Consider the following 144,179-nt stretch of genomic DNA (forward strand, 5'->3'; position numbering starts at 1 on the left):
CAGTGTCATTTCTGTGATATTCTGGCCAAAGATAGATAACTTGAGTTTAATCACAAAGAAACACCAGATTGAGGGACATTATACAAAATAACTGGCCTATAAGCTTCAAAAGTGCTGTGATCATGAAAGTCAAGGAAAGATGCAGGAACCGTTTCATTCAGGAGACAAAAGAGATAACTAAATGTAACATATAATTCTGAACTAGGTCATTTTGCTGCAAAGGCAATTATTGGGACAATTGGTGAAACTTGAATGGGGTCTAAGGACTGGATGTCAGTAAGACATCTACTTACCTTACTGATTCTGATGGCTGTATTATGGTTTTGAAGGAGAGCGTCTTTATCTGTAGGAACTATGCATTAAGTATCTGCACGTGACTGGATATCAGGTTGGCAACTCATGGTTACTCTCAGATGGTTCAGGAAAAATATAATTCTTTGTATGGAACATGCAACTTTTCACTAAGTTTATGATCATTTCAAAATTTTAAAAAATTTAAACAAATAAATTTATTTATATATATGAACTAAACATCCCTAAGTATATAATATATGTTATTACATATTATATATTTATGCATTAATAATGTATAAATATAAAGTACTAGAACCTGGGAGCATATCTTAACTTCCTTGTGCCCAGTGGGAATCTTCAAGCCCCTGAAGTTTCAAAGAGGTTCCAAAGACAGACAGCCAGGCCTCGGGAGGGCTGCATAACTATAACTGAAGGCTGGGTCCCTCTCTATATTTTCCGGCCATCCTATTCTGAGAAGATGGCTTTCAAACATCCTAGAAAACTCAAAATCAGAAATTCTAAATTTCTAATATTCTGTCCCTGGGTTCTCTATTCTGTTCCATTGGTCTATATGTCTGTTGTTATGGAAGGATCATGCTGTTTTGTTTACTATAGTTTTGTATATATTTTGAAGTCAGGTAATGTGATGCCTCCAGCTTTGTTCTTTCTGTTCAAGATTGCTTTGACTATTTGGGGTCTTTTGGAATCCCATATATATTTCATAAGTTTTTTTTATTTATGTAAAGAATATCATTGGTATTTTGACTGGTATTTCATTGAATCTGTAGATTGCTTTGAGTAGTATGGACATTTTAACAATAATAATTATTCCAATCCATGAACATGGGATATCTTTCCACTTATTTGTGTCTTGTTCAATCTCGTTCATCAGTGGTTTCTAGTTTTCAGTGTACAGATCTTTCACCTCCTTAAGTTTATTCCTAAGTATTTTAATTTTTGGTAGCTATTGTAAATGGAATTTTCTTAATTTCTCTTTCAGATAATTTGCTGCTAGTGTATAGAAACACTACTCATTTTTATAGTGTTCTCACAAATCATTGAAATCCCAGAAATTCTGCTAATTCAGGATCCCAAAGACATGTCACAGATTGTTTCATGTTCCTGGAAGTGACCTGATGGTTTGGCATCAGACAGAGGAGGGTTTGATTCCTAATTCCATCATTTCTGTACCATTTCTCCACCCTTTCAGCACCATTGCCTCTGCTCCTTCGTATGTAAAGTGAGATGATGACAGCAGCTTCTTCTTAGGGCTGTGGTGTGGATGAAGTGAGATAATATGTAAGCCCTCTGCCTGGAAAATGACATATTCTATGAAGAGGAACTTGTTCCCTTTATCATTTAAAAGTTCTTTGTAAGCTGTATTTCCCTGTTTTGATTCCAGAAATGTGGTCATAATTTCAATAAAAGCAGAAAGTACCTAAAGCCAGCCTGGGCAGGGCTCTGAGGTGTGTTCTTTTTTTAGCCAGGGTGGACTTCAGACTCCAGCAAATTTTATGAGATTAGCTTTATAGCCCAGAGTTCCTCCTAGTATGGGGTGAGGAGAGAATGGGAAGGGCATGGTGAGGTAAAGGTCAGTATCAGGGAAAGTGAAGTTAAAGAAAGCTGCTCAGAAGTGGCGGCATTCTAGTTAGATATCTTTATCCCTTTGCATTGAGAGGGGGTTTTGGAAGGTTTGAGTAAATTCAACCATAATCAACACTATTATTAAACACCAGCTGTCTAGGTACGGCAGATAAGAAAAAGACACACTCCCAGTCCACCAAGTGCTCACAATCTAGGGGCAAAGGAAAATAGCCCCATTAGATATCTTTTTTTTTTTTTTTTTCTTTTTGAGATAGAGTCTCATAGTGTTGTCCAGGCTGGAGTGCAGTGGCACCATCCTGGCTTACTGCAACCTCTGTCTCCCAGGTTCAAGCGATTCTCCTGCCTCAGCCTCAAGAGCAGGTTGGATTACAGGCTCCCGCCACCACACTGGGTTAATTTTTTTTTTTTTTTCATAGAGATGGGGTTTCACCATGTTGGCCAGGTTGATCTCAAACTCCTGATCTCAAGTGATTCAACCACCTTGGCCTCCCAAAGTGCTGGGATTACAGGTGTGAGCCACCACGCCCGGCCAGATATTTCATTCTCACAGTACCTGGGCTGCTTTGCTCATCGCATTGATTAAACACCACCTACATATGTACCTGACACTTGGCAAGGTCCTGTGGGAGGACGAGATGAGTGAAATAGCAAGGGCATGCTCTGGCCGCCAGGAACTCACTGTTTACTTCAGGAGCAGACATAAAAGAAATACTTCTCAATAACTAGGGGAAAGGTATTTAGAGAGCATTTCTTTACAGAATACAGAGTCAGGAGGAGAAGAACATGAGGGCTTTGCAGAGCTGACATCTGAAAGGGTCTTGAAGGAGAAGGAATGTGATTGCAGGCAGAAGGAGGTGCCTGTGTGTCACCCAAGGGCATGAAATAGCAAGGTGGGCTCAGGGCTTGATGTGTAGAGCATGGAATGGGGGCATGGGAGATGAGGCTGGGGCATTGCATGGGCTTCAGTACACCGGGAACCTAGTGGGCTTCATTCAGAAATTCAGACATGACCATCTGGGCAAGAGAAGCCACTGAAAGGTTTAAGAAGTGGAATAAGGTGATCTGATTTGCATTTTAGATCACACAGGTAGTTTACATGGTGGGCGGACTGGGTATGGGCAAAGCTGAAGAGCGGGGACCACATAGGAGACTGTCACAACTCTCCTGGGGGGAAATAATCGTGCCCTGAACCAAGGTAGGAAAAAGTAAGGTGGGCAAGTTTTGGGTGTCTTTAGAAGGTAGAGTTTGACATGATTAGATGGCACTGGCTAGAAAGAGGGGGAATGGCTTTAAGATTTCTAGCTTGGGTGAGTGAATAAATGGATGGTGCTGGTGCCTTTATGGAATGAGGTAGTGTAGACAGAGCAGATTTGAAGTAAGGGCAAAAAAATGAGATTGGTTTTATATTTTGAGGTGCTCTAAGGATGTCTATGTAGAGATGAAGGGGAAATAGAAATATGGACTGTGGCTCAGAAAAGAGGCAGGTACTCACTACACAGAGGCAGTGGAATTAGTCTTAGAGATGATGGCTGAATCACAGGGAGTCTGTGCAAAGGGGGTGAGATGGAGATAATGCAGTCAAAGAAGACTAGAGGGTGGTCAAGAGGTGGCAGAAGAACCAGAGAGCGGCATCAAGAAAATACCCAACCGGCCAGGCACAGTGGCTCACGTCTGTAATCCCAGCACTTTGGGAGGCTGAGGCGGACAGATCACTTGAGGTCAGGAGTTCAAGACCAGCCTGGCCAACATGGTGAAACCCCGTCTCTCCTAAAAATACAGAAATTAGCTGGGCATGGTGGCGCACCTGTAATCCCAGCCAGTTGGAAGGCTGAGGTAGAAGAATCGCTTGAACTCGGGAGGCAAAGGCTGCGTGAGCCCGCACTGTACTCCAGCCTGGGTGACCATTAGACTCCATCAAAAAAAAAAAAAAAGAAGAAAGGGAAGGGAACAGGAGAAGAGGGGAGGGGAGGGGAGGGGAGGGAAAGGAAGGGACTTCCAAGGGAAGAAAAATGTTTCAGATGGGAGGGAGCACTGCAAAGGGAAATGACTAGAAGTTTAGTAAAAACACAGGCTGTGAAGCATGCACCAGATGTGCAAATGGGTCCTCGGTGACCCCACTGAAAGAAGTTTTAGGGGAGTGTTGGGGGCTGACAGTAGTTTTTAGTGGGTTAAGAAATCCTGGGAGAGAGGAGTGGAGACCATCCTTTTAAGAAACGTGATAGTGACAGGGAAGAGAAGGAGTAGTGAGTTGAGGAAATGCAGGAGGAAAAGTGGGTTTAGGACATCAGCGACTGGACATTTGTGGATGCTGAAATGAATCCACTGGAAAACAGGTGCTGATGAAGGAGATGCCAGCTCTCAGAAGAGGCAGGGGGCCCAGGTGGGAGAGTCTGTCTTGGACAGAGGGCTGGAGTGGTGTGAAGAAGGAGGGGTGAGCCGAGGGGAGAGCTGAGGCCTGAGGAAGTGGGGACCCCAGCCCTCTGCAGAAGGGAAGCTATTCAGCAAGGGGGTGCCAGGGAAGGCAGCGGCTTCCTCAGCACTTGCTGCGGGAAGAAACACTGAAGTCCCAGGCTTCCAGGTAATGCTGTTTTCATCAGCAGAGCCCCACTGGCCGGATCTGGAATTCTGACTGGACAGGTGGCATGGGCATGGCCGGGGGTCAGGCGCAGAGGCTGCTGTGGAAGCATCTCAGGGGTGCAAAAGCCAGCAGGGGCAGCCCTGTGTATGCCTCAGGGCTGGGCGTCCCGGCAGAGGGGGTTACTCACTGCTGACTCAGCCCCAGGTGCTCATTTGCATGTTATTCATTTCAAGCCAAAAACACTGGAGCAGGAGTACCAGGAGCATCTAATCCCCTTTCCAAACAGAACCACCCCAGGTCTTCCCAGTGCTCCTGCTGGTTGTGCTGAGTCTCTCTGACTCAGAAATATTTCTACTTTGGAAGAGTCTACTCAGCTGTGCCGTACAGCTATCTGTGAAATTGAGCTGAAAAATTCAGAGAAACACTCAGAAAGTTCATTTTCTCTGTAAGGATATCACGGTAAGTTTAACACGCCAAGAGCCTAGGCCTTCTCCCTTCCAAATATTATCTTATTTTCATCTGACTTCTCCCCCACCAGAATGTAATCTCCAAGAGGATAAGAACATTGTTTTGTACTCTGCCTAGAACAGTGCATGGCATGTAGCAGGTGCTCAATAAATAGATTAAATTCTGTAATTCCAGCACTTTGGGAGGCCGAGATGGGCAGATCACTTGAGGCCAGGAGTTTGAGACCAGCCTGACCAACATGGTGAAATCTTGTCTTCACTAAAGATACAAAAAATTAGCCGGGCATGGTGGTGCATGCCTGTGGTCCCAGCTACTCAGGAGGCTGAGGCAGGAGAATAGCTTGAACCTGGGAGGCGGAGGTTGCCTGAGCAATATTGTGCTACTGCACTCCAGCCTGAGACTCCGTCTCAAATCAATAAACTAATTAATTAATGCATTAAATTATTGAAGGCCCTTGGGCACCCCAGGCCTTCAATAATTTAATGCATTTATTGAGCATCTACTATCTCATCTAATCCCTATAATCCTAGGCAGTTAACAGTTTAGGAAGGGGCGATTCTAGAAACACCACCCCTCCCATCCCCTCATCCTCATTTAATCAAATTGCCAGTAAGGGGAAAGTCCCCGAGTTTTGAGCTGGGCTTCCCACATGTCATGGAGTTCAGAAATGACTTTATCAGTTTATTAGGTGCCCACTCCTGGGAAACTGATTCATGCTAACAGATTCACTCTGACAAGAATATCCCTGACAAGAGAAAGCAAATGTAGTGATTTACATTCAAGGATATACAGCTGCCAAGGAGCTGAAATGTTCTGCCCTGTTGGACAGCTCAATCTGTCCCCAGTAGAAAGGGTTCACTGGGGCTGCCAAGCAGTCCCCAGCTTGGCTTGGAGCCTGCACAGAGTCGATAGCCTCAGGGAGGCCGCGAACCAGCTCTGTGAACCAGAAACCCAGAAGATTGAGTGCAGCTGGCCAGGCAGGATCTCTGCCTGCTCCAGGGATATAGCCGCCACTCTCCAGCTCACCCGGAGAGCCAGTCACCGGCCTCCTGCATCCCTCCGCCTTCTCCTTTGAGGATGATTGTTTATCGACTGAAAGGGTCTCCTCCATTCCATCTCATTCATGGTTTCCATGGACTTTCCTTTTTCTTTCTTTTTTTGAGACGGAGTGTCACTCTGTTGCCCAGGCTGGAGTGTAGTGGCGCTATTTTGGCTCACTGCAACCTCTGCCTCCAGGTTCAAGCGATTCTCCTGCCTCAGCCTCCTGAGTAGCTGGGATTACAGGCACGCGCCACCACATCCTGCTATTTTTTTTATATATATATTTTTAGTAGAGACAGTCATCATGTTGGCCAGGCTGGTCTTGAACTCCTGACCTCAAGTGATCTGCCCATCTCGGCCTCCCAAAGTGTTGGGATTACAGGTGTGAGCCACCCTCCCTGGCCTCCATGGATTTTCTTAGTCAATTGTTTCTTGTTGACAAGGCATAGCAGGAAGTCACCTTGCAACAATTCTGACCATGTTTGGGGACAGCCACCTTTCTGAATCCAAGCATGTCTTTGGGTCTCTGCTGGCTTAAGCCACTGTGTGTGGGGATGTATAAACTTCTACCTGTGGCCTAAGTTTTGGGGTCTTACAGTTCACTGTTCCCTGGAGTTACAAGACCTGGGCATCAAAACACAGAAGAAATATGATGAAGGAAGAGAATTCAAAACCACTTTGGGAGGAAACCCCTGGTAGAAGGCTAGGCTAGCACTGTTGCTTGTGACGTTGACAGTCTAAGAATCAGAGAAGGATCCAGGCCTCCAAGAGCTTCTTTAGCAAATGGAGTCCCTCACTGCTAGTACAGACCAGAAAGTACATGACTTTATTTTCCTTCTACTACTCAGTGGCTTATTTTAAAGCAGAACAGGAAAAAAAAAAGAAAAAGAAAAAGAAATCCAATTATCAATGCTTAAGCCGGAGTGGAGTAACCACTAACAAAACAGCTGTTAACATGGCTGACGCATGTTCCTGTTAACTGCTTTAGTCAAGTTAAAGGCCTGGCAAGGGAGAGATCCTGACTGGCTTAGCAAGGAGAGGGATTTCTGAGGTAGCCACCACAGATGGTAGCAGATGTCATGCAGCCTCAGAGCAGAAGCCACCAGGGACTTCACCATCTCAGAGCTGAGCAAAAAAGCTGAGAAACACTCAGCCGCGTCAACTGCCAATTATATACCTCAAGAATCTCAGGAAGGCAGGGAGTGTGTAAAAGTTTCTGTAATTAATCGCTTTCCATTCTCTTTGTCCACAAATCTGTCAGCTCATGGTTCTTCAAAAATCAAGGATGCTGGCTTCAGGTATCTCTGCCCTCACCTAGTACGGCCAGCAGCATGAAGATGGAAATGCACAATTTGTAACCATATTATTCATTACAAATTATACTCCTGCTCAGTTGTCCTGCTATAGTCCTAGGATTAAAAGTGATCCCTGACTGACAAGAAACTAGTTGCTCAATTCCTTCTATTACAGAGTAGGGCAGCAGTCACCCATGTAGGCTACAGTCACACAAGCTTGGGGATCCCCCAGTACCTGTTGCCTGATGTTACTCATTACTTTACCTCTCTGAACCTCAGTTTCTTCATCTATGAAGCAGAAATAATAGTGCCTGTCTTGTTGGGTGTTGGAATGATTACCTTTGATAGTGCAAGTAAAGCACCTGGCACAGTACGTTGCACACAGTAAATTTCGAAGAATGCCAGGCATTATCCCAAATCTATGAATGCCCAGAAAGGTGCTGTTTGGTATTGTCATGCTCCTTACATGACCCACAAATTTCTACATCTCATAATCACACCTATTAGAAAGTAACTCTGTATGTGGGGCTGCAGATATTCATAAAGTTAATTGCAAATTTTAAAAGGCTATTATTAATTGTTATTAAGACTTGAAGTTACTTTGTCAAATGGTGACTATGGACCTCCTCAGATGTACAAGATAACTTCTTTTTTTTTTAATTCTTTTTTTTTTTTTTTTTGAGATGCAGGGGGGTGGTCTCACTATGTTGCCCAGGCTGGTCTTGAACTCCTGGGCTCAAGCAATCCTCCCACCTCAGCCTCCCAAAGTGCTGGGATTACAGGCATGAGCCACAGCACCCGGCCCAAAATAAGTTCTTATATTAGAAATCCCGGTGGAGCATGGTGGCTCATGCCTGTAATCCCAAAACTTTGGGAGGCCAAGGTGGGAGAATTACTTGAGCCCAGGAGGTCAACACCAGCCTGAGCAACAAAGTGAGACCCTGTCTATACAAAACATAAAATAATTAGCTGAGCGTGGTAGCACTTGCCTGTAGTCCCAGCTATTTGGGAGACTGAGGCAGGAGGATCACTTGAGCCTGGGAGATGAAGGCTGCAATGAGCTCTAATGGCACCAGTGCACTCCAGCCTGGGTGACAAAATAAGACCCTGTCTCAAAAAAGAAAAAATCCATACATTACTTAAAACTGGTAAATATTGCTTTATTCTATAGCACTATGCTTAATGAAGCTTGAAACCAACTAACATCACTTTTCCCCGTTTCTTTTTTTTTCAGGGAAACACAGAACTGGTAAGGTGTTTTCCCTACTGCAACATTTAGGAATATGCTGGGCTGGACACATATTTCATTCAATCACTTCCATTGTCTGGATTCATCCTCAGACATCAAATGACAATAGTGTGCAAAGTAACAGTTGTTCCCCATAAGATTTCCAAATATTCAGCTATGCTCCATTTTCCAGGGCACAGAATGGGCTACTGTAGTTAAGAATTTTTCTATCATCTGAGAGTTCTAGTTTGTCTGCCTGTACAGGGTGAGTGACCAAAGTAGAAAACTGGTCAGGACATGAAGTGACTGGAAGCAGAGGGCTAAAAAGGCAGGATGAGGAAAACAGAGTCGTGAATTCTTCACCAGCCAAGACCTCAGGAAAGGCTCGTGTGTCTGCGCTTCCATTCTACCCGCTGATACAGCAGTCCCCTCTCAGCCACGGTGCTGCTTCTGTGGTTTCAGTTACCTGTAGCCCACCAAGATCCGAATATAGCAAATGAAAAATTCCAGAAACAGGCCAGGTACAGTGGCTCACGCCTGTAATCCCAGCACTTTGGGAGGCTGAGGTGAGTGGATCACCTGAGGTCAGGAGTTGGAGAGCAGCCTTGACAACATGGTGAAACCCTGTCTCTCCTAAAAATACAAAAACTAGCCAGACGTGGTGGTGCATGCCAGTAATCCCAGCTACTTGGGAGGCTGAGGCAGGGGAATCACTTGAACCCGGGAGGCAGAGGTTGCGGTGAGCCGAAATCGCACCACTGCACTCCAGCCTGGGTGACAGAACTGTTAAAATAAAAAAAGAAAGAAAAATTAGAGAAGTAAACAATTGGTAAGTTTAAAACTGTGGGCCATTCTGATCTGGCGGTGTCCTGTACTGTCCCAACTGGGACCTGAATCCTCCCTTTGTCCAGTGTATTTATACTGTAGACCAAACTTGTCCAACCCACAGCCCATGGGCTGCATGCAGCCCAGGATGGCTTTGAATGCGGCCCAACGCAAATTTGTAAACTTTCTTAACACATTATGAGTTTTTTTGTGATTTTGTCTTAGCTCATCAGCTATCATGTTAGTGTATTTTATGTGTGGCCCAAGACAATTCTTCTTCCAATACGGCCCAGGGAAGCCAAAAAACTGGACACCTCCGTAGATGCTTCCCGACCGTGAGTCACTTAGCAGCTGTCTTGGTTATAAGATCAACTGCTTCTGCTCAAGTAATCTTTATTTTACTTTAGCACAGTACATGGCCGTAATCACTCCATTTTATTATTAGTCATTAATCTCTTACGGTGCCTCATTTATAAATTAAACTTTATCATAAGTATGTATGTATAAGAAAAATGGTATATACAGGGCTCAGTTCTATCTGAGGTTTCAGGCATCTCCTGAGGATAAACGGGGAATATTGTAGGAATAGCATTGGTATCGGTACCACTGGACTGGTTCGTATGAGTTCACACACAGTGAAATCAAGCGCATTGTAGACACCAAAGCCCCAGACAAACTGGAGACAGCCCACTAAACCGACTGCTGGAGTCAGGCGTCTGCTCCCTCCTGTGCTCTGCCCTGTGCCCACCCGACTGGCATTGCTCTTGTCTCATTCCAGCTCATGAAGGCTCTGCTTTGTCCTCGCCATCACTTCCCCTTTTTCAACACAAGGCCATGTTTGCTAGTATCTTAGCATGACTGTGAATACACCACCCTTCCTTCTGCCAGGGCTCAAACAATGGGCCACACATCGCCAACTTCCTACGATATCAAAGACTTGAGATTCATTTAAAAATTGACTACGGGGGAGAGAGGGATGAATAGATGGAGCACAGAGGATTTTTAGGGAAACTATTCTGTATGATACTGTAACGGGGGAAACATGTAGTCATACATTTGTCCAAACCCACAGAATGACACCACCATGAACCCTAAACTATGAACTGTGGATAATGCTGTGTGTCAATGCAGGTTTATTAAGTGTAACAAATGCACCACTCTGGTGGGAAATGTCGCTAATGTGGAGGGGAAGCTATGCCTGTCTGGGGTCAGGGTTCAGAAGAGAAATCTCTGTACCTTCTGCTCAATTTTGCCGTGAACCTGAAAGTGCTCTAAAACATAAAATCTACTAAAAAAAATTGGTAACACACACACATTTGCTACTAAGATGGGCTCCAACAAATGTGAAAATGTAAGAAATCTACCTCTTTATTTAACACCAAAGCTAACATCAAGTGTTTATTTAAAAAAATAATGGCACCTGCTTTGAATTCATTGATGACACCACAATGGGGCGAAAATCTACAGGGAATTCACAATTTTAGGCTGACATGAAACTAAGCAGTAACTCACAAAATGGAAATTCTGCAACAAGCCTCACAATAAACATTTCCAGTTTCTACTTTCAGAGTTGCTAACTACTGCCTAAACATATCTTAAACACAGAGCACGTTTTGTTGAAATATTTCTCTTAGGACAAACACAGTAGACATGCTTTAAATAAATTAAAATTGCAACACATAAATCATTCCTAAAACAATCAAGGTGCATTACTTTCCAGCTTCTTATAAATAGAATTGTACTGATTTCAGGAAACTATAGGTTCTGTTTCATATCTTTTTCTTAACATCTTATCTAGTTTTGATGTGAATAAGCCAATTTCATTCTTTGCAGTGATTTATCTTTTTAAACCAACTCGTTCCTTTGTGCATATGCTAACTTTAAAACACCTCTTCACAGAAGCCCTGAATTTTAAGTGATGCCATTTCTTCCTACCCCCAGCCCACTCCTCAGAATTACAGAAACATGTAAAATAGGTTGTTTAATCACACGTGTTCACATGAATAAATATATTTAAATGTTTTTCCAAACCAATACAACAATATCTGGATTCACTGCAAAAACGTTCCCATTCAATGCAAAATAATTTGGCACAATCCGACCAAAAAAGACAGAAGTAATTAGTTGCCTGAGAGAAGCTAGTTCCTCATTATTACTGAGCCCATAATTAAACCTGATATGCTAGAGAAATGGCAAGGCAATAAACACACAGAGTGGGGCAATATTTAAATGAAAACAAGAGTGACAGAGCTAGAAAGAGCGAAAACCACATGAATGCTAATTGACAAAGAAGGATAACAGCCTCCACGGCTGAAATGAAAGATGGAGTTTCAGATTTCCTTCTGTGAATAGCTGACAAGGATCACGCAGGCAAAGAGGCTACTGTTCCAAGCTAGAAACTTGGGACTAATCCCACATTCATTGTCCAAACCCAGCAACGAAGTGCTTTTTTGCTGTTTCACTATAGGTTTCCATTTCTGGTTTTTTTTTTTTTTTGGCGGTGGGCGAGGGAGGGTGTTCCGGTTTAATCATATTCAAAGTTTGAACTTGAAATAACCAACTCAAGACCCACAGGACAGTATGTCACCAGATAAACGCAGTGCTAGAATCCAATGTCCAGCATCGACACTCAGGAATGTTTGCTGAGCGACCAGGCAGTGTTTACCCACCCAACAAGCACTTTCATCTTGGGCTTGGCCCAAGATGTTTACCATAAATGAAAGGTGTGGAGAAAGGATTATAGTTGACACAAACATAAATTAAATATCCAATTCCAGCATACGTTATAGCTACACATCACTATTTTTAATTGTAATATTTCTAAAATGTCATTTAATCTCCTTACGCATTAAAGAGAACAGTCGGAGTGTTTATTCCTTAAGAGAGAATAAACTGCAGAGATTAAGTTTCTTTCGAGTGTATCATCTTATTAAAAAGTACAAAGTTTCATGAACTTTCAACAAGACTGCGAAATAAATATGCCAGGTAGGTTGAGCCTATCGAAGTGAAAACAAGGTTATTTGACATTTAGTGAAAGTCAATGAAAATATGAACTCTTTAAAAGGAATTCATGATCCAGGTAGGAGGATTTAGACCCTACAGTATGTTAGAATAAAGCTAGTTTCTAGCAGGTTCTGTTAACAGCTCCAGACTAGAGGGGACAGACTGTGCTCCTTTTCATTCTCTTCTCTACTTCTGTCACTGGGGAGAAGATACACGGATCACAGGTCTGAGAAGTGTGCATTAAAGCACATTTGCTAGGCTGAGCACTGGAATGGTGTGGGCTAGTGTGAGAATGAGGCCTACATCTTCTTGGACCATCCCAGAACCCTTCACCTAAGGGTTAGAAATCTCTCATTCTCTAAACTAACAGCAGCATTCAATCCCTGGTGTGTCCAAAGTGGCGCTTGGAAAGATTCACAGATACTAAGAGGGACCCACCCAGGCCCCAGGTTGATTTAGGAGTGTAAGTTAGACTCAGCTCTCAGCCCACGCTCAGTCTGATGCCCACAGGTAAAGGGTAATGCTGGCCATGGAAATACAAAAGCTGAAGGAAGCGCAACATTCTCTCTGCCTCCCTGCCTTGCACCTGGCCTCCTTATCTGTCCCCTGGACTTGAACGATCAGTGTATACACATCAACGTGGGAGACCAGGGGGAGTCTGACAATGAAAGGAGAGACAGTCAGGAGATCGGAGTGGGACTGGTAATTCCCTCTTCTCTGAATCCAAAATAATTTATCACCAAAGATTTCATGAAATGACATTTATTGTTTAAAAAAGCATGAATCTGGAATTAGATAGTGGTGATGGTTGAACAAGTTTGTGAATTTACTAAAACCACTGAATTGCACACTTAAAAAAAAAAAAGCAAGCTTGAGCTGCATAAGTCCAACTCATACACACTGGACTTTGTACTAAGTGCTCAACTATTCCATTCTCTCAGACTATGGCACATTCTGTCACATTTTTTTCCTTCAGGAGATTTCCCTAAGAAGAGCTGTTTGCAAAATATTGCACTTAATTTGAATCCAGGAGACCTGATATCTTCTGGAAGAAAATGTGCACTCACATGCCTTCCTGCCTGCAGCAGCTGGCGGGAGTGGTGGGACAAGGGGCTCAACAGCAGTTTCCATGAACATTGTTTACATCTTCCTCTTTGTGATATACACAGAGACACAGATTTAAAGGAAAGTATCATCTAGGCTGAAGGTGGTGAACGGTATCCCCCAAACAGGGATGTGAACTTTTGAATGCTTTCAGCGCAGAGGCAGTGTGGCCATCCTAGTACCTCAGGACTTACGTTCAGTGAGATGTTAAGAGACAGGGGTCAACCTTGGCTCAAACACTGGACTTATTTATTTTATTCTTGCTAGCCTTTCACATCTTGAAAAGGACACTCAATCTTCATCCAGGTAAATTGCCCCCACTAATCTAGCTGCCACTCAGTCACACCCCATGTCCTCGTTTCCTCATGCTTTCAGTGTTCTGACACCTCAGTCCACTTTAACTTTAGAGGCTATGATTCCGTCGTCCTTCAAGGAAAAAACTGCAACATGACCGTCATTTGTTTTCATTTCCTGAGTAAGCTTTGCAGTCCCTCACAGACCTGTGAATAAAATGAATCACATAAAGTGAATCATATCCTCCAGGGGGGCTTATCACAATCAAGATTTGCCAAAAAACAGCCAGGCATGGTGGCTTGTGCCTGCAGTCCTGGCTGCTCAGGAGGTTGAGGTGGGAGGATTCCTTGAGGCAAGGAGTTTGCGACCAGCCTGGGCAATATTTAGCAGAACACTGTCTCAAAACAACAAAACAAAACAAAAAAAAGATTTGCCAAAACACAAACCTTCAGAGTAGTGCTCACGGGATTCCAAATTAATGTTAAAGTCACAGTCTGATGAGGGATCTGAAAACATTCCTGCACACTCTGAAGGCTGGCCATTTGCTAGCCAGTTCAGATAAAATCAGGTGTCTGTTTCCTGCGTATGAGAAGGGGAAAGCTCCATTCATAAATCCCTATGTCTTACCATTTAAAGTGTAACAAAACCCCTCAGGTAGACTTGTTGGATAACAGGTGTGTGATAAGATTTCCATCTTACAGGGTCACAAACAACTGACCGCTGTGGACACTGAGTACATGATGGGACCTATGGTTGCCTGGAGACAAGCAGGGTGGATCACACGGGGACCAAAGGCCACAGTGTTTAACACTGCCCAAGCCTGTGGTTCTTCATTCCCTGAATCATGCATATCCTTGCTTTTTATAGGACTCACAGAAAACAACCATTAGCAATTGTGAAGCTCCATTCTGACAGAGACTTAGGAGAGAGACCTTTCTTCTGGATCACCAATTACGCCAAGGTCTCGATATACAGAGGTTTACCACGCTGGGCTAGTCAGGTGGGCAGGAAATCGGTCTGATTAAGGCAGTGAGCAAGGTAGGAGAGCTCTGAAATAGATTCGTGTTAACAAAGTACAAGGACTGAGTTGGCAACTGCTACCGAGTTAAGAGAATTGTAGTTATTTACACCACACAGCCCTAGTTTTTCTTGCACACGAGTCTGCACAATCATTCATTGTAAAATTTGGTAGTATGCACAGAGTTTTTTTTAAAATAAAAACTTGAAAGAACTTGAAGGCAGGAACCAGCGGCTTCATCTTGGTATTATTATCCTTTCTATGGCACACAGGATATGGTCCCAGTTTTTACAAAATATAGCAAGAAGAGTCACGGCAAAGAAGGTGCCAAGAATGTGGCAGCGGCTCTTCATCATGGGCGAGACGAACTTCGCGATGGTGGACACACACACTAAGATGACAGTCATGAAGGCCAGGATCACGTTGATGCACTTCCCCAGGAGAACTTTAGCATTCACGGTGTCTGTCTGCAGAGCTTGCTGCTCTTGCTGGTGGAGCTCCAGCTTAGAAATGCGAGTCTGGCAGGATTCCAAGGCTTCCTGTGGGCAAGAGGGACAGCAAGGGTCAAACGGTGTTGGGATCGTGAGCAACATGCGAGTGCTCGCTCAGCTGTACACAAAAGCCCCGGCTCCGAAAGCCCAATGCCCAGGCGGCTGCGAATCCCCAAACTGCTGATGAGGGTGACAGACAAAGATGTGGAACAAGAATCCCAGGCTCACTTTCTCCTGTTGCTCACGAGTAGAAGAGCATGTGGACACAACCACAAAATGCCACAAATGAGGAAGTATGGCTAAGTTTTTTGACTTTACTTTTTTTTTTTTTTTGAGACGTAGTTACCTTGCTCTGTTGCCAGGCTGGAATGCAGTGGCGCGATCTCAGCTCACTGCAACCTCTGCCTCCTGGGTTCAGGTGACTCTCCTGCCTCAGCCTCCCGAGTAGCTGGGACTACAGGCACACACCGCCATGTCTGGCTAATTTTTGTATTTTTAGTAGAGACGGGGTTTCGCCATATTGGCAAGGATGGTCTTGATCTCCTGACCTCGTGATCTGCCCGCCTCGTCCTCCCAGAATGCTAGGATTATAGGTGTGAGCCACCATGCCCAGCCTACTTTATCTTTTTTTTTTTTTTTTTTTTTTTGAGACAGAGTTTCACTCTGTTACCCAGGCTGGAGTGCAGTGGCGTGATCTCAGCTCACTGCAACCTCTGCCTTCTGGGTTTAAGCTATTCTCCTGCCTCAGCCTCCTGAGTAGCTGGGATTACAGGTGCACGTCCCCACACCTAATTTTTGTATTTTCAGTAGAGACAGCGTTTTACCATGTTGGCCAGGCTGGTCTCAAACTCCTGACCTCAAGTGATCTGCCTGCCATGGCCTCCCACAGTGCTGGAATTACAGGCGTGAGCCACCGTGCTCAGCCTGACTTTCCCTATTTTTGAAATAAAGTGATATAAAATATTGGTGCCTGTTGGTGCCATCAGGGACAAAGCAGAGAAGGAGGGAGGTTCCACTCTGTGACTACTCCACCTTCAGCCAAGGAGTGTGTGGGATCTCCAATGGCCAGTCCTTATTTCCACTGCTCAGAGATTTTGTCCATCGGTTAGAGATTGGCAGAGGAAGGCGAGAGAAGGGAGGGGCAGGGACTGGGGCTGACTGCGGGGCAACTGTGCTTTTGCCTGCTCTCTGAACAAGGTGTTACTTAGGACACCATCCGAGGCTATCTCCCTGGATCTCATCCATGCCAACTCTTCAATTACTAAGACACAAGATGACTACAACTGACCTAATCTCTAGGTCAGTTCTCTCTTCTGAGATTGACTCACAGATCTCCGTGCCTCTTTGACATCTCCATCAGAGCTTCTTGAAAGCACCTCAAATGCAACACGTGCAAATGTGACTTCATGTATTGCAGCTACCCAACACCTGCAGTCAACCCTGTTCCCTTCCAGTGTCCTTCTCAGAGCAGAGCACCATGATCCATCCAGTTCCTCATACCAGAAGCCTAATGTGCATATCCTGACACCCTTCTCATCCAACCCGCCACCCAGCCACAGAGGCAACATCTAGTTTCTAGCTCAATTGGTCCGGTTCTCTCCACTTGGTCAGCACCCCAATCTAAGTCACTGGGATTTCTTGCCTGCAATAACCTTACACAAATTTCCCTATATATCCTTTCGTTCCCCACCCTCACGAATCCATTTTCCACAGAGCCGCCCAAGTGGTCTTTTAAGGATACATATTTGATATCACTCCTTTTCATAAAACCTTTCCAATCTTTAATATGGCCTTCTGAGGCCTCGCAAGGCCCAGGTTCAGCTCCCTCTCCTCCCTCAATGACTTCATGCCAGCCCCTTGCCCTGTCATAGTGCTCTGGCCTTTTCCAAGTTCTTTTTTTCTTTGAAGAGACAGGGTCTCACTCTGTTGCCCAGGCTAGGGTGCAATGGCACAGTCAGAGCTCATTTCAACCTCACCCTCTGGTCTCCTGCCTCAGCCTCCTGAATGACTGGAATTACAAGTGCGAGCCACCACACCCAGCTTTATTCTAAGTTCTGAAAAGGAGCATAGACTCACCTCAGGGCTTCTGCACATTCAGTACACTCTGCCTGAGATGTGTGCATCCCCCACTCCATCCCTTCTTCACCCGTGGATCTCCCACTCATTTTTTAGGTCTTGCCTTGATTGCCACACCCTTGGGGAAGCCTTTCCTGATCCATGAGATGAGGTCAAGTCTCCCTTCAGCTCTCCTCCCCAACCATGAGACATATGCTGCCTGAGGACAGGAACTAGCGCATCTCACATTTGCTGTCCTCTCCAGCACAGAGCCAGAGACAGGCATGCAGCACGTGCCACACACTGGCTGAATATGAAAGAGACAGCTAGGTGCCAGTAAGAAAATGTGAGGCTTGACAGGTACAGTGGGGCATGCTTGTAATCCCAGCGCTTTGGGAGGCCGAGGTGGGTGGATCACTTGAGGTCAGGAGTTCAAGACCAGCCTGGCCAATATGGTGAGATCCCATCTTTACTAAGAAAATATAAAAATCAGCTGGGCATGGTGGCACACACCTGTAATCCCAGCCACTCAGGAGGTTGAGGCAGGAGAATCGCTTCAACCCAGGAGGCAGAGGTTGCAGTGAGCCAAGATTGTGCCACTACACTCCAGCCTGGGCGACAGAGAGAGACGGTTTAAAAAAAAAAAAAGAAAAGAAAAAAGTGAGGCTTGAGAGAGAAACCTCCAAGCCTGCTGGGTGAAAAGGATCTAACTAGAGGTAGTACAATATACCCCTCTCTGTTCTAACTCATGTGCCAATCTGTGTTTGCTCAATTAAAATATAGTCATCTTTTCAGCTTTTAAAAAAGCATAATGACTCCAAGATTGATTTGCTTTTCTTCTGCTGAATAACTCTATGGGCCAAAGAACAGGTTCTCTGTTACTATAGTAACTTCTATTATACTAGGCTACCAACGAAAAGGATAAAACTTCTTCAGATCTTCACATTCTAGAAAGTGCTGGCTTTCAACAGTAACAGGCATGTACCAGAAATCACGCGTTCTTTTCAACCACTTGGGTCCAAGGTTTCCTCCATTTTAGGCGTAGCACAGAAAAGGGGATGGAACAAGACAAAGGACCAACCTTTTAGGAAAATCCATGAATCTTTGATTATAAGATGAATTACATGTACAAGTAGACCGATCTCAGGACTATCTTACAACTGCTGTCAAATTTTTTTAACGAAAAGAAAAATCCAAGAAAATTAAGCAGTGAATTGCAAGGAATTTGAGTCACAGCAGCCCGAGTATTCAGCCCCACAATTTTTGGTACTTCCTTGGGTCCAGTCATTAACTTATTGTGGATGATGACCAGAAAAAGGGATTATCTTGAAACGTTTTTAATAGGGAATTCAGGGTTTAAAAAACCACTCAGTTGTTTAAAACGACAAAACCCTTGCATCCCTGCAGGCAACAGCCTCTCTGTCTCTGGTAGCCCATTCCCTTTGTGCAACCCTGTCTGTAAGAACAAAACAAATAAGAAATAAAGATGAAGTCAAAAGGCTCAACTGCTAGAAGCCCTGAGGAATGTGGCTACTCCCAGATGTAAGGAATGGCCAGTATTTATGTTTTGACTGTTTACTATGTGCCAGGCAAAGATTTCAAGACCTTACATGATTAACCCATTTAATCTTCTTGACAACCTTTTGAGGTAGAGCTCATTAATACTTCCATTTTATTGAGGAGGAAACTGAGGCACAGAGCACTAACTCATCCAGGGTCACACAGCATAGGTGAGGAGGACCAGGATTCTAGCCATCATGACAGGGAAGACGCTCCAGTCATTCACACAGATGTCCTCTGTGCACTTTTGAGTGCGAGATGAAACCAGAAAACGTCAAAATGAACCTCTCTGGATTTTTAAGTTCCCTTTATGTGTTCCCTCCCCACTTTATCTGTTGTCCTTCACCACTAAAATATGTTTGTTAAAACACAGAAGAACAATATTAACCCAAACTATCCCCTAAATAAGAAAACCATGCATTCATATACCACCCAGTGACACTCGAAACATGCTCTAAAATAGAATGACTTCGTGAAGCAATTGTACTGTTCACTTGGCAACATTTTTATTTGTTTGTTTTTTGGAGACAAGGCCTTGCTCTGTCGCCCAGACTGGAGAGCAGTGGTGCGATCATAGCTCACTGTAACCACAAACTCCTCCCTCCTCAGCCTCTCAAGTAGCTAAGGTTATAGGCATGCCACCCTGTCCAGCTATAATAATTTAAAAAATTTTTTTTTCTAATTATGTTGGCCAGGGTGGTCTCGAACTCCCAGCTTCAAATGATCCTTCTACCTCAGCCTCCCAAAGTGCTGCGATTACAGGCATGAGCCACTGCACCCCGCCCACTTGGCAACATTTAACATTTAAATGGTTCAAGTTTCTTGAATTAGCCAGTGGTGAAGCGAACTCGCCTAATCTAGAACAGGGCCAGAAACCTCCCAAGTGTCTTTTGAGATGTGGTCTCTCGGGGCAGAATTTCCCATCAGCTCCAATGTGTTGGTTCCCAGAATTGTCCAAGTAGGCATCTGGGATTAGCACAGGCTCAGCCCTCAGCAGAGTGGAATGAAATGTGGCCAGTTGAAACTCCAGCTCACACACTGCGGGAGAAAGTGCTATCTTTATGTTTAATTTTCTCCCTTGTAAAGTGGGGCTTGGACTCACAGCCTTCAGCCTTCCTAGAGCTGGAGAAAATGACTACTGTCCACAGAGAAAATCCATAAAAATGAAGCTGGGCGTTGCTTGAAGAGTACTTTTTTAAGAGACACAGGGCCTTACTCTGTCACCCCCCAGGCTGGAATGCTTTGGCACAATCACTATAAGCTTGAACTCCTGGACTCAAGCCATCCTCCCACCTTGGACTCCTGAGTAGCTGGGACTACAGGTACACGCTGCCACACCCAGCTAAATTTAAAAAGTTGTTTTTAGAGATCGAGGGGTCTCACTATGTTGCCCAGGCTGGTCTCGAACTCCTGGCCTCAAGTGATCCTCCTGCCTCAACCTACCAAAGTGCTAGGATTATAGGTGTGAGCTACCAGCCCTGGGCAATTTTTTTTTAGGCAATCAAGGAACCTGGGGTTGTTTCACTATGTGCCAGGATCACATTAGGAAATACTGGAGCACGACTTTGTTTATATTGATCCCATTATCCTTTCCTTCCATCCACCCAGATCCTACCCACTGCTTCCAGTCCCGCCTTCTCCAGAACATTCAATTACATTCCTTCTTTAAGGATGATTTGCAAGACCTTGTTTAGGCCACTTAATCTCTCTGTGCCTCAGTCTCCATATCTGAGAAGTGGGGATAATAACATAAACCACCTTAAAGGGTTGCTGAGAAGTAAATGGGAAAAAGAGAAACCTGTGAAGTGCTTTGCTAGTATTAAGCACACAGTATGCACTGAAGTACTTTAATTTCTTACAAATACGAATGTTGTTATTATTATTATTTTATTTATTTATTTTTTGAGACAGACTCTCGCTCTGTCGTCCAGGCTGGAGTGCTGTGGTGCAATCTCAGCTCATTGCAACCTCTGCCTCCTGGATTCAAGCGATTCTCCTGCCTCAGCCTCCCGAGTAGCTAGGACTACAGGCGCGTGCCACCATGCCCGGCTAAATTTTTGTATTTTTAGTAGAGATGGGGTTTCACCGTGTTAGCCAGGATGGTCTCGATCTCCTGACCTTGTGACCCACCCGCCTTGGCTTCCCAAAGTGCTGTGATTACAGGTGTGAGCCACCGCGCCCGGCCATGTGAATGCTATTATTTTACAGATGAGTGAATAGGCTCAAGTCTTACTCAGGGCCACAAAACTGATACAGTAGATGTCGGACTGAACGTGGAAATGTTTTGCCACTAAATGACTGATTGCTCCCACAGTCCACAGCTTGCTGGGCACCATATGGCTAAATGTCTGTGGCTCACGGAGTCCGTGTAATGGAACTTGGACCATGTGTGTGCTGTCTTGAGTTCTTTGGCAGCTGCGCTATCCCACACTCTCCACCTAGGCAGTGAGCTTCTTGAAGCCAGACTTTGTCTCCTACTTTTACATTTTACAGTTTTGGTGGTGATGGGCTTGGGGTGGATAATAAATACTTGTTAATTGATTTAGACAGAAAGTGTAAAGAATATGGTCTCTTAGCCAGGCACGGTGGCTCACACCTGTAATCCCAGCACTTTGGGAGGCTGAGGTGGGTGGATCACTTGTGGTCAGGAGTTTGAGACCAGCCTGGTCAACATGGTGAAACCTCGTCTCTACTAAAAATACAAAAAAATTAGCCAGGCGTGGTGGCATGTGCCTATAGTCCCAGCTACTCAGGAGGCTGAGGCAGGAGAATCGCTTGAACCCAGGAGGCAGAGGTTGCAATGAGCCGAGACCGCCCACTGCACTCCAGCCTGGGCAACAGAGCGAGACTCACCTCAAAAAAGAAAAAGAAAAAGAAAAAAAAGAATATTGTGTTTTTACTTACTAATGTCTACAACATGAACTAGTGGGGTTAACGTGGTGCAGACAAAATGTTTGTGCAGAGAAAACATTTTGTCCCAGGTGCCAGAAACCCTCTAGGACTTCGGCATAAACATTTAGATTGGTAAATGAATTAAGGCCAGGGAAGAGCCCAGGTCTGTGTCTAACCACAAAGAGAAGGGTACCTGGATGTCCCGTGAGCGCTCGTAGGCCTGGTAGGCCACCTTCTCCTCAATGCTGGCCAGCTCCTGCTTCAGGTTGGCCGTCTCATGCTGATGCAGGTCCGTCAGGTCATGCAGCTGGTCCTCCAGTCGCTCATACCTTTAAAAGAGAGGAGCCGATTCCGAGTGTGACATTTCACAGCACACTGCAAGACGATGTCCTTTCCATTTTCCTGTGCCAGTACCTTTTGGCTTGCTCTCATCCCCTGATGGGCTGTTTTTCTAAAAGAGTAAGGCTAAGCTGTGGGAAATGAGCTTTTGCATAACACTGAGTCCCAGCTCTGGAAAGATCCAGTCTCTGGGGTCTTGACTCTCCGTCCTCGCCACTGACGGTGCACACGGGTCAGACTAGCACCTTAGCTAGCTGCAGTGACCTCAAGATAGAGCTCATCAGCTGATGCATTTGCCAGGGTCAGGCAGGAGATAGGGCTCTGTGGGATCCTGCTAATGGAGGGCCAGGACCTCTGGTGTCTGTGGTGCCTTCTCCCTCTTCTGCTCTGACACTGTTGTTGTGGTTCATGGCCAGAGAACCCACAGGGAAAGCACCATGCTTTTAGTATCACCTTTTACTCTGGAGTCAACTCTACTATTTCCCAGCACGCAAACACGCACTGATTATGGATTTCAGCTCTTGGAACCTAAGTGACAATACAAAATTAAGCTTATTACAAATTATAGATGGCTTACCACACGGTGTGGTGTTTCAAAATGTCCAAATCTAGGCCGGGCGCGATGGCTCAAGCCTCTAATCCCAGCACTTTGGGAGGCTGAGGCGAGCAGATCACGAGGTCAGGAGATCAAGGCCATCCTGGCTAACATGGTGAAACCCCACCTCTACTAAAAACACAAAAAACTTAGCCGGGCGTGGTGGTGGGCACCTGTAGTCCCAGCTACTCAGGAGGCTGAGGCAGGAGAATGGCATAAACCCGGGAGACGGAGCAGTGAGCCGAGATCGCGCCACTGCACTCCAGCCTGGGCGACAGAGCAAGACTCCGTCTCAAACAAACAAACAAACAAAAAGTACAAATCTAAAGGAACAGAAGTACAAAGATTCTCATTCCTGTGCCCTGCCCCTTTCACTGAAGATGATTTTTCTCATATTTGAAACCTCAGCCGGGTGCAGTGGCTCATGCCTGTAATCCTAACACTTTGTGAGGCCAAGGCAAGTGGATCACCTGAGGTCAGGAGTTGGAGATCAGTCTGGCCAACATGGTGAAACCTCATCTCTACTAAAAATATACAAATTAGCTGGGTATGGTGGCGGGCGCCTGTAATCCCAGCCACTTGGGAGACTGAGGCAGGAGAATTGCTTGAAACCGGAAGGCAGAGGTTGCAGTGAGCCAAGACTGCACCACTGCACTCCAGCCTGGGAAAATGAGTGAAAACTCCATCTCAAACCCCTCTGCCCCTCAACAACAACAACAAAACATTACATAAGGACTTCAAGATTGATGTACTAAATAAAATTAACTTTGTTGGGTAATGCATAAGTGTTTTTTACTTGATAGTTGTTAGAGAGGGAAATCAAATACAGAACTCCGAATTAGTGCAATGACACTATAACGGAAGTCTACTGAATCAGAATCTTAAGATGCATGTGAGTCATTGCCTGTATCTGATAATTTAAGGGACCCACACATAAATCCTTCTCTAAATTGTCAGCTAAAGGCCACAAATTATAAAACTTAGAATCATGAAAGATGGAATTGTTGGGTATCCCTTATCTGAAATGCTTGGGACCAGAAGTGTTTCAGATTTTGATTTTTATCAGATTTTGGAATATTTGCATATACATAAGGAGATACCTCAAAAATGGGACCCAAGTCTAAAGACACTATTCATTTGTTTCCTATGCACCATGAACACACAGCCTGAAGGTAAACTGTACTGTATTTTAAATAATTTTGTGCCTCAAGTTTGTGTTTTTATTTGTGGAATTTTCCAGTTGTGGCGTTGTGCTGACATGCCAAAAGTTTCAGATTTTGGAACATTCTGGATTTCAGATTTTCGGAAGAGGGATGTATCAATACATTAGGGATGTACTGATTGCTAAATGCCTTTTAATCCATATCCATATTTGTTGAAAATACAACCATAAGGCATTCTCATTTCAAGCAGATAATCTCTCTGTAGTAACTCATCCTTCTAAAAAGAATGCTACACCTATCACGTACCCACTAAAATTAAAAGTTAAAAAACATGCCAGTGGAATACTTTGAAATACCTGTATCTTTCCTCTTGCAGGGTCTGGGAAATAAAACCATATTCTCTCTTAAACTGCACCTTCAGCGCCTCGATGTCCTCAGCCAGTTGAGCTTGGGTATCCTTGATCTCCCTCAGTTCCTCCAGGATCACGGCGAGCTTCCCCTGGCTGTCCAGCGTGCTGGCTCCACCAGCCCCGAACGACTGGTTTCCGTTACTGTCGGCCGAGCCTGACGTGCCACTCGAACATTCATCATCACTGCCATACTTGGGTTTGTTCACGATGGTAGCGCTGCCGCCGTAGGCCCTGGCACTCGCCTCTGGCCTAAACTCCTCTAAGGAATTTTTCAAGTGAGCAATGTTGTCGGCACTGCCAAACTTATTCCGGATCAGGTTGGCAAACTCTCTGGATTTATTGAAAACAAACACAGGTGGAGTGAGCGAGACCCCTGGCATGCCCGATTTGCTGCTCTCCATGCAATGGGGAGCAGTTCGAGATTTCACGTGGGCATCTTTCAAAGAGCGATGTATATCCTTCAGGTGGTCTTTGGAAATGTCCTTGGAGCTCCTGGAGGCTCCATTCTGCTCGATCTCTCTGAGCTTTCGATGATACTGCTCTAACTTCTTCTGCAGCTGGGCGATGGAGTGAGCTGATTTCTGATTCTTCTTCTCAAAGACTTGCTTGATACGTCCCGCCTGCTGCTTGTCCGCACTGTTCACTAGTTTCAGATACTCCGCAACGTTCCCATCGCGCGATGTTTGCTCAATTTTTATCTGCTCTGTTACCTTTAGAATTTTTTGCTTCAGGCTGTCTGCAGTGAGTTTGACCTTGTGGAAGTCCAGGACGCCATCTGGTACATCAAAGTTGAGGTTGGTGTCTGACCCCCCTCGGCGTATGTTCAGGGGCAGGCTTAAGGTATTCATGTCATGACGTTCTACCTGAAAGAGACAGGAAAGAAGCACATGAAAATTTGAAGTCAAAGAGATAATTACTGTGATAGAATCTGTGCACATACAAGATACATACATTAAGTCCCAGATTTTCGAACTACAAGTGTCACAGGATAAAGCAACCGTGCTGTTCCCTCCAGTTGAACATAGGGCGGCCTGGCTCCTCCCTGCATCCATCTACACTAAGTAGCTGTGAGATTTGGATCTCCCAGGGTATCCGCTTTTTTGTGTGATGAGACAGTAACCTGGCTCCCAGGGTAGAAAATGCAAAATAGAATGAGGTCACCAGTCAGTCCTGGTTTCCCAAAGTGCCCAGGTAACTGGGATGCCTGCCACGCCCCATTCACTGGGAACTTCACCACTATGGGGAACACATGTAACTCAGAACTCACTCACTTAATAGAAGCAGAATCTTTAAAAAAAAAAAAAAAAGATGGGGAAAAATAGGAAAAAATATACGAGCAGGTACATCCATCAAACAAGAATATTATTTTCTTAACGGAATCATTAAATAGATATGATAGAATAATACGGTATAAGATTAACTTTAATAACTGGGTAATACAACAGTATTTATATATGGAAACAACCCCAAACCACACCACAGTGATATTAAAAAGAAAAAAAAAAGGGGCGGGGTGCTGGCTGAAGTGGCTCACACTTGTAATCCCAGCACTTTGGGAGGCCCAGACAGGTGGATCACCTGAGGTCAGGAGTTTGAGACCAGCCTGGCTCACATAGTGAAACTCCATCTCTACTAAAAATACAAAATTAGTCGGGCTTGGTGGCAGGCACCTGTGAGCCTAGCTACTCAGGAGGCTGAGGCAGGAAAATCACTTGAACCTGGAAGGTGGAGGTTGCAGTGAGCCGATATCACACCAGTGTACTCTATCTAGACTGGGCAAGAGAGTGAGACTCTGTCTCAAAAAAATAATAATAAAATAATGATAAAACTCAGACCACATAAAACAGCTTTCTCGTTCAAGGGCCATTTAGGGAAAAGAACTGCAAGGCAGCGTTGAGTTTCCCAGTGAAGCGGGTGGCAAGTTTGTGCTCTAAAAGGAAAAGGCAGAAGCAGATCATATGCCAGAGTCCATGGATGTCTCTCATGGCTTGTCTCGCTTCATTACCATGCCAGACAAAGAACATGCTAGATTCATAAACATGTAGAAACCGAGGGGTAAGGCCAGGATTTGAATCCAAGTCATCCTAACTGTAATCCTCTTTCCATGTCAGGTCACTCCATTGTTGATATCCCCAGAGGATGAAAAACAGCTCTTTGTAGAGTTCAAACACAACCTACAAACAATTCTTAAGATCCAACCTGAAGCATCTCATTTGTCAATATCCCTTTGATTAGAATAATGACTTGATATACAGTCTTAATAGAAATCAAATGAGAAGCAAGACAATATTCAGTATGTTACCTTATTTTAAGGAATTAGTGGGCTGATAGCAAAAAAATTAGTAAAAAATTAATGAATTTCACACTCAGTGATACGATTTGGATCTGTGTCCCTATCCAAATCTCATGTTCAACTGTTCCAATCCCCAGTGTTGGAGGTGGGGCCTGGTGGGAGGTGATTGAATCATGGGGATGGATTTCTCATGAATGGTTTAGCATCATCCCTCTGCTGCTGTTCTCATGGTAGTGAATCCTCGTGAGATCTGGTTGTTTAAAAGTGTGTAGCACCTCCCCTCTCTTGCCCGCATCCTCCTGCTTTCACCATGGGAAGTGCCTGCTCCTGCTCTGCCTTCCACCATGAGTAAAAGCTCCCTGCAGCGTCCCCAGGACCAGATGAAGCCATGCTTCCTGTACAGCCTGCAGAACCGTGAGCCAATTAAACCTCTTTTCTTATAAAGTATCAGGACTCGGGTATTTCTTTATAGCAATGTGAGAACAGACTAATGCACTGAGTGACCCAGACTCGAATATGGACCATATCCAGCAACGGGTATTAACACTTCACCACATAATAAATCCTGCCCAGTGCTTTATTCCAGAGGAGGGAGCACAGCAGCACAGTGGGACACCATCCCAGATGGGCGGGTCAGGCTTCCTCCACAACTTACAAACATTCGTTAGCATTAGCTCTTAGCCCCTCTTTTCCAATGCACGATGTTGTCATTAATTACAGACACTGGTTACTTTATCTGGCAGAGAAGCACCATATAGGAAAAGCTGGAAGGAAGCAAATGCCCAATCGCTACAAGACTGGAAAACAGGATATATGAAAAAAGGATAAAAAAGTTGTGACTTCACTTGGTCAAGAGGGAAGGATGGGGATAGGGAATAAAGAAGGTATACAATACTCTTTAAATCCTAGAGGGTCGACCACAGGAAGCTCAAGGAATCTATGTACCTGTGGCTCATTAGTGGACCCAAACAGGAACAGGTTCAAATTATAGCAACAGAGAATGCACGAAACTTAGAAAATGTTTATTTTGGGCAGATAGGTAATTAATGGTAACTGTACAATCACTGAGGCTAGAAATTTGATTTTACTGGAGATATTATATCTGATCATGCTACTCTATGTCTTAGAAACTTCCTTTGGCTTTCTAATGGCTACTAAATGAAATAATATAACCTGGCATATGATTCCATTTAGCAGGCATTAGGAAGGGCCTTATGCCCACCTTTCAGGCCTATCTTAAGAATATCTTAAGTGAATCATACAACCTACATTCCCAGAATGTATATGAATTTTCTATGGATTTTCTCATATGCATGATATTCACAATGCCTGCCACCCATTTAGTTATGTTTATCGAAATCCTACATATCCTTTAAAACCCATTTCAAGGGCCAGGCACGGTGGCTCACACCTGTAATTCCAGCACTTTGGGAGGCTGAGGTGGGCGGATCATGAGGTCAGGAGATCGAGACCATTCTGGCTAATATGATGAAACCCTGTCTCTACTAAAAATACAAAAAAATTAGCCAGGCGTGGTGGCACGCGCCTGTAGTCCCAGCTACCCGGGAGGCTGAGGCAGGAGAATCGGTTGAACTCAGGAGGTGGAGGTTGCAGTGAGCCAAGATGGCGCCATTGCACTCCAGCCTGGGTGACAGAGTGAGACAGCATCTCAAACAAACAAACAAACAAACAAACCCATTTCAAATGCCCCTTCTGCCATGAAGCTTTTCCTAGTTCTGGTGGAACGCCCCCTCTCCATTCTGTGACACGCCTGTTGCTCTGTGCTTGTCTTGTGGCACTTCCTGACTCCTCCTTTGATCACCACCCATGCACTTTAACCCTCTGCAGACTGCACGCTCCTTTGGGGAGGCATGATGTCATAGCTGTAGCCAACTTGAAGTTCTAGTACTCTCCTAGGAGGCTGTCAGTAAATGGTTGTCTACTGAACCAAAGTGCCATCATTCTTTATTCCAAGGAGTCTACCCTGGAATCATTTAAGACACATTTCCATTGAGCCAAAAAATAACCTCAGAGGTTGTGCTGGCATAGCCCTGACAATTCCAGGTGAAGACGGTTTCCCAATACCTGGATAATAAATCCGGCACCATTTGAAACCGATTCAACTAAACAGAGATTTTTTTCCGAGTATCAATGTGCAACAAGATACACAAATACAAATAAGGTCTTTTAAACTTTAATTGAAGCACAATTTATACTCAGAAAAGAGCACATTAAATAAGTACAAAGTGAAATAAGTACTCGATGAATTTTTGCAAACTGAACACAATGTGTGACCAGCAGCCCGTTAAAGAAATAGAAGAGGCCGGGCGTGGTGGCTCACGCCTGTAATCCCAGTACTTTGGGAGGCCAAGGAAGGTGGATCAAGAGGTCAGGAGATCGAGACCATTCTGGCTAACACAGTGAAACCCCGTCTCTACTAAAAATACAAAAAATTAGTCAGACGAGGTGGCGGGTGCCTGTAGTCCCAGCTACTCGGGAGGCTGAGGCAGGAGAATGGCGTGAACCCGGGAGGCGGAGCTTGCAGTGAGCCGAGATTACCCCACTGTACTCCAGCCTGGGCAACAGAGCGAGACTCCGTCTCAAAAAAAAAGAAAAGAAATAAAACAGAAGCCTCCCTTGTGTCCTCCTTCAATCACAACGACATCACCTCCACCTCCAGGGGCAACCATGATCCTCACTTCAAACAGCATATATTAGTTTTGCCTGTTGTATACATGTATTCTTATCATTTTTCACTCAGTACTGTTTTGTGAGTTTCATAAGAACTTATCTTCGCCCTCCTGGAGCTCACAGATAAGACGAGACTAAGTTATTTAAAATCTGGTTGGCATTCTCTATTGAGAAGTCCACAACAACATCTAGAGGTGGAAAGATTTTCATCCTTTACCTTACCAAACCGAGCAGTAAGTCAACACCTGTTCTTACTCCTTTAATTCTCAACTGCACCAGGGCTGGTCATCCAACTCTGAGTCTCAAGCAAAGCCTCATGCTCTCACAGACTTCTCGTTACAGGACAGCCTTGTATGCACAGGATATGCACAAATGGCCAAATGACTTTTGACTTACTTTACGATTTAACAATGCTTGGCATGTTCAAAGAATCCAGGTTGGAGAAAGCAACAGCATTTAAAGCCCCAAATCAATCAATCTTACTGCTTGTCAGCAAATCTCAGTTAAAAATGTTTGATGAGGGTATAAAGTTGGAACTATTACGGGCTGCTCCTTTTGCCCTTTTATAACCCTAGCACTGCATGGGATAATTGAGAGACAGCTGTACCCATTGTTGTTAGATGCCTGTAAATTCCCTGAACACAAACTGAAATTACGTGTGAGTGCTAGAAGAAAGCTGTCAGAGTCCTCCACCCTTCGTTTAATCTAGACTTGGCACTGACCCTATATAATACACTACACAGTGCAGCTTGGTTTCAGGGTTAGGACATAGGGAGGACAAAGGTTTCTGATTATCTAGACTCAATGTACACTGTGTGGATCAGGACACTGTGTTCCTGTTTGGGCGCTGATATTTACTAGGTATGTTTTCTTGGGTAAATTGAGTCACCTCTATGGGCTTCCATTTCTGAATCTATAGAACAAGGAGACAGAACCAGACAATTCAGAACTAACACTGCACAACTCCATCAAATGTAATCCAAGCTACCATTACTGTGAGACAGTACTGTATCATAAGAAGACCAAGGGCTCTGGAAACAGACTGCTTTGGTTTCCATCTTGGCACCACTCTTAAGAGCTGTGTGACTTTGGAAAAATGACTTAGCCTCTCTGTGCCTCAGTTTCTCTTCTGAAAATGGAGATAATGACTCTTCAAAGAGTTGTGAGGAATAAATGAGAAAATGTATATAAACTGTTCACCTCTTCAAGTGTGACCTCCTGGCACACTGAATGGTTTCAACAAATGTTTATTACTGTTATCATTTCAATTCCATTCTAAAAAGTACCTAAATTCAATTTCATTTAAAAATGTATGTAAAAACTGAAAGGGAAACAAACTCCAAAGTGTTAACAGTGCTGACCTTTGCACTGTGGGGTTATGTGGTGGCATTCTTTTGTATTTTCAAGTTTTTAAAAAATAAAACGTATTACTGTTTTGGCAGAAAAGACTTTGCTTTCAAGAATGACTACTAGACTCTTTCAATTCTTCCAGAATACTTGGCTGTTATTACTTTAGATGAAAGGCAGAACCGCCTACTGAAACGCCATTCCTAATTGTGTTTTCTTTCCGGCAGCGGAGACATTTCCACTGTCACCCCAATGCTCTGGAACAAAGGCTGAGGAAAAGCCTGAGTCCCGGACAGACGTCAAAATCTAACCCTGCGCCACCTCTGCAATGAACCCGGCCTCCAGTACAACACACCAAGCTAGATCACCTTACTCACTGGACGCAGGCACAGCAACTCGGTCATCACCAGCATGGCTTGGACACGCTGTGCAGGATTCACGGAAGGCTGTCTCCCAACACACTCTATATTAACCCGCTAAAGCTCCAGAGGGAGATGAACCAAAAGGGAAGGGTACCAACACAGAGGCATGCCACTCAACCCTCCATCAAACAGAACTAGAATGGGGGCCTCCTGTGGACCCCGGAATGACAGGGACTGTGGCAGGAGTGAGTCCTCTGAGGTTCTAGAGGCCACAGAGTAGCCAGAATGTGTAGGGATGCAGAGTTATCAGAACAATGTGACAGATGACAACTGCCTGCTTAGTCTCAAGGCTGAATACAATGAACCTTTGCTTAAAGAAAGGCTGTTTGAGCCTCAGGCATTATAAGAAACGGGTCAGATCCTTCAAATGGGCTGGCATTTCCAAGGCAACAGGTATTCCGAAGTACATGTGAATGAAGATTTATGCACAGGTCCACAAGGACCTGCATGTTCAATACTTGAAGGTTTTTAACAAGTCTTCGTGGCCTTGGTATGTAAGTCAGTATCACTGACATTTTTAACTATTAATCATTTTAGCTGAACTCTATTTCAGGTCTAGAGTCTAGGCAAGCCTTGTCCAACCCATGACCCAGCATGGCTTTGAATGTAGCCCAACACAAATTCGTAAACTTTTAAAAATCAGTATGAGACTTTGTTTGTTTGTTTTTTGAGACAGTCTCACCCCGTCACCCAGGTTGGAGTGCAGTGGCGGAATCTCAGTTCACTGCAACCTCCGCCTCCTGGGTTCCAGTGATTCTCCTGCCTCAGCCTCCCGAGTAGCTGGAACTAAGGCACACGCCACCACACCCAGATAATTTTTGTATTTTTAGTAGAGATGGAGTTTCACAATGTTGGCCATGCTGGTCTTGAACTCCTGACCTCAGGTGATCTGCCCGCATCGGCCTCCCAAACTGCTGGGATTGCAGGTGTTAGTGACCACACTTAGCCAGTATGATACTTTTGGTTTTTTAAGCTCATCAGCTATTGTCAGTATTAGTGTATTTTATGTGTTGCCCAAGACAGTTCTTATTTCAGCGTAGCTCAGGGATGCTAAAAGATTGGAAACCCCTGGTCTAGGCTGCTCCTATGATATGCCACCCAGAATGTGCTAGGCTTTGCCATCGTATTAAAGTCAAAATCTCAGTGGCTATAAAAGAAAAGGCTTATTCTGTGCAAATGCTAAAAAGCTGGCTGTGAGTCAGTGGGGAGACCCAGGTTACAGTGGGGCCTCTATCATCTGGACATTCTCTAAAAGAGACACTTTCTCCACTCATTACACGGACCCTACCTAACTTCTAGGGGACAGGGAAGTATAATCCTATTACAAGCCCAGGAGGTAAAATATCATGTTAGTGACACGTGTAGTACCTTTCTTAATTGTTAAAAACTCTCTGAGGTAGGTTCTACTATTATAACTATTTTATAAACTAGTCACAGAGAAGTTAAGTAAATTGCCTGGGGGCACACAGCCAGTAACCGGCAGAGCCAGGCTGGAAATTCAGGCTGTCTGTCTCCAGTGCCTACCTGCCTAACAATGACTGAACACTTTTATTGTGAGTCAGGCACTGCGCTAAAGATTTTTTTATGCATTCATATATTCTTCACACCAAGGCTTTTATGAAAAACCCAAGGTTTGTAAAGGGTATGTTTCTTGAAGTCCATGAATAATAAATAGCTTAGGTGGGGCTCAACTCAGGCTTATGAAATATGCAAGACTTAGCAAGATTTGTACCAGCTCAGCCCCAGATCCTGCGAGAACCTCTGCAATGCCCTTAACATGGTCACCCATTGTATGGATAATCTGGGCTTGGTTTAGACTACTCTGTCAGAAAATTCTCCCTCAGGTTGAACTTGAAATAATCATGGATGTAACTTTGTGTCCACAGCACTGGTGTGGCTTCCTGGAGCCACACCAATCAGGTTTGATATGGTCTATAAAATCCACTCTTTTTTTTTTTTTTTTGAGACAGAGTCTCTCTCTGCCACCCAGGCTGGAGTGCAGTGTCGCGATCTCGGGTCACTGCAACCTCCCATGTTCAAGCGATTCCCCTGTCTCAGCCTCTAGAGAAGCTGGGATTACAGGTGAGTGCCACCATGCCCAGCTAATTTTTTTTTGTTTTGAGAAGAGACGGGCTTTCACCATGTTGGCCAGGCTGGTCCTGAACTCCTGGCTTCAAGGGATCCACTTGGGTCCATATTCTAAAACATAAACAGTGATTTGGTCCAAATAACTTTATGAAGGTAAAAAAAAGCTTGCTGCTTGTATTGGAACAACGCCTACGCACTTACAATCACTAAGAGAGAGAATGAGATAAAAGCAGAAGATAAAAATAAAAGATAAAGGACCTCTGGAGAAAGAACCCCTGTCCCTAAGAGCCTAGGGAGTGAGGGGTTCATACCTGCCCACGTGGGAAAAGGCAAACAGCAGAAAAACCCTGATCTGCCTGGAGGGAAGGGAGGGCGCCCTTCTCTGTACTGGCTGATACAGCTGGGAGACGCAGGTACTGCTCAGCATGGCCCCACAGTGGGGTACCTTTGTGTGTTCTCCCAAAAGAACAGGAGCTTTTCTATCAGAAACTAGAAGGGTTGTGTCCTCACGCTTCCGGAGACTGGAGTTGCTCGCGTGTTCTGGCGAGAGGCGGGAGAGGGCGCAGGGTTTGAAACATGTCAGACGACGCGGACCAGCAACAAACTACCAACGCTGGAGAGGAGCCCCTGGAGGTTATCGGGCTCAGCCTAGATGAGCGAGTTTATGTGCAAATGAGAAATGACTGAGAGCTTCAAGGCAGATCACATGCTTATGATCAATATTTAAATATGATCTTGGAAGAGGAGGAAGAAACTGTGACTACTATAGAAACTGATGAAGAAACATATGAAGAGATACATATATCAAGGAAGCAGAATATTCCAATGCTGTTTGTGCAGGGAGATGGTTGTGCTGGTTGCCCCTCCACTGACAGTTGGCTGAAACCATTTGTCCTGTATGGAAAATAGGAGACTTTGTACAGTATCCTTTCTAAATGTATAAGACATTCAAAAGAGAAACCTGCATACATTCTGATATTAAGAAATAATTCTGGGGATTCTCCCACTCCTGAAATGAATTGATTTGCAGATAATTCACAACTTCTTAAGCTAAATGGCATTGTAATTTTTCTAAAGCTCTTCCAATAAATAATGACCATCAAGACGCAGAGCTGTTTTTCAGGACTTGTCTTGCTCTATTATTCTCACAATTTCTGATTTTTTTTTCTTTAAATTAAAATTGGTGTTTCCTCATAAGAAGAAGAAGAAAAAAGAAATACATAAGATACAGTGGCTGGATGCGGTGGCTCACACCTGTCATCTCAGCATTTTGGGAGGGGAGATTGCTTGAGCCCAGGAGTTCGAAACCAGCCTGGACAACAAGATGAAACCCTGTCTCTACCAAAAGAAACAAACAAACCCAAAATGAGCCAGGCATGGTGGCGTGCACTTGTAATCCTGACTACTTGGGAGGTTGAGGCAGGAGTGTCAGGAGCCTGGGAGACGGAGGTTGCAGTGAGCACGAATTGCGCCACTGCACTCCAGCCTGGCAGCCTGGGCAACACAGGGAGACCCTGTCTCTAAATATATACATATGACACCACTAGTCCATCTCCCTCTTGCTATCCTGGGGTCACATTTGACATGCACTTGCAAAATGTCTAGTCAGAGTCAGTGAACAGGGAACCCAGGGAAGCTAACTGAACCACCGGGTCCCTGCATCCTTGCTAACAGAGCTAACCTATACTGGAAAAATAACTCCAGAGGCTGGATAAGGCTCCTCGTCATCTGTTACCAGAAACATATTAATACCTTCATGGGACACCTACACAGAATATTCAATACCTACATTTGCTAGAAGAAAGCTGCACTTTCCTCATGGTGTGCTGGAGAGAAAAAATCTTAAGGATCTTCATATGGTATCCAGAAGGACATTTTATTAGGAGAGTATCTTAGTACAGTGTTTGTTCTAATTTGTTTAGACAAGGAACATTTCCTTTCATAGTTCAAGTCTGACAATAGCACACTCTGGACTTTAAATAAGTGCACCGTGTACCGCACGGGAACTGAGTCAGTAGTTTTGCCATAAAGGTTTTATTCCTCCCATCCCCCCTTCTTCCTTTCTTGGCATCACTGACAAAAGAAATTCTCTAGCCTCAAGAATTCTATTTCTGGCCAGGCGCAGTGGCTCACACTTGTAATTTAAGTACTTTGGGAGGCTGAGGCGGGTGGATCACTTGAGGTCAGGAGTTCGAGACCAGCCTGGCCAACATGGTGAAACCCTGTCTCTACTAAAAATGCAAAAAAAAAAAAAAAGAGCTGGGCATGGTGGCAGGCGCCTGTAATCCCAGCTACTCGGGAGGCTGAGGCAGGAGAATCACTTGGACCCCGGAGGCAGAGGCTGTAGTGAGCCAAGATTGCGCCACTGCATACAAGCCTGGACAACAGGCTCCAGCTAAAAAAAAAAAAAAAAAAAAAAAATCGATTTCCTGAGAGCAGGTAAAGTAAAATCTCATTACCCTGGAATTAGGGATCATTCGGAACAGGAGCTAGAATACATATATCTTTGATGGCCCAATCCTTTCTCCAGACACTGCAAATTAATAGTGTAAAGGAGATTAGGCAGTGTTTAAGATTCTCAAAAACAAAATCTTCAAGCATCCTCAAGCACTCACAAACACTTGATACCGTAATTAGAAATAATTATCTTCGGCCAGGCGCGGTGGCTCACGCCTGTAATCTCAATACTTTGGGAGGCCCAGGTGGGCGGATCACCTGAGTTCAGGAGTTCGAGACAAGACTGGCCAACATGGCGAAACCCCGTCTCTAATAAAAACACAAAAATTAGTCGGGCATGTTGGCAGGCACCTGTAATTCCAGCTAATCAAAAGGCTGAGGCAGGAGAATTGCTTGAACCTGGGAGGTGGAGGTTGCAGTGAGCAGAGATCGCACCACTACACTCCAGCCTGAGTGACAGAGCAAGGTTCTGTCTCAAAAGAAAAAAGGAAAAAAAAAAAAAAGAGCCAGGCATGGTGGCAGGTGCCTGTAATCCCAGCTACTCGGGAGGCTGAGGCAGGAGAATCACTTGGACCCTGGAGGCAGAGGTTGCAGTGAGCCAAGACTATGCCACTGCATTCAAGCCTGGACAACAGGCTCCATCTCAAAAAAAAAAAAAAGGAAGAAGAAGAAGAATTCTATTTCCTGAGAGCAGGTAAAGTAAAATCTTGTTACTCTGAAATTAGGGATCATTTGGAACAGAGGCTAGAATACACATATCTTTCATGACCCAATCCTTTCTTCAGACACTGCAAATTAAGAGTGTAAAGGAGATTAGGCAGTGTTTAAGATTCTCAAAAACAAATTCTTCAAGCATCCTCAAGCACTCACAAACACTTGATACTGTAATTAGAAATAATTATCTTCTCATTAAGCCTCTACCAGGCAACAGTGGTAATCTACTTTGAGTTACATGCACTTAAAAAATGTATCTTTCTTCAAAATAGTTTATAAATCACACTTCCAATAAATACAAACTAACCCTTTACAAAATTAGTCTGACCCGGTAAAGATTTCTACGTACTAAATCTACGTAAGAATTAAATTAAAGGGGGAGAAAGGCCAGATTCAGCAAGAATGTCCTTTGAGAAGTAGAAGGGAAAGCTATGGTGATAAAAATAGACCAACCTTACATGAGCACCAATTGCAGGGCAAGGACAGCCACAGTCCCTGGGGAGGAAACTGTGGAGGGATATGAGGCAACACCCAAAAAAGGCAACTTCTAAGAGAAGCAGGGAGTCTCTGGGGACCCCGTGTACCTTGAAAATGAGCAAGTTTGGGAAAGGAAAGTATGCATTTAATATCTGCCCCTTACATCTCCAGGCCTGGGAACTAAGAACCATGCCTTTTAAATTAAATACACACACACACACACATATATATATATATATATAGAGAGAGAGAGAGAGAGAGAGAGAGAGAAAAGGTCTGTCACTCTGTCACCCAGGCTGGAGTGCAATGATGCAATCACTAGCTCACTGCAACCTTCAACTCCTGGGCTCAAGCTATCCTCTCGCCTTAGCCTCCTAAAGTGTTGGGATTACAGGCGTGAGCCACCTGGTAGAACCAGGCCTAATTTTAGGACTAAACATACAACAAATGTCCACTAAAGCTTTTAGTTCCTAACTCAGAAGAGAAGGAGAAAAGGCGTGAGCAAGAGCTGCTGGGCACTAAACTTAAGGTCTTTTGGGGGCAGTTCTGGAAAATTTCCCATCCATGCTTGTTCATTCCCATAGGTTTCTGGCAGTGTCTGTCAGTAGAACCTTCCCAGGAAGAGGGGAAGCCAGCAAGGAAAGGGATGTGGGAATAGCATGTTTACTCCAGGAGAACCGCCCCCAGGAAAAACGAGTCTTGGAGGCCCTTAGAGAGCAGAGAAAAGAGGCTACACCTGGGAGCAGAGGGTCTGCCTACTGCCGTGCCCCAGTGGCCCAGGCTTCTCCATTTCCCATCACATTCACTCACCACCTCACTTACCCCTAAAACACGCAGGGCGGGTCTTCTTGGAAGGGACCTGTACTTAGTGTAAGTTTCTAAACAAGAGTTACAAATCCAGCGCCTGTCTTGCAGAGTCCTTTGGCATCTCCAGCCTGAACGAGCTCTCTCAGACTGTGCTGTGTTCACTATAGGCACCCTGCACAACGGGGAAAGTAATTTGTCTCCTAAAGTACAGTTTCCTAGATAAATACGTGAATATAACAAGGGTGTGCAGTATTATCTATCAGATAACAATAATTGTTTCCCTTTTTGCCTTGGATGCTAGGAAATTCAGAATCAAACTTAGAGTCACTCAGTTAGATCTGGTGATCAGCCTATTTGTTTTCCCCTCCTTTTTTGACTTTTGGATATTAGCATTACTCTAACTATATCTTCCATGTGTCTTATCGTAATCATCATCTTAGTGGAAAGAGGTGGGTATACTTTAACCTGCTTATTAAGAGGCTAGGTATGTCATCTTGCCCGGAGATGAACACTACACCAGCAATCCTATGTTTCATAGGGGGAATGTGGTCAAACATACCCAGCTCATGAACCTGCACCACTGCTTCCCCATCCCCATTCCTAGGGCATCCAGAGAAAGCCACATCATGGTCACAAATTGGCTCATGTCCTTTGACAAGCTGCTACGTAAGACTAAGCCAGGAAATAGTGTTTGGTACTGGAGCCCCAAAGTGCATTCCCAAAGCGTATGCAAGCCTCATAATTAAATTATTCTCTGAGGGTGAGGGTTTCATTTATTTTTGGTAGTATAACAAATACTGGGGGGAAAAACATATATACTGGATGATTTGCAGTATAGAATTTTCTTATAAATGGATCAGACTACTACTAGCTATCAGACAAGGCTTAGAAATAAGTAGCTTTTCAAGAGTAGAAGAAAAACTGATCAACAGTCATTTCTTTCCCTTTGCAATGCTGAAGCTAATTTTGCGCAGTTTTATTTTTCTAATATAAGCCAGCAGTATTATCACCAAATGGCAATTAGAACTAAAAAGCTGCCTTTAGTTGTATCAAAATAATATAGCATTCCACTTAAATAAAAAAAAATGTCCATGAAAAGTACATTCAATCAATATTTTGGTACAGCATTTATTTCTGGCATGGAAAAACAGCCTTACTTTGAAGTTGTGCTTGGCCTTCAAATGAGGCCATCAACATAAAAACTCTGATTTCCCTGAGTTGAATAAAATCATCTTTTCAAAAGATAAATCAGATTATACCCTGTTCTTTCCCAAAGATCTTTAATGTTCCCTGAAGTATGAAATACTTAACAAAGAATTTAAGGCTCTCTTGATCAGGGTCCTATCCTAGTCCTTTTCCAGCAGATCCATCCATCATGATGTTTTAAGCACATCTATGTACAGCCCCTAGAGTAAGGCTGGACCTTTATATACACCCTCCTTTAATCCTCATATCTCCATGTCATTAGCTCTGCCTTGCAGATTTGAAAGTGGGAGGCATCAAAAAGTTATGGTGACAGCTAAGAAGACATAGACCCAGGATTTGTACTAAAGTCTAGTTTTTAACCTCCATCTTATTCCATGTGTGTGATGAGCCAGTCACATCTGGACACTGCATGCACTTTGCTATTTCTGTGTTTGTTCCTCACCCTAGCATGGTCTCCTTCCCAATTCACCTTTCAAGGACCAAGTCAAACAATGTCTCTTTCACAAAGGTTCTCCCACCCCCACGCCCAGCTAGTATTGACTGCTTCCTTTGTGCTTCCCCCCATTTGCACTGATTCCTCATACAGTGCTTATTTTTCTAGGTATGACATGTGTTTGAATAACACATTGTTTCTCCAACATTTGGATGCCTCCTTGGAGACAAGGATCATCTATCATCTACTAGGCCACCTGTGTCTGCTCCACACTCTTTCCTCAATAGGACCTTAGTTCTTATTAAGTGAATCAGTTGTTGACTAGCAGCCAACTAGGGCAGCCAGTTGTTTAGGGACAAGTGGCTGCCCTAGTTGTTTACATTTGCTCAGCTGTTTGCAATGAGATCAAGAAGAATCTGCAGCTGAGGTTGTGTTGGGTTGCTTTCAAAACAGACCAGACTGTGAATGGTTCATGGCTTGTGACACATGTGAGAGGTCAAACAGGAAACTGATGTGTTTCATGGCTCTTCACTGCTCCAAGCAGAATATAGGTGATCAATTACCAAATGATAAATATTGCCGGGTATGGTGGGTCATGCTTATAATCCCAGCACTTTGGGAGGCAGAGGCAGGAGAATCACTTGAGCCCAGGAGTTTGAGACCAGCCTGGGCAACATAGTAAGTCCTTGTCCCTATTAAAAAAAAAAAAAAAAAAAAAAAATGAGCCAGGCATGGTGGCATGCCTGTAGTCCCAGCTACTCAGGAGGCTGAGATAGGAGGACTGACTGAGCCCAGGAGTTTCAGGCTGCAGTGAACTATGATTGCTCCCTTGCACTCCAGCCTGGACGACAAAGCCAGACTCTGTCTCTAAGAAAGAAAAAGAAAAAGAAAAAAAAAATTAAGATCTCCCACGTTCAGAATATGCAGGTGTGATCCTTTCCTCCCTAAGGGACCTTTTCCCTGGGGGGACCATTGTAACTGTGGCAGACAGCTCAGGTTCCTCCTCCTTTGGACACACCCATATGTTCTGACTCAATCCACTATTTGTGATGACATAAGGAAGCAGTCTTAAATAATTTCTCAGGCCAGGTGCAGTGGATCACGACCATAATCCCAGCACTCTGGGAGGACGCGGGTGGATCACCTGAGGTCAGGAGTTTGAGACCAGCCTGGTCCAACATGGCAAAACCCCGTCTCTACTAAAAATACAAAAACTAGCCAGATGTGGTGGTGTAAGCCTATAATCTCAGCTACTCAGTGGGGCTGAGGCAGGAGAATCACTTGAACCTGGAAGGCGGAGGTTGCAGTGAGCCAAGATCGTGCCACTGCACTCCAGCCTGGACGACAGAGCGAGACTCTGTCTCAAAAAGTAAATAAATAAATAATGAAAATAAAATAATTTCTCTAATGCAGCAGCAAGGTTCTGAAATGTAGTTTCTTGTCCCTTAGGAAATCACAATTTGATAGAACAGGACCACAGAAATGAAGGAGTCCTTTCACCTTCCAAAGTCCAAGAAGGCAACGACTTGTTTAAAGGACACAAGCAGGCCTCAAGAAGAATGGCTCAAGAGAGGACAGAATCTTGCCAGGATCATTCAAGTTTATCAGAAAAGAGAAGCCACCAGTTACTGAGGACTCATCAGCATCAAATAATTTTCTAAATGGTTTTGGCACCTTATTTTATTTTTCCTTTCAAGAATCTGATATTAGAATTAAAACTCCCATCTTCTCAGAAAAGTGACTCAAAGCTAGTAAGTGGCAGAGCTGTGTGATTCCAGCGCAGGTGCACCTGGCTCCAGGAATATCCTACCTTTTCTTGAGCTCTGTGTATGCCAAACCATTTATCATACATAATCTGTTACCTATAACCCCTAAAACCCCTCAAATTTACTTAGTTTACTCAAACCATTGTGTCACCATTAAATACTGCAAATGTGAAAAATATGTATGATAGAGAAACCAGAAGAGCAAATACAGACTCCTTTAGACTCCTTGGTGCCACAAGGCAATTACTGGAGATGTTCTCAATTTGACATTCATAAATAGGAAAGAAACGAGCTTAAATCCCAAGATATCTTGCATAATAAAAAATGTGGGTTACTTCTGTTTTACCCACTACCAAAGATCCTCAAGGCCGGCTTATACATAAACTCCCTCTTTGGCTAAAGCTCCGGCAGGTTCTACAGTCATTAAATGCTCTGCTATCAATAAGAGGAGGCTTTCTTCTCCCACAGCCACAGACGTTTAAAGGCTCCAAAGATTCGTGTTTCAGGCAGAGAACAGTCCTCCTCTAAGATCATACTGTTTTGTGAACTGGGATAAAAGAAACGACAAAAAAAAAAAAAAAGAATAGTGGGCTGTGATTTTAAAGATAAACACGGTACCATGACCCTTCTTAGAACCTAAGTCTATATTTGGGTTGGCTATATTTCCAAAACACAAGCAACAGACTTCCAGGACCCACCCACAACACTCGCAGCAACCAGGCAGCTCAGACCTCATGGGAAAGCTCTGATTCCACAGCCATGTATCCTAAATAAAGGTGTGCTTCCAGGGTGGTAGCATAAGCCAGTGGTTCAAGGCAGAGATTTCAGAGCCAGACTGCCTAGGTTCAGCACTGCCATGTGAATTACCTCATCTTGGGCAAGTTACTTTCTCTATGCCTTAATTTTCTCATCTGTAAAATGAGGACAGCAGTATCTACTAGTTCACAGTGTGACTGTGAGGATTACAGGAATTCATGATAGGGTCTTGTACAGAGTAAATGCTTTAAGTGTTGGCCATGGTTTATTAAACCTAACATACCCCAGATAGGCGGGTTCTTCAGAAGACTCCAGAGCCAAGAACAGTGATGCTGCTGTCACCATCATTAAGATCTTTCAACAGAAGCCGATCATTGTCCCCATTGCTCTCACATGCATGGAGTGTTTGTGTGCACACAAACTGCTGCTTGTCTATGTATCTTGCAGCAGAAAGGAGGGTGGAGAGTGGAGAACAGGATCTCAAATTCATACCAGGAGGTCCCATAAGAATCAAGTTTCAATGAACCTGAACAGGAAAGATAATTTTTAAAAGATACCAACCCCCCCCCACACACAAAAGCCTAAGACACTGCTTTACAGTCTTACCTAGTATTTAATTTGACTTGTATAAAGGTACCTTACGTAAAATCACTAAACTTTACATTCTCAACAGCCAGCTCTTAATGTTTTTATAATTGTCAAGTATCTTCTATGTTGCTATTTTTAGTAAAACTAGGACTCTGAAGTAAGACCCTCAAGACAGACGTCTAACATTTCCACCTCCAAGTCTTTAAGCAAAACAAGAGAAAATCGTATTAGAAAGGCATATCTAATGATTATAACTTGCTACTTTCTCTAAAAAGCCTCCTTAGCCTACTTTTTGAGAGTACTGGCATGGCTAGGCACAGTGGCATGTGCCTGTGGCCCCAGCTACGCAGGAAGCTGAGCCAGGAGGATCGTTTGAGCCCAAGAGTTGGAGGCCAGCCTGGGTAACACAGCAAGACCCCGTCTCTAAAAAAAGGAGGGGTGGGGGGAGAGAGAGAAAATGAATGAATGAATATGAATTATGCTTGGAAGCTTGTTTTTACAGATATTATATGGGGGGGTTGGGGACTGGGTTATACTTAATTCCATGACCTTAGGTATAAACAGCATAATTATTTTACTGATGTTCTCTCTCCTTCATCTCTTCTTTATAACTGTTACCTGTTTTTGTTTTGTTTTGTTTTGTTTTTTGGCGTGGTAGTTTCTCTCCAGATTGACCCTTCCTTGCTATCCTGAGGGCCATCTATCTTTTTTTTTTTTTTTTGAGATGGAGTCTCGCTCTGTCGCCCAGGCTGGAGTGCAGTGGCCAGATCTCAGCTCACTGCAAGCTCCGCCTCCTGGGTTTACGCCATTCTCCTGCCTCAGCCTCCCGAGTAGCTGGGACTACAGGCGCTCGCCACCTCGCCCGGCTAGTTTTTTGTATTTTTTAGTAGAGACGGGGTTTCACCGTGTTAGCCAAGATGGTCTCGATCTCCTGACCTTGTGATCCGCCCGCCTCGGACTCCCAAAGTGCTGGGATTACAGGCGTGAGCCACCGCGCCCGGCAGGGCCATCTATCTTAATCCATATACTCATTTCCTATCTCACCTATAGCAAAGGCAACAGTTTAACTGGGTTTCCTTGTTTTCAGTGTTCTAGTCCTTCCATCTAGTCTATAGGAAGTAATTACACTGATCTTCTAAACTCCCACTTCCATCACATTAAAACACTGCTTAAGATGTTCAATGATTCTTCCTTCAATAAGGAGATTGGATTCCTCCCCTTGCTGGTACTTAAGCCCTGAGTAAATTTTTCCTATTCAACTTCCAATGTCTTCCTCCTTCCGTCACCATCCACCAATCTCAGCACTATGGTACATGAACACATTTCTGGACTTTGTTTCACCTCAATACTTACACCATTCCCTTCTGGACACAGCATCTCAAGGCCTCTGTCATATCCAAATCCTACCATTCCTTCAAGATCTCTTCCATGAGGACTTTCCAAAGGACTTCTTCTCCTTCCTGATCCATTCTGGCTCTTATGTATACTGTTAGGTGGGTCCCTCCTTGTTTTATCATCTTTGCTGGGTTTTTTACTAGTTACTGAAAGCATTCACTTTCTTAGGTGCCATACGACACTCAGCACAGAATGCACAGTATCACTGAGCAGCAAATACCTATATACGAACCCAATTTCTCTATGCCGTAACAAATTCTGAATGAGATGTCTAAGAAAGAAATACATGTTTACCAATATATACATACATATGTATGTGCATGTATACATGCACACACCTAATTAAAACACAAGTTTCGTAAAAATACTACTTATCTTTACTACACACAATGTAACTGTATTTACAGTTACCCAATTTTCTGGACAACTGGATATTAGAAATTATAATTACTTTTGTTAATTTTGTTATGTAGAAATAGTCCTTGTTTGCAGATACATGTTAGAAACAAAGTGCCCTGGCTGGACTTGGTGGCTCATGCCTGTAATCCCAGCACTTTGGGAGGCTGAGGCGGGCAGATCACTTGAGGCCAGGCGTTTGAGACCAGCCTGGCCAACATGGTGATAGCCCATCTCTACTAAAAATACAAAATTAGCTGGGCTTGATGGTAGATGCCTGTAATCTCAGCTACTCAGGGGGGTGCTGAGGCATGAGAATCACTTGAACCTGGGAGGCGGAGACTGCAGTGAGCCAAGATCGTGCCACTATACTCACTACACTCCAGCCCCGGCAACAGAGCGAGGCTCTGTCTCAAAAAACGAAAAAGAAGGCTGGGCGCAGTAGCTCATGCTGTAATCCCAACACTGTGGGGGGCCAAGGTGGGTGGATCACATGAGGTGAGAAGTTCGAGACCAGCCTGGCTAACCCCACCTCTCCTAAAAAATTGGCTGAGCATGGTGGTATGCGCCTGTAATCCCAGCTAATTGGGGAGGCTGAGGCAGGAGAATCACTTGAACCTGGGAGGCAGAGGTTGCAGTGAACCAAGATTATGCCTCTGGACTCCAGCCTGGGTGATGGAGTGAGACCCGATCTCAAAAAATAAAAAATAAAATAAAGAAAAGAAAAAAGAAACAAAGTACCCTGATGTCTGCATATCACTTACTTTTAACAGGTTACAAACACACACAAAGAAAATAACATTTTAAATTGTTGAATCTGGGTAAGGTAGATGACTATTTGCTGTGATGTTCCTTCTGCTTTTCCATATAAGTATATAAAGTGATAGTTGGTACTCATCAAATTTATTTCATGACCATAATCCTGTTTGAAAAACAGTGCTTTATAATTAGAAAAAAGACAAGCCACTTGTCCCTATGTTTGTTAATCATACTTAAGGAAGTCTCTAACATTCTGAAGAATGTTCTGTGGTTACTTCCTGGCCAATAAAGGATTTAATGTTCCATTGCTGAGTCTACTAATCTCTCCTTCAAAATCCTTTCTATGAAACTTCCTGTGAATCATTATGACCTTAGCAGAAAGGTATAAGATTAGGGATTGGTCTTTCACTTGCAGAGATCACAGATTCAGAACTTACCCTAAGACCTCCTATACTGAGAACAATCCTTGTGGTTTTCACAGGGCTTTAAAAGAACTAAATCTAGGAACATCAAAAGTTCAAGACAGTGCGCTAAAACTGAAAGTGCCATAGCAAACATGTGCACTGGTTACATTTTCCCCTTCCTTTTAAGAATAGGTTTTAATAAAAGATGAAGTTCCATGAACAGTCAGTAACACCTCATTTAATTGACACTAAGGGAAGTATTCTAGATGAGTGAATGAAATTTGTAGATAACTGAAACTCCAAGTCTTGCTAATTAGAGATTTCTACATTTTCTTCTTTCTTTTAATTTCTTTTAGAGACAAGGTCTTGCTGTGTTGCCCAGGCTGGCTTCCAACTCCTGGACTCAAGTGATCTTCCTTCCTCTGCATCCCAAGTAACTGAGGCTACAGGCAGGCACCACCATGCCCAGGTGGATTTCTAAATTTCCAAGATTGCTTTCCTGTTAACTACGGACATCCACCTAATCAAGTTTGAATTGTGACACAGCAACAGCGACCTCAAGAAGACAACTGAACTCGATCACTCGGGGCACCTGGGATCAAATTAACCTTAGGTCCTCGTGAAGAAGCAAAGTGGTTGAACTCTGCAAACTCTAAGGGCCTTGCAGCTCTTATATGCAGCAGTTCTGTTACTACTAGGTCTGTAAGGCTGGCACCCCACACGCAAAATGCCAATAGTCTTCTTAATAAAATTATTAGCACAGACCAACTAACACAAACTGAATATTATTCTTTATAATGAATCTTATTTTTTTTTTTTTGAGACAGAGTCTTGCTGTGTCACCCAGGCTAGAGTGCAGTGGTGCGATCTCAGTTCACCGCAACTTCCGCCTCCAAGGCTCAAGTGATTCTCATGCTTCAGCTTCCCGAGTAGCTGGGATTACAGACGTGCAACACCAAGACTGGCTAATTTTTGTGTTTTTAGTAGAGATAAGGTTTTGCCATCTTGGCCAGGGTGGTCTTGAACTCCTGGCCTCATGTGATCTGCCCATCTTGGTCTCCCAAAATGCTGGAATTATAGGCATGAGCCATCCTAGCTGGCCCTTTATAATGAATCTTATTTACCAAAATAAAATTTAAGCAACAAGTCGTTAAAAACTATATGCAACAAAAGGAATGAACAACTGTTTAACAAACAACCCAGACAAATCTCATGTGTGTAACACTTAATGAAAGAAGCCACACACAAAAATGTGATGCTGTATGATCAGCATGCTACAGAGGTGAGAAGAGTGGTTACCTTTTGCGAGGAAGTAGGGGTAGGGAGAATGATTTACCAGGAGGTGGCACCAGGAAGCAGTGGGGCGCCGATAACGATCCAGGTGGCAGTTACTCAGGGCATATACACAGGTAACAATTATCCAACTGTACATTTAAGATGTATATACTTTACTGTAAGTGAAACTTCAAAAAAGTAAAATATAGGATGCAAAAAAACAAAAACGCAGGAGCTGTCAAAACTATTATCTTTATAGCACCTACAATATTATAAATACACAATGAATAAATGTTAACGTACAGTATTGCTCAATTCTAGCAGGAAAAATAACCCTTAAATTTCATTAGCATGTCAACCTGTAATGCATTTTGTCAGCTCTTTAACATTTTTAAAGTTTCCCAAACTTTCATGACACTGTCTCATAAATATTTGTTTTTAGAATATAAAAGAGCCATTGAAAAAGAGCATAAATCCACATGGTGTACTAGCAAGGCATTAATATCTGTGGTTTAACTGAATACATAAGATTTAGATACAAAAATATGCAATTTAGAATTCTGCAAAATGCAGCAAAATCCTAATACCATGTTGATCCAGATTGCTAATGCCTCGTTTTATTACATAATAGTCATTTAGAAAGCCAATGTTTCTCAATGAGGCTGAATTTAACTAAAAGCACACAAAGTACAATTAAGGCTTACTTACTTAGACCAAATTGTCTTTATGATAGCTAATGGAACTGATTAACTGAGGTTGCAAACCAAGCCCCCTAAAACACAGAATTGCTACTTGAAAATGTTTTTCTGGGCATCTTTTGTGAACTAAGTAGGGTGTTGAAAGAACTGGAGTCAGAGAAATATGATAAGCTCTGCCCTAAGAGGTCACTGTTGGGGCAGGGAGGCATACAGAATTAAAAAATGTAACAAGGCCAGGCACAGTGGCTTACACCTGTAATCCCAGCACTCTGGGAGGCTGAGGCAGGAGGACTGCTTGAGTCCAGCAGTTTGAGACCAGCTAGGGCAAAATAGTGAGACCCCATCTCTACAAAAAAAAAAAAAAAAAGGCTGCGTGTGGTAGTGTCTGTGGTCCTAGCTACTTGAGAGGCTGAGGTGGGAGGATTTCTTGAACCTAAGAGGTTGAGGCTGCAGGGCCATGATTGTGCCACTGCACTTCAGCCTAGGTGACAGAGTGAGACTTCATTTAAAAAAAAAAAAAGTAACGAGTACTATAGGAACCAAGGGGAGGAAATAAGTAAGCAGGGGGCTTCATTGAGAAGCTTCTGAGAAGGTGATAATTGGCTTAGAGGTGGCTCAAAAATCTGCTGAGCGCCTAGCAAGGAGCACACTGTATCTGCAGAAGGAAAAACTAGAATATGTACTTAGGAAACTAAAAGTTGGAGTATCTAAAATTGAGAATGGCTAAATGGGTCATTCTAAATCAAGGCATGATTGAGGACTGGGGCAAAAAAGAGGTGCATGGCAAACATTCCTAAAAGGAGGAGGCACAAGGCTCAGAAGAACACAGACAACCTGCAACAGGCTCTGCAAGCCACGCGAGGCTCGACACCTGACCAGGCAGACAAGGGGAAGCCAGGGATTTTAAAGCAGGTGGCGTTTTTATAATCCTGAAAATAAAATACTGAGAAACAGAGACTTTGGAATATCAAAAAAGAAAAGGAGCCTTATCTTAAATACAGATACTGTTTAGGTTCTTATTAATTTTTAAAAATATAGCACTGTGACGATACTGTATAGAGGGATTTTGGATTTAGTTCATGTCACATAAGAATGGTTCATTTATGAATCTGTGTAATTGGTCATGACATGCATATACACTTGTTGCATACCAACATTAAGTGAGCCTCTGTCTGGGTTGCTGGGTTCATGTAATTTGGACTTTTTTTTTTTTTAAGCATCATTTGAAGCCAAGGATAGCTAAGTTCTTACCTAAAAGAACACTGTTCATTACATATGGAAAATCAGGCACTTTGCCTCATAAATACATGATTCATAATTTATTCCATCTCCACTCATCTCTCCTCTACAGGCTCAATACTAATTGAACTCCAATTATTATCACAGCCTTGGTACTTTCCATCAGGGGGCTAAAGAAGAGCAAAGTTTTCACCTATGATGAACAAAATGGCAGGACTTAAAGATGATTTCCTGAAGAGTGCAATGCCTTCTGTCTGTTATGGACTGAAAAGAGAAATCCCTCAATGTACACAGCAAATCACATTCCCCTCACTCTACGCCATACTTATGAAGATATCCCAGATTCTCCTGAATGCAGGAAAGTACCACGGTTACACCTATCTACTCCATTGAACCAGGTACTAACTATGACTACAATTATATGTGGAAAAAAAAATCCAAATGAGTTTAGTAACAGAAATAACAAACAAACAAACAAGTGTGTGTGTAGGGGGTGGATAGAAGGCAGTCTCGAAAGCGTCAAAGCTAGATGCTCTTTTTCTCTTTACTAGGAATTGCAATCAACCAAACCATGGGTCTGTACCTGACCTAGAGCCTTAACAATGCAACAAGACTGTGAGAACTCTCACTCAGGGACACCTGCTCTTAGCCTATTACGGAACTACTGCCGGTGTGCAGAAGTATCATTTGGAAACATGAATTTTATGTCCAAAGGGTAAAATGCCCAAGAAGCTTTACTCATGCCAAGTTTCCTAAGAATCATGGGGCTTCCTTTTGCCTTGGGGAAGGAGGTGAACTTTTTTCTTATTCTTTTTTTTTTAAGACAATCTTGCTCTGTCACCCAGGCTGGAGTGCAGTGGGGCAATCTCAGCTCACTGCAACCTCTGCCTCCCAGGTTCAAGTGATTCTCCTGTCTCAGTCTCCTGAGTATGTGGGACTATAGACACCTGGCTAATTTTTGAATTTTTAGTAGAGATGGGTATTGGGGGAACCAGCCCCCAATATTTCAACATAGATTCTTTCTGTTTTCCCTAAGTATCGGCCAGTCTGAGAAATAAAAAGTACAAAAAGAGATATTTTACAGCTGGGCCTCCGGGGGTGACATCACATATTGGTAGGACCGTGATGACCCTGAGCTGCAAAACCAGCAGGTTTTTATTAGGGATTTTAAAAGGGGAGGGGGTGTATGAACAGGGAGTAGGTCACAAAGATCACATGCTTCAAAGGGCAATAAAGATCACAAGGCAAAGGCAAAATTAGAATTACTGAGGAGGGTCTATGTCCCGCTGTGAACATATTGTCTTGATAAACATCTTAACAGGAAACAGAGTTTGAGAGCAGAGAACTGGTCTGACCAAAATATACCAGGCTGGAATTTCCCAATCCTAGTAAGCCTGAGGGTACTGCAGACCAGGGTGTATTTCAGTCCTTATCTGAACTGCATAAGACAGACATTCCCGGGACGGCCATTTATAGACCTCCCTCCAGGAATGCATTCCTTCCTCAGGGTATTCCTTGCTCAGAAAAGAATTCAGCAATATCCTCTTACTTGCACGTCTGTTTATAGGCTCTGTACAAGAAGAAAAATATGGCTCTATTCTGCCCGACCATGCAGGCAGTCAGACCTTATGTTTATCTTCCCTTGTTCCCTGAAAATCGCTGTTATTTTGTTCTTTTTCAAGGTGCACTGATTTCACATTGTTCAAACACATGTTTTACAATCTATTTGTACAATAGTGGTCCTGAGGTGACATACATTCTCAGCTTATGAAGATAACGGGATTAAGAGATTAAAGACAGGCATAAGAAATTACAAGAGCATTATTAGAGAAGTGATAAATGTCCATGAAATCATCACAATTCATGTTCAGAGACTGCAGTAAAGACAGGCTAAGAAATTATAAAAGTATTAATTTTGGGAACTGATAAATGTCCATGAAATCATCACAATTCATGTTCAGAGACTGCAGTAAAGACAGGCTAAGAAATTATAAAAGTATTAATTTTGGGAACTGATAAATGTCCATGAAATCTTCACAATTTATGTTCTTCTGCCACAGTTCCAGCCAGTCCCTCCATTTGGGGTCCCTGACTTCCCGCAACAGACAGGGTTTCACCATGTTGGCCAGATTGGTCTTGAACTCCTGACTTCAAGTGATCTGCCCACCTCGGCCTCCCAAAGTGCTGGGATTACAGGCATGAGCCACTGTGCCCAGCCTGAAAGAAGGTGAACTTAATAAGATGCCAAGGATTGCTAACTACATAACAGTATTTACAATGTGGTACACTTGATTAATCTGACTCAGTCCACCTATCTTAATTAGCATTTCGAAATGTTAGGGGACCATCTGTTTACAATTCATGAACTGAGAACATTATGAAGTCTCTCATTCAGCTCAGGATATCACCCTGAACTTGATGAACTAAAATTTATTTGATTTCTATACTTTAATGACTCTGATGTCATTCATTGCTTTCAATGTTATGACTGATGTTTTATTAATAAGGCCATTGTAAATATATCTGTAAGTACCACAATCTCTGTGTCAGAGAAACACTTTGCTTGATTGCTTTTCTTCCTGGATAAACATGTAGTGAACAATCAGTTAATATATACTTCATATTACAGGATTGACTCAAAGGGTTCAATAATATCTAATCGGAGGCAAGGGTATGTTCATTTTATTAAGGGACACATCTTTCAAAGGAATCAAACTTTATATACAAACAGAGGTAAAGCGACAAGCATAATTAGACAATAATTAAAAGACAAACAGATTTGGGTAACATCATTATTTTCCACTTATATAGCATCTTTCATCAAAAATGTCAATAAATCTTTCCAACTGTTCTTGTTCCCACCTAGGATATGATGATCTGAAAGTCTTATACATCTGTTCTGAATTTCACACTCCATAACTGACAGCTATTCAGTCTTTGGGACTCACCATTCAATCTCACCTCTCCCTTGCCTCCCACATACTCTAACATCAGACCCTTCTGCTCCTTCCAACACCTGACACCTGCCTGGTCTAGATCTGTCACACTGCACACCTGGACCATCCAACAATCTAACTCCTCTCTCTCCAGGTTGATCCTCTCAGTAGTCACCACCATAGGCTGGCTACAGGATGAGGTTTAAACTCCTGAAGCCGGAAGTCAAAGTCTTCATTATCTTGACTCAAACCTGTCTCTGTCCAGATCCTGTACTCTCAGCCTCTTAGCGGGCCATCCAGGTGAACTCTGTCCAGCTCAAGCAAAGCATGCCAAGGTCATTTGACCCTTTATTCAGGAGTCACTTCACCCTTTATTCGGGAATGCCACATGCATGGGGCTTTACCACGCCTTCCACCGCCGCCATCTACTGTGTCCCTCTACGTGCACATCAGCATGACAGATGTTTGACACATTTTATTTCTAGTTCTCACCTCAATTATGCTAGTTATTTATGCTCAATGTATCAAATATATCAAGGAATTTGGGCTGGGCACTGTGGCCTATACCTGTAATCCCAGCACTCTGGCTTGAGCCCAGGAGATCGAGACCAGCCTGGGCAACTAAGCCAGACCACCCCTGATGCCCTCCAATCTCTACAAAAAATTTAAAAATTAGCTGGGTGTGGTGGCATGCACCTGTAGTCTCAGCTACACAGGAGGTTGAGGCAGGAAGATCCCTTGAGCCCAGGAGTTCGAGGTTGCAGTGAACTATGATCACACCACTGCACTCCAGCCTGGGTGACAGCGTGAGACTCTTGTCTCAAAAATTAAAAAAAGAAAAAGAAAAAAGAAATCAAGGAATTGACAAGGTCACAAACTAGGGAGTAGCAAGCCAGGGTTTGAACCCAGGTGTGATTCAACAGCCTGTGTTCTTTCTAAAGCCCCAGGCATCCTCATCCCCAGCTTCCTATTTACCAAAACCTAGGAGTTCTTTCAGAGTCTGCTCAATTTCACCTCTCCCACACAGTCACTTCTGACCACCCCAAATCCAGTTATCAGTGGTTACTTAGGACTCCTGCTGCTCTGACCTCATATTCTTAGAAACTTGATTTTTTTGCAGCCCCAGAGCCTCATATTAATAGTCTCTTGAACACAGCAGGCACTCAACTATCTTAACTGAGTCATTTTGCTACTTTCATATTATTTCCTATGGGTAAAATTACATAACAGGTAAGATAACTTCAGTAACTGAATAAAATCAGTTTCAATAATAAGGGCACATCTATGGTCTCCTAAAGTAAGAACAGAGGGCAGGGCTAATTAAACGGCTTCAAGATATCAAAGACCCAATCTCTCTCCATTTTTTCACACTATCCTCAGGCCACTGCTTCTCCTCACATGGAGGCAAGAGAGCTACTGTAGTTCTAGGAATCACATGTAGACAGTTTCTGGCTATAGACGAGGATCCTTATCTTCTTTCATATTTTATTAGGAAGGAAAACATTTTCCAGAAGCTCCTCAGTAGATTTCCCCCGGGGTCCCTTTGACCAGGGCTGAGTCCCATGTCCATGCCCTAGTTGCAAGGGAGACTGGGGAGGCAGCAGATAACATTTTCAGCCTCCACTCCAGGAACAGGTTCTGCCAGCCAGGGAGAAAGGGAAGGAAAGGGGTATTTGGAAAGGCACTCCATAGGGTTTGCAAACACCACCTCGAATGGATATTATGCAGCAAGACACTCTGTATAAGGAAAACTCCCCTGTCTAAACAGATTATTATTAGAAAGTCTTGCTAATCAGGTTAAAAACAAATAATCCTGTTACCATAGAGTGTATTTGCACTGGAGGTAGCAGAGAAGAGAATCGGAAGCTTCTTTAGCCACCAAATGTAAATACATTCCTCTTCCCCAGTGTTTTGGTTACACATCATAATCTCCTTCACCATCATGGTCACCACAAGGAAAGAAGGGCTAGCAAGAAAAACACATCTAGCCTTTTTGGGCTTCCATATAGTTCTGAAAACACCTTAAGGCAGGCAAAAAAATTTTTTTTCCAAGAGATTTAAAGAACAGAAATGGAGATGAAAATATTTACAAGTCTGCTGCCTCCTTCTCTGATTCTTCTATGCTGCTTCTAAAAAAATGATAGTCTGCCACCCCTACCACTACCACCACCACCACCAACCACCCCATCTGCTGCCAATTCTGCAAACAGCATAGATATCCGTCAATAGGGAACCACTTTTTAAAATTCTATTACAATGGAAAATGATGCAGCCACTAAAATGGAAATGGATCTGAATGGGCTACCATGGGAAGCTATTCAATCTAAATTGTTAAGAGAGAAAAGCAAGACGCAGGGCTATGCCTACTGTGCACGCTCATCTGTGCTTATTTAAACGAGAGGTGGAGGGATTTATGATAGACGTGTACAATTGTATACTCTATGTGTATGAACATTTCTAGAAGCTGTCTTAAGAACTGTGGATGGTAGTTACCTCTCGGGAATAGGACTGGGAATCTGGGGACACAGATACCTTTTGTTTTATATTCCCTTTTTGAGAGAATAATTCACCTTATTTTCATATTTTTTAAAAAAAGTCCCCAGTGCCTGTATCTCAAAGTGAGACTAATATGGAAATACCTGCAAAATTTCATTAGCACACTTAAGATGCTTCCTTGTATCCTCCAGGGACCTACGATTTTACTAACGGTAGCAAAATAAATAATCTATAGGATAGTAAGCATTTTTGTAACTCACCCTAACTGAATTTTGTTTATGCAATTACTTTCAGAAAAGTAACTCCTTACTGAAAAGAGAAATTTTAAATCCCATTTCCCAAGGAAATGAAACCATGGCTTAAAAGGCAGTTCTAAAACAAATTTTATGGGACTAAGCTGGAATCGCCAAGTCATAGTTTTCAAGTGAAAATCTCATTACAATATTGTAGACTAATGTTACATCTTTCTTATATAACTACATAAAATACTGTCTTTTTAAGGGACCAATGCCACTGAAATATTTCTACTGAGAACTGGGTTGCCCAAGGCTCATAGCTTTGAATCTGTATTTCATGGACAATGATGTTTCCCATAAAGACTCTTCACTGAGAATACTCATACGAGCAGACCATGGCAGTGTATGATAGGCGTATATACACAGTTGTCCCTTGGAATCCATGGGGGATTGGTTCTAGGACCTCCTGCAAATACCAAAATCTGCTAGTGCTCAAGTTCCTGATATAAAACAGTGTAGTATTTGCATATAATCTACATACATCCTCTTGTATACTTTAAATCATCTCTAGATTACTTATAATACCTAATACAATGTAAATGCTATGTAAATAGTTACATTGCATTGTTTAGGGAATAATGACAAGAAAAAACACTCTACCTATTCAGTACCAATGCAATTTTTCTTCCTAAATATTTTTGACCCCTGGTTGGTTGAATCCATGAATGTGAAATCCATGGATGTGGAGGGCCAACTGTATATCTATTTGTGGCAAATGAAGGGTCACAGAGTTCATCTAGAGACTGTTTACATACAGTTCATGTGATTCCTGAGGCTAGACTGTTTCACCTGTGATTCTCAGGTTTGGTGTTTTTGTTTGTTTTTTGAGACAGTGTCTTGCTCTGTCATCCAGACTGGAGTGCAGTGGTGCAATCACAGCTCACTGTAGCCTTGACCCCCTGGGCTCAATTGATCCACCTACTTCAGCCTCCCGAGCAGCTGGCACTACAGGTGCACACCATCACGTTCGGCTAATTTTTGTATTTTTTTTGTAGAGACAAGGTTTCGCCATGTTGACCAGGCTGGTCTTGAACTCCTGGGTTTCAAGCAATCCGCCTGTCTTGGCCTCCCAAAGCTGGGATTACAAGCATGAGCCAGCGCACCCAAATGGTTCTCAATTTTTTTTTTTTGAGACGGAGTCTCACTCTGTCGCCAGGCTGGCGTGCAGTGGTACAATCTCAGCTCACTGCAAACTCCGCCTCCCGGGTCCAAGTGATTCTCCTGCCTTAGCCTCCCAAGTAGCTGGGACTGCAGGTGCCTGCCACTATGCCTGGCTAATTTTTTGTGTTTTTAGTAGAGATGAGGTGTCACCATGTTGGCCAGGATGGTCTCGATCTCTTGACCTTGTGATCCACCCGCCTTGGCCTCCCAAAGTGCTGGTACTATAGGCGTGAGTGACCATGCCCAGCCTCAAGTTTTAAAGTTTGGTTTTGTCCTTCAAAAATCGTTTCTACAGCAACAACTACAAAAAAGGAATAATGTTATCTCCTTAAGGTTAAAGTCAGTTTCTCATAAGACAAAGCAGGATAGAACTACTTTCACTTTTAAAATTTTTTCAGTGGTTCTAGGATTCATTTTAAAATGAAGCAATGCTAAAAGCAGACTGCAAGGTATACTTGCAGTGTTTGAATTTAACTGATTCTTAAAAACTGTTTGGCATTTGAGCACGCACATCCCCTAGAGACCCAGAAATTCCATTTGTAGGTTAGAGGATCAAGTGCCCCTGTTAGGAGCACATTGAAAATATACACAGCAGCATCACTTGCAAAAGAAAAACAATAAAAGCAATAACAAAAGACAACACACAAATAATCCAAAGCCTATGGGCAATAAAATGGAGATATATATACACACACACACGATAAAATGGATACACACACACATTGTGTTTATTTGTACAGTGTAATGGAATAAACCAGAGCTACAAGAATTAAAATGGGCCAGGCACAATGGCTCCCACCCGTAATCCCAGCTGGTGGATCATATGAGCCCAGAGTTCAAGATCAACATGGGCAACATGGCAAAATGCTGTCTTTACCAAAAAAAAAAAATTAGCCAGGCATGGTGGCACACACACCTGTAGTTTCAGCTATTTGGAAGGCTGAGGCAAGAGGATGAGCCTTGGAGGTCGAGGCTGCAGTGAGCCAAGATCGCGCCACTGCACTCCAGCCTGGGTGACAGAGCAAGACACCGTCTCAAAAAGAATAAAATGATTACATCTTAAAAGAAGCAAGTCAAAGAACACATACTTTATGAATTCTACTTTATAAAGGTCAAATGCAGGCAAGCTCTTGTTTAGGTATGAACACACACGTGGTAAAAAGAGAAAAATCTTAAGAACAGTTAAACCTTATGGCTGCGATGACCTCTTGGGGGTGGGAAAGGCTTGCGATGTAGGGATGCTCAATCAGGGAAGGTCACAAGGTCAAGTTCATCTCCTTACCCTGGGTATAACTACAGGGGTGTTTCATGTTATTATTTCTTAATGGAATATCTTCTTTGTGCAATATTAGTTTACAAACATTTTAAAATAAAAACTATGGAGTAGGCCAGGCATGATGGCTCACACCTGTAATCCCAGCACTTTGGGAGCCTGAGATGGGCAGATCACGAGGTCAGGAGATCGAGACCCTCCTGGCTAACATAGTGAAACCTCATCTCTACTAGAAATACAAAAAAATTAGCCAGGCGTGGTGGCAGGCGCCTGTGATCCCAGCTACTCAGGAGGCTGAGGCAGGAGAATGGTGTGAACCCAGGAGGCGGAGCTTGCAGTGAGCCGAGATCGCACCACTGCACTCCAGCCTGGGTGACAGAGCGAGACTCCGTCTCAAAACAAAAAAAAAAAAACAAAAAAAAAACAAAAACAAAAAACAAACAAAAAAACTATGGAGTAAATTACACAGTAAAATAAACAAAATGTGTGTGTGTGTGTGTGTGTGTTTGCTTAAGCTGTAGAATGAATGACTTCTTTCAATCCTATTACTTTGTCTCTGGCTCTATACTCAACTCTTTGGGTAATAATGTTAAAATCTAAATTTGAGGCCGGGAGCAGTGGCTCAAGCCTGTAATCCCAGCACTTTGGGAGGCCGAGGTGGGTGGATCACGAGGTCAGGAGATCGAGACCATCCTGGCTAACACGGTGAAACCCCGTCTCTACTAAAAATACAAAAAACCAGCTGGGCGTGGTGGCGGGTGCCTGTGGTCCCAGCTACTCGGGAGGCTGAGGCAGGAGAATGGCGTGAACCCGGGAGGCGGAGCTTGCAGTGAGCCGAGATCCAACCACTGCACTCCAGCCTGGGCGACAGAGCGAGACTCCATTAAAAAAAACAAAAACAAAACAACAACAACAAAAAATCTAAATTTGTGACCCTACTTAAATTGTGACTGGTCTCAAAGACCCTCAGGTCACCACTGCAATGATCTTCTTGGATCATTATCTTCACTGGTTACACACAGGAATGTGAAGCATGTAGTCATGAGAAAGCCCTTTAATGTCCCCCAGGCCACAGGTAATCCCCCTCGAAGCAAAAACAACCTACTCTCCATAAACTGACTAGAAAGGAACAGGTGGGAAGGAGAGCAGAGGGGCTGCCAGCATTGTCAGGCTTTCTCCAGAATGGCCTGTCAACCAAGACAAGCCCTGTTCCCACATCTTTTTGAACAGCCTGGCACAGAAAGCAGCTCTGACTGTTTTACAAGCAGTGCTCTTGCAGTTTGGGGAGCCCTTTTCCCTTTTATTCCAATGGAAACTGTGTGCATCAAGCTCTGTAAACGGTTGCACTCACAGTGTTACAAGGCTATCAGATGATTTGCTGTCGGAACAACCGGCCCCTCTGAATTTTTTCTTTTTTTAAACAACAGAATTTTTTGTTTTTTTGAGACAGAGTCTCACTCTGTCGCCCAGGCTGGAGTGCAGTGGCACGATCTCAGCTCACTGCAACCTCCACCTCCTGGGTTCAAGCAATTCTACCTCAGCCTCCTGCGTAGCTGGGATTACAGGCACTGCCACCACTCCCTGCTAATTTTTATATTTTAAACAACAGAAATGTAACCTCCAAGACCCAAATGATCAAATGACAAGCAGCAAACTTCTCCAACTTTCCCTCCTCCCCGACCCCCAGGTGTTTTGGTTTCTGAAGACTGGGGATCACTATCAACAACGGGCAAACCTTTGCTACAGAGTGGATTATGAAAAACCACCTGAATTAATATATGTGTGCAAATATTTTAATGTTGAGGGAAGGAAAGAAAGATTGCATTTTGTGTCAATATACAGAAGTCTTCTATGACAAAGAGCCACAAGTGAATACAGATTTCCTATGAGATCAAAGGCTGCCCCAGGGCAGAGATCACATGAACCTGAGCCTTCACCACCCTACAGGGAATGAACCCCACACTATGGGGTGTCCAAGCATGGTCCAAGGAGCCCCAGTTCAGATGCACTCTCCATTTCCCCCACAGCTGCTTCCTCTCCCACAGCTGGAGGCAGTCACCACACCCTTCTTCCCCAAGGTGGGCTGGGCAGCGTTACACAGTCAGTTTTACAGAGTTTCAAGTTTCCAGGCAAAGGCAGGACGACTCAAAGATGCCCACTTGTCGAAAGACCAGATGTTAAAGTACGAAGTTAGATTCCAACTCAGAGTCTGGTTAGACCCGGGGTTACTTTCGAACTCCCAGGCAGGTGGGAGGAGACCTGGCTCTTCTCCAGCCAGTAGCCGGCACAATCCAACCCAGATATTTGTCCATCTGTTAAATCACTCACACTGGACTGACATTTTTAAAAGGACATAACATTAAGGAGACTGGTGGTTCATTAGGCGTTTAGGCAGTTTAAATGCCTAGAAACCCACTGAGAAATTAGAGGGATTTGGGCCAGCACAAAGACAACTATTAAGAGCACAAAGACAAATTGTATTTCTTTCCGGCATCTCCCAGGATATTAAAGATCACAAAGCTCCACAGTACATGTTTACACACTCTGGCTGAAACGCAAGAGCCGTGAAGAGACTTACCAAGGGCCACACAGCAAACCCAGGAGCACAGCAGGATCGGCAGCCAGTTCACCCTCCTGCCCGAGGCATCTGAATCTGCAAGGCAGGCAGGCTAGATATTCCAAACAGCACCTACCATATGACTCAGCCTGGACTTTGGAGATACTGCTCACATTATCTCGGGGTATTCCTGTGTTTGTCTCAGAGAAACTCCACGCCCTGCACTGGACCCAGTACAAACGTCAGTAATAATGCACCGTATTCAACACTCTGCTGTACAAATGGGCTCTTTGTGCTGCCAGCAGAAGAGATCCACATTCTGTATCTTTGCAGGGAGGTCGACTAGAAGGGCGCCTGCTATCAATCACCCTGACTCTGGGATTGCAAGAGGACAGATACTCGGTCTGGTACTCTCTCTTTACCAATAAGGAAAAGGGCTCGGCTCAACAAACCTTGTTAGGCAGAGCAAATGCCAGCAGTGGACTGGGCACAGGAAACACCAATGTGATGAAGGCAGAGCAAAGGGGCCAGCCAGTGCCAAGGGAAGGGAAGTGGCTTAAAGACAGTGAGCAGTCAGGAGACTCTCTGTTGATTCATTCATGAGACAGACACTTGCTGGGTGCCTCCTAGTGTCAGGCGCGGCAAGGCGTGCTGGGGGAGGCAAAGGGGCACAGCCGCCTCCTGGCCTAGTGGCCGGGGGGAGAGACACAATGCCAGCCACTGATAAGTGTCAGCAGAGTACTTGGTGCTATGTGAGCACTTGGGAGGGGCTGCTAAGGGGGAGATAGGAGGAAAGGGGGAGGGGAAAAAGTCAAAGAAAGCCGAAAGAAAGGCTTGTCAGAAGGTGAATCAGACAGAGAAGTAAGGATTTGGAGGACTTGGTGCAGGTGAAGACTGGGATGGTAGATGGGTCACACCCGGAGGGTCCCACTTAAATCATGCAGAGGTGCTTGGGGTTCATCCTGCAGGTCACTTGGCAGCCGCATAGAGGATTAGGATGATCACATCCTTGTTTTAAACAAGTCCTTCTGAGAAACCAAGATGGAAAATGCATTTCCATGGAGCCAACTGGAGCCTGCTACAGCAATCTATGGCAAGAGCTGGTGAAGGCTGGATGTAGGGTGGTCACGAGAGGTCTATGAAGGAAGCGGAATGAGAGGACTTGACATCACCTGGATGTGGGGGTGAAGGGGCGAGTCAAGGAAAACCCCCTTCTGTTTCATTCCTTCTGGTGGCTAAGATTATTCACAAGACAGGCACGAGGAGTTTTAAGCCTCAGACATGATCAACTTAAGGTTCCTAGGGACCTTCAAACACAGATGTCCTGATGAACATGGAGAGAAAGGGACAGAGGAAACAGCACTGGAGCCCATCGGTGACAGCGCCTTAGGCACCTCTCTGAGGAGACAAGCATAGACAACCAGACCTAATCAAATCCCAGCTCTGCCTCTTAGCAGCTATATGACCTGGGGCAAGTAAATTAACCTTTTTGGGACTCTGGTCTCACCTAAGGAAATTCCTTTTGGGATTTAATGAAATCAGAAAAGGACAAGATGTCATGGCAAACAGAAGAGATTTAATATTTTCCTCTTGCCCTTTTGTGATCATAATCTGCTTTGTATTATAATTGAGTACTTAACCTTTGCAGTAGATTACAAGTTTTCTTGCTGTCACTCATCTTTAAATCCCTTTTGACCATATTTGTAGGCGCAGATTCTCAAATATTTGAATTGCCACAAGTCATATGAAAAACTAAGGCCAGACTGTTCTAGGGGACCAGGGGTTTCCTGCCTTTGACATTAAATAACAAATGCAAAGATCTCAAAATTGCTATGTGGCTTAAGTGGTGTTTATTTAACTCTGTGTTGAGGGGTGGGATGGAGAGAAAAGGGCAGTGGGGTTTGGAAAAGAGGGAGAATTTTGTCAGCCTAATAAAGGCTAGTCAAAGCCTACTCTGTGAAAACTCTACTGTAATATTTAAGAGGAACAGTGTCTACCAAAGTTAATATTGCATAGCCTCTATCCTCTGGCTCAGTTCAAGTAAAGGTCTTAAGTCATGTTAAATAATAAATTCCAGCAAATGGATCTTGCCTTAAACCAAATGTTAAGTCAATAGTACACTCTGTATATGAGACGTATATACTTTCTTTGCTAGGTCATTTTGCTAATTCTATTTATAACTCCTAAAATGAATATTTTAAAACTACAATAAGATTTTTAAAATCAGACTGACCAGTAAGGCATACATAATTCAGTTCCACATGGCTAAGTGTGTTCATTTTTCTTCAGGTTTTGCCTTTAAATTTGGGCTCCAACTTGTCTTTACCTATTTTTATGGCTGCTTTCCTAGTCTGAAAATATCTTGGTCACTAGATATTTTGCTTCATCTCCAGCTTAGCTCCTAAAATACATTCAGGATCACTGCTTCCTTCCTTATTCTTCCCTGGGCTTCATATATTCCCATCCATTCACCCATAGCCCAGTTCAGTACCCCTACCTCACATTCTGTGTCTCAGTCACAAATATCTTTTTAAAAACCTGCCCAAGTTTCTAATACAGAATGATTTGGCAACTGCCTCAAAGCTCACTGTTTGGCTCATTTAATTATTTTGATTAAACATAGACAATGATCCAATTCAGAGCTAATGGTCTTTAGGACTACTCTTATTCCTGGCTGTCTTCAACCTGGGCACATGTGACATGCCTCAAGCATGACCAGTTTGAGAGGACACTTTAGTCCCCAAGGGCCAAGGAAGAACAAGTTCCTCCTCGCTCACATATGTAGTCCGAACCCGAGGTTCTTGCCTCTCTACAATGTTTCTGGACTCTGGGTGGCTCCCATTAAACACACAATACACATCCCCATCCTTCTTAGCCAGCCTGTAAGATTTGGACACCCCACTGACATATAGACCCAAGATATCTTCCAGTTCTTCTCTGCTTTCAATAGACTTGAACTTCCCAGATGTGAATGGACTCAACTTTTTAGTGTGTCTACAAGATGCTCTCCTATCCCATTGCCAATAGAGGGAAAAATGAAAGCAGACAGATGGCCAGATTAGATGGAACCCGCCATTGAGATGGCAACTTCCCCACGGCACCCAACCCCTGGTCTACTTGAGTTATTCCTCAGACACTGACAAGAGGTGCAGTCTCCGGGAGAGACTACTGAGACGTAATCCTTTCCCTTTAAACATGGCTTTCGACGTATGCATTACACACACATACACACATCTGACTCCACCATGACTCACATTGGAGGTGGTGTTTAAAATGAACAGCATCTCAGTGCTATTATGATGCTTCACTCAAAATTACTCTACGACTTCTACTACAGGAGCAGGTCACATCCAGGAAGTGGTTTGCCTGATCTAGAGCAGGATTTTCTCACATTATCTTATGCCCCAGGGTTGTCTTGCTTTCTTCAAAACCAGATCAGGATCTGCGACCTCCTGTGACCCAAAGCACTCTCCTTGTAAACTGAGGATTCCCTACTAAGCTAGTCCCTATCCTTTTCTCTCTCCGAACACCTTAAATACCTTTTACATTCTTCTCTTTCTCACAGTTCATGTCATTCCTCCAGGCAGAGGTCCCTGAGGTTCCTGTGGGTTAGTAGACGTGGATAGCTACCTGTTGCATCAGACTCAGCTGAGTCCGGGAATCCTTCTGAAAATAAAAGATTTATCCTGCAAATTGGTGCAACCTTTGGGAGAACAATGTATTCACCTCTATTCTCATTTAAAAGATACATGCCCTTTGACCTAACAGTTTTGCTTTTGGAAATTTATCTAAATATGGTTATAGAAAAAAAAGTACACAAGTTTTCAATACAGTATTACAAAGCAAAAGAAACATGAAAAAAATCATCCTGGGAGGAACTTAAACTGTGTATCAATAGGTATATGTATATTTTGTGTCAAGACTATTTCTGTAAAGACACATAAGAAACATAACATGCAGCCAGGTGCGGTGGCTCACGCCTGTAGTCCCAGCACTTTGGGAGGCCGAGGCAGGCGGATAACCTGAGGTCGGGAGTTCGAGACCAGCTTGACCAACATGGAGAAACCCCATCTCTACTAAAAATACAAAATTAGCTGGGCATGGTGGCAGATGCCTGTAATCCCAGCTGCTCAGGAGGCTGAGGCAGAACAGCTTGAACCTGGGAGGTGGAGGTTGCAGTGAGCCAAGATCATGCCATTGCACTCCAGCCTGGGCAACGAGAGCGAAACCGTCTCAAGAAAATAAAGAAACATAACATTGTTATCATTGTTATCTCTGGGGAAAAGGACAAGAAGCTGGAAAGAAAGACTTTAATTTTGCTTTAAGCCCTTTAGTACTGTGGATTTTCTTTTCCTTTCTTTTTTTGTTTTTTTTGGAGACAGAGTCTCACTCTGTCGCCCAGGCTGGAGTGTAATGGTACGATCTTGGCTTACAGCAACCTGGGATTACAGGAGCCCGCCACCAGACCCGGCTAATTTTTGTATTTTTAGTAGAGATGGGGTTTCACCATGTTGGCCAGGCTGGTCTTGAACTCCTGACCTCAGGTGATCTGCCTGCCTCAGCCTCCCAAAGTGCTGGGATTATAGGCATGAGCCACCACACCCAGCCTGTGGAATTTTTTTTTTCAAATGAATTCGCACTTAAGCTACTTAATAGAAAAAAATGTGAACCTTTATCATTTAGAGCTACTAAACACTCCGTTAAACAATATCACTTAATCTTTGCTAAACACGAACTAGAAAAACTAGGCACAAATAGAAACTGTACAGACCAGATATATATTACAATGGGTCTGCTTTAGCAGTTAATGGTTTAATTATTAAATATTCTCAGGCCAGGATATTTTTCTCTAAGGCACTTTATGTGTTACTGACTCTTCTACAATCTAAGTGACTCAATGTAAACCATTCCCCTTGTACTAAACATGTGTGTTTATACTCAGTCAATTTCACTGAGGAAATTAGGTTAGGGTCAGTTTACAAGATTTTGACCTAAACCTTAAAAAGAACACAACATCCTTCAGGTCTTCAACAAGATTGATGCCCAGGCCCTATGTAGGACATACTGAATCTTCCATGTGTTTTTTAACAAGCTCCACAGGTAATCTGGATGTGGCTGGCATTGCCTCGTGCACACCTAAAGTAACCATGCTTAGAAAACACTGTCTTATCCACAAGAAACAGCCTAGAGAATTCTATGAACAAACTATTGCAGTACTCCAAGATTTTAAAATAAGTAACTTTCTCAAACACTGATACGGGGTTTAGAGTTAACACTGCGGGTAAGAAAACCCACCAGCCTCTCTCATTGATACACAGCTCTTCTGGCTCCTTTGAGGAAGTGAGGACCAGTATGTGGAAGAGCCTTTGGAGCTGGTGTTTCTCAAGCTGTGGCTTCAGGCAATCTCAGGGACAGAATCTAGAATGTGCATCTGACAGCCTCCTTTCTACCTCCCACCTCCACCCCATTCTTATGTCCAAATAGTTTGAAACTATTGAGCTAGACCAGTATATCCCAAACACCAAATTGTTAAGAGTGGATGGGGCTCCAGAGATCTTTGCCACACCCCAGACCAGTGAATCAGAAATCTCTACTGGAGGTTCTGCAGTACCCCAGGCTCTTTATCTAAACAGGAAAGTTAGGAAACATCAATTTAGGTCAAACTCATTTTAAGATAAGGAAATCAAGGCCCAAGAAGTTTAAGCGATTTCACCAAGGACTTATGGCTGATTAATGATAGCTGGGTGCCATGAAACCTGGTGAGCTAATTCTTCACTCTTAGACCAATACTGCTCGTTACGGTATGCGTCATCATGACAGCCCCAGTATCTGTGCAGTTTCTGATTCACCATGAAGAGGCCCCAAGTGATTAATAAAGCCTGAACCCACAGGGCATGTGAGAACATGCCACTGGTTTAAAGGATGACTGACACGGTAAAGTGTCCAACATCAACCCGCCCTCGGAGTTCTTTCACTTTCAATATCAGTGGGAGGAAAAATATACAATTTTACATTTCATAGAAAAGTAAACCCAGCCCCACACAGTTAACAAGCAGGTGAAGTGGGAACACAGGATGATTCAAAGTTTTCGGATCACGCCATTTCTTGGTCAAATACTAGTAACTTCAGCAAAAGACCTCTAATTACCACACACTTTTGGTTATGGCAACAGCCTGCTCCTTACTGTTGAGAGAGAGTACTCCACACCCATGGCCTGCAACCAGGATCTCCAAACCATCAAAGAGAAACGTGGATGGGAAACCAAACCCCCCAGCCTGGAAAGCATCCAGCAAGCTTTAATTCAGGGAGAGTTCAATCCAGATAACTGCCTCTAATTGGCCCTCCCACACGGTCTCACAACATAGAGCTGTAATCCGTTCCACAAAGAATGTGGTACATTTCTTTTCCCCCTTGAAAAGTCAGAATCCTCTCTTGTTAGGTACTTACCATCACTGTTTTGATTTTTGTAAATATACTGAGACATTAAAAAAGGAAGAATGAATGGGTAAAAGCAAAGAAGTAGATGGATTTTTTCTTTTTTTAAATAAGCACTGATCCCTATGACCTTAACGACAACCCAGTGAGATTCAAGCCTGTAATGGAGACTGATGTCGACTCAGGAAACCTTTCTAGTCCAGAGCACATGTGATCCAAAAAACACATTCATCTCGTCGGACATTTTCCATACTCTGATTTTTATCTTTCTTGGCATGCTCAACTCTCCTTTAATAAAGTCACAACCCTTTGTTGCCATGGAACCCAATCAGACACGGAGCCTGTTACTATGACTTCCCTGAAGATATAAAAAAAGACGCAGTGACCAAAAGACCGGCTCTTTCTTAAAAAAAAAAAAAATTATAAGGCAAAGAGGCTCCAAAAGACCTCAACACTTTTCTATCTACTGAAGTTTAATCTTTTATGCAGGCTCACTTGAACTCTTCAGCCAAAGCTAGCTCATGTTTTATAAAAATTTTTCAGCTGGAACTTTCCAAAGAAAATGATTTTACAAATAAATACCTGGGCAAAGGAGGTAAAAATATCCTTGGGATATCTTATTTTTTTCCTTCTTCTAGGCAAGCTTTCTGAAATTTGAGTAGCTATTTAGCAAACATGTGTCAATCAGCAGCTGCCAAATTGCAATATTCATTTCCATCAAAACTTAATGTTGCCAAGAGCTCATTATTTGTCTGAAAAGAAAAGATATTCTAAATAATACAATCAATCCTGTGTTCTGGACCTGGACTAAATCTGCAGGAAAAAAAAAAAAATCTGAGACTAAGCAGAGTGGACTGAGCAGAGCTACTTAAGGAAAGAGAATTAACATTTGTTGAGTGCCTACCATGAGCTGGGCACTTTTACGTCATCACGTGAGGACCCTGTAACTGAGGCAATGCCACCTCTGTTTTGCAGACGAGGGACTGAGGCTCAGAGAGCTTAAGTACTTAAGCAGCTTGTTCAAGCTACCAGGCTAGAGTGCTGCCTGGTTCCCAAAGCCAGAGCTATTCCTTCATTCAACCAGCACTTATTTCTGGTATCACAAGTGTTGTACATATGTTATGCTTCTTATTCTTCAGGAGTGAATTCACAGCCTGTAAAGCTTGGCTGTAAAGAGAGCACGGTGTCCATCTTTACTGGCATAGGGGCCAGTTCTGGCTACACTCACGTACAACAACTACCACATCTATACAACAGCAGCTACCCCTTGGGGGAATCACGAATAAATGCCCTGGCTACTTGCCTAAGAAAACACATGTGGGCTAGGCACCCATTACACCCTTCCAGATGCTGGGCCACTGACCAGGGTCTTCCAACCCTGAACCTCATGGTAGGGAGGACTAGGAAGCTCTGGGTGGCCTTTTCATGTGCAGTATCATTGGCAAAGTAAAAGTCAAGCCACGCAAGCCACAGCTGTTTCTCCAACCTGGTTTTGGACAACCAGATTCAAGAAATGACTAGTAAGAAGGAATGTGGCAAGGCACGAAAGTTATAATTCATAAGTATATTATTAATTATACCAGCCTCTCAGTTAAAGAAAATTTACCTATTTCATGAACAAAGATTACAACAACTGTTTTCATTAAAAGAAATTTTTAAAATCACCCAAAACTGCAATACTATACCACTTCATACTCACTAGGATGGCTGTAATTAAAAGACAGATAATAACAAGTGCTGGTGAGGATGTGGCGATATCAGAACCCTCATACACTGGTAGTGGGAATATAAACTGGTGCAACCACTTTGAAAAACACTCTGGCAGTTCCTCCAAAGGTTAAATAGAATTGCCATATGACCTGGCAACATTCCTTCTAGGTATGTATGTACCCAAGAAAAATAAAAGCATATACCCCCACAAAAACTTATACAGAAGTGTTCATAGCAACATTATTCTTCATAGCCAAAAAGTGAAAACAACCCAAATGTCCACCAAATATAATATATCCACACAATGAAATATTATTCCGCCATGGCCAGGCATGGTGGCTCATGCCTGTAATCCCAGCACTTTGGGAGGCCGAGGCAGGTGGATCACCTGAGCTCAGGAGTTTGAGACCACCCTGGGTAACATGGTGAAAACCTGTCTCCACCAAAATGCAAAAAAATGAGCCAGGCATGGTGGCACACGCTTGTAGTCCCAGCTACTCAGGAGGCTGAGGCACAAGAGTCTGGGAGGCAGAGGTTGCAGTGAGCCGAGATCACGCCACTGCACTCCAGCTTGGGCTACAGTGAGATTCTGTCTCAAAATTAAAAAATATATATATATTTTTTCAGCCATAAAAAGAAATAAAGTACTGATTCATGCTATAACATGAATGAAACTTTTAAGAGAGGGAGAAATGAAGCATAACCGCTAATGGGTATCTTTCTGAGTTGATGAAAATGTTCGAAAATTGGCCAGGTATGATGGCTCATGCCTGTAATCCCAGCACTTTGGGAGGCTGAAGCGGGTGGATCACTTGAGATCAGGAGTTTGAGACCAGCCTGGTCAACATGGTGAAACCTTGTCTCTACTAAAAATACAAAAAATTAGCCGAGTATGGTGGCACGCCCCTGTAATCCCAGCTACTGGGGAGGCTGAGGCAGGAGAACTGCTTGAACCTGGGAGGCAGAGGTTGCAGTGAGCCGAGATGGTGCCACTGCACTCCAGCCTGGGAGACAGAATGAGACCCTGTCTCAAAAGAAAATGTTCGAAAATTGATTGTGGTGAGGATTGCATAACTTTGTGAATACACTAAAAAATCATCAAATTGTACATGCTAAATGGTGAACTGTATGATATGTAAGTTATCTCAATAAGTCATTTTTTTCTTAATTTTTAAAAAAATTATACTTTAAGTTGTAGGGTATGTGTGCACAACGTGCAGGTTTGATACTTAGGTGTACATGTGCCATGTTGGTTTGTTGCACCCATCAACTCATCATTTACATTAGGTATTTCTCCCAATGCTATCCCTCCCCCAGGCCCCCACCTCCCGACAGGCCCCGGTGTGTGATGTTCCCTGCCCTGTGTCCAAGTGATCTCACTGTTCAATTCCCACCTATGAGTGAGAGAACATGCAGTGTTTGGTTTTCTGTCCTTGTGATAGTTTGCTTAGAATGATGGTTTCCTCAATAAGTCATTTTTTTAAAAAAAACCAACACAACAATGTTTTGGTGTTTTGGTGTCCTAATAAACAACAAACAGTCTAACTGACAAGACCACCTAACCTTTGACAAGTTACTTTGTATCTCAGGGTCTTCATGCCTTGGTAAGAAAACAAGGCTCAAGCATGAACCAAATGCCGTCTTCCCTCTTGAGCAACGGAATCTGTGACTTTATATCTGAGGGAAAAAACGATTTGGGTGAAAACCTCTCAGGTAAAGTACAAACAGGAAGTCTGACCTCCTCTGTCTGCCAGGCCAGGACCCATCCCCCTTCTCCAATCGAATCACTGTTAGCTCCCCAGTCTGGTTCCTCCCTCTCAGCCCAGCCTCTGTGCCCTAACCAACTTCTGAACACCTGCCATGTGTGCATGGAACAAAGCTAGACCGTTTTCATTACCTCTAATTCTCAAAACAATCCACAGGGGAGGCAGGCATCATTCCCCACTCTGCAGGTGCAGAAACAGCCTCGGAAAAGTTATGCAAGGTAACCACGATTGCATAACTGCAAAGTGGCAGAGAGAGGATTAGAACTCAGATCTGAAGTATGTGCTGCTTTCCTATTCCAACATCTGTGTTTTCCAAACTGAGTCCACAGACATATTCCTAAGGCTTCGTAAGTTTGCTACAAATAATTTAAAATGTTGCATTTATTGAGATCATAAAGAATATTAATATAACTGCATTCATGGGACCACAGAGATAATCATCTGGTAACAATACCATCCAGGGGCTTCAGGACCTCTTCTATTTCTATTCTTGCTGGGGCCAGGAATTAGTACTACTTCAGTGTTTTGGGTCAGTAAGGAAACACCTTTGTGGACTGTATTAGTTTCCTAGTGTTGCTGTAACAAAATAACACAAACTGCATGGCGTAAAACAATAGAAATTTATTGTCTCATAATTCTGGCGGCCAGAAGGCTGAGATCAAGGTGTTGGCAAAGCCAAGCTCCCTCTGAAGATGCTGGAGAAGTAACTGTTCCCTGCCTCTCACAGCTTCTGGTAGCCTCAGGCACTCCTTGGCTTGTCAGGCCTGGCACCAATCATCCTGACAACCCTGTCTTCACCTCATCCTCCCTCTGTGCATGTCAGTCTCTGGTGTCTTTATAGAAAGGGGAAATTTGGACACAATCTTTTCGGATTAGGGTCCACCTCACTGACCTCATTTTCACTTGAGGTTAAATTTTACAGAGGTTTAGGCCAGGCATGATGGCTCACGCCTATAATTCCAGCACTTGGGAGGCCAAGGCAGGTGGATCACCTGAGGTCGGGAGTTTGAGAAGCCTGACCAACATAGAGAAACCCTGTCTCTACTAAAAATACAAAATTAGCCAGGCGTTGTGGTGCATGCCTGCAATCCTAGCTACTTGCAAGGTTGAGGCAGGAGAATCACTTGAACCCAGGAGGCAGAGTTTGCGGTGAGCTGAGATCACACCATTGCACTCCAGCCTGGGCAACAAGAGCAAAACTCCATCTCAAAAAAAAAAAAAAAAAAAAATTTTACAGAGGTTTGATTACCTCTGTAAAGACTGTATTTCCAAATAAGGTAACGCTGTGAGGTACTGGGGGTTAGGACTTCAACATATCTTTTGGTGGGGGATACAGGTCAAACGATAACACTGACTTTAATAGTAAATAAATAGCAGTTCATTCCTGTAATCCCAGCACTTTGGGAGGCCGAGGCAGGCAGATCACCTGAACCTGAAGTCAGGAGTTCTAGATCAGCCTGGCCAACACGGTGAAACCCTGTCTCTACTAAAAATACAAAAATTAGCCAGGCGTGGTGGTGCGCGCCTGTAGTCCAAACTACTCAGGAAACTGAGGCAGGAGAATTGCTTGAACCTGGGAGATGGAGGTTGCGGTGAGCAGAAATCGTGCCACTGCACTCCAGCCTGGGTGACAGAGCAAGACTCTGTCTCAAAAAAAAAAAAAAAAAAGTAAATGATATGGCAGCTCCAGGAGAAGGGCAAATAGTCTCACTGTGAATGAAGGTGTCGTCACACACAATTTTTCTAACAGAAAAGTTATGCAAGGGCTCAGCCTTTCCATCACCCAGGAGGCAACAGAAACATTCAAAATTCCACAGAAAACCTGCCCTGCAGCGGTCACTACTGTACTGACACGTGGGGAGCGATCTAGATCACCAGTAACTTCAGTTAACATTCATTTAAATTATTACCTTTGTATTTTGTATGCATTTGTTTCAGATTTTCATAATAAAACGTTGAGGTAAAAATTTCCTCAGAATGTTGATAAAATCTGCTGTATTAGTCTGTTCTCACACTGCTATAAAGATACTACCCGAGATTGGGTAATTAATAAGGAAAGAGGCTTACCTGACTCACAGTTCCACATGGCTGGGGAGGCCTCAGGAAACTTACAATCATGGCGGAAGGGGAAGCAGGTACGCCTTACAGGGAGGCAGGCAAGAGAGAATGCATGTGGAAGCGCAGGAAAAACTACTATTTATAAAACCATCAGATCTTGTGAGAATTCACTCACTATCATGAGAACGGCATGGGGGAAATCGCCCCCATAATCCAATCACTTCCCTCCCTCGACACGTGGGGATTACAATTTGAGGTGAGAGCCAAACCATATCATCTGCTAACAAAATCTTTATTCTTGAAGAACACCTAAATAAAAACACCAATTAGCATCTTCAAACAAACATTTTTCACAAGCCAAAAGTAGAGAGAAGATAAATTTTCAAATATAGAAACAAGAGTACATGTCTTCCCTGATTAGACTTATTTAAATAAATAATGTAGCCAAGGCCTTAACGAATCCTTTGATGTACTTAAACACTGAACTCTGGGGAAAAAAAGTCCTGCTTTCTGTTGAAATAGTAAACTCAAATATTATACCAATATCAATGCATGAAATTCTTAATGCATTATTTCTTTCCTTTCATGCTTCCTTCCACTTCTCTACCCATTTATTCTGCAATCTCTGCCCACCTCTGGGTAGAGAGGGACAAGTGAGTCACAAGTTACAAGGATGCCATGGCTCACAGCAGACTTGGGCACAGGTTGGGTAGAAGAGCACCCAAGCCAGGTATGAACTGAGAAAGGGACTCAGGGACGACCTTGTATTTACGTTACCTTACATAAGCCTTCCACATCCTTATAGGGAAACAATTACACTTAATTTTTTTTTAAACAGGGTCTTCTTGTTCTGTTGCCTAAGCTGGAATGCAGTGGCGTGATCTTGGCTCACTGCAACCTCCACCTCCTGGGTTCAAGCGATTCTCCTGGCTCAGCCTCCTGAGTAGCTGGGACTAAAGGTGTGCACTACCCCACCCAGCTAATTTTTGTATTTTTAGTAGAGATGGGGTTTCACCATGTTGGCTAGGTTGGTCTCGAACTGCTGACCATAAGTGATCTGCCCTCCTCCCAAGGTGCTGGGATTACAGGTGTGAGCCACCACGCCCAGCCACACTTATGGAAACTGAAGCTCAAATGGGTTAAGCAAATTGGCTAACATGATTTCATACAGTTTGTAAGAGCCGGGATTTTAAAACCAGGCCTGTTGCCCCCAAAGCCCTGGCACCATGCAGCTTCCTCACTTCAACATGCACAGCTGTCAGCACACTAGGGGAGGGCTTTACCACAGCCTGCATTTAGAAGATCTGACCACTTCTCATCACCTCCACTGTCAACATTCTAGTCCAAGCCACTCTCATCACTCCCACAGCTCTCCCTGGGCCAGTCCATGCCCACCTACAATTTCTTTTCAATCCAACAGCCCAGAAGATCTGTGCAAAATCTCTACTGGCTCAGGAACTGGCCTCCCCATCACCTCTCAGACCCTATGTCCCAGGACTCAACTCCCTGCTCACACTGCCTCAGCCACACAGCCTCCTTGCTGTGCCTCAAACACAACAGGCACACTGCTGTATCACGGAGTGCATGCATGCTGTTTTCCTGCCCTGGAATGTTCTTCCCTTAGATGGCTGCACAGCTTACTTCCCAGGTCTTTCCTCAGTGTTTCCGCTGACAAGAGCTTTCTTTGAGTGTCCTGTTTAAAACTTCTTTCCTCTACCTCCACCTTGGGACTCCCCAGCCTTCTTGTCTATTTCTCAGCATTGCGCTTATCCACATTTAACATACTATATATTTTATGTGTAAGTGTGGCTTGTCTGCCTTGCCCTACCAGAATACATATTCCACAAGGGTAGGGATTTTTATTTTGTTCCCTGGGATGCCTAGCACATAGTAGGTGCTCAATACACATTTACTGAATGGATGTACTGAATTAGGCTGAAAGCCCAATCATTTTAAGTACAATTCACATCTGTACCACTCATGAATGGACTCTGGCCTGACGTGCTACATAACCTGCTCCTGACTTGGTGGAAGGGTGGGCAATGAAGAGACAATTATCCAACCTAAAGAGCTAAAAGGAGCTCGTCCTTAAATTCAGTGCCATGAAAGGTGCCTGAGTGACTCCTTTTCCATACCACATGTTGTGGAGACATAGGTACCACTAACCTCAATGCTACTCATCCTCAAGGTGTGGTCCTGGGTGAAGGGGACTCCTTGGGCTAGGACATTAGGGAAGGCAAAGAGCAGCCTACCTTTTGTCTTCTCTGCCCAAAGTGCTCATCAACAAAAAAACCTGCCTGGAGGTTTGGGGGCATCTCTGTTTTCCCCGGTGAAGCTCCACCTATCCACAAAAGGGCTCTTTTCTTACATTGACCTTCTTGAACTCCCCATCTACGAAACCTCACCAGAGCTACCAATGAAAGGCACATGGGTTCAATTCTCCAAGAGGTCTCAGGCAGCAAAGTGTGAACTCTGAACCTGCCTACAGAATGACTGGCAGGAGCGAGCTATTCTAAGCATCTCAGTGTCTGCTAGATGGTGAGGAAACAAGCGCAACAAGGCTGCACGAGGTCAAACAGCAAAAACGGTGCAACAGCAAGACGGACCCTTTCCAAAGGGGAGCCTGTGCTGCAGAAGGTACAATGTCTGCCAGCTCTAAACTCATCCTCATGCTCAGTCCCTTGTGGGTTAGACTGGTGGTGGAGAAACGGGGATGACAAATAATGGGAAAGCCATAAGCACGTGACTTTTGTAAAATTCTAGGACACTTAAAGGGTGCCATTCTGTTCTGAAATTCTACGAAGGGACTAAAATCACTGCAAGATTGCTTCCAAAAGGCAAATAAAACCTCACTGAGAGATGGTACTATAATTTCTTGAGTTTGCGTCATTCTGTTTTCTGTAGTTAGAAAAAAGGTGATGGATTTGGGTTACAAAGGCAGTGTTCCACTATAAAAACCTGCTGGTTGCCATGACAATTAACATCCCTGTTCCTCCCTCTTCTGCAGCATCCTTCTTCCATCTGAGTCAAATCAAAGAACCTAGCTATGACGCCCATGATTTAGTATTTCCTCGGCATAGGATATAAATATATACACACATATACAAAATACATATCAAAGGCTCATCAGAGGTGAATCAAAGCCTTGAAAATTGATGCCACCTGTCCTCTCCCAATAATGTCCTACAAACAACAAGAGACATCCCTGCAGGAGGGTCCAAGCAGGAAAGGAGGGTGGGCCAGGAAGGCTAAACAGTCAACACCCAGTACTCCGGTCTAGAGTCTCTCAGGGTGGACTCTGGGGGAGTTCTTCCTGTGGAGGGCGCATGAGAAGCCAGGGCCCCGTGGAGAACAGTCCCTGCCACTCTGCAGTGTCATTATCTGTCTGCAGGTCTGTCCTCCCCAGCCTGAGCTCCTTGAGGGCAGTGCCCACATCTGACTGATCTCAGGGCCTCGCACAGTGCTGGGCACACTGTGAAGCACCAAGGGCGACGGAGGGCACTCTGGGGTAAAGCAGCCCCCCCTTACGTTTTCTATTGAGACCTCAAGATCGGGCCTAGCCTGCTTCTAATTGGCCCTGCTGGAGAAGAAAGCCAGGGGAGAATTCTACATCAGAGCTCTGAGGTATGAGCTTGGGACACCTACAGCACACTGCTGCCATGAGCTCCCATCCCTGGGGTCACAAGTCTTGACCACCAACCCTTCCCCAGACCTGGAGCAAAATTAAGAATAACTTAGAAAATAATAGCATGAATGTGACTGATCTTCTCAGGACAAAGGCTGATCATTCGAATTTTGAATAGGGTTCAAATGGAAAACTTGCTATTTGAATATCACTATCACTCTGCTTAAATTTATTTTAAATAAAAGTTATATATGCCCATTTAACATTTAATTGCAAAACACGGCTTGTTTTACAAAAGATATGAAGATACAGGCCAGGTGTGGTGGCTCATGCCTGTAATCCCAACACTTTGGGAGGCTGTAGCAGGCGGATCACTTGAGGTCAGGAGTCCGAGAGCAGCCTGGCCAACATGGGGAAACCCTGTCTCTACAAAAAATACAAAAATTAGCCGGGCGTGGTGGCAGGCACCTGTAGTCCCAGCTACTCGGGAGGCTGAGACATGAACCCAGGAGATGGAGGTTGCAGTGAGCCAAGATCCTGTCACTGCACTCCAGCCTGGGTGATAGAGCAAGACTCTGTCTCAAAAAAAAAAAAAAAAAAAAAAAAAAGATATGAAGATACAGAAAAGGCAGAGGAAGAAAATAAAATCCCCATCGTCCCATGACCTGGAGGTAGCTCGGGCCTACATTTGGGTTTTTACGTGGTCATCCTTGCAGATGTCTGGGCGCTTCTGTCTACTGGTTAGGGGCACGGGCTCTGGAATGCAGAGCTACCTGGGTTCAGATTCTAGCCTTTTCACTTAGTGGGATGATCCTGGACAAGTCCTTAACCCCTGTTTGAGCCTCAGTTCTTCTTTCCTAACAGGAGGATAGCTGTGTCTCTTTCTTGGTGCTGCGTGAGAGCTGTTTTAACCCAGGTGAAGCCTTTGTCATAGTGCTGGCAATGGCACTCCTACCCATTTATGCTAGCTTCATTAATATTCTATTTGTATGTGGCACTTTTTAAACAAAAGTGGTATTTTCTGTGTATATCTTGTAAACGTTTTGTTGTTGTTCTTTTGTTTTGTTTTGGTTTTGAGGCAGAGTCTCACTCTGTCGTCCAGGCTGAAGTGCAGTGGCACTATACTGGCTCACTGCAATCTTTGCCTCCTGGGTTCAAGCGATTCTTGTGCCTCGGCCTCCTGAGTTGCTGGGATTACAGGCGCCCGCTACCACACCCAGCTAATTTTTGTATTTTTAGTAGAGACAGGGTTTCACCATATTGGCCAGGCTGGTCTCAAACTCCTGACCTCAAGAGATCTGCCCACCTCCCAAAGTGCTGGGATCCCTCCCAAAGTGCTGGGATTACATGTGTGAGCCATGGTGCCTGCCATAAATGTTTTCAATCAACATAAAAGCATCACCACTTGACCTGTCAATAAATATATTTTTATGACATTGATCGTTTTACTTTTGAAACAAGAGCTCACTTTAGACCGTTCTTCCTCATCTTTTTAAAGGGTTGTCTGCCACAACTGAGAATCATTCCAAAGAAAGCTATGGAACCTCTCCCTAGAAATATGCACGTATGCATAAACACACATCAAATCCACAAAGCCGAGGGGATATGGGCTGACTTGCGTACTCCGAAAAATTCATATTGAAATCCTAACCCTCACTACCTCACAATGTAACTATATTTCAAGATAGGGACTTTAAAGAGGTAATTAGGCTCAAATGAGATCATTAGGGTGGGCCCTGACGCCATTTGACTGACGACCTCATAAGAAGAGAAAATCTGGACACAGACACGTAGAGGGAAAATGATGTGAAGACAGAAGAAAGACGGCCACCTACAAGCCCAGGAGGGAGGCCTGGAACAGCTCTTTTCCTCCTGGTTCTCAGAAGAAACCAGCTCTGCCAACACCTTGATCTCAGACTTTCAGCTTCCAGAATTGCATGAAAATAAATGCATTGTTTAAGCCACCCAGTCTGGGATACTTTGTTAAAGCAGCCCGAGCAAATTATCACATTAGGTTAAGACAACACTGGTCCTAATCTCAAGTAGTATATATAGTAGCATTTAATGTATAACCTTTTCTATTCTGAAGTAACAAAACAACATTTAAAAAGTAACAGGATTATAAACTAACCTACTTTCTAACTGTGGAAACTGACACTCCAAACTTTTCATAATGCTGTAGTAGTAACATGAAAAAACAGGTAAATTCAGAAAAACAGATGAGGTGTGGGATTTCAGCCTTCTTCATCTCTGTTCATAGATGCATTACTCTTAAAAGTATATTGACACTACTCACGAATAAAAAGGAATGAACTCCTGTTATATGCAACAACATGGAATGGCAAAAGCATTATGCTAAATGAAAGAAGCCACACTTAAAAAGGCTGCGTATCACATGATTCCATTTATACTGCATTATGAAAAAGCAAAACTGTAAGGACAGAAATGAGATCAGTAACTGTCAGGTGCTAGGCAGAGAGAGGGCTGCCTATAAAGAGGTGAAAGAACTTTCCGGGGTGATAGAAATATTTTACATCTTAATCAAACGTGGGTTATAAGACTGTATGTGTTCTTCATAATTCATAGGACTGTGCACTTAAAGCAGGAAATTTTACTGTATGTAAATTATCTCAAGAAATATTGATATATTTGCTTTATTAGGCATTAACAAGAATAGAGATGTAAAATTATTGACTAGGTACAAAAACTGCCTGATAGCAAATTCAGAATAACTTTACATTTGCTTTCAGGCAAAATTAAAATACATAATCTATATACAAATACTATTCAACACCTACATAGACAATCTATCAGCATCATAAAAATTTTCTATTACAGATATTAAAATGTGGCCTTAAAAAAATCACTACTGTAAGTACAGTAGTGATTACAGTACTGAGAAAGCTCTTTAAGAATGGATGCCAAAGTTGAAGAAATTCTTTTTCCTTTGCCCCAGCAATGTCACTTCCTGGCATCTCCCCTTAAGAAACTCTCCCATGAATACAGAGACTGTCCCAGAATCAACCTACCTGTTCACCATTAGAAGAATGGCTATAAACACACTCTGGTTTTATTCATATAGCAAAATAACATACAGCAGTAAAATATGAAAATGAAGTAGGATAAATTATAAAAATACCACATTAGAAAACTGTAATTATAAGGCCAGGCGTCGTGGCTCACGCATGTAATTCCAACACTTTGGGAAGCCAAGGCAGGCAGATCAGTTGAGGTCAGGAGTTCAAGACCAGCCTGGCCAACATGGTGAAATGCTGTCTCCACTAAAAATACAAAATTCGCTGGGTGTGGTGGTGCACATCTGTAGTCCCAGTTACTTGGGAGCCTGAGGCAGGAGAATCACTTGAACCTGAAAGGTGGAAGATGCAGTGAGCCGAGATTGCACCATTGCACTGCAAGCTGGGCGACAGAGCAAGACTCTGTCTCAGAAAGAAAAGAAAGAAAAGAAAAGAAAAGAAAAAAGAAGAGAAGAGAAAAGAAAAAAAATTGTGGCTGGGCACGGTGGCTCAAGCCTATAATCCCAGCACTTTGGGAGGCTGAGATGGGCGGATCACGAGGTCAGGAGATCGAGACCATCCTAGCTAACATGGTGAAACCCCGTCTCTACTAAAAAATACAAAAAACTAGCCGGGCGAGGTGGCGGGTGCCTGTAGTCCCAGCTACTCGGGAGGCTGAGGCAGGAGAATGGCGTGAACCCGGGAGGCGGAGCTTGCAGTGAGCTGAGATCCGGCCACTGCATTCCGGCCTGGGCGACAGAGCGAGACTCCGTCTCAGGGGGAAAAAAAAAAAATGTAATTACAAGAGATGCCATGTATGCAGAATTGTAACCCAAGAATACATATATTTAATTAAATACATCTAATACAATAAACTGTTTATGGATTCATCCAGTGTGTGAAAACATGCGAAGGAATGATACACAGCTTCAGGTTATGGAGGCCTCTGAGGAGGTAGGAAGAGAGAAAAGCACCTAGATAGCTGTTTATGGGACCATTTATTTCTTAAAAACAAGTGACAGAAATTTGATGCAAACATGGCAAAATGTCAACATTCATTAAATCTAAGAGGTAGATATAATGGTATCATAGTTTCAAATTTTTTTTCCATGTTTGAAGCACTTAATAATTCAATTTGTCTGCTTCCTATTTAATCACAGAGCCACTTGGTTAATGATGATGGTTTTCCCCAGGCACCAAACATTTGCCCCTCTTTGTGAAACAGTTGCTGTTTCTAATGGGCCATTTCATTACCTTATAATTTTGGAATCTGATGTCACTGCATTTACTTCTACATTAACTTCAACCTTAAATTAAATTCACAACCACAGCAATCATAAACTTAGGAAAATTAAAGTCCACTGAGAAGTTAATAAGCTTGCTGCCCTAGAAAAATATCCAGGCTCATTTTAGGCTGTCGTGTAAATAAACTAAGAAGCAACTATTTTAAAGAATTATTTACCAACAATTCACTGAATTAGTTACCTACAAGTAACCGTGATTTCTGAAATATCCAAAGTATCAGGAAACATTAACATAATATTTGTATTCAGATTTGGTATTCTTTGTTTTTCAATAGTATATATGTTATTATTTTTTATTTTTATTTTTTTTGAGACAGAGTCTCAATCTGTTGCCCAGGCTGGAGTGCAAAGGTGTGATCTCAGCTCAATGCAACCTCTGCCTCCCGGGTTCAAATGATTCTCCCTACCTCAGCATCCCAGCACCTGGCTAGGATTACAGGTGCCCACCATCACATCCAGCTAATTTTTTGTATTTTTAAGTAGAGATGGGGTTTCACCATGTTGGCCAGGCTGTTCTCGAACTCCTGACCTCAGGCGATTCGCCCAGCTGGGCCTCCCAAAGTGCTGGGATTACAGGCATGAACCATTGTGCCCAACCCATATATGTATTTTTCTTATTTATCTATCTGTTACCATTCTAATTACCCCAAACATGTAACAAATTATTTAAAAAATGAGGGTTGGGAAGGATCAACATTTAATTTAAAGAAGGCCCCAAGAATGCAAGACTATTTCATCCATTTCCTATTTGACCAAAAAAACAAAAATTTAAAAGCAGAAAAGTCTGTTGGAATGGTAGGCTCACTTTGCAAAACTGTCCTTAAACAGCAACAAGTCTCAAGACCTCTCATTTTAAGTCTTTCTTTAAAAATAAGAACTTCATTTGAGCCCTGAGTGCTTCAAAAACTTTCTTGGTATTAGATCATTTTAAACGGCCAGAGCGCTAGTCAAACTTCTCAATAGTTGAATTTAATATGCTCCCACCTACCCAAACAATAAAGCATTTCTAGGCGGTAGAAACAGATGTTGATTTTGCATAAGTGAGTGTCCCTACTGCTCCCCAGGTAGGGCATAAATGAGCCACCTGAATGAAAGAGACTCACTTTTAGTGCCCACATGCCTAACAGATACCAATTCTGTGAATGCCTCTAAATTACCCGGCACACGAGGTAAGCTTTGGCTGGCTTTATGCAACAAATAGTACTTGATAATTTGCTTAAGTCAGGAGGCTTTTACAAGCATGGTGCCTTTCCCAAATGAAAGCACATGTAATCAGCATATTCATTCCATCCTTAATATGCTCTTGAATCAGGTTATAAAATGTTAAGTGTTTGTTTCTAGGCACAGCCCATTTTTAAACTCCTTCTGTGTCAGATGCAGAGATATGAGGCAGGTGGACTGTTCAATAATTAACACAAGTGCATCTAGTGATATTTAGGAAGGCACAGGGGTAACATACAAATAAGAATTAAGCCAAATAAGGAAACAGATTGTTACCTATAAATCTGAAATCCTGTTACATTCACTATCCTAACATGAGTGACAAACCAACTTAAATTTCCCAGTACAAACCCCAGCACAAGGATGTTAAATGTGTTTATTAAACAGGAGGAATGTGCAGGCTTGAAAGCAGTCTGGGGCTAACAAAGCAGAAGCAGTAGTCCTGTGCCCTGAAGAACACAAAGTTAGGCTGGGTTCCTGCTCTTCCATCTCCCAAACTGGGATGGTGTGTCACAAATTACTTAAGGTGGCAACAGTGGCTTAGGAAGCAACAATACATATTCTTTGTACTATAACAGTTTTTGCAAACTGTAGAAGGGCAGGATTTTACAACATTAAGTCGAACTTGATGAGAGGTAACACTTAGTTCAAAAGAGAATTAAAAGCAAAATTATAAAACACACACAAAACTTTGCTCTCTTTTCCTCTTTTGGTCTTTCCTTACTGTAAATAATACTGGAGCTATGCCTGTTTTTGTGTATGTATGTGGGTTTTTTGTTTGTTTGTTTGTTTGTTTTGAGACGGAGTCTGGCTCTGTTGCCCAGGCTGGAGTGCAGTGGCACGATCTTGGCTCACTGCAACCTCCGCCTCCCAGGTTCGAACGATTCTCCTGTCTTAGCCTTCTGAGTAGCCCAGCTAATTTTTTTGTATTTTTAGTAGAGATGGGGTTTCACCATGTTGGTCAGGCTGGTCTCGAACTCCTGACCTCAAGTGATCCAACTGCCTCGGCCTCCCAAAGTGCTGGGATTACAGGCGTAAGCCACTGAGCCTGGCCTCAAAATGTTCATTTCAAATCCCTGGGGGAGAGGTTGGGAAGGGAAGAGGAAGAGGACTATCAATCCAGAATAAGTGAGGCAGAATTACAACTTTCTGAGTTCAACAGATTTAAAACCCATGGAAAAAGTAGACATTTATAAAAACAAAACTTGACACATACGAACAGTGGTATATTTTTAAAGACAGGTAACAATGCAAAAAATTGTCCTGGAATAACTGTATAGACATCTGAAAAGGAACTGAATAATTCTAACTCATTCAAAGATTCAAATATACAAAAATAAAAATCACAAAATATATTAGGAGAACATGGGCATGTGGGCTTTTAAAAAATCTCGAAGTACAAAGGCCATTCTAAGAATTATACAAATGTATAAACCAGAAAATTTGTAGATTTCTTCATGGCAAAATATGGTTAGTATTTATTCAGTGCTTGCTATCCACAAGCTCTATGCTCAGCACACACAAAACATGTAATTCAGTGCGACAGGCAGAATTCTAAGATGACTCCCAACATGGTACCCTTCCACAAGCGAGACTTTTGAACATGATGGAATTTCACTCCTATGGGTATATTATGCTATAGGGAAAAATAATGGACTTTTGCAGACATAATTAAGGCCCCTAATCAGTTGACTTCAATTAATCAAAAGGCAGAGTGCCTAGGTGGGCCTAAACTAATCAGGTGAACTCCTTAAAAGAGGATCTAGAAGTAAAAGACAAAATGCAACAAAGATGCTATCCCATCGCCCTTGAAGAAACAAACTTCATGCTATGGAACATGCCATGTGGCAGAAAACAGTGAAGAGCCTCTGGGGGCTGAGGGTCTCAGGTCTAGAGTTGCAAGAAACCTAACCCTGTAAATATCCAGTGAGCTTGGGAAAGGATCCCAAGCTTAAGAAGAGACTGCAGTCCTGGTTGACACCTTGATTTCAGGCTGATGACACTCTTGGCAGAGGATGCAGTTAAGCTGCACCTGGACTCTAGGCCTATGGAAACTCTGAGATAATTAAATGGGTGTTGTTTTTTGAAGTTGCTCAGTTTATGGTACTTTGTTACACAACAGTAAAAAAAAAAAAAAAAAAATAGAGTCAGGAATGACAAGCTGGGAAAAATGTACTTACAAAGCAATTAATTTAATTAGTAGAAAAGCAATACAAATCTATGTAAAAGACCAACAGCCCATAGATGAATGGCAAAAACATACATATAAACAGCTCATAAACACAAATGTCTTTTTAGTCTATGAAAATATGATACATTGTACTATAGTTACATAAGATGCAATCATTGGGAGAAGCTGGGTGAGGGGTACATGGGACATCTCTGTACTATTTTCTGTGAATTTCTGTAGGTCTGTAATTATTTCAAAATAAAAATTTTAAAAATATGACCAATCTCATCCATACCAGGGAAGATATACATTGAAATGGGCTAGGAGTTTTCACCTATCAGATCGGCAAGGATCAAAACAGTCGAAAACACGCTGTGTCTAAAGCTATTTGGGTAAAGGCACGTTCACATATTAATGACAGTTATACAAACTTTACCAGTTTTGTTCAGTGCTGCATCCTTAGCTCCCAGTGTTCAACACAGAGTAGGTGCAGTGTTCAGCTTGGCAATATCTTAATTTAAAATGCACATGCCCTTTGGCTGAGCAATTCCATACTTACAAATTTAGCCTGCTAACATATTCCTCACACGTGCAAAAATAAGTAATGACCAAAGATTGGAAGCAATATACTTGTCCTTTAATAAGGAAATTGTTAAATAAATGATGGTATAGCCATACATGGGGATCCTGTGCAGCAATTAAAACAAGGCAAATTAATCTGAATTGATATGGATCAAGAGTAGAATATGCTTTTCAGCTTCTAAAGTCCCACAGTACAATTTCACAACACACACACATTCACTCATCAGTCAGTATTTACAAAGCTCCAACTATGGCCAATGCTCCATGCCTAGATAAAAAGAACACAACTATCTCCATGCGAGAGGATGGAGCAGGTGCCCACAGGTACAGAGGGAGGCATGGGAGTCCACAAAGAAAGGAGACCGGAGTTCAAGGGCCAAGAGTGGGTAAAAAGCAAAGGTCAGATGGGAGACTCTGGATGTCTAAGAAGCTGGGCTTCGGTCCTATTGAAGAATTTGAAGCAAAACATTGACAAGACGCTATGCAAAATATACACTCAATGTAAAAATAAAAGAGTGATCTGGCTGGAGAAGGTCATAATCTGGGGACCATCTCTGATGTCACTAGAGGTGTCTTAAGGTATCTCAACTTGAGCACTTAAGCTGAGTCACGTGGGACATGCTGTTTCCCCCGTGCCTGAAGATGTGTTCATATTAAAAACATGAGGACAGCATGAGGTCCTCTTGCACCATGCCGTCTTACAGGGTGGATTCAAAGTAGACATTTGCCACCTCTTTCTCCTCTGGAGAAATATCTATAAGCACCCCTCTCAAGCATCTTCACGTGCATCCCTTCACCCGTTCTGCACTCAACATGTAGGATGGAATGGAAGCAGCACACTCTTCCTTGCATTTCTTCCATCTTCCTTCCTGTCTTCCACGCTTTCTAGTGGGGCTTTCAGGCACTGTGCCTGATGCCAATACATAAAGCCTGAACAGCTCTTACTGAATGGGCTTCATATTGTCAGATAAATTAAATCTATGCCAACCAGTGATTCAGCTACAAATAGAGGCCACCTGTTCCAATTAGTGAGATTAAAATAGTACCCTGCTGACTATCTGAAGCCAAGTTCAGGCTTTCTGGATGATCACAACATCTTGACAAAGACAGAGAAAAGGGACTTTTGGCCCCAACACAGAATTGAACACACTGGAGTAAATATATTTAGGTGCTGAAGCACAGCTTTCACTAAAGGCATTCTTTATTTTTGGACGAGTGCTTATATTGAAATTTCTGTGCAAGGCTGCAGCTCAAGGCACCATTTAATTTCCTTCCATTACAACAAGCCTACATACACATCTTAATTAGGTTCAAGTTTACTTCAGAAATACATGGAGCTCAAATTTCTTCTCCACCCACTATCTGTCCTTGCCTGAAATTCCCAAAGAATTCATATTTTCTGGATGTTCCACTCTTCGGCCCATGGTAGTCCACTACCTCAGTTTCTCCCAGGTCATAGTTGTCAGAAGACTAAAGAGGAAATAATACAGAGAGAAGCAAGCTCAGTTCATTTCCAAGCTCCTTCAAGTATTTCCACCTAGATGAGACTGCCTTCGACTTATCAGACCGGGCTTCTGTTTATCCCAGTAACAATCGTTCATATTGAACTAAATCAATTGATAAGGCTGGGTGTGGTGGCTCACTTCTATAATCCCAGCACTTTGGGAAGGCTGAGGCAGGTGGATCACTTGAGGCCAGGAGTTTGAGACCAGCTTGGCCAAAATGGCCAAACCCCATCTCTACTAAAAATACAAAAAAATTAGCCAGGCGTAGTGGTGGGTGCCTGTAGTTCCAGCTACTGGGGAGGCTGAGGCAGGAGAATCACTTGAACCCGGGAGGCGGAGGCTGCAGTGAGCCAAGATGGCACCACTACACTCCAGTCTGGGCTGCAGTAAATAAATAAATAAGTAAATAAATAAATTGATCCACACCTCATTTGGTATAAAAGGATTTAAGATAGATTACAGGAAACACATATATGTAAACACACACACACACACACACTTTGAAACCAGGCCAGAAAAAATATAAATTAGAAAAGGAAGCCAAAATCAAGAGGTAAGAAAAAAAAAGAAAAGAAAAAGAAGCAGGCTATAAAAACCTCACTCGGTTCAGCTGAAATTTGGATCTGGGTTCCTGTTGGCCAAAATAAAAAAGGAAAACACTCACTAACTCAATTTTTCACAACCCATGAGTGGGAAAAATGTTTCTAAGCATCTTCTAGACCATGGGTCTAAAGATAAATATTTCATGAAGGAACGAAAGGAGATGATACATTAAGACCAGGGTTTTCCTAGATGATTCTGAATTATTTTAGGTGGCATAAGACGAAAGCATTAAATAACACAGAATCACAGTGAGTGAGTTATTTCCTTTTCAATCCTCAATCCAATTCAGTTGATTCAGTCCAGGAAAAGTCTCTGGTGCTAAAAACTTTCTAACATTGCTCCAACACTTGCTAATCTAGTTTTGTTGGGACAGGGTCTCGCCGTCACCCAGGCTGGAGTGCACTGGCGCAATCAAGGCTCACTGCAGCCTCACCCCTCCCACCTCACCCCTCCCAGGGCTCAGGCGATCCTCCCACCTCAGCCTCCTGAGTAGCTGAGACCATATGTATGCATCACCACATCCAGCTAATTTTTGTATTTTTTGTAGAGATGGGGTTTGGCCATGTTGCTCAGGCTGGTCTCAAACTCCTGGGCTTAAGCAATCCACCCACCTTGGCTTCCCACAGGGCTGGTAATACAGACATGAGCCACCACACCCAGTGCTAATCTACTTCTTAATCTGGTGCTGGGAGGCCTCAAACTCAGAAAATATGTAGCTAGAATAGTGACACTGATACTTTGAAAATAAATTTAAGTTTTAAGGAGATAACCGATTTAGAAATATCAAGCAAATAACAGTGTAGGTGGTATGAGGCTGTGTGTCGTAGATGTGGGAATGACTGAACTTTGGGAAACTGTGGTAGACCACGAAGGACTCAAAGTCAGAACAACAAATGCTGTAATGGGTTTCCCAACACCGCTTCTAATGGCTGCTCACACAGCCGTTAAGTGAAAGAGCTGACATTCAAGCTTCACTACAGAGTCCATTTCCTGATGCTTCACTCTGTTGCTCAAATCCAGAGGTAAGCTAACAGAGTGACATTGGGGGCAATGAGGAAAAGACAGATGATCAACATTTAAGAGGTAAACCACTGGGGCCAGGTGCGGTGGCTCATGCCTGTAATCCCGGCACTTTGGGAGGCCAAGGCAGGCAGATCACCTGAGGGCAGGAGTTGGAGACCAGCCTGGTCAACATGGTGAAACCCTGTCTCTACTAAAAATACAAAAATTAGCTCAGGGTGGTGGTGCGTGCCTGTAGTCCCAGCTACTCAGGAGGCTGAGGCAGGAGAATTGCTTGAACCTGGGAGGCAGAGGTTGTAGTGAGCCAAGATTGCGCCACTGCACTGCAGCCTGGGCAACAGATCCAGATCCTGTCTCAAAAAAAAAAAAAAAAAGAAGTAAACCACTGGGTGCCTGGGTAGGGTTGGGGATTGAGGCAGCAGCTCAGGCATCTGGTTTGCTGACTGGCTGTATGGGAAAAGTATAATATTAACCAGGAATAGAAGAGCGGGCGAAAGAATGAATTTGACATACAGACTTTGAGATGCCTGTGGAACAACAGGTAGGTGGAAATATCTCGTAGGGTACAGTAAAAGTCACATTTTACTCCCGGGCTAGGCTCTCAAATCAGCATGTAAGGCAGAAGTCAGATGGGCTTTTTCTAGGGGGACGCTTCACTGGGGATTGCACCAGACATGCTGTCTCTCCATGGGCCGTCGGACTCAAGTCCCGTCCTTCCCCTAGTGTTGGAGCAGATAATTGTCTCTTTGGTCAAGGACTATGTGAAGTTTTAGGCTTGGGTTTAGGGGTTGTGTTGTATTGTATGAAAATTTTGGCCGGGCGCGGTGGCTCAAGCCTGTAATCCCAGCACTTTGGGAGGCCGAGACGGGCGGATCACGAGGTCAGGAGATCGAGACCATCCTGGCTAACACGGTGAAACCCCGTCTCTACTAAAAAATACAAAAAACTAGCCGGGTGAGGTGGTGGGCGCCTGTAGTCCCAGCTACTCGGGAGGCTGAGGCAGGAGAATGGCGTAAACCCAGGAGGCGGAGCTTGCAGTGAGCTGAGATCCGGCCACTGCACTCCAGCCTGGGCGACAGAGCGAGACTCCGTCTCAAAAAAAAAAAAAAAAAAAAAAAAAAAAAGAAAATTTTATACACTGAAAACACTTGGTTCTAGAAGAGACTCTTAAGGTGAGACTCACAGAACGGAGAGCTTTGGAGACCAGGGCAGACTCGGGTTGAATTCTAAGTCAAATGCACATATGATGAGCTCCACAACTTATGCGTCTGGCATACTTTTTTTCCTCAATATCCCACCCCAACAAGTAGAAGGTCGGACATGGATGAACTCTTCATTTTGCAAAACTTTATACTGAAAAAATGAAGACACTAAGAGGGACCACAAAAAATAGATATATATTTTTAAGTAGCAACAATCCAGTGCAGCTAAGTAGTTTGATACATGAATTGTCACCTGTCTTTGCCCCAGTGCCCCCCCAAAAACCCATAAATTCAGAAGAAGAATGGCCTAACATGGTGTCATTCAAATTCACTTTTTTAACCTAGAAAAGTCACAAAAACTTAAATTTGTTCATATCTACTGAAAATAATTTTAAATTCTCATTCCACCCTTATAACTTAGCAATTAATTTGATATTTAAAAATTATTTAAAGCAATCCTTTTTAAAGACAGAAGATGGTATAACGGTTAGTCCCAATCAGTCTGTATTAATTACATAATTTGACTGGTTACAGTGTGGCTGGTGTCATTTTCTCCTTCTGCAAATGGAATGGTCTGGAGTTAATGTCTAAATTTCCTTCCAGTTCTACCATGGTAAATCCTTGAGTCTAACTTTCCAACCCTCTGCCTTCACACCTTTAATCCAGTCAAGCCAGGGTTTCACAGGGAGTTCTGGTGTGGACACCGGGCTATGTTTTCTAGTTGCTTTAAACTGCCCCTTGTAATGTTTTTAGTTGGCACAGTCTCCTCGAATGCCTTAAAGACCCGAGGAAGATACAGGTTTACAATCAGCCATTTAAAATGTGGCTTCCTCAGGGGACCAGCACTAAATGGGATGCATTTCAGGAAGCAATCCTTGAAAAGATCTGGTCTCTGGAGAGAAGTCAAAGTGTTGGAAATCACACCCACAGTCTCTGCTCAATTGCAGCTCCTGCAATGGCCAGACAACTACACCACTGTTACATACTGTTACTATTATTCCTCTCCCATCTGAACGTTAACTGAGCATTTAGCAGGTGCTGACACTCAACAGTGCTTTCTACGTACCACACCGTTTAATTCTCACAATAGTCTTCCAAGGGAAGTACTGTAACAACCCTTGTAAAAACCTAACTTTGGTACCATATTGCAGGGTACACTATAGAAAGTCAAACTGGGCTGGGTGCAGTGGCTCACGCCTGTAATCCCAGCACTTTGGGAGGCCAAGATGGGTGAATCACGAGGTCAGAAGCCTGAGACCATCCTGGCCAACACGGTGAAACCCCGTCTCTACTAAAATACAAAAAGAGTAGCTGGGTGAGGGGGCGTGCACCTGTAGTCCCAGCTACTTGGGAGGCTGAGACCGGGGAATTGCGTGAACCTGGGCAGCGGAGGTTGCAGTGAGCCAAGATTGCACCACTGCACTCCAGCCTGGCGACAGAGCAAGACTATGTCTGGAAAAAAAAAAAAAACAAAAAACAAAGTCAACCGAGGCAGCTGACTCCAAGACTGGCACTCTTAACCACTTCAGTGCAGTCCCCCAAAGTGTGATGTTCTGCAGGGGACACAAGAAGGCATGGTTTAATATTACAGGGGACTTCACAGAAAGATCACTAGGTAGGTGACTGATGATATGGCTCAAAAGAAGGTGTGAACCCACAGGCCAGTCATGAGGATCTACTGAGGAGACACATGTTTGCGGGCATGTCTTGAACTCGACGGTCACAAGGCACCACCTTCATCTTGCTATTCAATAGTCCATCCTCGGGAGACCAAACATCAGGCGAAAACACGGTTCTTTAATGATCTTAAATCATGAGCTTATTCGACAGCCTTTAAGACTTCAAACTACTAGCAAAATTCTCATATCCTAGGCATTATTAAAAGTTCATGAACTATCATCCTGTATCATTCATTCACATGTTTACTGGGAACATATGACTATGTGCAAAAGACTGGCAATGTGTGTGTCATAAGAATTAGAGCACACAATTAGGGTAAGTGCCCAGCAGATGCTGTACACATCCATCCCCAGGCACCCAGCTAGTTTAGAAAGACTGGGCTGCTCTCCAGTGTTCGCCATGGAGGCAGACAGGGAAGTGGTGAAGAATCAAGCTCTGGAGTTGAGACAGATACAGGTTCAAACTGTAGCTCTACCATCGTTTCCTAATAGACAGAATATCTTAGAGAAATTATTAATCTGCCTGGGCCTCAGTCTCCCCATCTGTAAAATGGAAAAGCAGGATATTGTAGAAGATCAAGGAGATGGTGTATTTGAAGTGCTTCATGTTACCTGGTGTACAGTAAGCACGCAGTACACATTAACTATTAGTGTGACTGCAGTCTTCCTTTCACTTATGTTCTTTTTATCTCCTTACAGAGGAATAATCCACAAATACACTATGGTTTCTTTCAGGCAGCACCCCTCCCAAGTTGACAGAAGCAGGTGGCCTATGCACAAATCATATATCCTGATGTTCCCTTTCGAAGGAATGAAAAGTCCTCATTCTGATTCACAGTATGGTGATTCATGGTTCTCTTCCTTTTCTCTTGTCACCCTCCTCCCCTCCACCGAAAACACGAAAACACAATTAAGAAACCACAGGGCTGAAAGCTGCAAACTCTTCTAAGTCAAACTGTGGGCATTTTCCAAGTAGGACTAGGTTGATTTCTGACCTTAGCAGCAGCCCTGGAAATTCAGGCAGAGGGTCTGAAGCAAAACACACCCTGTGATCCAACTTGGTAGCAGCTGTCTGGGTGCTCTCCACAGCGGATGTGACAGGCGGGTGAGCTGGTGGTGGCTGGCAATTCCTTCTCCTTTAAAGGGAGAGCCTGCAACAAAGTACAGCTCAAAAAACATACACCGCATCACTTTGCTCATCCTAAATGTAAGAAAAACCTGGCTTGACACACACTGATCATTATTCAGTCTCTTTAACAAGCTCTTTAGAATAAAACAAAGCACTGGTGAAAACGATATCCATGTACTACTCAGCTTACCACTTCACTGGGTCAGTGTCCTCTAGGACAGAGGTCAGTTTCCACTCCCCCTACTTCCTGCCCAGGGAGTAAGCATGTGATCATCAACTTATTACATCACTACCCAACCAGTTCCACTGCTAGAAGGGCTACAGCATCCTCTTCTTCACTGCCTTTGGTCATTACTCATCATGTAATTGTAGATGGATTTCCAAACCACAGAATACTTGAAGATATACAACAGGTGGCACTCATGCTCGACACAAGTTTTACTTCAGATGTTAGAGATTTCTGCATGTATTATCATCATGTCCTCCTGTAAAAGACAGGGGTATTGTCCGGAGCCACAAGTATAAATGAGATACACCCACCAGATATTAAGCTTCTACAGAAACCAGACTGTTTCATTTACCACTGTATTCCTGATGCCTAGATCAGCAACCAGCACACAGAAGGTGCTCAGTACGTATTTTTTGAATAAGTGAAGCATCTTGCTCTCAAAGTGCCAATGTCTATAGTTTATAAATACATGTAAGCATTAAACATATAAACAGTCAATGTGACAAGAAACATGACGCAAGGAGGCACAAAATGCTAGCAATGCTAGAAAAGTCTATACTTTTCATAAACTTAGCAGCCTTTCCATTTCCAAGCTCACAAACCCCTCTTTCATATAGTACAGGTCCCCGATTTAAAATGCTTGGAATCAGAAGTGTTTCAGATTTCAGATTCTGGAATTTGTTTTGTTTTGTTTTGTTTTGGAGATGGAGTCTCGCTCTGTTGCCCAGGCTGGAGTGCAATGGCACAATCTCGGCTCACTACAACCTCTGCCTCCCAGGTTCAAGTGATTCTTCTGCCTCAGCCTCCCTAGTAGCTGGGATTACAGGCACCCGCCACCATGCCCAGCTAATTTTTTTGTATTTTTAGTAGAGACTGGATTTGACCATGTTGGCCAGGCTGGTCTCAAACTCCTGAACTCAAGTGATCTACCCACCTCGGCCTCCCAAAGTGCTGGGATTACAGGCATGAGTCACTACGCCCGGCCTTGGAATCTTTGTATTATACTTACTGGTTGAGCATTCCAAATAGAAATATCTGAAACCAGAAATGCTCCTGTAAGCATTTCCTTTGAGCATCATGTTGACGCTCAAAAAGTTTTGGATTTTGGAGCATTTTGGATGTTGGTTTTTGGACTGAGATGTTCAGCCTGTAGTAAAAGTGGTGACCATCTATTGATTTCTTATTGTGCACCTGGCACGGAGTTAAACATTTTATAGGCATTACTGAATTTATTCCTGAGAACACCCCTATTATGTAGAAGTGGAAACTAAGGCTTAGAGTGATTACAGGATCCAAGATTGCACTGGTAGCAAAAAGCACTGGTATAAGATCTGTATTCTGGGGACTATCCTGATGCAAATGGCTCTGTAGGGAAAATAATATGGTCCTTGCATGCAGGATGGAACAGAAGTTGGTGAAGGTCATAAGCGACAAAGGTGGGGGATGATTGGGAGATATGGAAGAAACCAGTTCCAGAGAAATGTCCGAGAAAGGTGCAGCGGTACTGCTAATAGGTTAGAGAGATGGGGGAGGGCAGGCACTCAAGATAACTAGCAGTTCTGATTAGTAGTGGCACCAACAAAATAGAAAAAAATTATTAACCTGACATATAGACAAATATAGCTTTTTCACCCAATGAGAGAACATAAATTTAAAAAAGAAATTTTTTAAATAGCTAATATTTGAGTGCACACACTTTTTTTTTTTTTTTTTTTTAACAAATACTTTCTTATTTAAGACACACGATCACTCCCGGAAGAGTGGAGTATTACCTCTTTCACAAATGGGAAACTGGAGGCTCAGAAAGGCTATTTAGGACCTTGCCCTAGTGATCACCTAGTCAAGAAGCTCGAAGAGCCAGAATACAATCCACATAGGTCCAGAGCCTCAGCTGTCCACCACTATACCCAAGTGGCTGGAGAGGGCATTTTAGACCATTTAAAATGAAAACCAACTAAAAGAAAACCTAATTCACACATCATTAATAAAAGCCAGTTACTATAGAGAAAGCCAGTACTGTATAGAAAGCAGACAGCCTGTATTCTTAAAAAGATGATAGGCTTTAACTATCTAGGGCATGAAAAAAAAAGTAGGAGTCTAATTATGGATGCTCTTTCTTTTAAAGTAGAGAAATATGTGCATCAAGTTAACAAGCACCATTTCTGAGTTTTACAAGATGAAGTTTTAAAATGTGAATGATCCTGACTTGTCAGCTTAGCAACAATCACAGAATTCATTACTTACATTTCACTAAGTGGGGAGGGGTTATCTAGGTTAGTCCACCTGGCTATAAAAATAGATTTCTGCAATGTCGAAAGAGTACACTGCCTCATTATTATTCCAGTCTCAAAGGCTGAAATAAGCCCAGCAAGAGAGACCATGTAGCTTCCCTGTCATCTCAACAGGTATCGATCTTGAATTTAAAAAATGACTATTCAGTAACGAAGAACTTCATCTCATGGAGTCTTAGCCCACTCCTAGGCAGAAACTCCATATCCCTGAAAGATTAATCAATTCTTCCCATGAACCCCCAGTTCTCATTAGCATTTTTAGGGGAGCTAATTTACCAAATGTGTTCATAAAAGGGTTCTTTTTAAATCCTATACTAGTTTCCTCCCAAGGAGATGGTGACATCAAGAAATTACCACTTGATGTTTTCCTCTTGCATCACATACTTTCAGGGTGTCAGGAAAACATACAGCTTAGATTACAGCTGCATCTAAGTGAGTTCCACAATACAGGAGCTACGATCATTTAAGGGGATGAATACTTTCTGCACAGTAAAATTGCTGTTTTCCCTTCATTACAACAGACTTATCGTAGCCTCAGGACAGACTTGAAATTACATCAACCCTGCTTGGAAAAGTTCTTATGAGTTTACAAAAATTTCGCCAGTTCTACATATTCCTCGCTGTCTCAGTAATAAAAAACCTAAAAGCAGATAGTTGAGAAGTTTAAACTGGGACCTCAAGAAGTCCAGCATCACTGTAGTAGAATTTGTGATTATGGTCTGCTAAAGTTCTAGCCCTTCTCTGACTTCTTCTCTTCACTAGATCTGACTGGCCCAATGTGCTAATTTTGGATAATCAGCACATATAATGTCTAAATCAGTTTTAATACACAGCTAAATTAAAAATTGGGTATCTCCATGCTAATACAAAGCAGCAGGTACAATAATATTGTCAGTAGAATTGTTTTATTTATTTATTTATTTAAAGACGGAGTCTAGCTCTGTCGTCCAGGCTCACACGATCTCAGTTCACCCCAACCTCTGCCTCCCAGGTTCAAGCAAGTCTCTGCCTCACCCTCCCGAGTAGCTGGGATTACAGGCGCCCACCACCACGCCCGGCTAATGTTTGTATTTTTAGTAGAGACGGGGTTTCACCATCTTAGCCAGGCTGGTCTTGAACTCCTGACCTGGTGATCCACCCATCTTGGTCTCCCAAAGTTCTGCGATTACAGGCGTGGGCCACTGCCCCCGGCCGGTCAGCAGAATTTTAAAGAAAATCAAGAAATCTACATATAAGGTTTTGACTTTTTAACAGAAAAGGCTGGTGTAGACAGGGAACAGTGGCAGATGTGGCAGAAACACAGTTTGCAGTTATGTTACACATTTCCTTTACCACACTGCACCTAAGCAGTTGAGGCACAAACTTTATCACCACCATTTTACAGGTTATGAAGAGTGAGTTTTGTAAAGTTGCATGAGTTTTGCCAAACCACTTAAATGAGTTGACAATGAGCCATCCATCCCGCTAAGATTACTAATCTTGTTTACACAAGAAGATCACAGTTGTGACAAGAAAAAACAAGCTTTCACATTTTTTTCAAGTCTGCAACATTAACTTTACAGAATCCTCTCAATTACAAATGCATTTGAAAATGACCTCCTTTTCTTCATAGTTCTGTTAACTAGTATTACAGTTATCCCAGAAGAAACATCTACCTGTGGGTAAGCACAGATCTTCAATGTTTATTCCAAATGGAGTTTCTGGTTATTTTCATAGCAAACTGTTAGGAAACTTTTAAAGAAAGTGCAAAAATAAAAGAATTGGGGGGTTGAGATGAGAGCACGAGGTATTATTCCACCGAATATATTCAATCTGTAAAAACTCAAATCATTCTTTCAAAATGATTAACAGATGCTAAAGGAAAAAGGGAAAGTGGGCAGTAAACCAGGGACTCATTGCTTCACTTCTGGGGCAATGGATTACTACTTCAAATTATGAGTGAAGACCCAAATCCTGCACAAAGGGCAGCAACACAACCCCGTCACGGTTGCTACTATTTCCATCCAGTTGGTCTCTCGATCTCGGAGGTGGTGGGCCAGAATCTGAGCCCGGCTCTACCTCCGTGAACTTTACACAGAGGCTGACACCCAAATCCCCAGTTCTCGGACAAGCGAGTAAGTAGTTGGCGGAGCAAAGAACAACTCCAGGTGCCTTCTGCCAGAACAGATGCCAGCGTGGAGGAGGTGCTTTGTTAAATGGCACTTCAATCAGCCGTGGGGAGAACGGGTTACAGAGCCTCACATCCAGCCTCGACGATTCAACAGCCCGGGAGGGCAAAGGTATTCACCGGGGAGGGCGAAAGCTTCCTCTCCCAGGAGAGACCCGCGCTCGGGCTGCGGCCTCCGTCTTTATTTTGAAGCCCTACAGGGCTTGTCTCTGCAGCAGGCTCAGAATGAGCTATTTTCGCCCACAGCCAAAATCAGCAACAGCAAATTACACTGCAAACAATGGCGAGGGCGCCTGCTCGTCTTGGCTCGAAACTCTGGAAAGGCAGCGCAAAGATTCTGACTTTTCACTTGGGCAGAGCCGGTCCGCCGCCTCCCCGCGATCCGGCTGCGCACCGCGCTCGGGCTCCGGCCACACGCCCCAAGGACCAGGAGACTGGGCGGCTGCCGGGACATTCGGCGGGGAGGGCACCGTCACACCCGGGGCGAGACCCCGGAGACCCGGACACGCATGGCCGCGGGTGGCGGGATTCCCTCGCGGCGCGGCGGGCGCTCCCTGGCGGGGAGGGAGGCGGAGCCCGGGCCGTCGGGGAACCGGGCGTCCCGCACAGAGCGCGGGGACCTGGGCGCCGCGAGGGGCAGGTGGACCTGGGGTTCAGGAACCGCAGCCCGGGCTCCGACGCCCCCCCTCCGCCCACCCTTTCAGCTCGGAGGATCTGGGAGGTACGGACCTCCGGCGGCAACGGAGGCCGGCGGCGAAACGCAGGGGGCGCGTGGGTTAGCGCCGAGCCGCCGCCCCAGCCCGCCTCGCCCCCGGGCCCGCGCGCACCCGCAGCCCTCCAGCCCGCGGCGCTCACCCGACTCTTGCAGCGGTGGTGCCGGCCGGGGTCCGAGTAGGTCCGGTCCACGGTGAGCGCCGTGTCGCTGCCCGGCATCTCCGCGCTCCGGCCGGGAACTTTCCCGTCTCCTGGGGCTGCCGCGCCGCGAGCTGCCGGCCGTGCTCGGGCTCACCCCGGGAGCCGCGGGCGAGGGGGCGGCGCGGCTGCTGCAGCTGTTGCCTCTGGTGCCGACACCCGCGCGGCCGCCCTGCGCCGCCGCCGCGGGGTGGGGGAGGCGGGGCAGGAGGCGAGAGTCTCCTCCCCCTTCCCTTCTTCCCGCCTCCCCCGCGCCCCGCAGCCGCCGGGACCCCCCACCCACCCGCGACCCAGCGGGCAACGTCTTCGCCTATCCTCGCCTCCCTCCCTGGCTGAAACTTGATTCCACCCCCTCCCACACAGCCCTCTTTCTCCCCAAAAGATGAGCGACATCCACACTACACTATCTGTTGACTTATTTTGTATATAAAAGGTGGCTGTTACCGCAAGAAGTTGACACTTGCCTTAAATGTCTCTTTTTATGTTATTCTTCATTCAACAGGCACTTATTGGGCAGCTGCCATGTACCAGACCCTGGACTAGAGACCAGAGATTTAAAATAAGAAATGAAATAAAATAAAAGACTCTCCCCGCACCACAATTGCCCTGAGCATAGAGCATACTTCCACTTAAACTAAGATCCTACTGTGTTGTGTATTTTAATGTTGCATGTCTGGCTCACCTTTATGTTTTAAGCTACTTGGAAATCAGGATATCTTTTCATTTTAGTATTCCCCATTCCCAGTGATCAGTCCCTGCCCACAAGGAATTTGGAGTCTCCTAGAGGAAGGACCACTGGTGAACAATTTAAGTATCAGTAACCCCAAACAAAATTCAGAACACCTGTGCCGGCTCTGTAGGGTGTACAGTGGGAGACTGGGCTGAAATATTTAAAGTGCAGCTGTTCCAGAGAGGACCTAGAGCCCAATGTGACCAGCCCAGGGGAAGGGAAGGATTTGCCCCGCCCTTCATAGGGTTCAAGGGGAGGGTAGAGTAGGCTGAAGAAAACTTTGGAGTCCCAAAAATCAGAGGTACATTTGGGAAAACCTCAAGTCATCAGTTTTGGGGAGTGTCCTCAGGAACAGGAAGACATGATGGAAAAGAAGGCGGAGACCATGCAGGATCTTCGTTCAAGGGTAAGAAGTTCAACCTTATTCTGTGGGAACTAGGCAGCTGCTGGAGATTCCTGAACAGGGAAATGATAGCATGAGAATGGAAGTTTAAGGAGAAGGTATATCTGACATCAGGGTGAAGCAGCAATTAAAGATGGGCAAAACACACGGGCTAGAAGGCCACTGTAAAGACAAAACAGCCTAATTATCCTTCAGAAGGAGACTAGGTAAATAAATGATGGTACATCATCCAACAGAATATTTGGTAACTGGAAATAGAAATGAGGCAGCCCTCTATGAATAGCTTTGGAAGCATATCTAACGTACATAGTTAAGTGGAAAAAAAGCAATGTGCAGGATAATATATATGGCATTCCACTATGTATGTAAAAACAATATATGTTATGTGCTTCTACATGCATGACATATATCTGGGAGGATAAACAAGAAACTAGGGAAATAGACAAGAAATTGATGCCAAGAGAGGGGAACCAGGTAGCTAGAAGGCAGAGGTAGGAGAGAGATCTATTTTTCACTGTGTATACTTTTGAAACTTGAATGTTTACACTGTGGGCATATATTAACTATTCAAAAAGTAAAATTTTTTTAAAAATGTTTTTTAGAGCTAGGGTATCTGTTGCCCAGGCTGGGGTGCAGTGGCACAATCATAGCTCACTGCAGCCTCAAATTCTTGGGCTCTAGGGAGCCTCCCACTTCAGTTTCCCAAGTAGCTAGAACTACAGGTATGCGCCACCATTTCTGGCTAATTTTAAAAATACATTTTTGTAAAGGCAGGGTTAAAACTAACTTAAGAAGAAATTGAAAGTCCCATGTAGTCCTTAAGCCATTCAAAAAATTAAATCAACACTTTTAAAATACCCACCTACAGCTACCCCAACACACAACTATACCAGGCCCAGAGAGTTTTTCGGGTAAGTTCTTTGAAAGAAGAGAAGAGAAATATCAAACGTTGAGGGTGTGTGTGTGTGTGTGTGTGTGTGTGTCTGTGTGTGTGTTGGAGCGAGATTTTAGCTAGGGTGGCTAGAGAAGTCCTCTGTGATAAGGTGATCTTTGAGCAGAGACTTGGGAAATGAGGAAGCCAGAAGTATAGACATCTGAAAATTTCCAACAAACGGAAAGTCAAGGGCCCTGAACATTTTGGGAGTGTTCAAGGAAGAGCAAGGAGGCCAGTGTTCACTGGAAGGAGATGAGGTCAGAGATATTTCAGAGGGCCAGATCATATAGGGACTTTCAGTTCATTTTAAGAACTTTAATTCTGAGGGATATGGGAAGATTTGGAAATTTTTGAGCAAAGGAGTGGCATGATCTACCTTTTCACTTGGATTAAAAAAAAAAAAAATTGATCCGTACCTCACAGCATAAACAAAAACCAACACCAGATAGAGGAAAAAGAAAGAAAGAAAAAATTAGCTGGACATGGTGGCTTGCACCTGTAATCCCCTGTTCAGGAGGCTGAAGCAAGAGGATCACTTGAGCCCAGGAATTCAGCCTGGGCAACAGAGTGAGACCTGTCTAAAAAAAATTAAAAATTAAAAAACAAACAAACAAAAAATCTGGCTGGGAGTGGTGGCTCACGCCTGTGATCCCAACACTTTGGGAGGCTGAGGCCAGCAGATCACCTGAGGTCAAAAGTTCGAGACCAGCCTGGCCAACATGGAGAAACCCCGTCTCTACTAAAAATACAAAATTAGCATGGTGGCACATGCCTGTAATCACAGCTACTTGGGAGGCTAAGGCAGGAGAATCCGTTGAACTCAGGGGGCAGAGGGTGCGGTGAGCTGAGATCATGCCATTGTACTTCAGCCTAGGCAACAAGAACAAAACTCTGTCTCAAAATAAAATAAAAAATAAAATAAAATAAAAATAAAAATAAAATAAAAAACCAGATTAAAGACTTAAAGGGGAAAAAACACAACTTAAAATTGTCAGAAGAAAATGAAAGCATATCATTATTATCATCTCAAGTAAAAAATAAACAGGACACAACAAGCATAAACCACAAAGATTTGACATTTAAAAATTTAAACTTCTGCTTATGAAAATAAACAATAAAGTGAAAAAATAAGCCACAGACTGAACTCCAGCTAAAAAAAAAAAAAAATCAATATGGACAAATTTCACAAACAATACTGAGAAACATAAAAAGCAAACCACAAAAAATTACTTGCAGTGAGATTCATGTAGGCTGTGTGATAGCTCATGTCTATAATCCTAGCACTTCAGGAGGCTAAGGTGGGAGGATCACTTGAGCCCAGGAGTTCGAGACCAGCCTGGGCAATATAGTGAGACCTTGTCTCCACAAAAAAAAAAAAAAAAAAAAAAAAGATTCATGTAAAGTTTTTCTTTGGTTGTTTTTGTTTGTTTGTTTTTGGTTTTGAGACAGAGTCTCACTCTGTTGCCTAGGCTGGAGTGCAGTGGCACGATCACAGTTCACTGCAACCTCTGGCTCCCGAGTTAAAGTGATTCTCATGCCTCGGCCTCCTGAGTATCTGGATTACAGGTGTGCGCCACCACACCCGGCTAATTTTTGTATTTTTAGTAGACATGGGGTTTCACCATGTTGGCCAGGCTGGTCTTGAACTCCTGGCCTCAAGTGATCCACCTGCCTCAGCCTCCCAAAGTGCTGAATTGCAGGTGTGAGCCACCATGCCCAGCCTTCCTGTAAAGTTTAAGAAAAGCAAGAGCATACTAAACACAAATTTCAGGACAGTATCTCTGGTGGGGAGATGAAGAAGGCTTCAATAGAAGAGGGGTACACAATTATAAATAAATAATGCTCTTTAACAAATGACTGTTGGTACACTGGATGTACATTCATTCATACATATACACAATAGTTCAGAATAATTTAAAATTTTAAAGGTAACAAAGACTCAAAGGAACAGATATAGTGATATCCTTAATTCTGGAATTCAAATCACCAGTTAGGGGTACCTTCTCAAATAAATAAACATAATAGCACTTTATGTGTGAATAAACTCAGAGAGGCCCTGACAAACCAGGGCTGGGCTTTGCTTGGGGGTACCAACGGGCATCTACTTTCCATTTCTATTACTGTCTTGATGTTTCTTAGAATTCCATCCTGGAATGCTGACCCTCAATGAGAAGGATAAATTAAAACTTTATTAGGCTCATTTAAATTTCAATTAACAAAGGATGTTCTTTTTTAGATCACTTAAATTTATTCCATAAGCTAGTTGCCCAAAAGCTGCTCTGCTGGGCACTCATACAAAATTATTTTTTAAAAATATACAAATTAAATAGCACAAGAGCAAGCTCCCCAGAACAGAAAGAAAACAATCAGTGCTGATCGCCATCTGGCTCTCCTTTTGGGAGGCAGAACCCAAGAGGAAAACAGACCACATCGCCTCCTTTGGACTCAATGCCAATGCCTAGGGTTTTGTCAGCTCTGGAGAGAGGGAGAGGGTGAGTGCAGGTGCAAATTCCTCCTGTCAATGTAAGAATTCTGTGCCTTTCATACCTCCAAGAGCCTCTCTTTGCAGAAAGTAATGGAAAATATAACACTGTTAAAATAACAAATGCAGTCAGAACAATAAGAAATACAAAGGTTCATACCTAAGGTGTGAAATAAGAATTTACTTGCAAAGTGTAAGGAAGGAGCACAACAAGGCAGCAGATGCTAAAAGCACCAAAGAAGAGACCAGGTCATTTGAGCTGTAATAGTTTAAAGTTTGGAGTGATGGTGAAAGGCCTATGAAAAGAGGTAGGATTACACTTGACTTTTATAGTGCGTGTTTGTTGTTTCAGCCTGCCCAGCATCCCACCCCTTTTTCTGAAGACAGTACCTAGGTTTTCTTTTGGGACCTGTCCTACTCCTACTTTTAATCCAAATGGTTTAGATGAGGCAGACCATTCCCATCCTTGGATCCAGAGAGAGGCATGTCATCCAGCCTTGGCCGGTCAGAGTCACTGTGGCTTGTGCAGGGATAGGCATGTGAGCTAATCAGAGCCAATGAGAGTCATCCCTAGACTTTTGCCAGAACTGCTGGGAAAGCCTATGCCCTTCCAGTGGGCATTGCTAAGCTGGTGCAATGCAAGCCTGATGCTGTAGTGGACATCCTTCCACCATCTAAAGACAGCCTCCCTGGGAAAGCAGAGCCATGAAACGGAGAAAGACTTCTTACTAAATCTTTAGAGCACTAGATCCAGCATTTTCCATTTGCTATAGCTGCATGACAAATCACCTTAAAATGCTTTGGCTTGGCCGGGTGCAGTGGCTCACGGCAGCAATCCCAGCACTTTGAGAGGCCGAGGCAGGTGGATCACCTGAGGTCAGGAGTTCGAGACCAGCCTGACCAACATGGTGAAACCCCATCTCTACTAAAAATACAAAAATTAGCTGGTGGGCACCTGTAATCCCAGCTACTCAGGAGGCGAAGGCAGGAGAATTGCTTGAACCTGGGAGGTGGAGGTTGCAGTGAGCCAAGATCATGCCACTGCACTCTAGCCTGGGTGAGAGCAAGACTCCATCTCAAAAAAAAAAAAAAAATTGTATTGGCTTACAACAATAACTACCGCTCATTAGCTCATGATTCTGCAATCTGGGCAGGTCTCCAAAGGAGATGAGGTGTCTTTTCTCTGTTCCATGTGGCACTGGGTGGGGCTAGTGTATCCAAGATGGCTTCATTCACATGTGTGACATTATGATACATATATATGTATACATATTGGTTTTCATCCATGGTTCCTGGCTCATAATTACCAATGCCCCCGTAATAGTCTGTTGTCATGATTTTGGGGCACTTTAGATCCCAGAAGCCAGCCTCAGAAGCCTTATCCTGCCCTCGTTCCACCTGCTCTTTTCTCTCCCAAAGGAAGGAACCTTCCTCCGCCTTTCTGTCATGCAGCTGGCCGTGAAGAAATTCTCTGACCTACCTTGTCTGACTATAGGACATAAGGCTCATTTCAGAAGGGGTCCTGCCCCACACCCTGGAGGAAAGCATGCTGCGCAGAGAAGCCAAGAAGAATCTGAACAGACAGGCCTTGCTGGATCTTGCCACTCAGTCTCTCAGTATTAGATCATATACCCTTTTGTCCAGTCACATTTCTACATGGTTGTCAATCATGCCTATCCAGTGACATCTCCATAAAAGGCCCAAGAAGACAGGGTTCGGGGGGCTTCTGGATAGCTGGACATCTATAGAGGGTGGTGTACTCAGGGAGGACACAGAAGCCCTGAGCTCCTTCCCTTACCTCGCCCCATGCATTTCTTCATCTGTGTCCTTTCTGATATCCTTTATACTAAACTGGTAAATGTAAAACATAAGTTTCCCTGAGTTCTGTGAGGTGCTCTAGCAAATTAGTCAAACCCAAAACGGGGGTCATGGGAACCCCCACGTGAAGCCGGTCCGCCAGAAGTTCTGAAGGCCTGGGCTTGTGACTGGCATCTGAAGGGCAGTCTAGGGGACTCAGCCTTCCATCTGTGGGGTCTGACGCTATCTCCAGGTAGACCTGGAGGACACCAGCTGGTGTCCAGAACTGATTCTTACTTGGTGTTTAGGGAAGCCCTTCTCCCACATTTGGTCACAGAAGTCTTCTGTGTTGATTGTTTTTGTGGTGTGAGAACAGAGGAAAAACATAGTTTGAGTTGATTTTTCTACAAACAATGTGTCAGCACCTATAAGACTTAGGGTGGCTGGAATGGTGGGAGCTGGCCAGGCCTCTGTCTTTATTTTCATATGTTTATAGTTTTTTAAAAACTTTTTTTTTTTTCCTTTTAGAGACAGGATCTTATTCTGTCACCTGGGCTAGAATGTGATGGCATGATCATAGCTCCTGGTAGCCTCGAACTCCCAGATTCAAGCGATCCTGCCACCTCATTCTCCTGAGTAGCTGGGACTACAGGTGCATCAGCACGCCTGGCTAATTTATTTTTTGTAGTGTCAGGGTCTTGGTGTGTGCCTAGGCTGATCTTAACTCTTGGCCTCTCCCACCTCAGCCTCCCACAGCTGGGATTATAGGCATGAGCCACTGTAGCCGGCCTGTTTATACTTTTTCAAATACACTTTTTTATAGTCCTCATCTTGCAGGAATCCCCTCTCTCCATCAGGGTAGTTGGACTTTTTTACATGGTGGATGCTTCTAACACAGCAAAAACAAAAGCTGCCAAATCTCCTAAGGCCTAGCCTAGAATTGGCAGATTATCACTTCCATCACATTCTATTGGTCATGGCAAGTCAAAAGTCCAGCTCAGACTCCAGGGAAGGAGAAATGGGGTCCACCTGTTGATGGAAGGAGTGATGTGCACACAGATGGGAGAAATTGCTGACTGTCATTTTGGCAGCTGATCCACCACACCAGCCTTGCCTAGACCCCCTTTTCAGTGACATGAAGCAATGGATTCCTCTTTTTGCTCAGGCCTGTTAGAGATGGGTTTCTGATTCCTGCAACCCAAAGAATCCTGTCTAATGCAACATTCAATGCAGGGTATGGGCAGAAAGAAGACAAGGAAAAGGGCAGCATTTCAAGAGAAGGCAAGAACTTTGAACAGCACAAATAAAGGGAGAATCAACAGAGGATTCTGGTGGGGGCGCCGAGGACTGTAGAATTTTCTCAGGCCACTAGCTTGAGCCTTCTGTGATCAGTCCACCCCAGATGACCTGTGAACCGCTCAACTAATTATATTCTGGACTAATTTTTTCAATACAAAGGTTACAATATTTTTTTTTTTTGAGATGGAGTCTTGCTCAGTCGCCCAGGCTGGAGTGCGATGGCTCGATCTCAGCTCACTGCAAGCTCCGCCTCCCGGGTTCTCGCCATTCTCCTGCCTCAGCCTCCCGAGTAGCTGGGACTACAGGCACCTGCCACCTCGCCCGGCTAGTTTTTCGTATTTTTAGTAGAGACGGGGTTTCACCGTGTTAGCCAGGATGGTCTCGATCTCCTGACCTCGTGATCCGCCCGCCTCGGCCTCCCAAAGTGCTGGGATTACAGGCGTGAGCCACTGCGCCCGGCCACAATATATTTTTTTAAAAAATGTTTCATGCGATAATTTCTATGCTCTCCCTAGACACACTAGGGTGTAGGTTACCTGAAGGAAAGGACTGTACTTTCTAGGTACATGTAGGCATTCCTGACTGTTCTTAACATAGTATTCAATAAGTGCTTGAGATCAACATTATTAAATATCTACTTATTTTCTAGGCATTAGGGTTTTAAAAAATGACTCTGACATAAGCAAAAACTAGTGTTTGTTCCTAAGGGGTTGGAATGGGTAAGAGGAAAGGATGAAAATTCACTGAATGATGGATGTTACCAATTTTCACCTACTAAGTAGTTAATGACGTTTGTGAGTTCTCCAGTCATTTATTGAGCACCTTTGGTGTGACAGCCTCTGTTCTTGGTGCCGAGAATATAGAAATGAGTGAGACATCCAGAAGGGACAGCCCATCTAGACAATGAGGCAGACACCCCCCAAAACGTTGCTGTAGATGCCAAGATAGTTATGTGCTCGACATGGTAGTAGGACAAAGGAAGGAGGTGGTCTCCTCACGTAGCTCACTTCCTTAGATGTTTCAGTCCTGCGGTCATCGCAGCAGGGAGAAGGAGACACAAGGAAAGCCAGATGTTGAAGACAAAAGTGCAAGTCTCTTGTAAAGGAAAGGAAAATGCATTTCTTTTCATATGTCAGTTTGATTTAATAGTGCAGGGAAGTGTTCCCTTTGGGGGAAAGATTCATAAGACAAAAAGTACAACAAGCTCCCCCACCACAAGGATATAAGAACAGAGCAAAAGGAAGAATAAATCAGGGTTTTAAAATGTATTCTACTAGCTTGAGGTGAACACATGCTGATCAGCTCTACACATCTATATTACAGACAGATACATAGAAATGCCTATGTTGCGGGTCAGCAGCTTTCCGGCCTGATGCAAACATGAATCTCTAATTCTAACTACCTGGTTTATAGCCAACTAAAAATGACCACACCCTTAATATTTACATTTAATTTCTAACATAGCATGTTCTATGTGACTGCAAAGAAACAATCACTGCTGTTTATTTAGCGTTAGCAATGATCTGGCACAGAAGTCCGAAACTTCCACTTGGCAAGATTTTGATTAAAAACAGGAAAGTAGACAGACTCAATTGAAACTCTGCAGGCTAGGGAACTTGCCTTTGAATATTCCTTTTTTTAGCAAATGCAACAATTCCATGCTATTGATTTCTTAAGAGCAATGAGAAAATTCTCCAAGCAGCCTTCAAGTGTCCTGGAAGATGGTCTTCAACATGTGCCTTGCCTGCAGACTTGAGGCTACATTAAGAAATACAAAAATGTATTTTACCTCATCAAAAGTGAACGCTTTTGCTTCTCAAAAAACTCTGATAAGAGAATAAAAAGACAAGATACAGACAGGAAGATATTTACAAAACCAAACATATAACAAGTGATGAGTACCTAGAATGTATAAAGAATTCTCAAAACTCTATAGTAAAAAAAATAATCCTTGGCTGGGCACGGTGGCTCGCATCTGCAATCCCAGCACTTTGGGAGGCCAAGGCGGCAGATCACTTGCGGTCAGGAGTTCAAAATCAGCCTGGCCAATATGATGAAGTCCTGTCTCTACTAAAAACACACAAAAAAATTAGCTGGGCATGGTGGTGGGTGCCCGTAATCTCAGCTGCTTGGGAGGCTGCGGCAGGAGAATCACTTGAACCCGGGAGGCGGAGATTGCAGTGAGCCAAGGTCGCGGCACTGCACTCCAGCCTGGGAGACAGAGCAAGACTCCAACTCAAATAAAAATAAATATAAACAATAAACAATCCAATTAAAAAATGAGCAAAATATAGGAACAGACATTTCACTGAAGAGACTATACTAATGGCAAATAAACACATGAAAATATGTTAAATGTCATTAGCCATTAGGGAAATGCAAATTAAAACCACAATGAGATGTTACTGCTCACTTATCAGAATGTCTACAATAAAAACGAGTTATAACACATATTGCTGGCAAGGATGTGGAGAAACTAGATAAATCATAGATTGCTGGAAGGAATGTAAAATGGTTCAGCCTCTCTGGAAAGCAATTTGACCATTTTTTATAAAACTAAAACATGCAAATCCCATCTGACCCAGCAATTGCACTCTCAGGCATTTATCCCAGAAAGAAAACACGTTCAAACAGAAACCTATACAGAAATATTCGCAGCAGCTTTATTCATAATTGCCAAAACCTGGTAGCAGCACCATATCCTTCAACATGTGAATGGTTAAAGAACTGTGGTACATCCATACCATGGACTGTGACTCAACAATTAAAAGGAACTATTTGATATGCAACAACTTGGATAAGTCTCTAGGGAATTATGCTGTATCTAAAAAGCCAATCCCAAAAGGTCATATACAGTATGATTCCACTTACGTAGCATTCTTTTTTTTTTTTTTTTTGAGAGGGAGTCTCACTCTGTTGCCCAGGCTGGAGTGCAGTGGCAAGATCTCGGCTCACTGCAAGCTCCGCCTCCTGAGTTCACGCCATCCTCCTGCCTCAGCCTCCTGAGTAGCTGGGACTACAGGAGTCCACCACCACCACACCCGGCTAATTGTTGTATTTTTAGTAGAGACAGGGTTTCACTGTGTTAGCCAGGATGGTCTCAAACTCCTGACCTCAAGTGATCTGCCCACCTTGGCCTCCCAAAGTGCTGGGATTACAGGCATGAGCCATCGCACCTGGCCCCACTGACATAGCATTCTTGAAATGATAAAACTATAGAAAAGGAGAAGAGATGAGCGGGTGCCAGGCTCTAGGAATAGGAGGGGGTAGTGGCAGGAGGGAGGTGGGTGTGGTTATAAAAGGACAGCAGGAGGGATCCTGTGGGGATGGAACTGTTCTGTATCTTGGGAGTGGTGGTAGATACAATTGCAGAGGACTAAATACACACATGTGCACACACACAAACAAGTACTGGGGAAATCTGAGATTGATGGATTGCACCAATATTAATGTGATATTTGTACTAAAGTTTGACAAGATACTACTATGGAGGACACAGAGACTACCACTGGGGGATAGGTAAAGTGTACAGAGTTCCTCGGGAGTATTCCTTACAACTGCATGTGAATCTACAACAATCTCAAAAGTAAAAGTTTAATTAAAAATGTGTTTTAAGGCCAGGCACGGTGGCGCATGCCTGTAATTCCACCACTTTGGGAAGCCAAGGTGGGCAGATTGTTGAGACCAGGAGTTCGAGACCAGAGCCTGGCCAACATGGCAAAACTTTGTCTCTACTAAAAATACAAAAACTAGCCAGGCGTGATGGTGGGTGCCTATAATCCCAGCTACTCAGGAGTCTGAGGCAGGAGACTTGCTTGAACCCTGGAGGTGGAGGTAGCAGTGAGCTGAGATCGTGCCACTGCACTCCAGTCTGGGCGACAGGGTGAGACTCTACCTCAAAAAAAAATAAATAAATAAATAAATAAATAATTTTTAAAAAAATTAAATTTAGGTGCAATTGTAGTCATTTTCACAGTAAAAACTGAGTTTTGGGAGGATGGGAACAACATCAGCTGGAGTGGTTGATATAGGAACTTTTTCTCTGAAGAAGTTGTTCACAGAATATTCTACCAGGTTATGGCCCTTTGCTGCACCAGAGGAGTTGACCAGCTGTGGAAACTGAGGGCAAAGAAAGACTGTGGGTGGTGTCATTAATATGACCAGAAATGTTAGTACCTGGCCACAGTGTATGCTGTGTCTCAACCTCACAAGTTCAGGGCCAAGGGCAGTGTCCATTATCCTTGGCCTATCAGTGCTGAGCATAGCACCTGGCACAAAGCAGTGATTCTACAAGGTTTTTCTAGAATAAATAATGGATAATTAAGTCCTGATTTGGTTGGAAGAACATATTAATGTTCACAGATTTGGTTCAGGTTCAAAACGACTCATTATATGAGTTGTTTAGTAAAAAGTTACATAGCAAGGTTGAGTAGGGAATTTTGCAAATTCCTTTGGGAGGTGGAGGTGGGCAGATCACTTGAGGTCAGGAGTTTGAGATCAGCCCAGCCGATATGGTGAAACCTTGTCTCCACAAAAAACACAAAAATTAGCCAGGCATGGTGGCATGCACCTGTAGTCCCAGCACATTCGGAGGCTGGGGCATGTGGATTACATAGGGTCAGGAGTTCAAGACCAGCCTGGCCAACATGGCGAAACCCTGTCTCTACAAAAAATATAAAAATTAGCCGAGTGTGGTGATGCACACCTGTAACCCCAGCTACTTGGGTAGCTCAGGCACTAGAATTGCTTGAACCCAGGAGACGGAGGTTGCAGTCAGCCAAGATCGCACCACTGTGTTCCAGCCTGGGCAACAGAGCGAGACTCTGTCTCAAAAAAAAAAAAAAAAAGAGAGAATTTTGCAAATTCATGTGCTTTGCTTTGCTCCATGTTTTATGATTCCCATATTGGTTTGAGTCTTTACTTTATATAATGCACACACAGATTATAATATAAGTAGTTTGCTATTTCTAACCTCTTGACTCTACCAGTTGGAAAGAGTTTCACTCTCTGATTACCATGTATGACTATTGGCTATTTGCTATTGCAGCTTTTCAGAAGTCTACAACAGTGTTAGAAAACAAATGTAGATAAAAATGCCTTACTCTGTACTAGGCACAGAACGCTCCATTCAGTTAAACCTGTAACTGCAGTTGTGATGCCGTGGGTTCCTACTTCACACAACCACAGAGAAAGCAGTTCTCTGGGGATCTCTAGTTGACTCCATTCTATGCACGACCAGCCCAGGAGAACTGTCTTTCATTAAGCACATACTGAATCTGAAGGATGAGCTAGCTACACTCCAGGAACATATCATCCGTGAATTCACTTTGCATTTTATCAACTCACTTTGCAAGAAAAGGAAGGTGGGAAATGAAACTGCCAGAAAAATCTGATGTGATGTTGTTTTTAAACAGTCCAAGTCACAGTCCTTTCAAAAGAGGATGCTGCTTGCTGAAGCCTTCCTTGTCCACTCCAGTCCACACTGTTATCTCTCTCCCTTCTCTGAATTCTGACAGTATCTGTTGCTTAAGTCACTCCCATAAACATTCAATTATAAATGATCTTGTGCTGTTACAGGGAGGCGGTATGGTGTACCGGAGACAGACTGCTCGGATTCACATCTTGGCGCTGCTCCTTACGAGCTCTAAAGCCTTGGTTCTCACATTCATAAGCTAAGGAAACCACCTCATACTGCTGTTGAAGATTAAATGACGTAATATATGTAAAGCACTTACAAAATAAGAGCTCAATAAATGTCTGCACAAACAAAACAAAACCTAAAATCTGTCTTCATGTCTTCTTCCTTCCCAGGAAGACTTCAGTAAGGATGTATGCTGTTATCCTGGAAAGTGTCCTAGCAAGGTGGAGGATGCATTTCGATGCCGTATGTCATCATCACAAATTTTGTGAATAGAATTAGTATGAAAGTAGGAGCCTGTGGACAAGCTCTGGACCCCGGCCATCCCTCCCCCTCTGCCTCTGCCTGTGCTTTTCCTACCACTGCAGAGTCTGCAAACTTGCACAAGAGACAAGGGCACACTTCCTCCTTTTACACTAACCTCCAACTCCTTTCATTCCCAAGGCCCTGTAGCTCCCACGTAGAATACAGACCGTCTTTTTGCTGGTACCCTTTGACCAATTACTCTACTTCTAGGAATCTATGCTAAAGAAATAATATAATACAGGAAAATATAATACAGAAAAAGTTTTACACACAAACATCACACATTTTATCGTTCTGATAAAATGAAAACAATTCAAAGGATTATTTGTTGTTTATGAAAAATCATGGATTGATCATATAAATGATATTCATACAAAAAATGCAGTGCAGCTACTGAAAATTATACTTAGGAAGAATATGTAATCATATGAAGAAATGTTTCTGTAATGATACGACAAAAATTATAACAATAAAAATTCAGTATAACTCTACCAGATTGACAAAAATTGAAAAGTATTATGATACTTAGTGCTGGTAATGATCTGGAGTAGCAGGAACCCTCATGCTCAGCCACTCCACTCCTCAGTATATATATGTATATATATCCCGGAGGCCACACATCAACCAGCACACACAAACAAGAATGCTCACAGTGGTAACAGTCCCTATCTAGAAACAACCCAATTGTCATCCACAGCAGAATGGATAAAGAAATTGTTGTACAGTTATTTCCCAATTAAGGTCAGTCATTTGTTGCTGAAAATCAAATGTTCCATGTGAAAATGTTAACTGGGAGCCTATTATCTTAACTCATTTTGCAAAGTAGGGTTTTTCTGTTATATGTATCAAACCTAATATACTGAGTGCTACAGAGCCTAACAAAATGCTCCATGCAAAGTATCACAAATGTTGATATCTTCTGTCCCACCCCGCCCCCAGAAAATATTCAGGGCAAATTGGTCAACAGAAGTCCAAAATATTTTGCTACTGAAGAGTAGGAGAAACATCTTTCTCCGTTTCTTCTGTGTCTTCCTATAGCATCTCTAAGGACTTTGCACAGAGCCAGTATATGGCAATAGTTATTTACTTTTCCTACTTCTTCTGCACCAGGCACTCTCTATATATCAACTGAGTTACTGCCAAACTCCTGCCCTCCCATCTCTATGATGGTAGGTGCTATGATTTCCCCAATATCCGGAGTAGCAACCAGGACATCTGAATAGATCAAGTACCAAAGGTACTTAGCTAATAAATGGCAAAATTTTGTCCAAATTTCAGGTCTAAGCTTATTTACTAGGTGCATATCCTTGGATGAGCTCTTTAATCTTTATAAGCCTCAGTTTCCTCAATTGTAGAATGGAATTTGCAATTGTAGAATTGCAACTGTAGAACGGAATTGCAGATGGAATTCTAAAAATTATACCCATTAAAGGATAACTATCTCTTGACTAAAAGTCAAAGCTGGCACTGCTGAGAATATGAACAGGGAAGAATCTCGGTGCATCTGCAGAGTCCACTGTTGCAGGTTCCCTCTCAAAACATTTAACTCAAATGAACCTGACTTGTCCCCACTCCCTGTCCAGCCTTTCCCTGCTTCTCCCAAACAGTTTAACACACATCTACATTGCTACTATTTCCATGAAGATGATTTCTACATTCTAAGTCTCTTGTTTCCTATTCTTCCCACAAAGAAAGAAAACGAAACTTTTGAAATTCAAAATTATATCATCATGACTTTATCCTTATCTGAAGGCTTCCTTGTAAATCTTTTCCATCATTTCTAAGCACTTCTAGATTTTCAGTTTTGCATTTCAAGTTTCACAAAATTAGAAGTCAATTCTCCTATCACTTTGGAAGTGAAGGTTCAATTTCCTGCAAGTATTGAGAAGTCCTCACTGTCCTAGCTGACAGTTTTGAAAGATATTCTCTAGTTATATTATTTCTCAATGCTTCTTCCTACATCAGCTGTGGCTGATGCACTCCCAGTTAATATTTCTGACATTCCGTTGATTTTCCTTCCATTAGAAGGAATGTCTTTCACAAAAGGAGAAGAATGCTATACAAGGCACAAGATTTAAAGTATCTAATATAATACCATGGAGTATAGGGTACCCAGCAAGCAAGTACACCCACTAACATGCATGTACACACACATACAAAGGAATCAGTAGAAGTTATCAGGGGCCAGGTATGGTGGCTCACACCTGTAATCCTAGCTCTCTGGGAGGCCAAGGCAGGTGGATCACTTTGGCCAAGGCAGGCGGATTGCTTCAGCCCAGGAGTTCAAAACCAGCGTGGGCAACATGGCGAAACCCCATCTCTACAAAAAAATACAAAAAATCAGCCCAGACATGGTGGCTCGCACCTGTAGTCCCAGCTACTCAGGAGGCTGGGGTGGGAGGATGGCTTGAGCCCTGGAGGTCAAAGCTGCAGTGAGCTGAGATGGTGCCACTACACTCCAGCCTAGGCGACAGAACAAGACCCCGTCTCAAAAAAAAAAAAAGAAGTTATCAGGAAATCAAGAATACAACATGTAGGTTTTTCAGAACATTAGCAGGATTTGGTAATTTGGAGTTTACAACAACAAGATTCCTTTTCAACTGCTAAAAGCAACTGAGGTAATGGAAAAAACAAAGAAAAGATCCAAGAAGATGCTGACCAATCTATTTGGAATTTCTGCTTCAATGAAAGAGACAGAAAATCCATAAATTTCATTGGTGCTTCCTGACACTCATGATTGTAAAACCATTCTCTAGATAAGGCGTTACTGAAATGGGGCTTTTCCCATTGTCCATTGTTTCCCTCTAATCCTTTTACAAATGCAATCATACTTTCCACAATCCAAAAATGTCAGAATGTTTTACATATAACCAATTAGAAGACAGATGATTAGAATATAGATTATTCATAAAACCCCAGCCCAAGACCTATTTAAACTACTATGCTTTAAATATTTTCCCGCATTTAGATATCAAGATTAAGTGAACAATAAATGATTGTTGGAATCTGCACACTGAATACAGTAGATGCTGGTCACATGAGCGCACTGAGCACTTGAAATGTACCTATTGTGACTGAGAAACTGAGTTTTAAATCTTACTTAATTTTAATTAATTTACACCTTAAAGATAGTATAAACAAATGAATGTAAAATATCTCATAAATATTCTATACTGACTACATGTCAATATGAATCACAAAGCCCACGTTTAATTATCAAAATGTGAAAACACAGAGACTGACAACTATTCTTTACATCTCATTATATCAAATAAGCCAAACATGAGCTAAACATACAAATACTAGTACTATACATGGCTCTGAGAGGGATCCCAAGGGATCTCTCAGGTCTAAATTAATCCTCCTTCCCTGGTAGCATCTTATGTATAGCTTTAGCGTCATACTTATCACAGTCTAATTTATGTGAAGTAAATTGTATGTATGTCTACCACGCCTCCCTTTAGTAGACTGTAATCTTTTTGAAATAGAGGACTCACTTGCTCATTCTAAAAATCCATCAGTCCCCAGCACGGTTGTTATGTTGGAAATCCTTCCATAAATGTTTGAGGATTTAAATATAGTGTATACTAATATTTTTTAAACATTCATTTTTCTACAAAAGCAAGCCTAAAACTAATATTAAGGTCATACTCATGGAGGAAAAGATGAAGTACCAAACAAATGTCAATTTTCCCTAAGTCAATCAATAAATGAAACAGAACCCAGTAAAAAAGGATTTTTCCTAAAACTTGACAAGCTTATTTTAAAATTTGATGGAAGAGGCCAGGCACAGTGGCTCACGCCTGTAATCCCAGTACTTTGGAAGGCCAAGGCAGGTGGATCACTTGAGGCCAGGAGTTGGAGACCAGTCTGGCCAACATGGTGAAACCCTGTCTCTACCAAAAATACAAAAAAATTAACCATGCGTGGTGGAGCATGCCTGTAGTCCCAGCTACTTTTCAGTGAGCCGAGATCATGCCACTGCACTCTAGCCTGGGCAACAGAGCAAGACCTTGCCTCATTTAAAAAAAAAAAAAAGTCAGTGTAAGAGGGGCCAGGCGTGGTGGCTCATGCCTGTAGTCTCAGCCCTTTGGGAGGCCAAGATGAATGGATTGCTTGAGACCAGGAGTTACAGACCCATCCTTGGCAACATGGCAAAACCCATCTCTATGAAAAAGAAAAAAAGAAAAGCTGGGCATGTGGGCATGGTGGCACTGCATGCCTGTAGTCCCAGCTACTCGGAAGGCTGATGTGGGAGGATGGCTTGAACCCGGGAGGCAGAGGTTGTAGTGAGCCAAGATCAGGCCACTACACTCCAGCCTGGGTGACAGACTGAGACCTTGTCTCAAAAATAATAAACAGACAAAGTAAAAAATAAAATTCAATGGATGAAAAAAGGCAACTTGGGAGAAAAATATGGTGAGTAGGGGCAGACAGAGTGAGTTCTCCCTACCAGGTAGCCAGACATTTTATCGTCAATGGTTCAGGTGATTAGGAATTGGCATAGAGACGCAAGAAGAGAGAGCCCAGAAACAGGCTCATGCATATATGAAAGCACAATCTAGGATGGAGGTGGCCTCAGAAATCAATGTGGAAAGGAAATAATTGGTAGTTCATATGGAAAAGAGTGAAACTGCAGTAGATCCCTGAATACCAAACCAAAATTTAAAACGCAGGTGCAATTGTTTCATCTCGGAACATTCTTGGTTTTGTTGTTGTTGCTGTTTTTATTTGTTTTGCTTTTTTTGAGACAGAGTCTCGCTCTGTTGCCCAGGCTGGAGGGCAGTAGAGTGATCTCTGCTCATTGCAACCTCTACCTCCGGGGTTCAAGGGATTCTCCTGCCTCAGCCTCCCGAGTAGCTGGGATTACAGGTGCCCACCACCACGCCCAGCTAATCTTTGTATTACAGGTACACACTGCCACCCCCAGCTAATTCTTGTATTTTTTTGTAGAGACAGGGGTTTCACCATGTTGCCCAAGCTGGTCTAGAACTCCTGATCTCAACCGATCTGCCCACCTCAGCCTCCCAAAGTGCTGGGATTACAGGTGTGAGCCACTGTGCCCAGCCCACATTTTCTATTATTGATAATTCACTGGGAATTCTAAATGGACTGTATAATACATAAATTCTACATTGATAGCCACTGCTCCTACTTGATCAATAGAAATAAATAGGAATAAATTAAGAGCAATAAAAGGAACAAATGATTTTTAAGAACCTATCTTGAAGAGGCCTACACCACAGGGTACGAAAACACATTTTTTTCCTTCTTTAAAGTACTGAATCAAGCAGAAGTCTGTTACGGGTTTATAAAGGTCACACTTTTAGAATGGAGCTGGAGGCCATCAAATATACAGAGAGACTCCATGACTGTGCGAAGTACTTCCAAAGACTTCTTTGAAGCTAACTCTATACAGCTGAAACCCAAATCCAGCTAAACAATGCCTGCTCCGGTGCTGTTAACAGCACCTCTCCACTCATCTCCATCTGGGCTGTTAACTGAGCGCAGCGTGGTTTTATCTTAATTCACCCGGATCAAAGCGGGTTAATTCTCAGCGTAACCCCGTGCATCAGACATTCCTAGCATTCAACATCAGCGTAGACACAGCTCTCCGAATGCCACATGGTTTGCTTACACTTCTGTATGAGTCTGTGGTCCAAATTTTTCCCTGACTTCAAAGGAGGTCAAAATTCCAAAACTGGGCTTTGATGGGGAAAAAACGTTCCAAAGATGTTACACACCTAGAACATGTATCACACATGTGCTAGATCATCTCTCCGGAGAGTTTATTTTCTGCTTGAAAGTGGTTTCACCCGTTTTTTCTAGGACTCCTTCTTGGATTCTCCTGTTTGATCCTGCGGCAATCTCATAATAGGAATGTGATATTGCTATAACTATTTGTATTACTTTGCTCAGGCTGCCGTAACAAAATACCACAGACTCGGGGGCTTAAACAACAGAAGTTTATTTTCTCATCAGTTCCAGAGGCTAGAAGTCTAAGACCAAGGTGCCAGCGGGGTTGGTTTCTCTGAGGCCTCTCTCTTTGGTTTGCAGACAGCTGCCTTCTTGCTGTGTCCTCACATGGTAATCCCTGGTGTCTCTCAGTGTGTCCAGGTTTCCACTTCTTCTTCTTTTTTTTCTTTTTTTTGAGAAGGCGTCTCACTTTGTGACCCAGGCCAGAGTGCAGTGGCACAATCTAGACTCACTGCAACCTCCGCCTCCCAGGTTCAAGCAATTCTCGTGTCTCGGCCTCCTGAGTAGCTGGGATTACAGGTTCATGCCACCACACCTGGTTAATTTTTGTATTTTTAGTAGAGATGGGGTTTCACCATGTTTCCCAGGTGGTCTGGAACTCCTGACCTCAGGTGATCCGCCTGGATTACAGAGGCGTGAGCCACCACACCTGGCTGGTTTCCTCCTCTTAATAGGGACATCAGATAGACCAGATCCCAGCCTAATGGCATCGCTCTAACTTCATTACCTCCTTAGGGGTCCTGTCTCCAAATGCAGTCACCTTCTGAGGTACTAGGGTCTAGGGCAGCAACATACCAATGTTACAGGGACACAGCTCAGTCCCTGACACCACTCATGTGATGATGAACTTGGCAAATGTCTGGAAGCAGCTGTGCCCAGAGATAAAGGGGAATAGCAGCTGGGGAATGACAGAGTAGGGATCTTGAAACCTACAAAGAAACTCCACATTCCTGGGAAAATAAAGCCCTGATTTATTTATTTGTTGAAATCTGCTCATTTTGATTAGGTACTTTCTTAAACCCCTACTTTAATTTTACATAGAGATAGAGTTACATAAAAATTTTCATCCAAAGAGATAACTAAAGAGGTAATGACCCATAGAATATCTTTAGCAGCTCTTCCTAGTATGCAGTCTTCTTTCCTTAAGAACAGCTACAATTCTCAATATGCCATTTCTCTGCATAAAGTATATGTGCACAGCCTGTGATATATGAATAGAAAGGGAGAGTGTGGGGTGAGGAACGGAGGAGATGGCGGGGGGGGGGGGTTACAAAGGAAGCCAGTGAATGGAGATTTTTAAAGAAAGAAGTTCAGTGTGAAAAATACACACAAACTCCTGAGAGGTGGGAATGTACTGCAAAGATGCTTCTCTGAATGAGAAGCCAGGGCAGGCCTGACCAAGTGAATTTTTGGTATGAAAAAGAGGTACCAGGAAGGAAAAAGAAGTATAAAGTTTTTAATAAGACCAACTGATTCAGTTTTGAAATGAGATATAATCAACTTTAAAGGACTTGGGAGACAAGGGAGAATGTGGAGTTATCACTGGAGAGTACCACAGCAGCTGGGGGCAGGAGCAAGTTCTGCCTTTGTCTGCGGGTGTTGCAGGTCAAATAAACAGTATCCCCAAAGATTCAAACCTGAGGCTTGCAAAGGACTCTCGAATTCCAGATTCTGGTGTTAAAAGTCTGTATCATGCCTAAATAAATATATTTAAAGAGCTGTGGCCAAAGATGTGGTTTTATAATTACATATTGATTTATATTGGATTTCTTGGTCGGCTGCAGAGTTTGGAATCTTTCCAGCATTACTTTCTTGCCAATTTCTAGGTAGCTTATAGTAATTTCAAAGTACCTCCAATTATACATTTTCAACAGATGGGATTATTAAATGCTTAGTGCAAACAATGATCCATAGATGTGTTACCACCCACCAGTAGACAAAGCTGAGCTTCTCTCTGCTCCACTCTCACTCCAATAAATATTTACATCCTTCCATTTACTCATTTCAAGACTTCAGGATATGGAATTTCATTGCTCTTTTAAGGGGAGTGCAAGAAATTGTTAATGGTTTCTGGATTTTCCAATTAACTTGCTCTCAGAAGAATTTTTCTTTAGTATAAATAACAGACTTGGTTCATGGTCTGTAGATATTTTCATTTACACACATCCAACTATGGTATCAATTTTTAAGTAGGAACCTTTTTTTTTTTTTTTTTAAAAGCGTTTATACTTTTAAAACCTGGATTGTAGAACTTTTCAGGACAAGGTGTGTGGTCCAGGCTTCTTTTTCAGAGGAGGAAACTTGAGGCACGGATATGTAAAATGGCTTGCTACTTGGTAGCAGAGCTGGAGGAAGAGGCAGGAGAAGAGGGAGAAAAGCCTCTGAAGTTAGTGTGGGCACCTGCTGGGTGGCCAGGTCCTCATCTTTGTGGCTTCACACACACACACCTTGCAGCAAGCATCCTTGTCACAAACTCAAGATAGCAAGGCTGAGACAGAGAGAGGTTAGGATACTGGCCTACGGTCATTCGCAGTAAGCAACTTAAACCCAAGTCTGTCTGATACCGCACACCAACCCTCTTCCATTTCCCTACACTGTTCCCTAAATAGAACCAAGTACATTATTGAGTTTAAAACCGATATTTACAATAGCATTACATAAAGTGAGATTCAACAGCCTCTCCAAACCCTAGGTTTATTTCCTACTATTCAATCTCTGAATTGTTATTGGTTTCTGTTTTAGCAGCATAACTGACATTTACTTAAGAAAGTATGAATTAATACACACTTAAGTTTAAATCAAGTGAAAGCCTGGCTGTTTGACCTTAATTAATCATTAATGGAAAAAATTCCCTCATCCTTTGAGCCTTTCTATTTTGAATGCAATTATTTAAATGAAAACGTAGGGCAGTCCTCTTTAGCATGTCTTACCCGAATAGGAAATTCAGAGCGTATCTCACATGTCCATTCCCAGTGTTCATGGTGAGAGACATGAAAAGGTACAAGAATCAGTCAGCTAGTAAGTGATTCAAACTCAAGACCACCTGACACCCAAAACCAATCCTTTTTATTATCTAACATTTCCCGGGTAATGGAAGAAATACATACAAGGATGTATAGAATGCACGTTTGAAACATATCAAGCATATTCAGATGTTAAAGCTTCTTAGGACCTTGTGCACTGGTGTTCAATTTCCGTGAAGCTGTTCATTAGAAATACTTTTACTTAGCAGAGAGAAAAAAATTATAGTTATTTGATATAGTTTGGTAATTAATTACTCCTCCACAGCTAAACTCGCTGCCAAACACAGGTGGACCACAGGGCTGATGAGGCCTATGCTTCACACCTATTGACCCAAAATGCAGTGGATACAAAGGGCATCCTTAACCCCCATATGGTAATTCTGAACTGCACGAGCAATTAGGTAAGAGTGTGACCTATTACCACTGACATAAAAACAGCTCAAAGGCCATGTACTATTTACTATTCATAGGAGTCCCATGGCATACATTGGTTTGCAAAAGACAGCAGGTGACATTCATCAGCAGGCTTTTTGTGTCCCTCTGCTCACACTTAAAGCACAATTTTAGAGTCTCAGGTTAAGGCTGTTTTTCCTTAACACTACTCAATTTTCTTCTGAATCACTGAGAAAATCTAAGTCTGCCTTGGGGTTATCCTCAGTAGACTGGAAATGGGGAAGAGAATGAGCTTCTTTTGTTTTTATATCTTCGTGTCCATAATTAGGCAGTATTTTTAAAAGAGAAAAACAAAAATGTTCCAAGCACAATAACCTTGGTGCTGTTCTGTAATCCAGAGTGGCATACTGGCAAACTGGATTATTATTATTTTTTTTAATTTCAGATAACCTTCTCTCAATTGCCAAGGGTATATTCAGCAAATCAAATGGACTTCCCTCAGCATCATAAACCCCATTTGTATCCTAGTAGAAACACACATTTCCTGAGAAAGGGAGCTGTGTCTTAAAAAAGGAAGTTGAAGTCTTTAAGCTTGAGATAAGGCGTTTCAAAAGGGAAGAAACATTTGGCAGGACTCGAGTGCATCCTACGCTAATGGAAATTGGAAACCCATCCTTCATTTCATGGACATTACTATACAAAATGTAAAACATATTGGTACCACAGCAACCAACTCCACATAATGTACTTGCAGCTTCAAATGGCAACCCTGCGGGGGATAAAAGTTGATTTTTTTTTTTTTTTTTTTTTTGCTATCATGAAATCTTGGAATTTCTTAATTCCACAAATATTAGCAAGTATATATTTCATGCCAGGAAAGTTTCTTGGCTCCAAGGATATAGCAGTGAACACAATTAGGTTGCTGGCTTCATGGAGTTATATTAGGAGGTGGGAAATTTTAAAAATTACTGTATAATATAGCAGATTATAATAAATAGAGATGGTATAATATATATCATGGTATATTAGTATATATATTTATAATTATATGTGTCACATATAGAAACATATAGCATATAATTCTATATTTTATAATGTAACAAAATGTGTCAGGTGGATACAGATCATATCAGATGCTAGTAAGTTTTAGAAAGCAGAGAAAAGGGGATAGATGAGTGTTGCACTTTTGAATAATATGCTCTGGGAAGTTCTCATGGATACGCTGGGATATCTAACTAGAGAACTAAAGGAAGTGAGGGGGTGATACATGTAGAATATCTAGAAAAACACCATTCTAGGCAAAAGGACCAGCAAGTGCAAAAGCTCTGAGGAAGGGGAGTACTTGATCTATTTGAGGAACTACAGCAAGAAAGCCAGCATGGGTGGAGCAGAGTGAGCCCAGCAGGAGAGCGGGGGTTGTGGGGGGGTGGCGGGTGGAGGTGAGGTCACAGAAGCAGCCTGGGGTTAGGAGAACAGCAGGGCAGATCCTGTGGCATTTTCTGGCAGAGTAAGGACTTTTTATGGCGGGCCAGGGTGGAAGCTGGGAGGCCGATCAGGAGGCTATTGAAACAGTCCAACATTTTTCTGCATCTGTCCCAGACCCTTCCCTTCTCATCTTGCTCTCTCTCCCAGACCATGGCTGGCCTGCCTTCCCTCCCTCCCTCCCTCCCTCCCTCCCTCCCTCTCTCTCTCTCTCTCTCTCTCTTTCTTATTTTCGATGGAATCCCACTCTGTTGCCCAGGCTGGAGTGCAGCAGAGTAATCTTGCCTCACTGCAACCTCTGCCTCCCAGGTTCAAGCGACTGATTCTCCTGCCTCAACCTCCCAAGTAGTTGGGACTACAGGTGTGTGCCACCACACCTGGCTAAGTTTTGTATTTTTAGTAGAGACAAGGTTTCACTATGTTGGCCAGACTGGTCTTGAACTCCTGACCTCAGGTGATCTGCCCACCTCAGCCTCCCAAAGTGCTGCGATTACAGGCATGAGCCACCATGCCCGGGCATGGAGCCTCTTGCTCCTATGTCTCTTCTGACCTCCAGCCTTACTCACCCATACATCCAGTTCATCTACACATGGGTGGTTCACTATGTCCAAATGTGCCCACCCTCCTCCATGCCCCTCTGGCTCCTCTAGGATCCCACCTTTCAGCAAATGGCACCACCACTCAGTTGCTTAAGATTTCTCTTAGGACTGTCCCTCCTTTAACACCTCACATCCAGAGTCCTTTTGCTGCAGACACATTTCATTTCTTTTCATGATAGCACAGAGGAGTAGAAGGGGCCAAAGGCATAGGGAAAATACAGTGTCACAGGAAGTAGGTGTTACCATGTACCTCTCGCTGTAGCAGACACTGTGCTCACCACTTCCCACAAACTATGTCATTTAGACCTTGCTGCAATCCGCTGCAATCCGCTGCAATCCGAGGAGGAAGGTGCTGTGCCCATTTTGCAAATAATTTAGAGAAGTAACTTCCCCAAGGTCACAGTGTGTACTAAATCCCCTAAGAGAGGAAATAAATTGAGTCTGAAAAACTCAAGTCCACTGAACTGAGTCACGTGGAGACCACTGGTGACCTTAACAAAAACCTGGCCAGTGTCCAGCCAGAAGAAGAGTGAGAAACAAGAGGGAGATGAGAAAATGAGGACAGGAAGTTAGCCAGCTCTCTCCAGGGTTGGCCTGCGAAGCAGAGAAGGAGGAAGATAAGGCTATAGGTGAAGGGAGGGCAGAGGAGGCTGGGCACAGTGGCTCACGTCTGTAATCCCAGAACTTTAGGAGGCTGAGGTGGGTGGGTTACTTGAGGCCAGGAGTTCCAGACCAGCCTGGCCCACATGGTGAAAGCTTGTCTCAAAAATAAAAAATAAAAAAGAGAGTGCTGGGGGAGTGTCTAGGGAGGGTTTTATTTTAGGTGACAACAAAGTAATTTAAATTTCTAAAACCCAACCCCTTTGCAGAGTGTGCGTTAGCATGTCTATGTGAGCAATCAGCACAGAAAAGGTATTTGTTTTCTCTGCTTCCTGCTCCAAAGAAATTCAGATTTTGCTTATGAGTTTGGTTTAAAAAATCATTGGCTATGCATAAAATGTGCTTCTCACATCTTAGAAGATGGGAAAATCTATAGAAGAGAAGGTGTATAACTGGGTCAACAAAACAAACAAAAAGAGGATCTACTCTGGTTTTCTTGGGAAGCGAAAAATCAGTGCTTTAGAAAAACCAGTCAAGCCAGACTATTCTGTCACAATGCAGTGGAGAAACCCCAACACTGAACCCACAAGCAGATGACCTAGTGGGCTGCTCCTTCTGGCCAGCCACTATCTAGCTTTATCATCCTGCATAAGTCACTCAACTCAGGGTCAGCATCCTCCATGGATCAAGGGGCTAATATTTATTATATTTCACTTGGTTCTGGGCAGAATCAAACAATTGAATCAGCCAGAAGATTGACAGAGGATGCATGATTTCAAATAACTGAAACAACCAGTAAAAATGCTTTATACAAATGCAAGGTATTTCCAATATCATAATTGAAGGTAAGCATTAAAAGATACTTATGGGCTAGGTACAATGGCTCACACCTGTAATCCCAGCACTTTGCGGGGCCGAGGCAGATCGCCTGAGCCCAGGAGTTCAATACCAGCCTAGGCAACATGGTGAAACCCCATCTCTACAAAATATACAAAAACTAGCCAGGCTTGGTGGTGTGCGCCTGTAGTCCCAGCTGCTCGGGAGGCTGAGGTGGGAGGATCACCTGAGCCTGGGAGGTTGAGGCTGTAGTGAGCCATGATGGCACCACTGCACTCCAGCCTGGGCAACAGGGGAGACTCTGTCTCAAAAAAAAGAAGAAGATATTGTACACAGTCTGGAAGCAAGCTGTTTGGATACATGTACATTCACCAACTGATTCAAGAGTTTTAAAAAATTCAGTGATAGCTTAACAATGCCAAATATATAACAACAAACACCTGCATATTTACTTTTCATTACAGCTGGTGCTATTGAAGTTGATTTCCAGTGAATCAGGTTAAGCCAGGCCTAAACTTGTGGCCATGACTGGTCTGTGAAAATGCTCAGTGTGACATACTTTCAGTTTGCTCTGGATCTCACAGTGTACCAATTCGGTATATGAGTCTTGCCACAGAGGTGTTGCTGGCCTGTGATTTAATAAGCAAAAAAACCAGTACAGCCAGTCTAATTATTAGAGCAGCCAAGCTTTCAGATTCCCTTATATACTTCCAACATCAGGCCTGCCTCAGGCAGGGCAAGATTACACACAACGCCAGCACGGTACCAATTCCCTAACCGTCCATTTCCTACGGAGACACGGATAGATATGGCCTTCTCTAATTAGAGGGACAAAGACAGAAGAGAACCATTATTAGGACTTTACTTTTTATCCTCTTTTAGTTTTAAAACATTCAAGTCCTGCCCTTCACGGATCACTATTACAAATACTAAAATGGGGTTGGGGGTGGTGAATTAAGTGCCAAAGAGACCAAATGCATCAAGCGTTTCAGTTATGGAACATTCTGGACTCTGAGAACCTCGAAGTAGGAGTGAATCAATCCTACATCCAAGCAGATAACAGCTAAAAGAGATTGGCTTTCCTTCCTCTTCTTACCCTCCCCTCCTGCCCCCACCCCAGGCCTGGAGTCTAGGGCTGTCCAATGACAGGGACACCCCGATCAGCACTGTCTTCTGGGCTGCTTTGGCTCTTGTGGTTGTAGCTAGGTTGTAGCTGGCCTGCAGGGCAGGGGTTGGGTGGAGTGGGATGGGGGCTGTGGGGGTGGCTGCACAAGGGACCATACACCTTTGGTAATACACTCACGGTTTACAAAAAGTTGAGAGTCCACGTAACCAGGAATGCGTAATTCATGTAGCCTCCTAAAACTGCCAAGGAATTATTCTTGCCTCCGAGTCAACCCTGGCTAGGATTGTACGTATTATAAATGCAAAAAAAAAAAAAAAAGTGCAATTCTTAATTTAGTGGGTATTCAGTTCTCAAACCTGAGGCATGGACTAGGAGATTAACATGATGCTCACCATTCTCTGAGACCTTCCACAAACACCCTCTGACCAGTCTTTCCCTCCTTCCCTCCTACACTCCCGCACCCTCTGCCCTACAGCCATTCTGCCTCACTCACCACGCCCTGCACGTGCCTTGCCTCTCCCTGTGTGTTTTTGCAGGTTATGGTTCCGCTGCTGCATAGAATAATCCCTCCTCTCTCACAGAAATTCGTCTCATCTGGGCCCAGATCAAATGCTCCTCCTCAAAGAAGATCTCAAAGAAGTATCTCCTTCTTGCCACAAATAATATTTTGTTTACAGCAATAATAAGAGCCAATAATAAGAGCTACTTATTGAACATACACTACGGGATGGGAATCCTAAGAAGCACTTGACACATTTTATTTCATTGAATCCTCATGATACGCTCCATGTGCATGTGCTATTACTACTATTCCTTGTTACAGCTGAGAAAGCTGTGATTGAGAAAGGTTAAGTGCTATCTCTAAAAGGGCAGTGGCGACACTGGACTTGGGTCAGGCAGTTGGACACCAGAGCTCCCACACTTTACTACACGTTGCCTTATACTGTAATGATTTGTGCAAGGGTCCCATCTGCTCTGTGAATTTCTGAGGTCATATATCTTCAGATATCCCATTACATGAACTCATGGCTTGGCCTAGAGTGGTCGCTGGAATTGGAGCAAAAGTGCATTTAGAGAGGTTGCTATGGCTGATTCTTCCAGGCTTGCTAACTATTCTGTCTTTAACCCAGCTCTGACCTTTAGGATGGGTCAAGAGCAGCAACTAAAATGGCCTCACAAAGTCAAGGATCCAAGACCCAGGAAGCAGGAGAAATCTGACTCTTGGAACGCTCTGGAAGCACTGAGGGGCCGCACAGGATATGGGCACCATTTTGTCCTAATTTGGGTAACAGGTACCTGAGACATAAAAGCCTGCCTCTGTGCACATCAGCTAGATCTCTTAGAATGGTGAGTCCCGGAGCCAGAGGCAGGGTAGCTTTCTTTTCCACTATATAATAAATGCTCACTTGTTGCAGTCAATGATTCTTCAGACTCTGTTTTCAGTCTCCCGGAGAATAATAAATTCTTGTTGAGAAGACAAGAGAGCATGGCTCAAAGGTTAAAAGCAAATGGGCTCTAATGTTAAACAGACTCGGTCTGAATGAGCCCAACTTTGCCCCAATATTTGTGATCTACGACACAATAGTTAACGTCTGTACTTCAGTGTCCTCGTCTGATTAAATAGAGATAATATCACCATCCATTCATTCATAAGGTGACGAGGACAGAGTGAGATAATGCATGTAAAGTGCTTACTATAGTCTACTCAAAAATGGTTAGCTCTTATTATTTAACAATTGCTTTTCTCACTAATGCTAATTATTGTTGTTGGTTAGTTTCTAGCTCATGCGAGTACATTTTCCACCTGAAAAATTCTTAAATAAAATTCACTGGTTAGTGCTCTTTTCTGCTCTACCGAGCTAGCAATGAATATAGAGATCAACAATTCTGAACACAAAGAATGAGAAGATATGCCAGGCACGGTGGTTCATGCCTATAATCCCAGCACTTTGGGAGGCCGAGGTGGGTGGATTGCCTGAGGTCAGGAGTTCAAGATCAGCCTGACCAACATGGTGAACCCCGTCTCTACTAAAAATACAAAAATCAGCTTACATCGCAGGCGCCTGTATTCCCAGCTACTTGGGACGCTGAGACAGAAGAATCACTTGAACCCGAGAGGCAGAGGTTGCAGTGAGCTGAGATTGTGCCACTGCACTCCAGCCTGGGCAACAAGAGCAAAACTCTGAAAAAAAAAGGAAAAAAAAAAAGGAAAGAGGGAGGGAGGGAGGGANAAGGAAGGAAGGAAGGAAGGAAGGAAGGAAGGAAGGAAGGAAGGAAGGAAGGAAGGAAATATATAGTGATAGGGTTTGGCTGTGTCCCCACCCAAATCTCAACTTGAATTCCTGTGTGTCATGGGAGGGACCTGTGGGAGGTAATTGAATCATGGGGGCAGGTCTTTCCCACGCTGTGCTTGTGACAGTAAATCTCACAAGATTTGATGGTTATTACAGGGGGAGTTTTCCTGCACAAGCTCTTTCTTCCTGCCGCTATCCATGTAAGATGTGACTTGCTTCTCCTTGCCTTCCGCTATGATTGTGAGGCCTCCCCAGCCATGCAGAACTGTAAGTCCAATTAAACCTCTTTCTTTTCTAAATTGCCCAGTCTCAGGTATGTCTTTATCAGCAGCGTGAAAACAGACTAATACATATAGCCTACACAACATGGTGAGACTCTTGTCTCTACAAAATATAAACAGCGGGGTGTGGTGGCGCATGCCTGTGGTCCCAGCTACTTGAGAGGCTGAAGTGGGAGGATGCCTTGAACCCCGGATGTCAAGGCTGCAGTGAGCCATGTCTGCACCACAGCACTCCAACCTGGGTGACAGAGTGAGACCCTGTCTTAAAAAAAAAAAAAAAAATATATATATATATATATATAAACATTAGGGGTACCACCTAACAATTAAAGCTGTTCAAAATATGGTAGCCTTTGAGAAAAATAAGCTGCCCCCTTTCCCTACTTAGTAGAAATTCCTTCCTACGGCCATTACCCTTGGTTCATTTTAAGACCCTGATATGGTATGGATTTGTGTCCCTGCCCAAATCTCATGCCATCCCTGGTGTTGCAAGAGGGGCCTGGTGGGAAGTGGTCGGATCATGGGGGCCGTTTCTTGTAAATGATTTAGCAGCATCCCCCTGGTGCTGTTCTCGTGATAGACAGTGAGTTATTACTAGAGCTGGTTGTTTAAAAGTGTGGAGCACCGCCCCCTCTCTCACTCCTGCTCCTACCACGTACAACGCCTGCTCCTGCTTTGCCTTTCGCCAGGAATGAAAGCTCCCTGAGGCCTCCCCAAAACAGATGTCGCTATGCTTCCTGTACAGCCTGCAGAACCGCCAGCCAACTAAACCTCTTTTCTTGATAAATTACCCAATTTCAGGTATTTCTTTATAGCAGTGCAAGAATGAACTAATACAGACCCCAATGGTCTTACTTCTTCTATCCTATTTTGCCCCAGCCACTTACGGTGATAATTCTCAAACTTTGGTGGACAGAAGAGTCACTTAGGGTGTTTAGCAAATACAGATTCTTGTGTCTATTTATGATTATGATTTAATTTTATTTACTTTTTAGAGACAGGGTCTTACTCTGCTGCCCAGACTGGTGTGCCGTGGCCTGATCATAGCTGACTGCAACCTTGAACTCCTGGGCTCAAGCAACCCTCTGGCCGTCCCTCTTGAGTAGCTGGGACCACCGGCGTAAGCCCAACTGGGATTATGACTTAATAAAGAACATCCCAGGTGATTTCTGATACCAGTGGTCCTGTGAACCAATTCTCAAAAACAGGGTCAGTAACTGACACCTTAGAAATATTTTTCTGTGTAGGCCAGGCACAGTGGCTCACACCTGTAATCCCAGCACTTTGGGAGGTCAAGGCAGGAAGAATGTTTGAGGCCAGGAGTTCAAGACCAGCCTGGCCAAAGTGGTGAAATCTCATCTCTACTAAAAACATAAAAATTAGCTGGCCGTGGTAGCACGTGCCTGCAGTCCTAGCTACTCAGGAGGATAAGGCTTAAGAATCGCTTGAACCCAGGAGGCAGAGGTAGCAGTGAGCCGAAGCTGTGCTATTGCACTCCAGCCTGGGTGGCAAAGTGAGACTCCATCTCAAAAAAAAAAAAAGAAAGAAAGAAAAAAGAAACATTTATGCACGTAAATTTATTTCCTGTATCAGAAAAAGATGGAAAAACTTTTAATTCTCCAAATGTGGGTCTGTCCTTTTTGAAAATAATGTTCCTTGAAGCCTAATCCTTGGATTCCATAATAATGAGTTTGACTATTAGTTACCACTTATTCTGGTAATTTCTAAAGTCTCGTTTTACTTTTTTTTTTTTTTTTTGAGACGGAGTCTCACTCTGTCACTCAGGCTGGAGTGCAGTGGCGCAATCTCAGCTCACTGCAAGCTCCGCCTTCCGGCTTCACACCATTCTCCTGTTTCAGCCTTCCGAGTAGCTGGGACTACAGGCGTCTGCCACCATGCCCGGCTGATTTTTAATAGAGACGGGTTTCACCATGTTAGCCAGATGGTCTCGATCTCCTGACCTCATGATCTGCCCACCTCGGCCTCCCAAAGTACTGGGATTACAGGCGTGAGCCACCACGCCCAGCCAGTCTCGTTTTACTTCTTATTGCTGATGAAGCACAAGTTATTTTACTGTTTCTTCCCAAGGCTGTGTACTGGTAATAATTTTCTTTAAGAGAGGCCAGGATCTTGACGTGGTCCTGATTCTGGAGCCAGGAAGCCTGAGTCTTGCTTTATTACGAACTCTGAGGTTTCTTTTCAAATGGCTACAGTCAGGCTGATATTGGCAATGATGAATATGATGCAGAAACAGCCCCAGTCTCTGAAGCAGAAGGTGCTCACAAACCTGCTTTCTAAAATTCACTAACATCTGATATGATATACATCCATCCCTCAAGGGTCTAGAATACAGGATGTCAGGAGAGAATGAGGTTGTAAATATAGAATCTGCTCCAGCACTGGCCAGTCTGAACATTTCTTTCCCTTGGCTCCAGCATAGCATTTAAGACCAATAAAACCACAGACTCTAGAGGCAGAGACTTCCTGAGTTTCAAATCCCAGCTCCAACACTTACTACTGTGTGAACCTGGGCAAGTTACTTAACTTCTGTGGGCCTCAAGTTTTAAGTTTTTCATCTATAAAGTGCTGTAGGGGGAAAATATATTTTCTTCTATCCATCTGAGGTGCATTGGCTAGGGCTCCTGTAATAAAAGCCAAATTAATATGAGAGAAGCACACAAATTTATTTAATACGTTTTACATGACACAGCAGCCTTCATAAAGAAAGGAAACCACAGAGAAGCAATGAAACCTGAGTGTTTTTCATAGTAGGTTGATGAAGAGGATGGTGGTGGAGAAATATGACAGGGCAAAGGGTGTAAGGTGAGTGCAGTGACCTGGAGGAACGTAGCAAGGCCTGTTTGTATTCGTCTCTGTGTCCCATCACTTTCAGAGATAAGGATGCTCCTTCCATTTGAATATAGGGAAGGCATCTCTCACATGAGTGTTTCATGACCCTCTTCAAGGGAAGCTCAGAAAATCTGTCCTAGATTTTACGATGTGCTTCAGGAGGGAGGGGTGAAGGGAAGGTGAGAGAGATCTTCCTGTGTCTGCGTTTTCTCATATTCCTTCAGATTAAAATAGGCAGTATGCCCAACTGCCATATATTGGGGTAGTGTGTCCTGAACCCCATCAATGGGATGTTACAAGAATAGGATTGGCACATAGTGCTACGTGAGCGTTTATTAGTATAGGGTGGTCATGTGGCCCAAGCTCTCCATGACACTTCGTTCCAGGACTTTTGCTGAATGAGATGCTTCTACTGGAGTTGATAAACCGGGAAGAATTTAAGCGGAGAACTGCCAGGGGCCACCTGCGGAGAAAGCCTTCCTGAGAGTGAAGCTATTGCAGAGGAACGAGGGTTGAGAGGTGGAGACAGTGTGGGATTTAATGCTAATGCTTAAGACCTAGGTCCAGTCACGCCTGGATATCTAGTGTGAACTTTTCAGGGACACGGGCTGTGAAAACTTTCTTTTCTCACTTGACTTGACTTGGGTTGGTTTCGATGGTCAGAGGCGTTTGAACCGAAGCGACTCCATCTTGAATAGGGGCTGGGTAAAATGAGGCTGAGACCTGCTGGGCTGCATTCCCAGGAGGTTAGGAATTCTAAGTCACAGGATGAGATAGGAGGTCGGCACAATTTACAGGTCACACAGACCCTGCTGATAAGAGGTTGTGGTAAAGAGGCCGGGCGCGGTGGCTCAAGCCTGTAATCCCAGCACTTTGGGAGGCCGAGACGGGCGGATCACAAGGTTAGGAGATCAAGACCATCCTGGCGAACACGGTGAAACCCCGTCTCTACTAAAAATTACAAAAAAACTAGCCGGGCGAGGTGGCGGGTGCCTGTAGTCCCAGCTACTCGGGAGGCTGAGGCAGGAGAATGGCGTGAACCCGGGAGGCGGAGCTTGCAGTGAGCCGAGATCTGGCCACTGCACTCCAGCCTGGGTGACAGAGCAAGACTCCGTCTCAAAAAAAAAAAAAAAAAAAGAGGTTGTGGTAAAGAAGCCGGCCAAAATCCACCAAAACCAAGATGGCAAAGAAAGTGACCTCTGGTTGTCCTCGTCATTCATTATACACTAATTATAATGCATCAGCATGCTAAAGACACTCCTACCAGTGCCATGACAGTTTACAGATGCCACGGCAATGTCAGCAAGTTACTCTATATGGCCTAAGATGGGGGAGGAATCCTCAGTTCCTGAAATTGCTCACCCCTTTCCTGGAAAATTCATGAATAATCTACCCCTTGTTTAGCATATAATCAAGAAATAACTATACATATATAGTCAGTGGAGCAGCCCATGCCACTGCCCTGCCTATGGAGTAGCCATTCTTTTATTCCTTTTCTTTCCAATAAACTTGGTTTCTCTCTATGGACTTACCCCAAATTCTTTCTTGCACAAGGTCCAAGAACCCCCTCTTGGGGGTCTGGATTGAGACCCCTTTCTGGTAACATTATCACCTTCCACCGAAGAATTCTGACCTAGCTTTATTGAGATATAATTCACTTACCATCCAGTTCACCTATTTCAAATATACAATGCAGTGGTTTTTAGCATATTCACAGAGTTGTGCAACCATCAACACAACTGTTGGAATGTTGATCTAAAGACCCTCAGAGATGGCTCAGTAGGCCTGGGATGTGGAATGTGGACAGGCATGTGTGATTCTGCTTCCAAAGTCACTATGATTTTGTTTTGTTTTGTTTTTGAGACAGGGTCTCATTCTGTTTTCCAAGCTAGAGTGCAGTGGGTCCCTGCAGCCTCGACCTCCTGGGCTCAGGTGATCCTCCTACCTCAGCCTCCTGAATAACTGGGACTACAAGCACACACCACCATGCCCTTTTTTTTTTTTTTTTTTTTGACGGAGTCTCGCTTTGTTGCCCAGACTGGAGTGCTGTGGTGCGATCTCGGCTCACGGCAAGCTCCTCCCCCTGGGTTCATGCCATTCTCCTGCCTCAGCCTCCCGAGTAGCTGGGACTACAGGCGCCTGCCACCACGCCAGGCTAATTTTTTGTATTTTTAGTAGAGATGGGGTTTCACCGTGTTGGCCAGGATGCTCTCGATCTCCTGACCTCATGATCCGCCCGCCTCGGCCTCCCAAAGTGCTGGGATTACAGGTGTGAGCCACCATGCCCGGCCTTTTTTTTTTTTTGGAAAGATGGGATTTTGCCATGTTGCCCAGGCTGGTCTTGAACTCCTGGGCTTAGGGGATCCTCCCATCTTGGCCTCCCAAACTGCTGGGATTACAGGTATGAGCCACTGTGCCCGGTCTCACAATTTTGAAACTACTTCTTTTTTTTTTAAGACCGAGTCTTGCTCTGTCGCCCAGGCTGGAGTGCAATCTCAGCTCACTGCAACCTCTGCCTCCCGGGTTCAAGTGGTTTTCCTGCCTCAGCCTCTCGAGTAGTTGGGATTACAGGCGCACACCACCACGCCAGGCTAATTTTTGTATTTTTAGTAGAGACAGGGTTTCACCATATTGACCAGGCTGGCCTTGAACTCCTGACCTCGTGATCCACCTGCCTCGGCCTTCCAAAGTGCTGGAATTACAGCCATGAGCCACCACAACTACTTTTAAAGTTGGAATTATCAACTTTTTGATTTGGAAGTAATGAAAGTTCAGCAGAGTATAACGGAAAAGGAAACAAACTAAGAGTTAGCACTCCTGCTTTCTTTAAAGAGACATTAGAAAATCCCTATAGTCCCTTTATACTCTCAATAACTTGGCCAGGCACAGTGGCTCACAGCATTAATCCCAGCACTTTGGGAGGCCAAGGTGGGTGGATCACAAGGTTGGGAGTTCTAGACCAGCCTGACCAACATGGTGAAACCCCGTGTCTACTAAAAATACAAAATTAGCCAGGGGTGGTGGCGCATGCCTGTAATCCCAGCTACTTAGGAGGCTGAAGCAGTAGAATCTCTTGAACCCGGGAGGCAGAGGTTGCGGTGAGCTGAGATAGTGCCATTGCACTCCAGCCTGGGCAACAAGAGCAAAACTCCGTCTCAAAAACAAAAGAGAAACAACTCTAGTTTTCCTCAAATTATGTAATATTTCAGATGACAAAACTGAGGGCCAGTGAGGGTAACTAAACTGCCAATAAAACTGAAGGCCAGTGAGGTTAAGCAAACTGCCCGAGCTCACAGAGGTACTCATTTTTAGACACATTCAAGAATTCAGTTCAGTTTTCTATGTTGTTAGTTTCAAGCAGTTCTTACTTTTTCTGCAGGATTTCATACTCAACACTCAGGTCAGTCTCTTGAAATGCCTGGAGGTTAAGAGGGTCTTTGTGGTACTAGTCAAACATTCATTCAATTCTGTTTTCATTCATTGAGGAAATACACTGTGATGATGATAGTCCCTATATTTATGTTAAATTCAGTGCATCTGTCTCTTTAGATAAAATAGTGTTATACTCACAACCTGGAGAAAAATCAATATACTTGCCCTAAAGCAGGATATAATAGGAAATTTCCAAAATATTCTGTGGTATTTATTGGGTTAGGTAAATAATAAATTGGCAAGTTTCGACAAACATTTATGAAATAGTCTTAGTTTGTAGGAGCAGGAGTTTTAATTACCATGTAGTGCTGCTCGGGATAAGGAAGGATCCTGGTTAGGAGCGTAACTGCACTCTTCATCTAATAAAAAGAAAGAGATTTGATAATCAAACTGGAAATATAGAATAATTTGACTTCGAATAGCCCTTGAGGCTTCAGGTAACTTCTCAAAAACATGAAAAACAACCCTTTAGCTATTACTAATTACAAATCTGTGTATCTGGGCACATAAGGACTCTCTATACCGGCTGTGGAAATTTTTAGAAACACATTTCCTGGAAGAACCTGAGAGGTTGGATCTGGCCAAAAAAATATAATACAGTCTGTGGCAGGATGCATTGTACTTAACCATATTCAAGGACAGAAAGGCATTTGTTTTATCTGGGATATCCTGTGAAAACACATTAAGAACACCCAGGGAAACATCGTCAGCAGGGATATTATTTGTGGTCATCGTTGTTTTTAATGTGTGTTTTTTCCTTATTAATTCTAGACAAAGTAATTTGAATCTTGTAAAAAAAGTACTGCACGCCAACCTGGGCAATATAGCAAGACTACGTCTCTAAACACAAAATAAATAAATAAATTACAAGCAAGAGGTGGTAGAATTTTTAAACTGAGTTCATTGGTGAGGATCTTGCATGGAGTTCAAGGGAAAACAGTGTAAAGGAGATGAAACACTGTCCATAATTCCACCGTCTTGATAGAACTATTCTGAGAACTTTGATGCCTTTTTTGTGTTACTTTTCTTCTAAGTATTCATTGTATATACTTGTAACTGGGAAGTGACAAAGTTCTAAGAGATCCTGGCAAGTACTGCCACCCCCAACTCATCACCACAACACTATCCTTCCCTTCCCCACTCCCCTCCAACACACATATATTCGCAGCCTTCAAAACCAACAAGACCAATCTCATCATGATTTGTTTTTAAAACATTTTTTAGAGACAGAGTCTTGGTATGTTGCCCAGGCTGGTTTCAAACTCCTGGGCTCAAACGATCCTCCTCCTTTAGCCTCCCAGTTGCTGGGATTACAGGCATTTTAAATTCACGACCAGAAACTAGGACTGCCAACTGGCAATCCTACCACATTCCCTGGTCGATTTACTCTGCCACGCGGCTAGATGGTGAATTCATACTCCTCTTTCCTCAAACTTCCGACACCTCCTCCTCCTCCATCTTCACTCTTGGCTTATGATCTTGTTTTCTACTCTCTGAAAAATAGTTGAAGCAATCAGGAGAGAATTTCCACACATTCCCTCTACTACATCTATTCCCACCTGCTCCTGTGCCCATATATACTCTGCCTCCCTCCTGCTGCCATGGATGAACTGTCTGTGACCCTGAGGCCAACCCCTTTCCTCATCTTCTGCAGTCCGAGCCCCCTTCCCTACTTAGGGGCCCTGCACCAGCAATTCTGCCCTCTTTCCTGCATTGTCATATTTTCCCTCTCCATGGATCACTTCCAATGGCATACAACCATGCTGGTATTTCCCCCACCCTTAAATACCCCTCTCTTGACCCCATTAACCTCTGTCAAAAATAAGTCAAATCCGGTCATTCCTGTCTAAAAGCCCCTAATGGCTCTCATCTCATTTAGAGAAAAGTCACAATCCTACAAAACCCTATATAGTCAGAGCCCATCTACTTACTACTCCACAGCCTGTGTTCCCTGTTCCTAGAACACACCCCAGGCCTCCTTGCTCAAGGCCTTCGTATCTGCTGTTTCCTGAAAGGCTCTCTGGGTATCTGAATGTTCATTCCCTCACTTCACATCTTTACTCAAATGCCATCTTTTCAGAGAGGCTTTCTTTGGCCTCCCTATGCAAAATTACAACCACACTCCCTCATATTCCCTATCTCTCTCCCCTGCTTTATTTTTCTTCCTAGCACTTAACGCTTTCTAACCTGCCATACCAACCTTACTTGTTAGGTTTATTGACTGTTTCCCCCATTTGAATATAAGCCCCATGACAGCAAAAAAATTTTTTGTCTGTTGTGTTTGCTGCCAAACTTATTCCCTAGTTAGCACTGTAGTGCCTGCTACATAGTAGCTGCTCAGTAAAAGACGGCCATAATGTAGATCATCTTAAAGTTTGCACAGTCACGTTCATTTATGATTCTTCTGCAGCCTCTGCTTAGAGTTCTCTGAATCAAACCCATGGACCTCATTTTACCATGGTCTACGGTGTACGTGTCTTTTTGTCTTTCAAATAAAATCTGTCGAATGAGAAAAGCGAAGGACCTGGAGTGCCTTCAGCAATGCACTGAGTCTCTTTCCCCTCTTTCATTTTGGTTTCTACTAAGTTTGGTTTGGAGAGAGGAAGCATTTGTGTCTATCTTGGAGAGAGAGCAGAGAAGATCTTGCAGGGGGTTTCAGCATGAGTATTTGGCAACAGAAAGGATGATTCAGAGCTTGAATGTGAAACCCATACAGAGGCTAAGGGGAAAAAACAGGAGCTAGAAAGTGAAGGTAGAATCAGTCATATTGCCTGAGAATATGGTTCTCTGGATCAGGAAGACACTGTGGCCCAAAGCAGATTCCAAAGATCAAAGGAGAAGTGGCATTCCACACCAGGAATAAAGGTTTAACCTTGGTTGAAAGTAAACATAAAAGCAAATCACCACAGGATAAAGATTTCAAAACAACAGGGAGGCAGTGAGCTCTGAAGTCAGAAAGACCTCGCTCTAAGGCCAGCTTCCACCACCTCGGAGCCCTGGGATGCAGTTCTCAGGGTTGCAGAGGATTTCAGTGCAAAGCCTGGAGCACTGTCTGGCAAACGGTGGGGCCTCGAGGGATGTTAGCTCCTTCCCCTGCTACAGCCTCCACTGCATTCCCACAGCCCTGCACCATGTACGACACATAGCAGATGCTCAAGAAATACTAGTTTGATGAACGGATGAGTAACAGAAGAGGAATCAGTTCCCAAATCAAGCTGCCTCTGCCCTCACACCAGACTTCATAGAATTCACTTGCTTTTTCGTCACTTTCCTGCATCCCCTTGCCCTCTGCCTCACTCCCAAAACCATCTTCACATGTGTTGTTTGTGCTCCCACTCCACAATGGAGCCGGCGTCAGCTACGTCAATCCTCCAGCTGCCAAACGTTCATTTCCATTTAAACACATCGTGTTTTAGCAAAGAAACGTGGACTAAGGAGGCACGGTGCATACACCAGCCTCCATTTATTACTCCAGGCTGACAGATTTTTTTTTAGCAGAGTCTTGTTTTTCTCCTCTGAAGGAAAGCTTGTTTCCATAGAAGGATTTCCCCTCTTTGTGTTCTTGCTTCATTCACAGTTTTAGCGTTTACTTTTGCTTTTTATCTTTGCATAATCCTTGCTGTTTTAAGAATCTGACGAGACTGAACTAGAGTCCCTCACCCTCCCCTGTAAATATCTGTGGTTCACGCCAATAGTGGCTGACACATTTCCCTAGTTTTCCTTCACATCTTTGTCACGTGAAAAATGCTGGTAAATCATGTGGACAAGCCTCAGATGACTTGCTATTTGTTCATGGGACATTTTTCAAATCTTTCTGCCAAGATTTTGTGCAATAATCAGTTTATTTTAATGCAGTTCACGGAGAGAGGGTTCCCGTTCTGCATCGGCTGCACAACCACTGACCTGTCTGTAAGTCTAGCAAGGGTCTGGAGGTGGAGGGCTTCAATGCTTGGAAGGCCAGGAGGCCCTCTGCTCAGGGAACAGCTGTGCTCATGGAAGCAAGTGGCTGGCCTCCAGGACTAGCTCATAAGCAATGGGGAAACTAGGGTTGACAAATGCTTGGTGGAACAGCAAAAAAAGGGATGCCATCGGGGTACCCCCAGCATGAGTGAGGGCAGGGGACTTTTCTTGTTTTGTTCATGATGTCCCCAGCACAGCTCAGATTGGCGTTCTGTAAATATTTGTGGAATGAATAAATGAATGAATGAGGTAGGATAGGGTACCACAAGAATCCCAATAAAATGGAGAGTTTTGAAAGGGATTAAATTGCTATTGTCATGTTTAATTTTACTAGAAAATATTTGTCATTCTACTGAAACACCAGGATGGTGGGGTCTAGAGAAAAAAATACTAGTCACCATTTTTTTTTTTTTTCATATAAGACAAACCAAAGCAAGGAACTTCATTTTTTAAAATTTATTTTTAAATTTTAAATGTTTTTTTTTCTGGGTACACAGTAGGTGTATATATTTATGGGGTGCATGAGATGCTTTGATGCAGGCATGCAATGTGAGACAAGCACATCATGCAGAATGGGGCATCCATCCCCTCATGCATTTATTCTTTAATTACAAAAAATCCAATGATATGCTTTAAGATATTTTAAAAATATACAGTTAAGCTATTATTGACTATAGTCACCCTATTGTGCTATCAAATAGTAGGTCTTATTCCTTCTATTTTTTTTTTGTATCCATTAACAATCCCAACCTCCCCGCCAACCCTCACTACCCTTCCCAGCCTCTGGTAACCATCCTGTTACTCTCTATGTCTATGAGTTCAATTGATTGGATTTTTAGATCCCACATAATGGGGACTTCAGGCAAAAAACTGATGCCTACTATGTGCCAAACATGGTGGTAAGTAGGAGGTGAGAAACCGACAACTTGTATATATAACGCTAAACGCCTGGAGTTATTATGTATGCAAACATACAGAGTTACAATAATTCAGCACTTGCCGCATGCCAGACACTATGTAATTCTTCTACTATCATTAAGATGTTGTAGCATTATTATTTCCATGTTACAGATTTAGAAACTGAAGCTCTCAGACATTAAAAAAAAAAAACAAACCCAGCTCAATATAAGGTAACCTTGAAAATAACATGACACTCGAATTTTCCAATGAAAAAATTACCCTCTTCCAGAGATTTTTGGCTAATCTGAATTAAAAAGCTTTTAGAAATGACAGCACAAAATCTCATACACATTGTTCAAAATAAGAAACCTACCAAGGTCACTGACTTAATTTTTCCTTTGGTCAAAAGAAGAAGAGACAGAAATAAATTTTCAAATTTATTTCTCAGAGAATAGCTGTGCCCACTGATCAAACTTAATGTAATCTTTGGGAGTTACAGTTACCAATTTGAATAATGTTACTCCATGACAATTAATTAGCAGGTAATGTTATTTCCATCTGAGACGTTATTAAATTTTAGAAAGTCTAGATGTCTCCAAGTGGGCTTCTTAGAGATAACTCTGAAAGGATGTTTAATGGTAACGAAACACAGGGTAGGATTTTACTGTGGGAATGTTTTCAGGCTTCCATTTTATCTAGCAGCTTTCCTCTGAATGGCTTTACTGTTTAGCACTCAGTGTCACGCGTGCTCTCTCTCTCTCTCTATATATATATATAAATATACACACACACACACACACACACACACATATATATATATATATATATGAGATACTGAGTCTTGCTCTGTTGCCCAGGCTGGAGTGCAGTGGTGTGATCTTGGGTCACTGCAGCCTCCTCCTCCTGAGTTCAAGTGATTCTCCTGTCTCAGTCTCCCAAGTAGCTGGGACTACAGGCACACGCCACCACACCCAGGTAATTTTTGTATTTTTATTAGGGACAGGGTTTCGCCATGTTGCCCAGGCTAGTCTTGAACTCCTAAGCGCGCGTCATCCACCCACCTAGGCCTCCCAAAGTGCTGGAATTACAGGTGTGAGAAACTGCAGTCCCTATACTTACATCAACAGCCTCTCTTAGAGGCCTGGAGTTTCTTTATGATATGGTTTGGCAGTGTCCCCACCCAAATCTCATCTTTAATTGTAGTTTCCATAATTCCCACATGTTGTGGGAGGGCCCTGGTGGGAGATCACTGCATCATAGGGGTGGTTCCCCCCATACTGTTCTCATGGTAGTGAGTAAGTCTCACGAGATCTGATGGTTTGATAAGAGGAAACCCCTTTGGCTTTGTTCTCATTCTCTCGTCTGCTGCGATGTAAGATGTGCATTTCACCCCCCACCGTGGTTGTGAGGCCTCCACAGCCATGTGGAACTGTGAGTCCATTATAAATTACCCAATCTTGAGTATGTCTTTATCAGCAGTGTGAAAACGGACTAATACAACCAGCAATGCTAAAAAGGAAAAATACACTTTCAAGACCACAGATAAGATTTTATTTGCTGGGTCTGAATCAGATACACAGACCCCAGACAAATCTAAGGCTAAGTGAAAGAATACGAGAAGAAACAGATTTTCCAAGGAAGGAATGTGAGACCTATAGCATTTTTCTTCCAGGGATGTAAATAGTGTGATCATCAGACATCTACTATCTATCAATTTCATTCAATACACATATTTCAAATGTCTTTATCATGATTAGAGCCAGCCATTTTTGAGCCAACTAACCATTTTCTGAAGTCTTTGTCCTATCTACTTTGTTTTCTCCATAGAAACACACATGAAAGTAAACATAGCCCCTTCCTCCACTACACTTCTTAAGTAGCTGCATATTACTCCAGAATTTATTACCAATTCTCTAAATTGAACATCGGGTTATTTCCTAATGCTCAATATTACAAAGGACATTGAAATGAACATCCCTATGATGAAGCTTCTACACATGATCTTAATGATTTCCATAGAATACTGTTATGCGCATGTGCCTAAGGTCTTTAATACACATTGCCAAACTCTCCAGAAAGATCATGTTATAGTTAAGGTCAACTTTTCACTATGTTTCCTGGTATCATCATCGCCACATTTGCCAGGATTTGGCTGTAACACTCAATAATTTTTTTTCAAAACCATTTTCATTATAGTATATAAGAAGCAAAGTAGGTAAAGTACACAAGCTAAAGTATACAGTCTGATGAATTTTTACATAGGTATGCCTCTGTAACACCACTTGTATCAAAATACAGAATATTTCCAACACCCGGAATGTTTCATTATGACTCTTCCAAATCAGTACTTCCCAGCCCCACCCTGGCATAAGGGGTAATCTTTTTTTTTTTTTTAACTTCCTTCCATAACCATTAAGTTTTACCTCTTCCTGAACTTCATAAAAGTACTCTTTTTTTTTTTTTAAAGTACTCTTTTAGTGTCTAGCTTATTTCACCCAACATGATAGCTTCGAAATTCATCCATGTTCCTGAATGTTCCATTAGTTTATTATATGTTAATTAGTTCATTATTTGTATTGCTATGAAGTATTTCACTGTATAGGAAGCACCACATTTTATTGTATCCATTCCTCTGTTGATACCCACTTGGATTATTAATTAGTTTGGGGCTGTCAGGAATAAGGCTGATATGGACACTATTGTGCATGTCTTTTAGAAGACACATGTACACATTTCTCTTGGTTGTATACCTAGTAGTGGAACTGCTATACATGGGGTGAGTATACGTTTAGCTTCAGTGGAAATTGCTGGTTTTTCAAAATGGCTGAACCAACTTAAATTCCCACCACCAATAATGTGTGAGAGTTTCAGTTATTTCACATAATTACCAACATACTGCCTAAACCTTAAGGTACTTGGTAGATATATGACATGACAGTCTTTACATGTTCAACTTTTATATCAGTAATTTATTCTAGATTTTAGCTGTAGTACACAGACTACAATAATGAGGGAGGAAGTTTAGTCAGTTGATTTAAGTGGTTGATCCTAGGTAAAGAGGGTCCCAATTATCCTGGTTAGCATGTCTGAGACCATCCAAAACAAGGGTCCCCCACCCCGGGGCCATGGGCTGATGTTGGGAGCTGGGCTGCATAGCAGGAGGTGAGCGGCAGGCGAGCGAGCAAGTGAGCGAGCAAGTGAAGCTTCATCTGTATTTACAGCTGCTGCCCATCACTCACATTACCACCTTAGCTCCGCCTCCCGTCAGATCAGAGGCAGCATTAGATTCTCATACGAGCACGAAACCTATTATGAACTGTGCACGCGAGGGATCCAGGTTGGGCGCTCTTTACAAGAATGTAATGCTGGAGGATCTGTCACTGTCTTCCGTCCCCCCGAGATGGGACTGTCTAGTTGCACGAAAACAAAGTCAGGGCTCCCACTGATTCTACATTATGGTGAGTTGCATAATTATTTCATTATATATTATAATGTAATAATAATAGAAATAAAATGCACAATAAATGTAATATACTTTACTCATCCCCAAACTATCCCTTCCCCCCAACCTGCCCACTGTCTGAAAAATTATCTTCCATAAAACTGGTCCCTGGTGCCAAAAAGGTGGGGGACTGTTGATCTAAAGTGCAAAAATGTCAAAGAAAAATCCATATGACATTTCAAGTCAAGTTATTCACCTCCAAGATGAACCTCTAAGATGTGACTATCTGGCCGGGCGCGGTGGCTCAAGCCTGTAATCCCAGCACTTTGGGAGGCCGAGACGGGCGGATCACGAGGTCAGGAGATCGAGACCATCCTGGCTAACATGGTGAAACCCCGTCTCTACTAAAAATACAAAAAACTAGCCGGGCGAGGTGGCGAGCGCCTGTAGTCCCAGCTACTCGGGAGGCTGAGGCAGGAGAATGGCGTGAATCCAGGAGGCGGAGCTTGCAGTGAGCTGAGATCCGGCCACTGCACTCCAGCCCAGGCGACAGAGCGAGACACCGTCTCAAAAAAAAAAAAAAAAAAAAGATGTGACTATCTATAATATGCCACAGAGTCAACAATCTAAAGAAAGATACAGGCATCTGTATCTCAAATCTAATTTAAGAGGGTCTATGTTACTCGCACATTAAGACTTCTCATCTCAATGAGAAGTCTCAAAAATTGTTTAAAAATCTATTAAAAATTATAATAAGGCCTATAAAAGCTTTCGACTTAACCTAGTTGAGACCTTTCATGTCCCTGAGAAGCATGTATTACTGTGTTCATTTTATAAATAAGTGAACTGAGGTTTTTTAAGAGATATGGCTACTGATACAGTCAATCAGTCTCAAAGGCTATGTAGAAGAACCAGTTTCAATTCTTTGTCCTCCAACTAATCCATTGCCAGACTCTTTCCAAATGCACACTTACAAAAAGTAATTTGTAACCGATTACCTGGAAGATCTAGCCATCCGTTAAACAGCTGGAGCCAAGGAGAATGTCAGAATCTGCATGAATGCGAAGAAGTGTGCAAAACTGAATTTGCGATCTGCCCCACCATTTCCTGGGCATGCCCAGGGTGGCAGCGGTGCTGATCCCTTCCACCTGCCCCTCGAGATCCACCCCACCTTCTCTGGGAGTCCATTGTACATGGCTGCATCCATGGACATGGCTTCCAGCTGGGCTCGCCCCTGAGGAGCAGCAGCAGGGGGAAGGAGAGAGAAGAGGGAGGCTGGGGTACTTATTTCCCTTGTTCCCTTCTCTGTGGCTCACTGTGGGCTGGCTCCATCCTCTAACGGAAGGGCACAGCTTGGGGTCAGGAAGCCCCCTCCACAGAGCCTTTTCGCCCCCAGGTTTGGGTAAGTACTTCCTTCCCTCCTCAGGTCTTGGGCTGGTGTTAGCCCTTCTGTGACTAACCTGAAGGAGCTCTGCAATGATCTGCATTTTCTCTCTACCTTTGTAAGAAGTTACTTCATTAATGCTTTTCAGATGATCTAATTTGGGTATATCATCTGTTTCCTGTTTGGGCTCTAGGTGATACTGTAGTCTTGTCAAAGCCCGGGGCTGAAGCCATCATAATAAATGAAAAGAAGGGCTCCATTGGAAATATCATGAATGACACGTCTAGTCTTAGGAGGTCTGGAGGAGGAAAAAGGAATGAATGAGCTTTTCCCTACTGACTCATAAACCACCTAAGAAGAGTTGGTGTTCTCCCCAGCACTGCTGCTATATAGCAAGGGGAGGGTGGGAAGAGGAAGAAGGAGGCAAAGGGCCACATACTGAGCACTTACTATGTGCCAGGTGCAGTACAGGACTTTCACACACATCATGTGATCACATGCTGTGTAATCTTGTTTCGACTGTAACCTCTCTTTGTCCCAGTTTTTCATCTGTAAAATGAGAATAATAGTAGGATCTATTTTGTAGCGTTGAGATAATTAAATGAGATAATACCTCTAAAGTGGCTAACACAAGACATCACATGTTCAATAAATATTAGCTATTAATAATGATGGTGATGACAACAGTAATGATTTTAAAAGTCTTATAATAATCTTCTAAAGTAGGTATTATTTTGCCCATTTTAAAAAGGAAACTAAGGCTCCACTGGTGATGTCACAAAGAAGAGGCAGAAGGGAAATTAATCTGAATCCTGACAGCAAATCTTTATCTATTTCACCATCACCACATCACCCTGCCCCTCAGTTGCCTCCCATGTGCCACAATTCACAGTCTATATAAGGGATGACATATATGTGACCCATGTGCTGTAATACTCTTCTCCCAGATGAGTGACGGACAACGGTCCTCTTTCGAGTTGACTCTCAGAATGCCTCCTAACACACTACCTGTCTTAGTCCTTTTTCTGCTGCAGTAACAGAATATCACAGACTGGGTAATTTATAAAGATCAGAAGTTTATTTGGCTCATGGTTCTGGAGGCTGGAAAGTCCAAGACTATGGCAACAGCAACTGGCCAGGGTCATCACCTAGGTATCATGTGGCAAGGAAGCAAGCACAAAGGAAACAGAAAAAGGAGGACAAATGCATCCTTTTATCAGGAACCCATTCCTACAATAGCAGCATTAACAGTCAGGAGGGTAGATCCCTCATGGCCTAATAAGCTCTTAAAGGCCACACCTCTTAATACTGTTACAGTGGCAATTAAGTGCCCAACACATAAACTTTTGGGGGACACATTCAAACCACAGCACTACCTAAGCACCCAATAATAATCAATCCCAGTTGACCTGTGAGGTAAAGCTAATTTATCCTTGAGGAAAAACATTAATGCAGATGAACAGGACAAAGTCAGATTCAACCAAGACTGTGTGCTCCATAGATCAAAATTTTCTTTGTTCACACCAGTATCCCTAGGTCCCAGAACAACGCCTGATATGTAGAAAGCACTCAGTAAATACTTGCTGAATAAGTGAATGAATAAAAGGTATTATATAAAGACCCATGCCTTCAGGGAATTTACAGAGAATGAAGACAGACAAAAAGAACATAAACAGACTTAGTGCAAACTAGCCTAAGGTAGGTACCATAAAAGCATAGTCAGTTATGGGTAAAATAAGAAGAGAGGGAAGTCTGAATTAGTATGGGTAACAGTGTTTAAAAAAGAATATGGTGTTGCTGCTTTTAAGTTATCTTAATCTAAGCTCACCCTCTTCTCAGGCTGATATTCTAATAGGCCTGCTTTAACAAGCAGATGAAAATAATTTATAATTAGTAACACTATTTACCTTAAACTGTTTACAACTTAAGTTCATAAATCTCTTTAGAGAGAACAAATGGGACTTTCAACCCAATTCTGGGTGGGTCAGTGGGAATAAATGAGATCTTGAATTATTCGAACAAGAGCCCTAAGGTGCTATCACTTGTCCTTTTCTCACTGAAACCTAACAGGGGCCCACACAGAGACTTTCTCATCTTCCTTTGCTCTAACATGGAAATATCTTTTTTTTTTTTTTTTAATTTTAAGAGTCATAGGCCAGGCGCTATGACTCACATCTATAATCCCAAGACTTTGTGATACAGAGGCAGGAGGATAACTTGAGTCCAGGAGTTCAAGACCAGCTTGAGCAACATAGGGAAACATCATATCTATTAAAGATAAAAATTTAAAAACTTGGCCAGGTGTGGTGGTGCATGCCTGTAAGTCCCAGCCACTTGGGAGGCTAAGGTGGGAGGATCACTTGAACCCAGGATTTTGAGGCTGAAGTGAGCTACCGTCACACCACTGCACTCCAGCCTGG

General features: G+C 43.3%; 1 protein-coding gene and 1 pseudogene across 2 annotated transcripts; one reads left to right on the forward strand and one right to left on the reverse strand.

The window, feature by feature from the left end:
• Positions 1 to 10,686: 10,686 nt before the first annotated feature.
• On the reverse strand, positions 10,687 to 95,963 carry TMCC3 (transmembrane and coiled-coil domain family 3). 2 transcript variants are annotated; one of them, XM_025403587.1, is made up of 4 exons: positions 95,754 to 95,963; positions 24,205 to 25,121; positions 21,945 to 22,080; positions 10,687 to 15,292 (listed from the first exon to the last, which is right to left on the reverse strand). In XM_025403587.1, exons 1-4 carry the CDS (start codon positions 95,829 to 95,831, stop codon positions 14,990 to 14,992), a joined length of 1,434 nt encoding a protein of 477 aa, XP_025259372.1. In that variant the 5' UTR covers positions 95,832 to 95,963; the 3' UTR covers positions 10,687 to 14,989. The 2 variants fall into 2 exon arrangements, with proteins under 2 accessions (XP_025259372.1, XP_025259373.1); XM_025403588.1 differs by lacking the exon at positions 95,754 to 95,963 and adding an exon at positions 59,210 to 59,610.
• LOC112635451 lies at positions 33,676 to 33,982 on the forward strand (annotated as a pseudogene).
• Positions 95,964 to 144,179: the final 48,216 nt, after the last annotated feature.

The sequence above is a fragment of the Theropithecus gelada genome, chromosome 11 (assembly GCF_003255815.1).
Source record: "Theropithecus gelada isolate Dixy chromosome 11, Tgel_1.0, whole genome shotgun sequence".
In the NCBI taxonomy this organism is placed as follows: Eukaryota; Metazoa; Chordata; class Mammalia; order Primates; family Cercopithecidae; genus Theropithecus; species Theropithecus gelada.

Excerpts from the sequence above, each read along its gene's own strand:
- TMCC3 (XM_025403587.1), bottom strand. The coding sequence starts at position 95,831 with ATGCCGGGCAGCGACACGGCGCTCACCGTGGACCGGACCTACTCGGAC. Across the intron at positions 22,081-24,204 it reads CTGCAAGAGGAAAGATACAG|GTATGAGCGACTGGAGGACC; the intron begins GTATTTCAAAGT and ends TCTCTTTTAAAG. Across the intron at positions 15,293-21,944 it reads AGCGCTCACGGGACATCCAG|GAAGCCTTGGAATCCTGCCA; the intron begins GTACCCTTCTCT and ends TCTTGCCCACAG.